The 105940-nt window shown below is 39.5% G+C and overlaps 8 protein-coding genes and 7 non-coding genes across 17 annotated transcripts; 7 read left to right on the top strand and 8 right to left on the bottom strand.

Moving 5' to 3' along the window:
• Nucleotides 1-5040: 5040 nt before the first annotated feature.
• lrrc53 (leucine rich repeat containing 53) lies at nucleotides 5041-12115 on the bottom strand. Its single transcript, XM_084732599.1, has 9 exons — nucleotides 12024-12115; nucleotides 11734-11862; nucleotides 11333-11431; nucleotides 10307-10482; nucleotides 9973-10136; nucleotides 9655-9844; nucleotides 9276-9468; nucleotides 6438-8308; nucleotides 5041-6401 (listed from the first exon to the last, which is right to left on the bottom strand). The coding sequence occupies exons 1-9, from the start codon at nucleotides 12028-12030 to the stop codon at nucleotides 5958-5960; spliced, it is 3273 nt and encodes a 1090-aa protein (XP_084588725.1). The 5' UTR covers nucleotides 12031-12115; the 3' UTR covers nucleotides 5041-5957.
• Nucleotides 12116-18065: 5950 nt separating this feature from the next.
• On the bottom strand, nucleotides 18066-26803 carry LOC146318315 (zeta-crystallin-like). Its single transcript, XM_084732802.1, has 8 exons — nucleotides 26652-26803; nucleotides 24875-25024; nucleotides 21535-21698; nucleotides 20482-20533; nucleotides 20200-20349; nucleotides 18895-18996; nucleotides 18645-18740; nucleotides 18066-18330 (listed from the first exon to the last, which is right to left on the bottom strand). Exons 1-8 carry the CDS (start codon nucleotides 26751-26753, stop codon nucleotides 18166-18168), a joined length of 981 nt encoding a protein of 326 aa, XP_084588928.1. The 5' UTR covers nucleotides 26754-26803; the 3' UTR covers nucleotides 18066-18165.
• A 2324-nt stretch (nucleotides 26804-29127) lies between these two features.
• LOC146318314 (zeta-crystallin-like) lies at nucleotides 29128-34268 on the bottom strand. The gene is made up of 8 exons (XM_084732801.1): nucleotides 34094-34268; nucleotides 33057-33209; nucleotides 32624-32787; nucleotides 31787-31838; nucleotides 31549-31698; nucleotides 30850-30951; nucleotides 30582-30677; nucleotides 29128-29526 (listed from the first exon to the last, which is right to left on the bottom strand). Exons 1-8 carry the CDS (start codon nucleotides 34199-34201, stop codon nucleotides 29365-29367), a joined length of 987 nt encoding a protein of 328 aa, XP_084588927.1. The 5' UTR covers nucleotides 34202-34268; the 3' UTR covers nucleotides 29128-29364.
• Nucleotides 34269-35470: 1202 nt separating this feature from the next.
• dars2 (aspartyl-tRNA synthetase 2, mitochondrial) lies at nucleotides 35471-52854 on the top strand. Its single transcript, XM_084732992.1, has 17 exons — nucleotides 35471-36007; nucleotides 37226-37325; nucleotides 37451-37517; nucleotides 37655-37756; nucleotides 40697-40792; nucleotides 40900-41023; nucleotides 41303-41349; nucleotides 42433-42539; nucleotides 42669-42738; nucleotides 45519-45698; nucleotides 46858-46965; nucleotides 47158-47220; nucleotides 49638-49790; nucleotides 50681-50899; nucleotides 51009-51119; nucleotides 51219-51294; nucleotides 52381-52854. The coding sequence occupies exons 1-17, from the start codon at nucleotides 35830-35832 to the stop codon at nucleotides 52572-52574; spliced, it is 1995 nt and encodes a 664-aa protein (XP_084589118.1). The 5' UTR covers nucleotides 35471-35829; the 3' UTR covers nucleotides 52575-52854.
• trnae-uuc (transfer RNA glutamic acid (anticodon UUC)) lies at nucleotides 40393-40464 on the bottom strand. Its single transcript has one exon. It is a non-coding gene; the product is annotated as a tRNA-Glu (tRNA).
• On the bottom strand, nucleotides 43462-43533 carry trnae-uuc (transfer RNA glutamic acid (anticodon UUC)). Its single transcript has one exon. It is a non-coding gene; the product is annotated as a tRNA-Glu (tRNA).
• trnae-uuc (transfer RNA glutamic acid (anticodon UUC)) lies at nucleotides 49240-49311 on the bottom strand. Its single transcript has one exon. It is a non-coding gene; the product is annotated as a tRNA-Glu (tRNA).
• A 3185-nt stretch (nucleotides 52855-56039) lies between the features above and the next one.
• Nucleotides 56040-71917, top strand: bpnt2 (3'(2'), 5'-bisphosphate nucleotidase 2). Of its 2 annotated transcripts, XM_084732202.1 has the most exons (9): nucleotides 56040-56686; nucleotides 57253-57315; nucleotides 59510-59582; nucleotides 60956-61102; nucleotides 61395-61551; nucleotides 66444-66539; nucleotides 66965-67126; nucleotides 67716-67850; nucleotides 69039-71917. In XM_084732202.1, the coding sequence occupies exons 1-9, from the start codon at nucleotides 56568-56570 to the stop codon at nucleotides 69179-69181; spliced, it is 1095 nt and encodes a 364-aa protein (XP_084588328.1). In that variant the 5' UTR covers nucleotides 56040-56567; the 3' UTR covers nucleotides 69182-71917. The 2 variants fall into 2 exon arrangements, with proteins under 2 accessions (XP_084588328.1, XP_084588329.1); XM_084732203.1 differs by lacking the exon at nucleotides 57253-57315 and having other exon boundaries at nucleotides 56042-56686.
• A 2293-nt stretch (nucleotides 71918-74210) lies between these two features.
• On the bottom strand, nucleotides 74211-80335 carry ankrd45 (ankyrin repeat domain 45). Its single transcript, XM_084732204.1, has 4 exons — nucleotides 79937-80335; nucleotides 77776-77943; nucleotides 77590-77675; nucleotides 74211-76031 (listed from the first exon to the last, which is right to left on the bottom strand). Exons 1-4 carry the CDS (start codon nucleotides 80265-80267, stop codon nucleotides 75882-75884), a joined length of 735 nt encoding a protein of 244 aa, XP_084588330.1. The 5' UTR covers nucleotides 80268-80335; the 3' UTR covers nucleotides 74211-75881.
• Nucleotides 78264-78335, top strand: trnaq-cug (transfer RNA glutamine (anticodon CUG)). Its single transcript has one exon. It is a non-coding gene; the product is annotated as a tRNA-Gln (tRNA).
• A 701-nt stretch (nucleotides 80336-81036) lies between the features above and the next one.
• trnaq-cug (transfer RNA glutamine (anticodon CUG)) lies at nucleotides 81037-81108 on the top strand. Its single transcript has one exon. It is a non-coding gene; the product is annotated as a tRNA-Gln (tRNA).
• An 821-nt stretch (nucleotides 81109-81929) lies between these two features.
• On the top strand, nucleotides 81930-82001 carry trnaq-cug (transfer RNA glutamine (anticodon CUG)). The gene has a single exon. It is a non-coding gene; the product is annotated as a tRNA-Gln (tRNA).
• A 251-nt stretch (nucleotides 82002-82252) lies between these two features.
• trnaq-cug (transfer RNA glutamine (anticodon CUG)) lies at nucleotides 82253-82324 on the top strand. The gene has a single exon. It is a non-coding gene; the product is annotated as a tRNA-Gln (tRNA).
• Nucleotides 82325-83448: 1124 nt separating this feature from the next.
• trnau1apb (tRNA selenocysteine 1 associated protein 1b) lies at nucleotides 83449-93841 on the top strand. Of its 2 annotated transcripts, none has more exons than XM_084732390.1 (9): nucleotides 83449-83632; nucleotides 85046-85143; nucleotides 85828-85927; nucleotides 86815-86867; nucleotides 88543-88671; nucleotides 89116-89232; nucleotides 90270-90573; nucleotides 91349-91391; nucleotides 92720-93841. In XM_084732390.1, the coding sequence occupies exons 1-9, from the start codon at nucleotides 83597-83599 to the stop codon at nucleotides 92854-92856; spliced, it is 1017 nt and encodes a 338-aa protein (XP_084588516.1). In that variant the 5' UTR covers nucleotides 83449-83596; the 3' UTR covers nucleotides 92857-93841. The 2 variants fall into 2 exon arrangements, with proteins under 2 accessions (XP_084588516.1, XP_084588515.1); XM_084732389.1 differs by having other exon boundaries at nucleotides 91346-91391.
• Nucleotides 93842-95805: 1964 nt separating this feature from the next.
• fitm1l (fat storage inducing transmembrane protein 1, like) lies at nucleotides 95806-99762 on the bottom strand. The gene is made up of 2 exons (XM_084733139.1): nucleotides 99006-99762; nucleotides 95806-96897 (listed from the first exon to the last, which is right to left on the bottom strand). The coding sequence occupies exons 1-2, from the start codon at nucleotides 99182-99184 to the stop codon at nucleotides 96222-96224; spliced, it is 855 nt and encodes a 284-aa protein (XP_084589265.1). The 5' UTR covers nucleotides 99185-99762; the 3' UTR covers nucleotides 95806-96221.
• Nucleotides 99763-105940: the final 6178 nt, after the last annotated feature.

Here is a 105940-nt window from a genome sequence, read left to right as displayed (position 1 = left end):
CACCTCAGGGCTGATTCACACACATTCACACCTACAGGCAATTTGGTGTTATTAATTAATGACTTATTATGCTGCTTGTCTTCGGACTGTGAGAGGAAGATGGAGTACTCAGAGAGAACCCACACTGACACAAGAAGAACATGCAGACTCCTGACAAAAACTCTCTAGAACTCAGAACCCTGGTATCGAACCACCCCTAGTAATATGTTCTACCTCCAAGTGGCAGTGTCCTTTATTATGAACAAATATAAATAATGCGACGTTTAAAATTGATATCGGCTTTTGAATGTAATGAGTGGCACAAACTGGAGGCATATTGCCTTACTAACAAATATCAGGTAAATAACAGTTCTTTTTCTTTATTGTTGGTTCTAAGATTAAGAGCCACTGTGATGCATTCATGTGTTTATGGTTAAACAACAGGAGCTAATCCTCATCTTGATAGTTATCAGTGTGATTGACACCAGCAGGCGTAATGATTAATAATCAGTTCTGCTGTATCTGCTTGGTGAGGGGTAGCTAATAGTTTTTACATGTGTTGAAATCACAAAGTCAGTTACATACTTTTCCATTTTTCAGTAGAAACGCGCCCACAGTGGGCGCGGAGGTGAGTCAGAACCCACCAGGCTTTTCTTCTCTTGCATTCAACATTTGCATTTCACACGCAGGAGCCTGAGGACATGGTTACATTTCTGCTAACAATAGAAGGTGTTGCTGGTGAAGTCCAGGTGTGAGTGCAGGCTGGTATTTAGTAACATCCATCAATCAGTCCTATTGTCCAACTCTATTAGTGAGTTAGTGTTTTTTTCCACTGATAAAGAGTCCATCAACAAAACTCTGATTATCACCACTAAACCTTCATCCCGAGCTGTTCAGGAAAACTCTGCAAACTCTGTGTTTTTCCTGAGTGACAGCTGTATACATCTGACATTTTGATATTTAGAAAGATGATACCAAATGTCAAAAACTGGTTTAATCCTGTTCTGTCAGCCTTCCATGAATAAATGAGTCTTTTTGTGAAATAATGTGTTTAGGTTGTACACGCAGTCTCTGTCGAGCAGATTAGGTTCTTCTCTGCTTTAATTACATTTTGTCTCCACAAAGTGCCATTTCAGTTGTGTCCCTGTCATGAGTCAGAGCTCACAGTTAAAGAGCAGGCTGCTTCTCTGTGTCAGCAGGTACACACTGCCCCCTAATGGCAAGAAGATGGAACTGCAGCTGTTTCCTCTGATCCAGCTCACTCCACATCGTTTTACATTCAACACAGTTCACTGGTGAGGTTTAAGACAACACTAAACTGGGATTTATGTCCTTTTTTTTGTATTTGATAAGTGATGAGACAAAAACATGACTGAGATTTGGGATCTGGATACTGTGGTAGACCTTTAAAGCAGCGCGTCATACTGTAGTTTTAGTATTTTTCAGCTCATTGTTTTAGTTTTTCAGGTGCGAACTCTCATAAACCTCATTTCCAGCATCAGTAGACAGATGATTGGGGCTAAAACTTCTGATAAAACCTTTGTGCACTGACTGACCAGCATCAAACAGCAGACAGACACCCCATTTTCCTCAAGTCTGATTGGTTATCTGTCCAGTGAGAGGCAGTACCTTAGTTTCAACCATGCTGATGAGTATTTTTAAATGTTCACTGTTTTCTTTTGTATGTAGTCCAGTTTTATTTTATTTATTTTATTTTACAAGGTGAGTAAATAATAAACTAATAATCATAAAAATGAAAGTATTTTTCATGATAGAGTGTGGGGGATGAATTATGGAGCCCGAGCATTGACATATAATTTCTTTTTGCGGACGTTAAGAATAAAGTATGGATGGTTTATATTATATTTGTATAGAGACAGAGCACAAACGCCCACTGGGGGGAAAGATCAGCGCCACAATATGAAACCATGCATTCACAAAGTGACTGTAGCTCGCTAAAAACAGATTTCAGCATGTCAACAGATTATTTTAAGCACCCTGTGTCTACCAGAGAGGAAAAGTTAAACTGACAAACTCAGTATTTCCAGTAAATCTCAGTGACTCTTCTCTTTACCTTGCTTTTCTGTGAAAAATAATCCCACTGCATGGCCAGAGTAGACAGAAAAGTTAATATGAACAGGTATTTGATCACATCACCAGGTAAGATCATTATTTAACCAAACCAGGCCTTTTATTGCCAAGTTATCTTACATTTCCACAGTTTGTCTGCTCAAATTAGCAACTGTAATCTCTGCATAACATTACTGAGTGTGAGGATCCCAAAGTTTCAACATTAATCCTGCTGACGCTTCACATCTGTGTCCACTTTTGTCTTCTTAAAGACTAATTTTTACAATTCAGCAGTAGTAGTTCTGGGCTCTTTAACTTATTGGTGGTGGATCCTGGCAATGGAGACCCATGGATTGTTGTACCCTCTGGTGTGGGCGGGGCTAAAATGCATTCAGTGTCTATGGTGCCACTCTGTTGCGTGTGCTTGGCAGGAACAAACTGTAAGATTCTGTGCTGTTAATAAATATTAAAGTAAGTGGTACACTAATGTGTATGGTTTGGGGTTTTCTTAGTCACTTCCTGCTTTATTTTGGTATGTTTTCCATTGTGTGTTGTTGTTCTTACTTCCTGTCTTTGTCTGTTTTCCCGCTCTTGCTTACTGATTATTTTAACCTGTTCTTGATTCCCCTCACCTGTGTCTTGTTATCCTCTCCTCCTTGTGTATTTAATCCTGTGTCTTTCCCTCCTTAGCTGCTAGTTCATCTTGTTAGTTTGTCTGAAGTTACAGTGTTTATCTTGTGGATTTTTTGCTTTGTGGTTTTTGCTGCATGCTCTTGGATTTGGACTGTAGATTTTGGATTCTGGACTTTGATTTTTATGTCTTTCCTTTTGGATTAGTTTGTTGCTTTTGTTTCACCTCTTCGCCATCTGTATGTTGTTTTTGTTTTTTGTTTTTTGTGTGTGTGTGTGTGTGTTCAGGTTTCTTATTAAATATCACTGAAGTGCCCCTGTCTGCCTCGAGTGTCTGTATTTGAGTCCAAACCTGTATTTCTCCTGTTCCAGGTTGACAAACTGTGACACCACCTCTGCAAAAGTCAGAAGGATCTGGAGACGCCCCTGCTTCTGACTGTATTGTATATTGTGTTCTGTGTGGCAGAGTTTTTCTGTACCACTTTGATTTATTGATGCTCCCTCATTGTGATGTTGTGTTCACGCTGTAGAAACATATTCCCTCAAACGGTGGACAATAAATTATCTGACTGAGGTTTAAAGGTTAAAGGTTTAAATCATTGATTAATTCATTAACTGTTGAGTTTCTGTGTACCATGAGTTCAGATTAGAAACAAGGAACAACAAGGCCTCTGAGAATGAGCAGTACTACTGTACTGTAAAAAAAAAAAAAAAACTAGTTCAGACAACTTAAAATTTAAAGGCAACACACCACAATAGATTTTTGCGTTCTGATCCCAAATCAAACTCTTAAGTTTTGAAATAAAGTTTAAAAAGTTTTGCTGACCTGTAATCTTTGGTTGAGATAATTTACTTTCCTCTTTAGATAAACTTGAATCTTTGACTTCTAGCAACTTAAAAAAAAATCTAAACTTTGTCACAGTGAGCTGTGAATTTGATTTTTTCATTCTTTTAGTGTCTGAAAAATGAAATGGTTTTCAATAGAACCTCCTGGTTGGGTTCTTGTTGCCACCCTTAAAGAATGAAAATGTTTTGGATAAAGCCCCCAGAAAGGGTTCTGGGTGGAACCATTACAATGTAGAAGGGTTTTTCTGTACAACATCACATAGGAGGTTCTTGGACGGAACCTTTCATAGATGGTTCTAGGTATACCTCTCTTTATGTTCTAGGTAGAACTTTTATGAAAGCAAGTGGAACCTTTATAAAAGGTTCGACCAGGAACCAAAATGGGTTCTCCTATGATTCCAAAGTGGTTGGAAGGACTCTTTCTTGATGATTTGTCAAGGGTTCTTTGTACAATAATATACAAGGGTTCTTAGTAGAATCCCCTGGGTAGGCTCTAGATACATTACTTCAAATATGAAAGGGTTCTTGGTAGAACTCCTTGGGTGAGTTCCAAACATTCTGGAGGGCACTTGACCATGTTTTGTCCACTGTATCCTAGAGGACACCAAGTTGTCCTGGACATCTTATCATGTTTCATCCATGAGGGCACTTTTGTCAAACATGGGGACACCCCTGAATCCAGCAGAGCGGTAAAGGTTTGTTAGGTGTTAACCAAACTGCCTGTAGGTAGCATTTAGAGGCCGCCAGTGTGACCGGTGAAACTCAACACACTGCCGACAGCTGTCCTGCTGCCAACAGCGAAACCCAATCCAGCAGTGACACATAGAAGCCTCAGCAACCTGCTACAATCAGCATGGAGGTCAAAGTCACTGCTGTTTCACTTTGTTTCCTGTTCAGGTTGATGTGATGCCTTGATCACTGAACTGTAAGGACTATTTTCTAAAAAAGAAGACATTGAAGTGTATTTCACTGCTGTTTTTAATTTTGTGTCCGGTCTTGATGTTAAATTCTCAGCTGTTTTAGCAATGTGCTGTCATTCAGTTTCTAAATATACTGTAATGTAAAGCTGACCACTAGAGTCTAACATCAATTATAAAGTAAAATGTATACATTAAAAATAATATTACAAAATGTCTTAAAAATAACATTCCATTTTAATCCAGTATGTCTCAAATTACAAAACAATCTCACATTAAGTACATTTAGTAGCTGTTCTGTTGCTTTCAACCATATCATTTGATCTTCATCAGCAAATGATGTTTGATTGCTTAAGAAACAGAAACATGTTATTAACCGCCCAGCCAAATTTGAATGATTAAAAAAATGACTAAGTATGTAAATTTAAGTCTTTGAGCAGTTTTCTTTACTCTAAAATGCTGGGGGCATGTCTGCTCTGCTGTCTCAGTGTCAAACACCACTATGACCTCAAAACCAACTGAAACATGGACACTCCATCTAGCACCTTTATTGGACATGTCCAGACATGTTTGAGCCACAAATGGTATAAATGGTATTATTGTTGGAACTGAAGTGAGCTGAAGTGAGGTGGATTTGGACTGAGAAAGTCGCTGAAGGTACATTCATAACCAGCCATTAGGAAGGGTGAGGGAGGTGTTGTCATTCGTGTGTTAGTGCACATATAGTGCTGGGGGACCATGGCTTTGACATGTCACCGAGTCATGTTTCAGGCCATGTTTAGGGATTCTTACTGAACTGAAACCAGAAATCAAAATTACATATTTATCCTCTTACCTGTTGTGCTTTCTATCCATTCAGGTTTTGGTATGACATGGTATTGCCAAGTATTGGAAATGTTAGCCGTGGATATATCTGCCTTCCCCCGAATATAATGGAACTAGAAGGAAGTGTCCATCTACTCATGGACAAAAGGTTGCAGCTCAGTCAAGGAGGATGCCACTGATTCTTATATATTGTGTTGTCACAAGCACAAACAACTTGTCCATGAGTTTGTACAACTATTCATACTTGGGTCAACACATAAAACACAACAAAGGCATACATCATACATAGCACCCCACTAAGACCACCCAAATGCTCCTCCTCCCCAGCCCACACCCCAGATCAACCTTTACAATATCTAAGTAGATGAGTAAATGCGAACATCTGCAATTCCATGACAACTGGACAAACTCTATCTGGTGATGTAGATGATGTGATATGGTTGAAAGCTCCAGCACAGCTACTAAATAGACCCCAGTGGTTTTTGTCAGCTGCTGTTACAAAGGTCAACAGTGAACTTCAGAACAGCAAGTCTTTTTTTTACCCAGTGTTTAGATTATAAAAATATAACACACCAAACATTTGTAAAACATCCCAAAATTCAATTTTTGAAGAGTCAGTTAAATCATAAGTGCTTTATTAAAAACACTACTAATCCATAAAGTTTTATCCATTAACTATGATATGAGCAGCTAGCGTATTTTCCTCTCCAGTGCGGTGGGTGGTCGGCTGGACGTCTTCTCAGGAATCACCAGCCTCAGCTTCCTCCTGGGAGAGGAACCTCCTTCTTCTGACAGGTACTCCTGCTGCAGCAGCGCAGAATTTGCAACTGCCTCACCTATGGAGGATACACTTTGTGTAGACATACTGGGTGCACAGACACCTGATATGGGCAAATCTGCTGCTGCCTGCATGCTGTCTCCTGACACCCCTGCTGCAGGTCCTTCAGTTAGAGCCACAACCCCAGCTGACATATTGACTGTCAGCCCAGCAGGTACATGGCCAGTCTCCGTCTGACTGTTATTGTTTGACAGATTCTCTACAGTGGTCACTGATCCGGGAGCCTGAGGGGTCACCCCAGAAAGAACGTTTGCATTTGGAGGTGCCTGAGTTGGGAGAGTGAGGTTCTCTTTGGTCTGGGGTACTTGAGATTCAGGAGGGAGTGGTTGTACTCCTTGTAATACAGGTCCCTGGGGTGGATCAGACTTTAGTCTTGCTATAACAGGAGAGCTGTCAGGAAGCTGCTGGCTCTGCAGGAGGGACTGCCCAGGTGCAGGATTAACAGCTGGGTTTGCTGTTAAGCTCGAAGAAAGGCTGGCAGGTTGGGAGGTATGAAGAGGAGAACTTGCTTGGAAAGGGTTAGCATGTACAGCATTAGCTAGAAGAGAGGTAGCAGGAGGCATGAGGCCTACCCCAGCTGGCCTTATGAAGCTGTCTGGGGCACTACTTGGAGCCGGGTTGGGCACTCTGATTGCTAAGCTAGGAGCAACAGAATTAGCCGGATATCTGGGGAACATTGTGTTTGATCCTGGAGCCATAGTGTTGAGCAAAAGGCTGCTGCCAGTCAGTTGTGAGCCCGCCGAACCAAGCAGGGACAGGTTGGTAGTGTGGGATAAAGGATGCTGCGAGGAAAGCTGAGCACTTGCCATAACCAGTCCAGCTCCCTGATATGGAATATGCCCACCCTGCAACTGCTGTCCCTGTCCAATGGCCACAGCAGAGGCTGATTGGTCAGTACTGATGGTACCACCAGTTTCAGAAATCTCTGGGTGTTTATTCTCAGCCTGATCGCCTTCTCCACTTTCCTGCTTGCCTTGCCCTTTTTTGGAAGTCCTTCTGCTTTTCTGTCCTCCTTCTCCTCCTTCTTCTTCCTTGTCTTCCTCACCATCCTTAGTTGATCCTTTAGTCTTTGAGGATTTCTTCATTTTCTCACTGCTACCCTTTGTTTTCTTACCAGACTTTCCTTTGCCTTCCCTCTCTTCTCTCTCTTTTACATCCTGTCTTTTATCTTTACTCTTCCTTGGACTGCTTGGAAGGACTTTGCTTTTTCGTAGCGGGTGCAAGTTTAGTTTAACCTTCAGTAACCGACTCGACTGGACTTTAGCTTTGTGTGTTCTTACTTTTCCTCTCTCCTTGTTTCTGGAGGTCCTCCCTTCCTCTTCACCCTTGTCCTTGCTGTGACTGTTTCCTTGCTCTGGGGTTCTTGGACTCTCCAGGTCAAATGTTACATTTCTTGTTTCTCTTCTTGACTCTGTGCTCTTCATCGTGTCAAACTGGTTGTGGTTAACATTCCTGCCCCTGTCAATCTGTCTGGACTGTGAAGGGAAGCCATCAAACTGAGCAGAGTCTCTCATGTTGGTGTGTATCCTCCCTTGTCTCATGTTCTGCTCTGGTGGTCTGTATGTCCTGTGGCAGCTCTCGCAGTGTAAAGTCTCATGTCCTCTGCTCCTACCTTCCATGTCAGTCCTGTAGCCCTCTCCCATCTCTCTGTAAGCAGCCAGACTCTCTGGTCTCTTACTGAATGTTTCTTTCTGTGGATGGGAGGAAGAGTTTGTGTTGCCACGAGAAGGAAATTTGTTGGGAAGGTCCCTGCTCAAGATTCCTTGTGGAATCCCAAGCCTCCTCCTTTCATCCTCTGTCATCATCTTCATTCTTCTATTCTCTATGTCCTCCTCTGCCTCCACCCCTCCATTTATCCTGTTGTTCCATCTCATTGGGTTTTGCCCCATCCCTCTATGTCCTTCAGTGCTACAATCCGAGCACCGAAAATTGCTGCCGTTTTCATCAACTCGAGACCTGAACTGGTAACCATGTCCATCTGTCCTTCCATCCAGCATCATGACCTCCCTGTCCCAAGGCTGGCTGCTATTTGCTGGCAAGAAGTCCCTCCTCTTTTCACTAACTTCCACGTGATTGACACGGTGATTCGCCACTGTGCTGCTTCCCTCTTCTTCTGCTTTCTGTCTTCTACTTTCTTTCTGTTTCTTCCTCTGAGACACTTGATAGTAGATCAGGACTATCAGCAGGGTCAAGCCAACACCACCTGAAGCACAGCAGGAAAAACAGTAATAACTGAAATGGGTATTTTTTTTAATTTTTTTTTTTTTTTTTTTCTAAATGAACATGAAATTGTAAATTGTAATTGTAATTGTAAATTCTACATAAAGGCACTGTATAGTATTTTTATATTACAAATGTATTGACATAATATCCACTAGTCACGCGTAAAAGAGTGGTGCAGGAAGGAGTCATACAACCCAGAAATAAGTTAGCATATTTGTACCCGGGTCCTCATGTCTTTAAGTTGATGGTTTTTTTGAACAGTTTTTTAGTTAGTTATCTGAAATAAGTGGTTAACACAAGCTTAAGAGAGTTTTCCATTTTGTTCTATTACATAAAATACATCACTAAATACCACACTGATAAAGTTTTAAATTTTGTGTGTCTTAACTGGAGTCATGTGACTCATGGTGTAGTTAGTTTATGACCTAACATTAATTTTTTACATCTTGCAAGTTTCTAAAACCATAAAGTTCAAAATCAAAATTCAACTCATAGAGTTGATAAATGTTTGTTTGCAGAAAAGCTTATTTTCTGCACTAATCCAAAATCTAATGGAAAATCCCATTTGTTTTTTGTGGCGGGAAGCAATGCTAAATTCTGGGTTGGCCTACAAAAATACATAATCTCTGCAGCAATCTATACATGTATACATCACTTTCTGACCACTTTGATCTGGCGACGCCCTAATGTCAGCCTGCTGGCTCACAATATTCTTTTTGTGTAATTACACAAAATGTGACATAAATTAGACAAAAGCACAACAAAATATACAAACATATTTGTTGCCATTGTCTTTTCTTCTCAAGTATACAGTCAAACATCTGTTAGTTTTTGTTGTTGATGAGATAATATGTTTGTCTGTGTTTTAATTAACTAATGACATCATGGGACAGCTAAATTCAACAAATTAAACCATTTTTTGTCATTTAGCTGTGACTCAGTCTCACCAATAAAGCAGATGACTGCTGTGATGGCCAGATCTCGAGCGTACAGTTGAGGCGTCACGCTGCCTCTCGTCTCGATCTGCACTGTGATGTTCTGATTGGACGGGACACAGTTGGCCTCGGTCAGCTCCAGCACTGTGGTTACAGCCGGGTTGTCAGCGCTAACACACACCATCCTGCGGCCATTATAGAGAGTCTGAGTGCAGCAGGGGAGAGGATGTCAGGTTTAAGTGAACTAGTTTTGTACTCGTCAACAACTAAAAAATATCTGCACTGCACAGTCATTTAATTGGATGATGTGGAGTGAACTGTCCCTTTAATGTAGCCATTCAGTAAATATGTGAATTGTAAATGTGCCCAGGTTGAAGAATAACTCCTGCACCTTGTCAGGTTGTTGTATGAAGGTGGACAGGAAGGCAGCCAGTTCCAGCAGCTGACAGGAGCAGTTCCATGAGTTGAGGTCCAGGTTGAGGTTTGTCAGCCAGCTGAGGTAGGAAAAGGCCTCAGCAGGAGCAGAACTCAGACGGTTTCTGGACAGATCCAGAGTCTGCAGGCTCACCAGCCCACGGAAGCTAAGACCATAAGGACAGAATCATACTGTACACATTACACTGGTGTTGGCTGAAACTATTGTCTTTGAAAAAATATCTATATAAAGTTCTGAAAATGCATGAAAAAAGTGTATTAAGTATGTAGTAACCTGTTTCTATGCAGATGATCTATCAGGTTATCTGACAGATCCAGACTCTGCAAATTTCTGAGGTCATCCACAGGGAAGGAACCAGAATCCAGACTGGTGAGCAGGTTTCCTTCCAGTTTCAGGCTCCGCAGGGCCTTACTGCCTTTAAACCAGCCACCTCGGATCTGCTCATCAACACACGGAATCGAAAAAAGTACGGGCTTTATTTATTTACAGAGAATATTCAAAGCTTTAATACATACAGATGCATGTAGCTCAAAGTTCTGCAAAACCTAACATCTTGTCTATTTCAAATATTTTCCCAGGTGTGTTTCTCTCCTGAAGAAGTACCCACCATGCTGATGAGGTTGTGGCCCAGGGCGAGGACCTCCAGCTGGGTTAGATCGGTCAGAGCTCCCCCCTGCATGGCCTGGCTGGTCAGGAGGTTGTGGTCCAGCAGTAAGGTGTGGAGGAAGGGCAGGCTTCTGAAGGACTGTTCACCCAGCACTGAGATACGGTTGTGACTCAGAACTGAAAGGCGGACAGGCGTACTTAGAGTTCATATTTTTGCAACATTTTAAGGGTGCAAGACATAAGAACTGGCCACCTGTCGAATTCATACTCAAACCAAATAGGTGGCAGCATATCACCAGAGTGACCGCTAACTGCTGCTAACTGTAAGTGTTGTTAGCTACTTAGCTCTGATAGCCATGGGTAACACTTTATATTAAGGTGTTTGCAATAAGCATTAGTTAAAAAGTAATAAGGCTGTTATAAGATACTTAGAAATGCTTATAAATGTCTTCTAATCTCACAATAAACATATTTATTATGCTATTATTAACACTTACATAATCTTATTAACACATATTAATGTTAATAAGCATCTTATAAGGGTCCAATTTCCTTATTATAAGCATGTTAATATAAAGTGCCACCATGGAGCTAGCAGTCTTATTACTGTATCTATTACTTGCTCGATTCTGCCTGGACTGCCAGCTCAGGGCTCTTGGGGAGTGCTGATGTCAACCCACCCAGCAGCCCGTGGGGAACATTCCACCAGGGAGCGGTGCCAGATTGGGCACCAAAACCAGAGCTGGGTGAGCGTGGGACAGAACTAGGCTCAGCAGCCTCCCATTGAACAGGGCCAGATCGAGACAAAACACAGCCTCCAAGAATCATATAATAATCATAATCATTTGCACCTTTAAAGCCACTGTGTGTAGAATGTATTCCCTTAGGTGTATCAAAAAAGGCAGTGCAAGCGAATATCTTGCTGCTGTTCTTCTCTTCTTAAAGAGAATAACATGCAACAACTGTGTATATACATACAAATGCACACACATACACAGATAATACACAGACACACATTCTGACTGACCTATGACTGTAATGTTGCTGAGATCAGACAGTGAGGCAGGCTGGACAGTGGAGATGAAGCCCTCTGTTAGCAGCAGAGCCTGGGTCGTGTCTGGAGCATCTGCTCACACACACACACACACACACACACACACACACACACACACACACACACACACACACACACACACACACAGTTAACACACACAGTACAATCCTGTAAGCACATGAGCTCTCAGGGCTAATATACTACACAGTTTGTCATATTACTGCAGTGTTTATGAGGGAAAATGAAATCAAATACAATTACTGTCATTTTGACTGGCTAACGAAAAACACAAAAGCTGTCTTTTACTGTAAGTGTGTGTGTGTGTGTGTGTGTGTGTGTGTGTGTGTGTGTGTGTGTGTGTGTGTGTGTGTTACCAATAATGTGAGCCAGTCTGTTACAGATGATGGCATTTTCAGAGCAAACCAAGCAGGAAGCAGGGCATGATGGGACAGGGGACACACACTGGGCTCTGATGACTGACAGCAGCAACATCAGCAAAATACCTGCAGACAAATTCACATTTTCCACAAATAAAAGTGTTGATGGACTGGAGTGTATTCTTTTATTAACCTACATTATCACTCTTGTTTTTCAGCTCCAGTAACTATAAGCAGGCTGCAGTTAATTTCAGTGAAGTCTCATTTGTTCATTGTGTAGCACTTACTGGTCATGTTGTGTTACAGGAGAGGTAACATGGTGATGAGGCAGCATCTCTTCCACAGGACTGTAACCCGATCATCTGTTTGGCCTATTAAAACACATAATTACATCTTTGAAAATAGACCATAATCATCTGCCTGCTCTCACACCAGGACATTATGTTCACGTCCTGCGTTCACAGACTGAAAGTCCTGACTATTAATACCATCATCACCAACAACAGCAGAGTCTTTCCTTCCTTCAGACCACAAAGTCAATTGGTTGGGATTCATTTTCACAAAGAAGTTGGAAGTTGTTGCATCCCTGACTGTAATTTTTGACCGACTGCAATTCCATTTTTGTTGACCACCTTGTATTTTTTTGTATGGTAATTAAATTATTTTTGGCATAATTTTTACAACTGTAACTCGGTAATATTTGCTCATTCGTTCTGGTCTGGTCTAGAATAGAACCCCAAACCCATGAAAATTCTTGAAGGAGAGATCATTTAAACCCTGATACACTAGATCCTTCACCCTAACAAAGTATTTTCTGTGGCTAAACCTACACAACCTTGTCACATTATAAAACACAATTAGCTTGTACAAGGTGAAGAAATAATGCATACATATCTTGCAAGAGTTTCGCAAATCAAGGGTTCCCTTCTAGATACAGACGTTTGTTCCTCATGGGTCTCTCCTGCAAATTGATTGGACGCTGTCAGGCTGGTTCAAGCAAAGTGGATCTTGGGAATTAAGTGTCAACTTGCTGGGAATGAACAGTGTTAATGTTAGTTGGTTCAGGAAATGAAGGATGTGAATGGATTCCTGGGTTCATACTTTTTAAATAACGTACTTTTTAATCTTTGGGCTTGGGGGAAGGTTTGAAGTATTTTCACGTTAAAAGGCTCAAGTCAAAGTCAAGTCCGGAGTTACTGGTGTTAAAGTCCAAGTCAAGTTGCAAGTCTTTTTTGATTTTGTCAGATCAAGTTATCAGATTTGTGACTGTAGTCCAAGTCTACACCTCTGCTGTATTTAAAATGCAATGAACCCTGACTACTGTTCTTTATTTTTAATTACAAAAATCATACAAAACTCTATAAGTTAGGTAATGACAATATACCACTTTTTAATGTCCGGTACTGATCAATATGGCAACTCTGAGTGTCTATCGATGCTGACACGTCTTATTTCCCTCAACAAACCTGTTAATAATATATTTATATGGATGTACTTTGTTTAAGCTTACCATCTAAAACCATCATGCTCACACTGAAACAAATATACGGCCACAACATAACTCAGTTATGTAATACAGCTGCTTCCTTTTATTTAAACTTTTTCACACTGAACTTTTAGCAGCAGTTTTGATTGATCAGCACCATTCAAACATTCAAAACTTTTCTATTTTTTTACGATATACTATACAGTAATTTGTGCCGATATCGAACAGATACTGATACTGAGTAACATATCGACACATCTGTAGTATATGTTCCATGTGTTCGTCAAAAAATGATGTCATGACCCATTAATAAATGGTCTTTGGTATGAGCGCAGTAACATTGAGGAATAGATTCATTTGGGCATGTGAATTTAGTTTGTAAAAATTCAAAGAATCTGACTCTTCTTCAGGTTGCTTGGGGCCCTCTGGAGCCCCATCAGGGCCCTCAGCCTCAGTCCTTGGACCAAAGTCTGTAAACATCTCTGATGGTTCTCCGGTGTGCCTGCTGTAATGTTTGTTCACTTTTTGTTCTGAGTTGCTAGGCAAACAAACAGTGATAAATGTGTTGGCGATGAACCGCGTGTGTGTGTCGTCAGGGGAGGTGGAGGTTGTCCCCAGAGGATGCTGACTGATGGATGACAGCCAGACATTGTAGCAGGATGAGGCCTATCATGTTTCTGCTGAAGCTCTTTTCCTAATGGACTTTCCTTTAGTCAGCTGCCCTCTTTAATGACCAAATATGACTGACTCCACTACAGCGATGCTTCCACGAAATCCATAAACCTGAGTGGATCGACAGAACGTGAACATGAACAACCAGAGAACCACAGAAACAGACCATGATGGTGGTATAAGCTGAGAGCAGTTTCACCTCAAAATGTTTATTTGAGTAATCATCGCTACAAATCTAACACAGGCACCTCCATTGAATCAGTCACATACATCACGGTCATTGTGCATCTCTTTGTAGTCACTTTTGTCCCTCTGTAGTCAGTATGAGTCTCTTGCTTCTCTTTGTGGCAATTTGAGTCTATTTGTAGTTGTTTTGTGTCTCTTTGTAGTTGTTTTGTGTCTCTTTGTACTGCTGTAAGTCTCTGTAAGACAGACTTCCTATCTGTTTGGTGACACCTGAAGTTACTCACCATGATCCCAGATTCATATTATATGTTTACAGTCTATTTATAATTATAATCATAAATGATGCAGCCTGAAGTTAAACACTTAAAGCTGACTGCCACACATGTGATTCACTCATCCAAAGCTTTCCAAAATTAGCTATTTAGTAGTCATGTACCTCTGTGTCTGTCTTTTTTGACTGGTTTACATCAGAGTCTTCCAAATTTTATTCATTTTTTTTCTGAGGACCCAGTTTTCAAAACTGACAAACCATCACAACCAAATTCACAATAAAACTTATCAATAAATCTCGGGAAGTTTGTGTGTGCATAAATGAACATTTTTTTTTACTGCCTTTTCCGTATCATCTTATATTATGATAACTTGTTATTGAAAACATATAGGCATGTTAAATACTTCTTAAAGGAGAAATGAAGGCATTTCAGCTGCATTAACAGGCCATCTCACTTTTTTTATTTCTTCTGATCAGGAAAACAATATAAAACATTTTAGCTTATTCATAAATAAGACAAAATAAGTGCCCTTTGGTGGAATTAACAAGCTCTCGAAAAACAATATACAAATTTTTAATGTTTTTTAAAAGATATGCTGCAGATATAAATCTTCAATTTGCAGAATTTCCTCCATTTCCTCATGAACCCAGTGACTGGGAATGCCTGGACTGATCTAGGTTTGCTGTCACTTAGTCATAATTTATTTTAATTTTTTAAGGTTATGCATGCATAATATCAACTGATGTATTTGTATTAGGTATAAGGTATTTCAAAAGCATGAAGACTGGGTAAAAATACATGACCGTCCCTAAGTTTGCTGACTAATAATCATGCTTTCATGTAATTAATCAAATGACTACAAAGAAAATATATTAGACAGGGCAGTTCCACAGTTTGCCAGGTTGGAAATCCAGTCTTGATTTACATGAGATGTTTGAACTGAGAAATCCTCGTCTGTTAATGAAGTGCTGACTCACCCAAAACCACTTCATTAGTGTGGCTTTCACCGAAGGACATTAGTGTCATATTTCTATGTAGTCTACTAGGTGTTTTTAACATTTTACATTTCCCAATTAGGCCTAATATTAAAAGCAGTCATTTTTGTATATATTTTCCCCATATTGTTTGACTTTGGTCTAGTCCAAAACTAGTCCCTCACCCTGTGAACCAGTTTCATGCCACCTACTAGCTGACTGATCTCCAGCATCACTAAATATCTTCTCCCTTCATCCTGCAAGCTTGTGACTAAGCAGTTAAAATATTTCAGCAGGGGAACAATTAGACCCACAGCTGACTGACTAAACTTGTTTACTTTTTCCTGCAATTTCCTTTATTAGCTAAATGTTCTCTACCTGGATTTAGTTTCTGAACATCCACACACTTCTTCCTAAACCAAACAGAGTGCATATTCATTTAAGAACACATTACAAACTGCTTACCTCTTGAACAGAACCCAAAGGTCCACCCCTGCAGAACACATGGTACACTCTGCTCACATATTAATCCATAAGAATGATCTGTAGCTCTGCGTGGGACTGTCTGCTGTTGGGTGTCGGAGCTCCATCATCTCCTGGTTGCTGCAGTGCTGTAGCAGGTAGTGTGTAAATGTTTGTATCTTAAGTTACCTGGCCCTCTCTGGAGCATGCTCAGTAGAGCCAGCTGTCACCTGAGAGGCACAGATGTCCAGTGTGACTCAGTTTCCTGAGTCAGAGATGAGCCTTTAACTTCTCTCACCTTTATTCCTTTTCCCTTAATGTCAATATTGTTAACTAGGACTGTGACAAAAATAGTGCATTGCACAATAATAACATTGTTTTTATTTTCATGAACAATTTGCAGCAAATTAAGTATATTCAGTAATTAGAATTATTTGCTTAAAGGCATGATTGTATTTCTATTGCTAATCATCTATAACATTCCCAGTGAGTGTGACACATACCGTCTTATAATTAACTTCATGAATATCAGCAGTTTAATTAATTCCATACACTCAACTCAAGTGTTTGTATTTGTCAACATTAATCAGACTGAAAAATGTTTGGGCGCCTTCTTGATTCAATTAGCCACAGTGTACAGTAGAAAACTACGCACAGTGTATTATTTAATCTCATCTGAAACATCCACTTGAAACTGCACTAATTAAATGTTATATATTAAAAACTGACCTAATTACTATTAGTAATGTGAGCATTGCTGACAGGGATGACCCACAGAGAATTATCAGCCACAGTGTCTACAGAACAGTTCCTGTCCCGCAACTTTACTGTTTTAGTTCAGTCTCACCGCTCGCATCAGCAGGCAGCTGTTTCCAACACAACAGCTGTGATGAAACCACTGAACACAGCACCAAACAGCAGACAGACACAGTTAGCGACTAGCTGATGAACGTAGTGGAGCATTTAGCAGTGAAGAGTCAAATAGTTTTCTCAACCTGCTTGGTGACGACCAAAAACAGAGTAAAAAGAGGATGAATGACATGTGGCCAGAAACACAACTCCAAACAAATGCTAATGTTGCTCTGTGTTTGTTGGATATAAATTAGGGCTGAACAATTAATTGAAATTTAATCGAAATTGTGATATGGTCAACTGCAATTTTGATGCGGAATATTTGCGAAAAGTGAAATCTGTGTCAAAACAGCATTTTAAATTAAATACTGTGGTGCTGTGGAGGTGTCCTGGCAAACACGTCATTCTCCAGACTTCACAAAACATCTTTATTTAGAACAGAAGCCTGAAAAAAATAACACACCATAATCATTTTAATATGACTTTGAATCAAAATGAGAATAATGATGGAAAAATGACCCTTACCTCTAATATCACAATTGCAATATCAGTCAAAATAACTGCAATTAGATCTTTCTTCAAAATCGTTCAGCTCAAATATGGATGGATCCTTCGTAAGTCCCACCCATTTTTGCGCTGTTTTTTTCCAGTACTGTACCTGTTTCTTGTACGTACATATGCTATGTGCTAGACTCATCTATGTTGAAAAGAAAACCATATGAGTTTGCTAATGTCAGTACAATGCTAACTAACGGTTGAACTGGGAAGTTGGGATTACAACTGAAAAAACTGGCAATTTCAACTGGGTGGTCAGATTTCCGGAGGCGCTTCACCAACTTGACCTCAAAATCCAAGATTGCTTCTCCGTGCATCAGCAGTGAAAGTTATAGTAATACACTGTTTATTAGCACTTCACTTGTATACACAGTACTGTCCAACTTCTATCTGTGGACATGTCACTGTGGTGGTGGTACAAGCTACATAGTTAGCCTGTGCTAACTAATGATTGATGTACATTAGCTATTAACATTGGCTGACTTAAGATATGACTATATCTGGTGCTTTTACAGGTGACCCAGCAACATCTATTAACCATCTTTAAAATTTGATTTTCTTCTCAACATAGACTAGCTTAGCATGTAGCATATCTAAGTACAGGAAACAGGAAAGGAAGAAGTTTACCAAGGTCCCAAAAGGATTGGGACTTAGGAAGTGTCAATTGTTTTATCAGCAAACAAACTTTATTATTTATTAAGTTAATATTGTGTTTTCACAATGTTCTACTGGACTCAAGTGGTAAAAAAAAAACAAAACAATTAATGCAGCTTTAAAAATGACATGAATTTAATGTTTTTATTATTCTTGTGCCTTCATTCACTACAACACGATTCAAGATCATTTTCCATGATTATTTTACACTTAATGAAATCATGTTAATCATCGTTTGTTTTTTGTAGCAGCTCTTCAAAAGGCTCCCATTTATGAAAACTCTACTTGTTGACCTTTGACCTGTGATATGATCACATCATTTCATGGTCAGGACTATCTTCCCAGCAGCTCCGGGAGACTCTATGATGTCATGGTGGGCCTGGGCAGCCTTCTCAAGAGGGTAGTTTGAACCGACGACTGGACACAGCCAACCAGCTTCCATCCCTGCGAAGAGCAGCGCTGCACACTCCTTATTCTCCTCCTGAGAGAGGACAGGAAGAGGTGCACAACATTTCTTTTTACTTAACTAACTGGAACATCATATAAGGTTTTCTTGACTCAGTTATTGTTGATTATACTATCACGTGATCATTGTTAGCATTGGCAGGGTCTAACTTTAGCTCACTGCATCTAGTTGCGTTAAGTCCAATTCAACCCCACCAGCAGCTGATACATACAACAACTTATTCAGTTGTCATTCATGTTGGTCACACACAGCTCCATAGTGTGTGTGTGGGCTTTGAAATCTATCTATCTATCTAAACCATGGCCTTATGTGATGTTGCTGCTTTGTACCGGTGTAGCGTTGAAAACAAGCACTCCTGTGACGCTGCTCTCTTTAACCATGATGTCTGCTGGGTTGATCTCTACGGAGCCTCTGGAGCCGATGATCTAAAGAAGCAGACAGATGAAAAGGTACGTAGACATGTACAGGAATGAGCTTGACTGGGATGCAACTGCTGCTGATATCATGAAACATGATGTCATCCAGAGCAAAATGACTCCTGGCGGTGAGGTAAAGACCCTGGACTGTAGTTCTACTGACCACAACACGTCCTCCTCTGGCCATCATCTGGAGGTCTTTACTGAGGTTGGTATTTGCCAGCATCTCCACTATCACATCTACGCCTCTGCCTCCTGTGGCTTCCTGGAACACACACACACACACACACACACACACACACACACACACACACACACACACACACACACACACACATATTGACAAGAAATAAGAAACAAAGAATAAATTCTTGGTGATTTTCTCCCTGTTTTAAAACAAATATCTTTTGTCTGCTCCTTACTTTTTCAAAAAAGCCTTGTTACTTTAGTTTTAATGCATTTCAGGGGAGTTATTGATTTTCTTTTTTATTTTGCATCATTGCAAGCTGCCTCACCAACATCAAGATTTCAGCCTAAGTAGATGGGACAATATCACTTAGAACAGATGATTTCTTGGTGTGTCCGTCAGTGAATAACGTGCAGAACAGATGCAACATGACATAAATGACGTAACAAGACGGAAAAAGATGAAAAACAACATAGGAGAGGTGACAAGACATAACAAGATGAAAAAGGTGCGTATATCAAAATTAAAAATGATGACAAAAAAACAACGTAAAGCACAAAAAGCAACGTAAAAGATGTAACAAGGCAAACAAGCCATAATAAGATGTAATGGATGTAAAAAGACAGAAAACGATGTAGTAAGATGACAAACAACCTAAAAGACTTAACAAGACAGAAAGGAAATAAGATGAAAAATCACATAAAAGATGTAACAAGATGACAAACAATATAAAAGACATAAGCTAAAAAAAACATAACCACACAAAACAGACAGAGAGGGAGAGTCGACCACTGAAGAAGGTGAGGTTCAGTTAACTTTACATAAAAGAGGGTGACTTTGTGGGTGTGGCTCTCCCTCTCTCTCCTGGCCACCAGAACACCTCACCACTTGTCATCCATCAACTCATCAGCCCAGCAGTATTTAAGCCCTGGTTTTTCATCCACTCACTGCCTGATCATTCCTGCTACCAAGTTTCATCCTGGTGTTTTTGACTTAACAACTAGCTTTTGTTTCTCTGTACCCAAAGCATCACCTTTAACCAACCAGTCTGCCTGCCCGTCTCTCTGGCAGCCACACTCACCAGATCATTTCAAGCTCTGGCCTTGTCTGCCCGCCATCCATCCGTCATTCATCTACGTTTTAAAATAAAGCCCTGCGCTGATCATCTTAACACTGTCTCCGTCCTGCTTCTGGGTTCACCTGTTAAACGAAACTGTGTGTGTGTGTGTGTGTGTGTGTGTGTGTGTGTGTGTGTGTGTGTGTGTGTGTGTGTGTGTATACCATGATTCTGTCTGTGTAGCCCTCTTCTCTGTGATTGAAGGCCAGGTGAGCTCCATTTTTGAGAACCATCTTCATTCCCTCCGGCGTCCCTGCCGTCCCCAACACCCTGAGACCCAGAGCACGGGACAACTGGCACACTGCCATGCCAGTCTAAACACACACACACACACACAAACACATGTGATGCAGATGTGGACACCATTTACATTTTTTTATGTACTGTACATACCATGGTGTACTATAGAAAGAAGAGAAAGACAAAAACAGAGACAATAAATGCACCCCTCCACTGGCTCCATGGATGAGGACAGTTTCTCCAGCCTTGGCGTGGGCTCTGAAACACACACCAGTTTAACACATTTTAGTCAGACCTCAATGTAATTAACTAGCTTGGGTAAAGGGTAAGTCTGGTGTTTTCTGTAGTTTCCTTAGTGTAAACAAATTCCATGAAAAGACTGAAAGCAGTGAGTGTTGGTGTGTTTCTCAGTGCTCTCTGACTTCCTCACTCAGCCCCAAGACCTCTGACAAAACTATAAAGACAGTTCATAAGTTCACAGCACACACTGATGCACCAAAATATTTACATATATTACACAATGCAATATTTAAAGGTACTACGCTATGAAGTGAACTGCAGTCAGGATCTTGCACATGAAGAAATAAAGTTCATAACTAGGACCATAAAGAGTTCTTTAGCTTGTCCCCATAGGAGAACTATTTTTGGTTTCTGGTAGAACGTTTTTAATGTTCCATTTGGAACCCTTTCAGAGAGTTCTGCTATCTGTCCATCAGGTACTTGGTACTCTTATCAAACTGGCTTTAACATTTAATGACATCTTTATGACAAGTCCACTTTAACTGAAGTCTGTGGAATTATTCATGACACTATTACAAAAGAATCTGACAGTGAAATGAAACTAAATGACATTGTTATGGCAAGTCTAAAATGTACAACTTTACTTGAGGTCAAGGGAAATATTCATGACACACTTATAACGGTCTTATGACAGCTAGGGTTAAAACCAACAACAGGTGACAGTTCAATGTAATGTTAAAACATAAAGCTAAATGCTCTCTTTGAGTGTGATAATGTCAACTTGTCATAACAAAGACATTAATGTCAATTTTTCATAAAGACATCTCAAACAATGTCAGCTTTGCATTACAAATGAAACAATTGACAAATTAACACTCAAGTCATAAACATTCATTAAAAACTCCTTCATGGTCATGACAGGTGTCAAGACATGGTTATAACAGTGTAATGACAGTCTTATGCTGGATTCCGACCTGTAACACCTCCTGAAAAAGTTAACCAAAGTGGTGAGGTCTTACTTGTGAACCAGAGCTCTGTAGGCAGAGAAGTAAGGGATCCCTATGGCTGCACCCTGGGTGAAGTCTAAGGCGTCGGGCAGTTTGTGGACACACTCATCAGCTGCTACAGTGTACTCTGCATAACCTCCACTAACTGTGGCTGTGGTGAACACACGGTCTCCTGCCTGGAAAACACACACGCACAATTATATACCTCCCATTATATCATTCACGCTTGAGAATTGGGACAAAACAGTATTTTGAGCAGGTTTTGATTTTTATTCTTCAGTCATGCTTGAAAATATATTTTAAAAGATCAAACTCTTGGCTATTAAACCTCATAGGAGGCCAACCTCTTACTGATTACATTTTTTATTAAATGTAATGTCACCTGGAAACAGAGCTACTGTATGTGTGTGTGCACTGAAGGTGGTATTTGACTGTGTAAATCATTACATGGTGTTCACTGTGTGTGTATTGGAGGCGGGTGTTCATGTCAGTGTGTGAGAGACAGAAGGACAGAGAGTAAAGTATTCAAAGGCAGAGCTGTCAAAAGCACACACATTCTTTACTCAATTAGAAGAACAAATACTTGTGCAAAAAAAAAAAAAAGACATGCTGTAGACATGCTGAATCAACTTTTACTCTAGTAAGAGTGAAAAAGTGCAGGTTCTGAAATGTACCCAAAGCATAAGAAACTGATCATGACAGGTCAGTGCAAAGCATTTGAAATCTACATGTTGTATTATAACTATGAATAATGGCTGCCCTCTACTGGTGGAAACCTGGTTATTGCAATTGAATTGTGCTATTGGCTGATCTGGAGGCATGTGATGAATATGGCGGCAGCTTTCGTAGCAGCTTTCCCAGTAACCCCGCTCCCCCTAACCCAGTGGCAGCTGGTCAATAGAGGGCGCTAGACCACTGCCCCACATCTCCTAGAACTTCAGTGAAAAAGACTTAATTACTTTGAAACATATATTGTATTTTTTTTTAAATGAGCAAGGATAATATTATGTAATTAGTGAGTAAAGTGCATAATCTGCAGTAAAATGAGTTGTTAAAATTGTTTTACATTGTTTGTAGTTACTGGTCACTTGTCACATGTTTACAGCTCAGGGTGCAAATTTTTTTTTGCCCATTGACTCTCACTATAAGTTGTACATGTCCTCTTTAATCCTCTCAATGCAAGAGATAGGAGGTTGATGGGGCGCACAGAACCTGCTCCCTCAGCTTTCATCTGAACGCTGCTGCTGCTGGTTTATACATCATCAACCTCTGGGTGGCAGCAGAGAGCAACTGGCTCCATCTACATCTGACAATATGAGAATGGAGTCAAACAAATCAGTGAAGTCACTAGAAACAAGGTGTTTTAGAAGGAGAACATTAGAAGAAAAGCTCAGATTTAAAGAACCTGGACCTGATCAGCCCAACTTCATAAACCAACACTGATCAGAGGAAGATGATAAACTCTCTGAGGAGAACACAGAGACAGTGGAACTCTGCAACAGCTGGACAACAAACACCTCACACACTGGTACCAGGTGATCTTCAGAGAGGTGAGCCGTGATGGCTTAAGTATTCAGAACCTTCACTTCAGTAAAAGCACTAACACCACACTGTAACACAAGCAAAAGCCCTCCACTAAAAACCTTACTTGAGTAAAAGTATGTAAACATTATCAGCTGTTCTCAGTATGAAAAGTAAAAGTAACCACTGTGCAGTAAAATGTTCCGTCAGTAACTAGTAACTGTACCTGTCAGCTAAATGTAGTGGAGTAAAAAAGTTGAGCAGAACTATAAAGTGGCATAAAATGGATGTAATGGAGAAATTCTACTTAAGTACAGATACTTGAGTAAATGTACTTAGTTACATTCCCCCACTGGAGATGATAGAAGCTGAATGTGTAGTGTTGGTCTGTTACAAACTTTGAAATATTTTGAAGAAAAGTGGGCGACACACCTTAAAGCACTTGATATAAACTTTGAAAAGACATTTAACCAGAGAGCCACTGAGAAATCTGCATCTCTCAAGGATAGTTTTTTTGTACAAAAAGTAGATTTAAAGCCACAAGATTGCAGTTTTAAATGTATAACACCATATTTTTATTTATTTATTCTTAAATTGTTATTTTGTCATATGTTTTAGTGTGTTCATAATTTTCTTGCATTGTCTGAAGGTTTGTGTTTATCAGATTTCTTTCACACTTATTGATGTACTTTTTGCTGACTTCAGTCTTTCAGCATAATAAATTGTAGCATAAAATATAATTATTATAAAGGATTTGCAGTAATTTAAATACCTTAACTTATGTTAAAGTTCCATTAAGCTATTAAAATTATTCATTCAGCTCAGCAAATACGGTCTTTTCACACATTAAAATAGACTGGTGTGATACTTTAACATGTTTCCCTGATTTTATATTAATGATCACATGATAAATACGTGGGTTTCAGCACAGCAGTGAAGTTAGTTTTATGTTGGAAATATGAGTAGACAGGTGGATCTAGTGGCCCGAGCCTGGTAGAATGATTCCTGTCCCATCCCATTCCCATCAACCCACAGTCGACACACGACATTACACACATTTTTACATATAAATAAAGTGACCTATTACTTTATTATTATGATTTCATATACAAATGGTATGGATGTGTTTTATAGTGACTGTCACAGCTCCAGCAGACTCTCTGTGTTCCAGCACAGACACAGACAGTAGATGGTAGATAGATAGATAGCAGCTGCTGATGGCTGGTTAGCTCAGGTGCTCCTCCTCCCTGCCTAACCATAACCCGCCTCAGTTCCTTTTCTTTCTTTTTTTTTTTTTTTTTTTTTTTTTTTTTTAATGTTTTAGCAATTTTCAAAATTATGCCATTGGTGGAGTTAGTCTCAGATCTGGGGGTGAAATTCCACTTTAAATGTGCTCTCTATATAAATTGGGACTGGATTTCGATACTTAACCAAAAAAATTGAATGTACATTGAATGTTGAAGTAATCTGATTGGCTGTAGCTCCTGACGCTGGTCTGATTCACTGAAGGCCTCTGGATTGTTTTTTTTTTTCTCACCCTAATGGTGACATTTGACCATGTAAGCACTTTCAGTAGCTAGGGTGTGTCTTATATAACAAGTCAATGCCTGTGTTTCAACATGATTGTTGATCTTGAGGGCTGAATCTATTTTCCTCCTCTAAGCCGGTGTTATAATAAGTAATAACACACTACAATCAGACAGCTGGAGAACATACATTAACACATGTTTCAATGACATTATAAAGAATGCTGCATGTTTTTATAAGCAAAATAAAGTAAATATAGTATGTATCCAACTGTAATTCTGTCTTTAGTGTTTGTTAATCAGACCTTCACTGCTGTGACTCCTTCTCCAGTAGCTTCCACCACTCCAGCCACGTCTGTGCCCGGGGTGTACGGCAGGGGGGGCCTGGCGTACGTCCCAGCACGTATGTAAGTGTCCACAGGGTTCACTCCACAGGCATGGACACGAATCAACACCTGCAAAACATGATGAGTGGTGGATGTGGATGAAGACACAGTTCAAATCATATATTGATCCACAGGGAAAAACATTACAGGTGCTCCCATTCAGGAATAGAAATATATATAAGCACAGAGAAATAATGTGACATAGAAAATAGAAATAATAAGTATGTAAAATATGTGCATTATACTAGGATACATTATAACAATATATATATAGAAACTGAAGATGTGTAAAAGTATGTATGCTACTATATACAATAGCAGTCAAATGTTTGAACTTCTCTTTGAGCCTCAATTCAATATCTTTTCTTTATTTTTACTATTTTTCTACACTGCAGATTCATACTGAAGACATGGAAACTATGAGATGTGGAGTTATATGGAATTATGCAGTAAATAAAAATGTAAAAGAAACAAAAAAAAAAACAAAACAAGGCATAATATGTTTTTGCTTCTTAAGAATTTTAAGACTCACAGTGTTCTGCACTTGCAATCAAAGATTTATTGACATCACTGTTATTACATTTTTGCAGAGGAGAGTGTGCAAGAGTCTTTTTGCTTTTAATTGTTGACCTACACACCTGTCAACCTAAAAGTGTGCAATAGGTTTTGCTCTTTGATATTTTAGGTTCTTCAAAGTAGCCACTTTCAGTGTTGCCAGATTGGATTGATGATTCCCAGCCTAAAAGTTGCTCAAAATATACCCAAATTGATGAAAAAACACCCAAATACTATCTAGAATAAAGAATACAAATTAACTCATAAACAATTTCAATAGCAGTGTGGTGCATAACAATTTTTCAGTATGACTTAATATTAAAACAATAATTTACATGTTCACATGTGGGCTTGCAGATAGGTTACATTGTACAATGCAGCTACATAATATTTGTCTTTTCTGTGCTCTGCCTTATAAATATAGAAAAATAAAGGAACAACAAAAATAATCTAACTTCGTCAAGTGCTACAAGCCTGAGAGAGAATTTAAGTGCACCAACCACATATAAACGCATGAAGAGGGTGAAAGTGAAGTCCACACAATCCAATGCCATTAAAAAGCCAATTAAATAATGAAGTTGTAATTTTACAAGCGTTATTATGTTATAATGTAAGGACTGATTTGATTGCCACAGAAAAAAGTCATATGAATGTTCAGCTGAGTCATTCGATGTGTTCACATGACTTAAGTAAACATTTCATAAATATATTTTTAACATGCTGTAATTTTTAATGCATTTAAAAACCAACCTAACTCTAAACCCACCCAAATTAAGCCATTTTTAACCCGCACAATGTAACCTAAAGCAGCCCAGCTGGGCGGAAAAACTGTCCGATCTGGCAACACGGGCCACCTTTTACTTTGATGACAGATTTCCTCATTACTAAGAGATTATGAACCATTTCTTATTACAAAAAAAAAGAAAACACTGAATGAGAAATGTGTCCAAAGGTTTGACTGATACTGTATACAACAGTGTACATGAACAATAAAAATAAACAATAATGCTGATTCTGGATGAATGATAGTATCTTGTATAGTTTTGTGTAAATTTTACCGATACAGAAGAATGATCTATAAAAGCTGGAGGGTGAAGTTCTGTCTGATGCAGCCTGTTGAATGTGTGACGGTCTGTCTTACCTGTCTGTGTCCCGGATGAGGGACAGTCACATCGGATCGCAGTTTGAGCACCGACGGATCTCCAAACTCACTGACCCTGACGGCTCTCATCAGCTCCAGCATGTCTGCACCCTGTGGATGAAGAGCCGACGGGTTTGGAAACTACAGAGAGGCGATATTTATTTCTCAGGAGGGTGAGAGCAAGACCCGCCCTCCTCTGTCTCTGATTGGCTTACCCTGATATTCTGGTTCATTTTACTTTGCAAACCTTTTCAACAAAATAACAAATAACCCAGACTGAAAACAAATACTCGAAAAATTAAGAATTCTTGAACCAACTTCAATCACAGAAAAAAGCATTATTTCAGGAAATAAATAGGGGAGGCTGGGGGCAGTTGCGACAGGGAGCAACTGCATATTACTCAATTGCTCCAATCAGAAAGCTGGAGTGATGGTACTTACTCTGCACATGTTCAGTAGGATTCTGGTAAGGAACAGGATCATTTCATCTCACCTTAACTTTTTTCAAATTTTTCTGTGATTTTCCAGTTTGTTTTTTATTGTTTGTTTGTTTTGTTTTTTACAGAACAGGGTGAACGTTCACAAATATGGTTTAGAAAAGCAAATCTGATGCCCTGTTGAGCTTCTCATAGGTTTGTTATATTGCAGGAGGCTTTACAATGAGGCACCAGTTAGCAGGTAGCTTAGCTAACACTAGCTAAAACAACACATGCAACTGCTACCAGCTAGCTTAACAATTCAGTCATATTTCAATGACTTCTTGAAACCATATTGAATGCTCCTGTATTTAACCTCTTCGACTGGATCTTTGTCAAGATGGACAGTTTCAAAGTCTATCCAGAGATACAAATGGCGGTGAGACGGGGCATGACCATGGCCATGGCCACCAGGTGTCCTCATAGTTTGACAGTCCAGTTCCCCTAAGATCCACACAATGGACAATTGCAGTCTATTATTGTTGCAATTTCTGCTTTGATAAAGAAGAAAGAAAAGACATTTTATTCCAGCACATCATCGTGTGTGTTAATCCAAACCATTTATTACTCTATATTACAGAAATATCTAAACACATCCTGATGATGTCACCCATCGCAGCTCATGTCCAAGAGCAAATGAAGCCATGATCCATGATCTTGGTGTCCAGTTTCCAGGCTTGTTAGAACATTAATTTTATACAGTGAATGTGCATCATTAAAAAACTGCCAATTCATGAATTATGTTGCAGATTGACTAGTCCAAACCAAACGTGAGACATCGGCCAGATGTGCAGATCATGTGTTGATCGGGCCAGGACCATATCTGTATGTCTACATGACGTGTACATCAGGCATCAATATCTGGACATCTGGGGGACAGGTGCGGAAAATCAACCTGACATTTGTGATTAAACAAATAAATAATGTGCATAATTCTGTTATATTATAGAGAAAGTGCAAGAGAGGTGCTAAATTAGGGTTAACCCTCCTGTGGAAGTCAACATTTATTCAACCCACTCAACCTCACCCAGTCTGTCATGATACCAAATGTCAAAACCTGGTGTCATTCTGTTCTGTCAGCCTTCCTTGAATAAATGAGTCTTTCTGTGAAATAATGTTTTTGGTTTGTACACACAGTCTCCATCAAGCAGATTAGATACTTCTCTGCTTTAATTACATTTTGTCTCCAGAAAGTGCTATTTCAGTTCAGTCCCTGTCATGAGTCAGAGCTCACAGGTACACTGAAGAACAGGCTGCCTGTGTGTGTCAGCAGGTACACTCGCCCCCTACTGGCAACAACAGAGAGCTGCACCTACCTCCTACTCTGTTTCCACTTGAAAAAAAAGGTGCACTCTCCTCACATCCACCTCACTGTAGATCATTTGAAATTCAGCACAGTTCAACATTACATCTCTGTTAATATGATACTGGCTTTGTGCCTCTTAGAAATAATGCAAGGTGCTAAATGGGGAAAATAACAAAATGTCCAATAAATATAAAAAGCTGCTCCTAGAAAAAAGCTATGATGTATTCATGTACTTAAATTGACCCTATAGTTGTACGTTTTTGCTCACTCAGATTTTTTTTATTTAGCTTACCATTATTTAACCATGTAAATCAACTGAGAACCAGTTCTCATCTAAAATAAACAATCTGGCCAAGCAGCAGTGACAGTCAGTGGTACCAATATCTGGTCTGGCCCACAGACAATATCCTCTCTTTTAGTAGTTTATCTTGTTTTGTTAACCTTCCATTTACTTTTTATCTACCGTTTGGAGTGTATGAGATTACAGTGACTCAGCGGTCTACACTGTGACTAAAGGGTTGGTCAGTGTAACAGATCACAGTGACTCAGCAACTTGCTACAATCAGCACAGAGGTCAAAGTCACAGCTGTTATATTGGTATTTCTATTGCTAATCCTCAGTAACAATCACAGTGAGTGCAACACATACAGTTGTACAATTTGCTTCAGGAATATCATGTTTATTCACTTCATGTGTCTGCTCGATGCATATCAACAGTTTTTTGCCAGTGCACCTCATTTTTCAGAGGAGAATATGTTAATACTGTTTTCAGAATGTTCTGCTGCCCCCAAGTGGCTAAAAAAATCAGTTAATACAACTTTAAAGATGACATTAATTTTATGTTACTGTACTCTAGTCACACTCTATTCTCCCCTTTATGAAGAGTCAAAACCGTACTTGTTGACCTTTGATCTGTGATAAGATCACGTCATCATATGGTCAGGACCATCTTCCCAGCAGCCCCGGGAGACTCAATGATGTCATGGTGGGCCTGGGCAGCCTGGTCGAGTGGATACTTCGGACCGACGACTGGACGCAGCCAGCCAGCTTCCATTCCTGCGAAGAGCAGCGCCGCACACTCCTTATTCTCCTCCTGAGAGAGGGCAGGAAGAGGTGCACAGCATTTATTGTACTAGCTGTAGCTAGCAACAACAGAAGCTTTCCCTGTCCATTATTGTTGTAAATGCTGTCATGTGATTGGCAGGGTCTAAATTTAGCCAAGAGTCACATGAGATGATATCAGCTTATTCATTGGCTGGTGCATGCAGGTAGTTGCATTGTCAAGTCCATTTTAAAAGGATGGTTTGGTTGAATTATCAGGTTCTTATGGATAGTCAGTGTATTTGCCACAGTAGATGTACATGTTTGCATATGTCAAATGTTTTCACCACTTTACCTTGATATCAGACAGTCTCTTCTGATGGGAAACCTCAGCTATACGAGCCAAATATTACGCCCTCCAAACTAACTAAACTCCATGGGCAAAATCAGTAATTTTACCTCACAGATTGTGGAGGATGTTGGCCTACTGCTGCCTCGATCTGTTAGCTTGTTTGTGTTATTGTGTTACTTCTGTGTTTTAAAAGGATAGTTTGAATTCAACACAGTCACACAATAACACAAACTAAGAGAGTGAGGCAGCAGTAGAGCAACAACTACCCTTTTCAGCAAGACAAAATGAATAATTTTGCCTATGGAGTTTGGTTGGTATGGAGAGAGTGATATTTGTCTTATATAAGAACATTTCATGTCTAACTCACTCTAAAGAGGTGAAAATATAACATACACTTAAACTGATATTGTTTTTTTTCCGATGGAACTTTTTCAAGTGGCTAAAATACCTTTTGTTTCCGACCCTGTCCACAGCAGTACGTTGTTAAGCCTCCGTGCTGGTACCCCTCTCTGCTTCTCCTAGGCTGACTAGTGTAGCTTATACACTCACTATAGATAGGAACCTTATATAACCCCACTTCAGATAATCCGAAATACCCCTTTAATGTGTTATGATCAGCTGATACTCAAGTAACATACAGCTACGGTGCATGAAACTGTCACATGTGAATCATCGTTTAAAGTGTGTGCAGGCTTTTAAACACAGAAAAATGTATGTGTGTAAAACATGGCTTATGTGATGTCACTGCTTTGTACCGGTGCAGCGCTGAAGAGAGCCACTCCCACGATGCTGCTCTCTTTAGCCATCATATCTCTGGGGCTGATCTCTATGGAGCCTCTGGAGCCAACGATCTAAAAATACAGATGAAGGAGTATGTAGACATGTACAGGAATGATCTCCACTGGGATACAACTACTGTACAGAACTACAAACTAACTAATGTAACTGTAAGGTAGTGCAGTCCAGCTGTGATGGTGGGCTGTACTACAGAGCTACAGACATCTGGACTGTAGTTCTACTGACCGCAACATGTCCTCCATTGGCCACCATCTGGAGGTCTTTACTGAGGTTGACATTTGACAGCATCTCCACAACCACATCTACGCCTCTGCCTCCTGTGGCTTCCTGGAACACACACACACACACACACACACACACACACACACGCACACACATTAACACAACTCCATATCTCTGTAAGCACTACTAAAACACCCGACAAAACTACAACAGACTTTTTCTCCAGAAATAAGAAACAAGGAATAAAGATTATTAAGGCTGAGTTGCACTAAGCAGGATTAATTTTTAAACTGAATTAAATCATGACTTAACTTTATAACTAGCAAACAATGACATGTTTTGCTAACCTTTCAGAAAGCTAGCAATGTAGCTCTGTTTTTTTTTTTGTTTTTTTTACTTTTTAGCTAGCTTGCAAACAATGTAAAGTTTTGTTAAGGAATACAGAGCAATCAGCTTCATTTTAAAGGCACAGTTCAACTCCACCTTCAGTTAACATGAGGGTGAGTGGATAATGACTGAAGTTTCATATTCGGGTGAACTATCCCTTTAAACCCAGTTTGGCTAATCTCTGATTCAAACTGATTTTAGATTAAGTAAATCTTTTTTGGTGCAACTCGTGGTGAGCTCCATGTTCCCTTCCTTCTGGTTGTTTGTGTGTTTGTGTGTGTGTGTGTGTGTGTGTGTGTGCGTGTGTGTGTATACCATTATTTTGTCTGTGTAGCCCTGTTCTCTGTGATTAAAGGCCAGGTGAGCTCCGTTTTTGAGAACCATCTTCATTCCCTCTGGTGTACCTGCTGTCCCCAACACCCTGAGACCCAGAGCACGGGACAACTGGCACGATGCCACACCAACCTTAACACACACACAAACACAAGTGTTGCAGATGTGGACACCATTTACATTTTTTTATGCAATTAGAAAGAAGAGAAATGAAACGCACCCCTCCACTGGCTCCATGGACGAGGACCGTCTCTCCAGGCTTGGCGTGGGTTCTGAAACACACCAGTTTGTCAAATTTTAGTCAATACATCTGTGATTAAATGGCCTGAGGAAAGGGTAAGATTGAATGTGTTAATGTGTCTCTCTCTCTTTTTTTTTTAAGATTATTTTTGGGCTTTTTGCCTTTTAATCACAGTGACAGCTGAAGACATGACAGGAAAGAGGGGTGAAGAGACAGTGGATGACATGCAGCAAACCAGCAGCCTCTGCAGAGGACTGACAGCCTCAGTACATCAGGCACACGCCATACCAACTGAGCTATAGGGGCGCCCCGTTAATGTGTCTCTTAATGCTTTCTGATTTCTTCACTTAGCCCCAAGATTTCTGCAAAAACCTATAAAAAAGTGAAATGTCATTATTCCCTGAGAAAGCTAGGCACTGTACTGTACAAGAGGAAGTAGTGCATTTGTTGGGGACTATTTTCAGCAGCAGATTAATGCACATTTGATGCTCCTGACTTAATAAAAAGCAGAATCATTTTTGCACACTTTTGGAAATAATACCAATATAACCAACAGACCAGAGAAACCAAAATGTTCATTACACTATGCAAAAGTGCTTGACAGATGGAACAAACTATAGAGTTGTTGTGCCCTGAAAGTGTTCTCCAACAGTGTTTAATCATTTAAAGGATACCGATTCACATTGATTTTAACATCATTTGAACTTGCTCAGTGTTAGCATTTCACACTAATAGTGAAGTTACACATTAAGTCTGAGAAAAGTAAGGCTGGAAATGAATAAAGTTAACCAAAGTGCTGCAGTGGTGAGGTCTTACTTGTGAACCAGAGCTCTGTAGGCAGTGAAGTAAGGGATCCCTATGGCTGCACCCTGGGTGAAGTCTAAGGCGTCGGGCAGTTTGTGGACACACTCATCAGCTGCTACAGTGTACTCTGCATAACCTCCACTAACTGTGGCTGTGGTGAACACACGGTCTCCCGCCTGGAAAACACACACGCACAATTATTTACACATGAAATGGCTAACCAGTTTTAACAGTGTCTGGTTTAAAGTACAGAGTCAGTGTTTAAGTTCCCAGTGCCCTTGCAGCAACAACTGCAGGACAGACAGTTGTACATGTACTAGTGTGTCTGAAGTGAATTTGTGCAGTGGTTTAGAGGAAGCTGCCACAGATGCCATATGTTTGTATAAGCAAAATAAAATGAATATACTATTTGTGTTACTGTGCATGCCCACAGTGCAGATCAGACCTTCACTGCAGTGACTCCTTCTCCAATAGTTTCCACCACTCCAGCTACGTCTGTGCCCGGGGTGTACGGCAGGGTGGGCTTACGGCTATATGTTCCAGCCCGGATGTAAGTTTCCACAGGGTTCACTCCACAGGCGTGGACACGAATCAACACCTGCAACAAAGAGACGGTGCGGATGTAGACACAGTTGAAAAACATTATGTAATAAGCCATAGACATGACTGATACTGGCTTTTTAGGTGCCAATTCTGATACCATTACTGAAGAATAAAATATATCAGCTAATACTTTTAATGGATAAAAATTCAAAATGACATCAGGGCACTCAAACAGTACACTTTCATGGGTATTTTTAATAGTTATAAATAGTTCTAAATTTAAAAAAAACAAAAAGAACAAGTTGAATTAAGATAAATGATAAAATATCCATAAAATGCTGCCTATAAAACTAAAAACAAAAAAAACAAAGATACAAACAAACAAAAAAAAAGATGCTCTGTAAAAATATCTGCCTTTAAAACAAAAACAAAACTAAATGTTCTGTAAAGGGCCAATAATATCGGCTGACCGATATATCAGTTATCTATACGTTTCTCGAGTTTAATTGTAATTATTCAGTGGCTGATTTTTTTACTCCTTATGAATGATAATATCTCGAGTTAATATCTCGTATAATATTCTAATTGAACAAATTGCACGTTTAGTACATTTTGGCAATAAAAAACAACAATTCAGTCACGCGAGGCATTTGAGAAAATGCACCAAAATAACAAATTGTGAAGTGAAGCAGTGTCAGATACAGCATATTAAATATGACCATCACATCCAGCGGTTCTGCACTAAACAAACTTCTGTGTAAAGTTACAGCGGGCCTGTTTGTACATTTTGCTGTTTAATGTGCGGTCAAATTCAAAGTAGCGCAGTAACTTTATAGCGTTTAGCGGTCGTACTGTTATATCCGCTCTTGAGCAATAAGGGAGTCGGTTTTTACTGTCTGTTCCTCCACTGTTCGTTCACCTTTAGTCTGTCTGTCTTACCTGTCTGTGTCCGGGCTGAGGGACAGGCACGTCTGAGCACAGTTTGAGCACCGACGGAGCTCCAAACTCACTGACTCTGATAGCTCTCATCAGCCTGCTGCCCGACATGTCTGCACAGTAAACACGCACCGTGGATGACAGTTTAAAAGACCTCCCTTCCGAGCTGGACAAAAAAAAAAAAAATTGGTCGTGTCTAAAAGGGAACTCCATACTTACAATAGATATCGCGAGAGTCATCAATTAAACCTAAATCATCATCTTTCCTAAATATAACAGATGTGTTTTTGTTCCTTCATATACTCAGATCTTTGTTCTCAGCGTTGTCACATTATAAAATATTATCAGTTTGTACAAGGTGCACAATAAAGAAACAACGCGTAAAATCTCGCGAGAGTTAAATCTGGGGTTCCCACTTAGACACGACCAAAAAAAGTTCTGTCAATGAGCGTGCAGAACGGTTGTAAGTGCATTAGCGCCTTCTTGTGGACCGGAGTACCGAAGCACTGCAGTTGCTTGGCCTGAAAAAGACAACAATGATGATACTACTACTACTACTACTACTACTACTACTACTACTCCTACTACTACTACTACTACTACTACTAATAATAATAATAATAATTCAATAACGAGAATATTTAATACACCTCACATGTTTTACAAAAAAGTAAGCACTGTTATTGTGAAATAGTGGAAACTCTCCATGTACTCATTGTACGATGCAATGATAATAATCTATGCACCATAATCAGTTTTAAATTTCTTTAACAAATAGAAATGGAAAGATATATTTTTTAATTAATTTAGTATTATTATTATTATTATTATTATTATTATTATTATTATTATTATTGTTGTTGTTGTTGTTGTTGTTGTTGTTGTTGTTGTTGTTGTTGCTGCTGCTGTTGTTGTTGTTATTAGTAGTAGTATTGAACAAATTGCACACGTCATACATTTTGACAAAAAAAGCATACAGTTCAAATCCAGACATACCAGGGAGGCAACCACAGGTGAGAAAAAAAATTAAACCATAGATGACACTACAAGACAGAGCAAAAATACGTATTTTGGATTTTTGAGTGAACTGTCCCTTTAATATACTGCTCATTTCTTTCGTGTTTTTATTTTAGCAAATTTACATTCGTGAATGTAAAACTTTGAGCACAACAAGATTAGATTAATTAGGAAATACTCTCTTTCGCACATTGTGTTGATTCTTATTTTAAAAAAAAAAAACTAAAAAATCTAGCAGAATTACTGACTGACATCCACAGTAAAAGTGCGGCTCAAAAACCGTCTGCCAATTGAGTGCCGATTTAAATCGATGTTGCAGATTGACTAGTTCAGTCTAACTACAACCTGACGTCACATCCGTTTACGTCCGCTCGACTCCTACACGTATGGACCTGCATAGACGTGCTGTGTAAACTAACACAGAGCCCATCCACATGAGCAGAGGGTCTGAGAGGCGCTCAGGACGACCGAGACTGCGGAACCAGCGGAGGTTTGTCATCCTGACCCGGAGTGTGAGCTCCGGTCCCCGGTGGTTTTATCACTCTCATGTTGAATAACGCTGTGAATACATCCAGAACCTCTGGATAACAGTCTTTCTCCGGGTCAGAAGAGCTGCCATGTGCTTCATTCAAACAGCCAGACACACTGACCGGACAGCTGGGTGAGTGACAGCCTCACACAGCGTTACATCAGCCCGGTGTGTCGCTCTGTACTGACAGAAGATGGCAACAAGAAGCAGGTACCTGCTGCAGAGAGTGTGGAGAGGAGTCCGAGCTCACACTGTCTGCTGCCAGAGCTCACAACTGACCTCAAGTCAAGGACGCAGCCTGTTGTTGAGACCTCAACTTAGACATGTGAGCTGCTCACACACTCTCTACAAGTGTGATTCACCCAACACAGGTACTGTAACAGTCACCAGCTCTGTGTCTTTATGACTGATCATGTGACAGGTTATAGCTGATTGATTGTGGTATTGTCTTTGGACAGTGACTCCTGGAAGACTACAGAATGTGCACAAGGAAAATGAAGTTAGTCCAGAAACTCATATAAGAGAATGCAGCTGTAGCGTTACTCCAGTAGTTAGTTCACAGTATTACAAACAGTCTGGGAAATCCATGATAAGCTCCACAATATTCATTATAAAGTATTTACCACTGTATTAATCTGCTGGAAAATTCAGCAGATGGGATATTAGAATCAGTAACAAGAGGTCATTGGTCAGTTAAAGTGAACAAGAGACCCTTTTAACACATTTGCAGGAAAAGCATTGTGTTGCTAATAACATCAACAATGGCTCTGTTCATTTAAAGGTATACTATGCAGAATTTGTCTGTTGTTGTTTGTAAACATTTCAAGTTGGGCCCTCCTCTGCGGCATAACGAGCAAGCAAGAGAAAGAGGGCAATATCACCAAAACGTGGGCCTCGCCTTTAAATTGCTTTGTGCATTTACTCTGAACCAGGCAGTATAGGCATGACGTCACACCAGTGTGTCCTTTGACACAGCCAGCTGGCATTGCAGAATTAAAAGAGGTGAGACATAAGTCAACAGCACGTCAGTCAACAAGTGGTTATGTTCGTCTTCACACACAGAGCTGATAACCTCATGGATTTATAACACAAAGGTTTTTATGTGTTCCTGAATAAACAGGCTGTTGCTTCCTCTACTAGAGATAAGTTTAAAAGATCGTTTGTGCGATGATCTGTGGTGATGATGTCAAAACTCACCCCCTCATTACACCTCCGTACCTTTTACACAGACGACGAGGCAGAATAGTCCAGACTAGGCCAGAGAAAGCAGTGGAGAGAGCTTGAGATTGAATGAGGAGAGGGAGCAGCATTATCAATGACAAAACAGTGAGAAATAAGACAGAAAATATCACAATATTGTATTACACAAATGTAATCATCATCATCATCAGTCACAATGATCCTTTAAAGGAATGAAAACAGAAAGGTTCTTCTTTGGTTGAACAAATGCTTTATTATAATTTAATTTAAAAAAAAAGTCCTGTTAGACATGAAATGATTAGCCCAACTATTTTGATAATCTATCAGTTGTTTGAGTCATTTTTTAAGAAACAAAAATCTTATTTCAGCTTCTTAAATGTGTTTTCCAGGTCCCAGCAGTCTGTCATTCAGGAGTCACACCTGTGGAGAGCTGAGATCACATCATGTTGGAGAGAAGGTCACTCTGTGTGGTTGGGTCCAGTACCTCAGGTATTATTCTGTTACTGCTGTGTGCAAACTGACATGGAAATAACAGTTTATTTGAGTGATCAAAAATAAGTAGACTCTCAGTTTAAACGCACAACCTCACTGGAAACTGTTTCTCTCTCCATCAGGCAGGACCTGTTTGTCATCCTGCGAGATTTCAGCGGCTTGACACAAGTTCTGATTCCTCAAGAAGAAGTAAGGAGAAAAACAATCAAATACTGCAACGCAATGTCTGTATTGACTATTACAACAAATAATAAAGATATTAAAGATAATACAAACCTATTAATAATAATGCAACAAATTTGTGTTTATTTCTTCTGTGTTTTCAGTCTGCCAGTGATCTGAAAGCAGTCTTGTGTGATCTCACAGCCGAGTCTGTCATCAAGGTTACAGGAACAGTCAGAAAACGACCAGCAGGACAGGAGAACAAGGTTTGTGCATGATATTAGATCATAACTGACTCTCAAAAGCAGCTTCTGTTATTCCTATGAGGACGTTCAGCACTGCTAAATCATAAAAGAACTTGTTATGATGGAAACAAATCACATTAGAGTGGATACTTTGTCATTTACACATAACTTATCAATGCCTTATAGACAGTATAATAAATCTTAACCAATAACTGGTCAACCCTTAAAATTAAATGGAAGATTTCAAATGTCTAAATAAAAAGAGTTCAAATGAAGAAATAAATGACTCTTTGGTAACTGAATGAATTGTTTTTATTGTTGTCCAGCAGAGAGCAGCAAAGACCTGCCAGTACAAAATACAAAGTACTGTCATTAGGGCAATATATTGATTACTTCTATCATGATATGAGACTAGATATCATGTAGGATTTTGGATATCATTTTGTGTATTTAAAGTTTTCTTGCGGTAAAGTGATGTTTTCTGAACTCATCAGACTCTTCTAGCTGTTCTTTTATTTGCTTTTACTCACTTAGTCATTACCTCTGCATTACTGATGAATACTAGTGAAATACTGTTGCAATGTCAATAAATATTGATATTGAGCTATTGTTCAATCACTAAAATAATTGTAAAATTAATATTTTTGTCAAATTATGAATTTTATTATGGATGTTACAAGCAGGATAATGTACAGTGAGCGGGTCACTATTGCGAAATAAAGTCATAAAGTCATTTTAAAATGAATATTTTGTGTCACTGGATGATGAAAATCCTGCATCACACTGCTGGGATTTATTTCACAATAATGACCTCACTGCACATTATCCCTTACTTATCTTAGAGGAAATGTGTATGTTGAGATATATACATATATCATATAGCATGGAATATCCTAATAATATCCTAATAAAACCTTAAGCTCTGATGGACTTGTGCTTAAAGGGATAATTCACTCAAAAATGAGAATTCAATTGTTATCTACTCACCCTCATGCCGATTGAAGGTCGGGTTTAGTTTTTTAGTTTCACAAACAGAAAACACACAGAACAGCATTACAGAATCTCCCAAACAATGGAAGTGAATGGTGAGCAGTTTTCAAACAAAAAAACACAGAATAAAAACATAAAATTACTCCATACTGTTCGTCTGGTGTAATCCAAGTCTCCTAAAGCCCCGACATGCCAAGTTGACTTGAAAGATATCATTTACACTCTGTTTTTAGTCTGAATCTTCACTGTAGATCATTAGCCTGGAGTCACACTTATGTGCACACTGTCTGAATTGGGTGGGTGTGACAGTGTGTGAACAGCATGTCAGGGCTTTAGGAGGCTTGGATTACACCAGAAGAGCGGTATGCAGGCATTTTCTGTTGTTTTTTGGTTGGGGTTTTTTTTTTGTCACCATTCACTTCCATTGTTTGGCAGATTTCTGCAACACTGTTTCCTTGTGAAACTCCAGCAGTGTTTTGCACAGTAACTAAATAAACCTGACGTTCAGTCGGCCTGAGGGTGAGCAGATTATGACTGAATTTAAATTTTTTGGTGAACTATCCCTTTAAGTGCAAGAGGCCGTAAGGGCCTGAAATGTTCTAAACAGGAAAGGGAGAGCACTTATCAAAACAGCATCAAACACTTGCATGAAAATGTTCTTCTTTTCCTGTAGTAGTTTCTTGTTTTTCATGCTTACAGGCTTTCCCTGGTAACCCTGTCTTTAACATGACAGCACTATGGACTGTGGGAGATTCCCTTAGTCAAAGTCTGCGGAAATGCGGACTTATGGAAAGTGGAAAGTGTGCATAAAGAGCTCAAAATGTCCTCATGCACTTGACGACTGTGGACATTAAGATTGGGCCTAGTTTTCGCGAGGAGGTGCGAGGTGCTGCCCACAAGCTGTGAGTGGACAGCTGGATGGTGTTTCATTTTGGCATGGACATTGCATTTCCATGTCAAAAAGGAAAAGCCTCCCATGCATGTCTTTTAAGTTTTTATATAATCACAGGCGTACAGAAAAAGGAAATCCACGTAACAACAGCTGTGTTTCTATCAATGTATTTTTATTCACATTTTGAACTATGGCTTAGAAAAGGTTGATGGAAAAGGCAAAATTTGAAAAAACAACTGGTTTAGTTTCCAACTTACAATCTCTACTTCTTCTACTTTGTTAATGTAGCTTACACCACTAACTTCTGACAAAACTATTTGTTCAAAACCTGTTGATGGAAACAAGCATAATTAGATTTTTTTTTGACATTTCAGAAGTTTGCTTCAAATTTGCTTGACATTATATAGAAACATGGCTACTGTGTATTGTACTTCACTTTATTTCTATGTTTGATTTTTATTCAGGCACTGTAAATCGTCCACAGAAAATATATCTTAAAGAGTGTTGCAAAACGTTGCACACCTTTGACAGAAAATGTAGTGTTGAACCAGAAGGATGCTGGAAAATTGATTGCCCTTCTGCAGAGTGGACACTTTCGTCCTGAAATGTTTCAAATAGGCGTCCTTACAGTGATTCTCCTGTGAGCAGAACCAACCAGGCCCAGTCCACTTCAGTGTGATACAGTTCCCACTGTTTAATCTGCCTGTGCTAAGGAGGCAGCATTGAAGCTGCTTTAGATTTCCAACAGTTATTGATTGTTTGAGGTAAAGGGCAGTTCCCATACCAGGAGTCGAACCCGGGCCGCCTGGGTGAAAACCAGGAATCCTAACCGCTAGACCATATGGGAATACAGAAGAAGTCTGACGTTGGCCTTGAGAACACTGCATGTACAGTCTGTTGGGAGGCAAACATTTCAGCCATCTTTTCAGTAAACATCTTTAATCATATGAGGGATTTAATAATAATTTAATATCATTAAAGTTTCAGTTCAGTGATGAAAAGCAGAACCTTGAGGGTCTTCCTCTGATCTTTTTGATGTGGTCATTTCTTATTTCTCTCTGCTGTGTCCATACCAACAGGCGATGCCAACAGGAGACGTAGAAGTCCTGGCTGACAGTGTGGAGGTTTTTAATCTGTGCCGGAAGCTGCCTTTTGAAATTAAAGACTTTGTCAAAGTAAGTAGCTCATGTTACATATACTGTATGTGCAGCATTTTACCATCGCTCAAGCAGGTAATGCTAATAATCCTGAATGATTGTTTTTATGTGGTTTGATTGTACAGAAATCAGAGGCTTTGCGGATGCAGTATCGTTACCTGGACCTGAGATCCTCTCAGATGCAGAAGAACCTCAGACTGAGATCTCAGCTGGTGATGAAGATGAGAGAATACCTCTGTAATGTACACGGTATGGAGAGCCACATTCATTTCTCCCTTCAATGAATCTTTTCCAGGACAGTGGCTGACTGATGATTTTCTTGAGCAGGGAAACATGTCTGACTTTTGGTTGCCCACAGACCTTCACATTCACACTCCAAAGTATACTGCCCCTGTTGACTCTCCCCTTAATGTGGCCTGTCTGCCCTTAAACTTTAGTGGAATAGCAGAGAAACCAATAGTAGAATCCAGGTGCTTGTTGCTGAAGCATGACTGAACTTTCTAATAGTCTCTTTTTTCTTGTTGATAGGTTTTGTCGATGTGGAAACTCCTACCTTGTTTAAAAGAACACCAGGGGTAAGAGCCTCTTTTATCTTTTATCTTTTATCTAGAATCAGATAGCCTGTTTACACCTGGTATTAACATGTAACATGGGTGATCCAGTCACAAGTGGACAGCTGTAAAGACATCAGTTTACACAGATCTCACATCCCTCCTCTATATGCAATGAAACACATAGCTAAATCATTGCCATTTGCAAAGACCAAACGCACAAACGGACCCAAAGCTTTTTACACAAAAAACAGAAATAACTTAATGTATAACATTTGCCGAATTTACAGTAAGGCTCAAATAATTAAGAATTTGTCAAAGAGAGAATTTTTAAAAGTCTATAAAGTGTCTCCTAACTCAACAACTCCCAAAATTGCAAGTTTTCTAAATGGAGTCTGGGGACATTCTCCACAGGCAATAGGAAAGTAGCCTATATTGGATACTGTTTGCTGTATTTGTGAAATTTGACATGTTTAACATCAATAAAATGTTATCTTCTTTCATAGATTTAGCATAAATGCTGAAAGCAGTTAAAACAGTGTGTGTGGTGGCCTGGTAACTCAGTTGTTGGAGTGTGAAGCTCATGTGATGAGGTTGTGAATCATCTCCAGCAGCTGTTGGTTCAACTCCCATCTGCAGCCCTTCGCTGCATTGTCATCCCCAACTCTTTGTCTACCACTTTCCTGTCCTCATTTCAGTTGTCCTGTCAAAATAAAGGCATGAAAGCCCCCCAAAAAATGTAAAACAAAACAAAAAACTTTGAGTTGCAGGTAAGATGTACTTACCTGCAACACAGAGTGTACTAAAAACTAAGTAGCCCCCAGTACAGCGATGCCACAACTCAGTGTTTTTAACAATGAAATAAACAATTTAATGTTTTGTATTTAATACTGTATTTATAAGAATGCACAAATGATTAAGACTTTGTAATTTCTATTTTACTCACTAAGTCATGTGTTCTCAGTTTGGAACACAGCTCCCCGATGCTCAACACAATACATATAATATTTAATATTAGGACAAAGCAGTTACAAGTTGATCATTTTTGTGCAGATACAGAAGTACAGTATACAACGGCTAGACCTTGTACTTTCTTTTGTGTTTCAGGGAGCCAAAGAGTTTGTGGTTCCGTCCAGAGAGCCAGGCCGGTTTTATTCTCTACCCCAGAGTCCACAGCAGTTTAAACAGCTGCTGATGGTGGCTGGTATAGACAGGTGGGTGCAGGTTTGGACAGAGGAATAGTAAATGTTTTTCCAGCTGTGGTCTGACTGGCATTTGCACTGTTGTATTGTACATTAGTACATACATGTCTTTGTGTTTCTCCATGGTTTTTATCATGTCAGGTACTTCCAGATGGCCCGGTGCTACCGAGATGAAGGCTCAAAACCAGACCGGCAGCCTGAGTTCACTCAGGTAGGACAAGTGGGGCGGGAAAGAGAAAAATGCACTCGCTCACAGGTTTTACGTTGCCAGTACACTGTACTCTCAAAGACCTTGCTTTCTGTGACTGTGGATACTTTCATACTCTTTCGTAAAGTGTTCTAGCTGAAATAATCAAAACTGGTCTAGGAATTGAGACCACTTATCTGACAGGGAAACTAGGTAAAAAAAATTCCCCATCACAGGAGTCACATCGGCGTTTCCTGGATGAAAACCAGAAATTGTAACTGCTTGAACATGTGTGAACTCATCATCTATCATCTGCTGATTATTTAGTCTCTGGGGGCAATGACCAATGTTTCAGGGACTCTGGTATAGAATTGGCTATAAAGATAATGGATATCCTTGCTAAGACTTCTTGGCACTTCTGTGTGGTGGTCATTTTTTACAGTCCTATTGGTAACTTGCTGTAAGATGATAGCCAGTGGGTTCCATAATTGCATTTAGTCTTAGATGAGACCTACCATGTAGCCAGTTTACGCTTAGTAAACAAGCTAATTAAAAGCTAAATTGGCATCAGACAGTAGCTAATGGGTTCTGAGATTGCATTTTTTCCACTTTAGTTGCCCACATGGACTGCTTACCTGCATGCAACCAAAGCCTACTCAAACATGATTGGTCAATATTACTCAGAATGGACATAGTATTTAGGATTCTCCTGATACCAACATCTCCTCCCTTGCCCATAAATATTTATTCCCATACCGGGAGTCGAACCCGGGCCGCCTGGGTGAAAACCAGGAATCCTAACCGCTAGACCATATGGGAATACATTTAAATTACAAATGAGTCTTGAAACCATGTTTTAGCTATCTCAGATCCCATTGGCTATTGTCTGACAACATCTTAGTCTCTGGGGATAATGGCAAAGCTCTCAGGGCTTCCACTGTAGAGGCTAAAGACCTACTCTTCTGTGCATTGGTCATTGTTTGCAGTCAGATTAGCAACTTGAGACATGAGACTGGAGTTCATGATGTCCTTCACAAGTAGCCAGTTTATGCTCAGTTAGCAAGTTAACAAAAAGCTAAATTGTGGTCAGACGGTAGCTGAAGGGTTCAAGGTTTGCATTTTAGCCAATATAGTCCACCTCTTGTGTTCACAAAGACTGTTAACCTGCAGGCAACCAAATCCTACTCACACATGACTGGTCAATACTACACACACTAGACTTCAGATGACATTTACGACCAGACTGTTTCACAAGAAGCCAGCTGACACTTGGGTAACAAGTGAATAAAATTACATTCACCCACATGCAACCAAATGTGATTGGTCAATACCACTCAGAGTACAAACAGAAACCAGAACGTAGGGGAAAAATGGGACTAAATGGGAAAGTTGAGACCATCTTGAAACTCACTGGCTATCATCTGACAACGACTTAGCCTCTGGGGGCAACAACCAATGTTTCAGGGTTTCTGATGCAGTCAGTGGATATGCTGGCCAAGACTTCTTCCTCTGGGCAGTAGTCATTGTTTACAGTCTGATTTGAAACTTGAGTTGCAAGAATGGAATTTAGAGACATCTACGACTGGATTGTTCACACGTAGTCAGTTGAGTTTACGTCAGATAAATTTTAAAAAGAAAATAAAAAGGTAAATCGTCTTCACATAATAGCTGCTAGGTTCTGCCAGTTCAGCCAATGTGTTTGACTTCTTTTGGTCTCCACATAGACCATTTTCCTGCTTTACAGTGAGTGGTTAATGCCACAAATGGTAACTAGAACATTTCCAATGTTAAGATCTACATTCATTTGCAGAATCTGTTCATAGAGATTAGGAAAACATTTGTTCCCGTACTGGGAGTAAAACCCAGGCCATCTGGGTGAAAACCAGGAATCTGTAGCAATCTGGGGTCTTATCAGCTATTGTCTGATAATGAGTGAGACTCTGGGGTCAATATCCAATGTTTCAGGGTTTCCTCTTCTATGCCTTGGTCATTGTTTATAGCAACTTCAGAGGCGAGAATGCAGTTGAAAGACAACCTCCCAAGTAGCCAGTTTATGCTCAACAGAAAGCTTGTCATCAGACGGTAGCTGAGATTGCATTTCACCTCTTTTGCCTGCCACACAGACTGTTTTATCTGCATTCAACCAAGGCCTGCTCAAATGGTCAGTTCTACTGGGAAAACAAATGTACTACAAATGGAAATCCCTTGTTTACAGATTAGGTAAATATGTGGTCCACTAGCAGTACTCTTGAGAGCATCTTGAAACCCATCCAGAACCCATCCATCCGGTGGCCTCCGGTGGTGGTCTGGAAACAACCACCAATTTATTTTTTGGGGGCATGGGCAAATGTTTTGGGGCTTCCAGTGTAGTGCCTTGTTCCTGCATTTTGTTGACCTTGCGTCCATTTTCGAAATGGACAAACAAACACATGTAAACAGGGGAGCTGCACTGGTCTTATATTCAAGGGTTCATAATAGACATGGAGAAAGTTAGAAAAAAAACTTGGACTGGAACATGTGGGAATATATTGGAAAGCCTTTGGGAAAAGCAAGGTGGTGCCAAGACTTCCTCTTTGGTTTGCCAGTCATCGTTTACAGTCCAGATCACAACTTGAGATGCAAGAATAGACTCGTGGGACAGCCTTTACAAACAGATAGTTTCACAAGTTGTTAGTTTACACTCAAAGTCAAAACTTGACCATATGGGAACACACTGGAAGGAAGAATTTGTGTTGTACTTGTGTTGACTTTGACTGAACTTGTTAGTTTAAAGTCCTGATCTGTGATCTCATTGTCTTTCCCAGGTAGACATAGAAATGTCTTTCGTGGACCAGGCAGGTATCATGTCCCTGGTGGAGGGTTTGTTACAGTACTCCTGGCCTGCAGAGAAAGGTCCCATTAAGGTTCCTTTCCAAACCATGACATATGAAGAGGCCATGAGGGACTACGGTGTGGACAAGCCTGATACCAGATTCAGTATGAAGGTGGGTGAGGAGACCTGGATCACCAAAAAAATCTACTGACCTATACAAAGAATTAACTATTGTTCTTTGTTACTGGTCACTTTATCATAAAGCAGCAAGGGTCTAAAACTCCACAGGAAACCTTTAACCTTTAACCTGCTCTGAAGAAGGTTAGCCATGCAGTATATTGTCAGTTACCATGGTGATCTACCTTGGTTAAAAGTGAACCAGCTTCACAACAGAGGAAAACTTGAGTCTAGCCTAAAAATGGCTGGTTAACCCAATAATCTCACCCCATGATACAGGCCACTCCTTAAAACTTCCTAAACCAAGTGATTTATCATCCTGTAATTGTGCAACTGCCACTTTGTCACCTCAGATTAATTCACAAGCCAATTTTGGTAGCTATCTAAGAGAAACTAGCATGTATGGATGAGTCTAGTGTGTATGCATGAGAGTAGTGGAATACAGGCAAATCTAGACTGAAACAAGTCCAAAACAAGCAATATAAATCAGTTTCAAAATGAAAATGTTAACAAAAGAGTTCAAAATTAATGTGACCACCACGTATGTTGATTGCAAACTGAAGCAATTGTTGATCACTTGCCGCTGGTTAAGATAGAGGACTTAGCTGTCAATGAAAAAACAGGGCAGTCAGTAAAATAGGTTTTCAAGAATTGTGCATCACTTCAACCACTAGAGGTCTTTGAGCATACAATCATAATTGTGCACAAAAAGTCTTAGGCTTATGGGTCCTGTAGTATGTGAGACTAGCTGCAGACAGATATACACACACACACACTAACCCCAGAGATAATTTAATTCTGTTTCCAGAACAACCACAGGAGGCCAGTAAGCAGTGTCTTTATCTATTGATGTCTCAGAACATGAGAGCACTTGTCAATAATCTGTTGCATAGCCCTCTTGAAATGATGCCTGTTGTGAGCATGCATATTGAGCCGTACCAGTACTGGACTGTGTTAACCCAAACAAACTGTTTTGGTTGTTGGCTTAAAACTAAAAAATCATTGCTGTTAAAGGTAGAAAATAGGTTTTATCCTCTTGTATGATATACTCAGGGGGCATGTCAATGTGTCTGTGGTACCAGCAGTGTTTAACCACAGATTTTTGCCACTATGTCTGAATACCTGTCTTTCTTCTTATCTGTCTGTCTGTCCAGCTGGTTGATCTCAGCGAGGTTTTCTTATCCACGGAAATTGAATTCCTCAGATCAGCTCTCAGCCAACCAGAAGGCTCTGTTCAGGCCATCTGTGTCCCCAGTGGAGCGGTAAGAACAGAACCATGTCCTGTGGAAAGAAATCCATCAGAGGATACTGTACATACGCTGTCAAGTATAACTTAAAAATAATGAAAACAGAGTAACGGGTTTGCTGATATCTATTTTGCCATCCTTACCTTCGTTGAGCCCTCCACAGCTCTCTGTCTCATATGAGATTCTCTGTCTTGTGTTTGATTACAGAAACTGTTCAGTGGGAAAGATTTGGAGAATCTGAAACAAACAGCTAAGACTCAGTTTGGACAGGTAAGTTCTTCTCCTCCTTCTTCTCTTGTCTCCCCTTTCTTTCCTTACTTTCACATCTTGTATTGCATTATGATTGTGTTTTGAGATCTTTGTGAAGTCATCCTTTTAAGTTATGCCTCATTCTTTTGTACTAATATACAATGTAGTAGCCCTTTACAAAAGCTTGCAAAGTTAAAAGCCTTTGAAACCTTGGCTTCAAATCATCAGTGTTTCTCTATAATATTAAATATTCATGACTAAGTAAGCAAGTAAAGTTACAAGACATCCTTAGGTATTGTTTAGTAAGAATTTAACACCCCAAAAGTCTGTTATCAGCTTCCTCAGGATTGTGTGGGTGCAGTTTGAACAGATTTCACTGACAGAGATTAAACAACACACCAGTGTTGCCAGATGCCAAAAAACAAATAATGGCACAAAGACTCCAAAATTATCATATTTCAAGGGAAGCTATCATACATCAAAATCCAGACTCCAGAGCATTACAAATTGTGTTTTTTAATACATATAAATCACAGTGAAGGGTGTTTGAAGGTCAGTGCCATGGTTCACAGTATATCCATAGGTTGATAAGTTGAGCACCTTTGCAGCCGAGCATGTAAGCGAATAGTTTCCAGGTATTATATTTCCTCAAATAAAAAACGGTAATCAAATAAAAGCCAGGTCTCAAATAATAGCCAGGGAAAAACAATGGTGGGTAAACTCCTGGTGTCTGTCATATTATGTGCATGACAGTTAAGCATCATGTATATTTCTATCGCTTTAATTTAATGAATAATCATTCTATTTTCAAGACCTTGTTATTCTGGATTAAGTGTTATTGTCCCATTTCAACCACTGCAGGTGTATTATTAATATGTACTGTTAATGTAACTGTAACAGACTGTATTTCATAGTAACATACAAGCACTACTAGATGGCAGAGGTGGTGGTTTTCTACAACACGTTCCTGCAAATGTTTAACAATAAAAGCCTTATTAAGAAATTAAGGGTTTTTGTCCACTGAAAAGCTAGAGGGCTTTTATTTTGAAACTGTTAGGAACTGTTGAGTTTGTATAAACAGCTTAAAACAGTAACATTAATAGGGCAATCAGGAGTGGATAAAAATGTGGCTTCATACTAAAATATGGCCAATTATACTGATTAAACAGAGGGAATTTTGAGTTAAAGGCCTGACTCTAATACAAGGCAGCTTCAGATAAAGGCCTGTTACCTTTTGCAGGTAAATAAAGGTCCTGGTCACTAATTGAGAAAATAAGGTAATTATTTTGTGTACCACAAAAACAAAGTGCAGCTGAGGGAGTATTTTGCAGGTGTTGAGTGATAAACCAAAGTACAGATTAAATTTGATGTGATGATGGTGCTAGATGAAAAGACAGGAGATCACCAGAAGTAGTTAGGATTCATCCTGTGCGGGGTGGGAGGCATCTGGTGTAGAGGCCAAAGACCTCCTCTACTGTGCACTGGTCATTGTTTACAGTCAGATTAGCAAATTGAGACTTGAGAATGGAGTTCAGAGATGGCGTCTGCGACTGGATTGTTTCACAAGTAGCCAGTTTACATTCAGTTATCCAGTTAATAAAAAAGCTAAATTGCCGTCTGAGGGTAGCTGATGGTTTCTGAGATTGCATTTCAGCCAATGTGTTCTGCCTTGTTTGCTCTCCACATGGACTGTGTACCTATAGACATACATAAATAGATGTTGCATCGACCACTTTGGCTTTTTGCTGCGTTATGTTGACCTTCCTGATTCAGGAAAAACTCAGCTCCCTTATTAACATGTATTTGTTCACAGGTAAGTCTTGACTTAACAAAAATGGTGATGATGTAGACAATGATTCAAAGGCCAATCCAGCATCTACGTATGTCATATGTGTTTCCTTTCATACAATCAATACCTTCTTAAACATGATTGATCAATATTAGTTGGACTACAAACATAAAGCAGAATGCTTCTAATACCAAGATATAGCCTGTAATATTGATATGCAGAATCTGTTTAGAGATTAGGGTAAATGTTTATTCCCATACCGGGAGTCGAACCCGGGCCGCCTGGGTGAAAACCAGGAATCCTAACCGCTAGACCATATGGGAATACGTACGGTGATAGCACCATGTCTTGAGACAGTGTTGCAGCAGTCCTGGCCAGATCTCATCAGCTATTGTCTGATAACAATCTCACCTCTGGAGGCCTCTGGGAGAAATGTTTCTGAACCATTTAGTCATCATCAATCATGTATCACTCTGTCTATGAAGGTGATGTGCAAAATTGCAACGATACCTCTCTGACAAATCTGAAGCAAAAACTTTAGAAAACCAAGGTTTATTGCAAGAGTGAATTGTACGGGTCAAGTATTCTTGTGTCCACCCCCATTATAATCTCAGTGTCTTTTTCTCTGCATGTGTGTGTGTTTTGTCAGGAGCTGAGCGTGGTGCTGGTCAAAGCAGACGGGACATTGAAGTCTCCCCTGAAGAAGCTGCTGTCTGCCTCAGTCACAGAGGAGCTGCTGCAGAGGACTGGAGCCGAACCAGGAGACCTGCTGCTGATGGCAGCTGGCTCCCTCCACACTGTGGTAAGAGACTGATTCAAATGTAGGCTAGGTTGCACCAACAAAGGTTATTTTTTTTTTTTATACCTGATAAAATCATGGTTTAATTTGAACTTATGTTGGACCAAACTTTTAAACTTGCGCAAAATGAAAAAAAGATTCAATTTAAACATCAGTTTTTACATTAGTAATAACTAACTGTTTAGTTAGCTAGCAAACAATCAAAGGTTGTTTTAACTTTTCAGCCAGCAAGCACCCAGTGTAATATTTTGTTAACTTTTTAGCTAGCTAACAATTAAACTTTTTTTTTAAACTTTTACCAAAATAATACTTTTAAACTTTTTAGCTGGCTAGCAAACAAAGTAACATTTCTAATTTTTTTTAGTTTGCTAGAAAACAATATCATGGTTTCTTTGAACTTTTTAGGTAACTTGCAAACAATTTTAAAAACTAGCTAGCAAACAATATAACACTTATTAGCTTGCTAGCAAACAATGTAGCATTTTCTTAAGGAATACAAAGTAGTGCAATACTTAATACTTACTTGATCTCAACTGCATTAAAATTAAGATTTTATTCATTTATTTTGTGTTAATTTCAGAATAAATCACTAAACTTTGATTTACCAGTCTAAGATTAGTTTTTAAATTGTGCAACAGAGCTCCGCTTAATTTTATTTTAATCTGGGTTTGCTCGTTTTAAACCTAGTTTTGCTAAACTGGTTAGAACTAATCTTAGATTAAATAAATACTTGTTGGTGTAACCCAGTCTTAGATTAGGTTGGACTGATAAATTGGAAAGTTGTACAACACAGCAAGGAAAGATAAACCAGCATGTAACGTGATGTGTGTTAATTCTTCTTCTGTCTCTCCATCCTTCCTCTCTCTCTTACCTCACCCCTGCTCCGCTCTCAGCGCTCGTTGCTGGGTAATCTTCGCCTGCAGTCTGCAGAGCTCCTGGAGTCTCGTGGCGTTCCAGTACGCGACCCTTCAGCCTTCCACTTCCTGTGGGTTCTGGACTTCCCTCTCTTCTTGCCCAAAGAAAATGAGCCGGAGGAGCTGGAGTCAGCCCATCATCCGTTCACTGCTCCACTGCCAGAGGACACACAGCTACTCTACACAGAGCCACACAAGGTGGGCACGTAGATTCGTCTTTTTTAAAAATAATTTTCTGGATATTTGGATATAATCATACATCATGTGGAATGCATCAAGCCTTATGGTCGCACTCTGTCATTCTCAGGTCCGTGGTCAGCATTATGACCTGGTGCTGAATGGCAGTGAGATTGGAGGAGGATCCATCCGCATCCACAAGGCCTCAGAACAGCTTCATGTCCTGAAAAATATCCTCAGGGTCAGTCATTGTATATTGTGCTATAGTTCAGCCTGCTTTGGGTTCAATCTATAATCTGTCATAACTGTTGTTGACATGTCTGTGACGTGTGTGCTTCAGGAGGATCCCAGTCTTCTCTCTCACCTGCTGGAGGCTCTGGACTCAGGAGCGCCCCCACATGGAGGCATTGCACTGGGTGAGCTTAACTCTGCACTTGAACACAGTTTGCTTTAGCAATCACTGAGCTAGCTGAGCACAGTGAAGAAACATAAAGCTCTGTTTTTACTCACTTGGTTGCGGGCATTTTCAGACCTGCAGTTTGTTCGTCTGTTCTGATTCAGGGACTAATCTGATAGAATTGCTGCATTTGTGCGTTGGTTCATTTGTGTTCACATGGCAACATTGAAGAGCGGTCCAAAAAGTTGTAAAAAATATGTCATGCACAAAGAAGCTGTTCTCTCAGAGCAGTCAGATATGTTCCCAGAAAGACTTGCCTCAAAACGCTTCCTCCACTTTCTTTTTTTTTTCTTCATTAGGGAAAATAAATAATGAACAAAATATCAATAAATGAACAAAATATCCAGTTACAGTAAGCATCTAGACTGCGACAAGAAAACAATGTCCTGATGCGTCTTATTAGAAGATGTGCCGCCTCAAGAGTTTGGCGTGGGAGCTGGGCTCTGATGGGTCCATACCACCTTTTATTTCATGTTAAGTTTTATTTTATGTCGCTTTTTATGACACCAACCTCTCACCTTTCAGTTACTCACATGCTCCCGCTCTCTTTTCTGCTAACAGTCTCAACTACTACCAAATTTAACCAGTTAGTGCTAACAACAATTATCTAATAAAATCAAGCAAATAGGTGATTCAGACAGCAGCTGTCTGATCATTGTTTTGAATAAATACACTACCTTTGCACGTGTGTATTGTATTGTAGCTGTATCTACTGAAGTTAGCATGATAACCAGGTAGCCAGCTAATAGTACTATAACAGTACTAGTAAACAAACAAGAGTTTGCTGTTTCTATCCTGCTGACCTTTATTTCACTAAAATTCCACGTTTGAATCAGCTCCATCCCCAATTATTGATCGAAAATTTTGGGTGGGGGGCTTTGAACTTTTGTCGGCTTCCGAAAGGGTTTCGTGCCAAAAAACGTTTAGGAACCACTGCAATAAATGATGCACGTAATAACCAATGTTAGCTCAATTAATGAGCTAAAAGGTGAAAAATGGTTCTAAATGTATTAAATCATTTAATTATTCCTGCACGTTTTTGTAGGTTTGGACCGGTTGGTCTCCATCATGGTCGGGGCTCCCAGCATCCGTGATGTCATCGCCTTCCCCAAGTCGTTCCGGGGCCACGACCTCATGAGCTGCGCCCCTGACCTGGTATCTGAGGAGGAGCTGAAGTCGTACCACATCTCTGTCAAATGGCCCTCAGTGCAAGGAGGAGGAGAGAAGGATGGGAAGTGAGGAGGTAAAGGAAGAGGACATAAGAGAAAGAACTCTGCGAGCCACACGAGGAGGACAAGGAGACAGAGACGAGCAGACAATGAGCGGGCGGTGCAGAGACTGAAGCCTGTGGAGATGTCTGCCAGCTGGCTGCAAGATATGAGGAGGAGGAGAGAAAATGAGGAGGAGGTGATGTTATGGCTGCATCTCAGGAACGTTACTTTGAAATGGAAGAGAAAATGGAACATGGAAACAGACACAGCCTGCAGTATGGAGATCTGTAACTCTGACTGGTTCAACAACACTGGAGGTTTATAGATACTGAACCTCTCATATGATGAAGGTTCCTCCCAGATCTGCACCTCATGTTTACCTTCTTTAATAACAATGTTAAATGAATGATTAACAATTTCCTCGGTTCAAAATGAGGAACATTTCGAGGACTTTTAGGTCTACTGGCTCCAAAGAGCTGCTTATTTTCTACTGGTTTGTGTCACATAATGGTCTAAATGTTGTTTCTGAGTGTCCACCTCGATAAGAATAAATCTCTGGAGAAACACTTGAAAGCTGTAATTTGTTGGGAAGGAAAACAAGTTTAAGCATGCTGGAAGAAATGGTCACAAAGAGCTTGTGTCCAAGGCATTTCTGAACATAATTTTTGATTTGATTTGGGGGGTAAATACTAGTTTTTTTTGAAAGGATAGACTGCCTGAATAAAAGAAGAAGAAAAACATATTATACACACTCACCTGTAGGGGTCTAGTCATGCAGATATGGATTGACGACACATTAAAAAACAATATGAAGAGATTCAAGAACAGCTTCATTATCAAACCATCTGTCCTGCATGGAAATATTAGCATTTCTTACACTTCTCAACTTGTTTATTCAGGTTATTTCAGAATTTTTTGGCTCAGTTTTTTGGTCCAGGTTTACTTTTGAGATATCTGCCTCCACACCAGGATCAATCAATTCTATATGATTATTACACAGTGTTTTACAAAGTAAGTTAAGCACTTATGAGAAGGCCAAAGATAGGCTCACATTTTTTCATTTCTGTCTTAAAGGGACAGTACACCCTAAAATCAAAAATACATATTTTTTTCTCTGGCCTGTAGCGCTTTTTATCCATCAAGATAGTTTTGGTGTGAGGTGCAGAGGTTTTAAGATGTCAACCATACAGATGTCTGCCTTCTCTCCAGTATAATGGGACTAAATGGCACTCAGCTTGTGGCAAAGACAAAAGGCCTGCCCATATACAGTACACAAAAACACTGTACCACAACAAGCCAGATATATTGGATCTTTGAGAACCACTTTGCAGTCACTTTGAAGTTAATGTAATCACTCCTCTACTAAAACCAATGTGTACAATAACCAAAGATAGTTCCATTAGATTGTGCTCTAGAAAGAAAGCAGTTCCTACGTTAAACTGCTCGCGACAAGGTCTGTGGATTATCTTGAGTAGCTGTGATATAATTTTTGGAAAGAGACGTCTCTTGTCACAGGTCAGATTTTCTAAAGCCTGAAAACAGCCAAGGGAAGGAGCAGAAATTGTGTTTTCTCTCAATCCATGTGAGTTACAATGTGCTGAAAGGTTATTATTTATTTTTTTTGTCCAGTGACAGCAAAAATAAACTGCCTACCTCAGCTTTAAAAAAAAGTGACTGCATGTCAATTTGGTGTTTTAACCTTGTTTCTGCAGCCCAAATATTTTATTATGTAATTTAAAAATCAGTTCTGGATCAGGTATTTTCAAAAAGACTAGTTGCACAGCAAACATTTTGACATGTCATGTCAGAAAACTCACAGGAATATTACTGATTGCTGCATTCCACTCAGGGGAGGTCTTTCTCTTGTGCATGTTGATTCACTGTCACTGTTACTGGGCCACTGAATGGAACTGAGCCTTAATTACTGTTATTAAGTCCACCTGTGTTTTTCCTGCTCTGACAAGTCAAAATGTCTGCTGTTAAACCACGTCATAGAGCCTTTTCACAGCAGCCATATTGACATGAAATAGAAGGATAAACACAGGTGTTACCAAAGATATTAGTTAAGGCCCTGCAACACTAATTGTTACTGGATGTTAATTAACATCATTGGTAACACCTGTGTTTATCCTATTTTATGTCAATATGGCTGCTGTGAAAAAGGTCTATTACATTCATTTTGAACTTTTTTTTCAGATATATGGAGCCCCTACTATGTTGAAAGGGTTTAAGGGTATAAGTATACCTAATCTAAGGTCACAAACATGTAAATGCGAAAAAAAGCAGCATCTGTTTGTATCCATATGTATCTAATAGCCTCTATTTGGTATAGAGGATTAAAAAAACTTAAGTGTATCATTTCAACCCATACAATTATCAAAACATCACCATCAACAACATATCAAAAACCAAACAAAAACAGGACAACAGACAAAGAGGACTAACTATAATCACATAGTACAATGCAAAGGCATTTTAAAAATATGAGATTTTACAAATTCCTTTTTTTTTTTTTACAATCAATGTCATTCGCACCATAAAAAAATCTTCTTTTCTACATGAACAATTGAACCAGTTAGTCAGTGTTTTAAAGAGATATTTAATACACATTGACACATATTAAATAAATGACAAATACTGTGTAATTACTACGAAAAACAATTTTTGTCAATATCTGAATTTTGAAAACTATAGATTATACTAGACTATTGTGGACTACAGTTTTTTGTCTGTTTTGTACTGGCAAAAACAAGATTATACACAGGTTGTTAAAGTATAGCACATAAAAATGATTTAGAAATTAGGAATATATATGTAAAACAATATGGACATAATAAAGAAAATAAATATTAAAAAAATAAACAACATAAAATATAAAATAATAGATTATTAAATGTGGAAAAGACAGGAGGGAAACACTACAGGGTTATGGGAGACATGAAAATCATAGATGTAAAACATAACAAGCCAAACTGGAAAGGCTCGTTCAAGCTGAACTGCACCTTGAATGGAAAGTAGAAAAGATCAGACAGCAGCAGCACGAGGCTGTGAGGTGACATACAACTACTGATTAATAACATACAAACAAGACGATAAAGTATAGCACATATGCATGAATTACAAATGATGAACGTGTAAGAAATAGAATAATAAATAGAAAATTAATTAATCTAAATAAGTAAAATTAAAAAATATACATAAAATATAAATAATTAGATGTGGGAAAGATGAAAAGATGGAACAGAACAAAAAGGCACAAAATAAAATAAATTAAAAAAAAAATGCATTAAACAACAAAAAAACATAATAAGGCTTAATTAAGCAATGTAAAACATTCATTCATTTCCAGTTAATTACAGAGGTCTTTGGCATATTTGGAACGGAAGAATTTAAGGGACTAAAAGTAAAGTTGTAAAGTTGAATTTCATTATAGTAGCCGATGCAGATGGGTGGGGTTTTCATAAATTTAGCTTTGTAACCCGGAAGAGAAGCGACCACCGTGTGACCTCTGCTGCGTACGTAACGTCAGGAGGAAAAATGACTGAACAGAGATGTGATTGTTCCGTTTTGCCTTCGACACCAGTAGACGCTCGGCTCGCTTCAGCGACTTAACAGCGAGTATAAGGACCGCAGTGAAGCCGTTTAACTGACGGAATGTCGGTGCGAGCAGAAACACGGTCGGTTATTCGCTGAATTTCATCAGACGACGTCGGAGGATGCTAAACGTCTTGCTAACTAGCGTTTGTCGAAATTAGCCAGTGTGTTGTTTTCTTTGACAGCTTCGTTTGTCCTCTCAGCTGTTCGCTACATGACGGTGGACGGATTTGTCAGATAACCAAACGCTGTCAGCTGTGGAGCGGACAGTTAGCAGCTGTACTGGACCTTTCTGCGGTGACAGCCACGTCAGCTAACGCTAGCTCACATCTCTGTGGTCTGTTAAGTAAGGAGCACTTGTGTGCTCCAGGGTTTGGTTTGTGTTCTTAGTATTTAACAGAAACTTAGAGAGAATCTTTCTGCAGCAATGGCACCGATGGGTATCCGGCTGTCACCGCTCGGTGTGGCGGTGTTCTGCCTGCTGGGAGTCGGTGTCATCTACCACCTGTATGCCGGGGTCATCTCCAGCCGCTGGGCTGCTTTCAGGTCAGACTCCTCTCTCATTACCATCCATGATATAACGTGACAGAGTCAGGTACTGTGTGTGCAGCTGCAGAGCTTTACTTGTTCATTTAACACCATCAGCAGCTCGTCTCAGGGTTTATTGACGCTGGTTGGATTGAGTGTGAGCATAAAAATAAGTTTGATCCCCTGAAAGAAAGATGGATTCATTCTGTTATCTGAACTCAAAATTGAATTGAATATGAATTCTATGGGACCTTGTGTGGGAAGCTTGCTTGTTTTGTTCAGATGGCCAATTCTCTGCCTGTAAATTTTGACTTAACTTGAAAATATCATGTGGTGCAACCAAATATCATGTGGTGTTCATGATAGATATATGTCCGCGAGTGGCAGTTTTTGTGCTTCTATATAAAATTGCTGACTTACATACTTAAAGTATTTTATTTTAGTACTATTTGGAATAGAGTTTTATGCATTCCATTCATATTTTTTTCCTGATATTTCAGAAGCAGTGGTTTATGTTAAAACTGTGTACAATATCATGAGTATTGTCCATCCATCCATTTATCCAACTTCTCCTGCTGTTCTAGGGCTGAGTCACACCCTATTTCTAAGGCTATACCCATACACCTTATGGAGGAAACTCAATTCAGGTGTTTGTATCCATGATCTCATTCTTTCTGTCACTACTCAAAGCTCATAACCACAGGTGAGGTTTGGAATGTAGATCAACTGGTAGATTACCGCTGTATTACCGCAGATGTTGAGCTGACACTCCATTTTACTTTCACTCTTGAAAAAGATCCCAAGATACTTGAACTCCTTCACTTGGTGCAGCAGGTGACTGCATTGTCTATATCGTCTGCAAAAAGCAGAGACACAGTTCTGAGGTTCCCAAACCTGGACCCTCTCCTCACCCCAGCTGAGCCTTGAGATCCTCTCTATTAATATAGCAAACAGGATAAGAGACTAGGGACAGCCTCAGAGGAATCCAACACCCACTGAGAACTTGTTTGACTTTGTGCTGAGGACACATATCCCAACCCTTTTAATGTTTCTGAAATGTTCGTTTTCATTAAAGTTTTGTGAAATGTGAAAAAAAGTGGTTTACATCTGTTTTTTTTTTGTATGGAATTTATTGTTTATTGAGCTCCACATTGATTTTTAGCAGTATCAGTTATTCATGTTATTTGGTGTGACCACTTATCATGCGGTGTGGCCAATAACAACAATAACTTTATATGCATTTGGATTGGAGATGTTGTCAAGATAGCAAAATTTTAAACAACATACAGTACTTTACAGAGTCAGTTCACCTCAAAATCAAAAATACAAATTTTCCCCCTGGCTTGTAGTGCTGTTTATCCATCTAGATTTGTTTGGTGTGAGTTGCAGAGTTTTGGATATCAGCTATAGAGATGTCTTCTGTTCGATTTAACTAAATGGCACTCAGTTTGTGGTGCTCAAAGCATAAAAAAATACCTTTCAAAAACATTGTCTCTTTCCAAAAATCATGACCCAGTTATTCAAGATAATTTACAGACCCTGTTGTGAGCTGATTCGTGTAGGAACTATTTTCTTTTTGCAGTAGAATGTAACAGAGCTACTTCAGAATCTACCAGAGCTACTTTCTTTGTACTAGAAAGAAAACAGTAGAGCTGCAGGATATGGTAAAAAAAAAAGTCATATCGCAATTATTTTGACTGAAATTGTGATTGTGATATGCAATGTGATTAATGGAACTGATCAGTTTTTCTGAAAAAAATTACTAAATAAATAAATTATGATGATGTGATATTTATTGAGGTCTGTACCAAACAAACATATTTTCTTTCATTTGGAGAACTAGATTTTAGGCCAGGTCCTCTATGCAGCACTGCAGTACCTCATTATAATGCTGTTTTCTCACACATTTTTGCTTTTTCAAAAATGTGCAATTTGGTTCTGGTTCTGTGTTTTGGATACTGCATTTTGCCCTATTGCATTTTTATTGTAATTGCGATTAATTATGCAGCTCTACAAGTTAGATGGAAATAGCACTACAGGCGAGCTAAAGAGCTGCCAGCTTGATGATTATAATGAATTTATGCAGGACAAAGAAAAACAGGAACCAGCAAAAAACCTGTCCGTAGTAGTTTTCTTATTTTGCCCAGTGAATGTGTACTTTGTGAAAATAATCATATTTTATGCCTGCATCTGTTAGTGGACCATCACAATAAAAGAAGGCCCAAGAATGTGTTAACTCAATTACAGGAGAGACTTAATGTTCCCTGCAGTTTGTTGGGAAGAAAAAATGTGTGCATATATTAGTCAAAATTAGTTGGAAAATATCAGATATCTGCAAAAAATCCAATGTCGTACATCTCTAATAACTAACAGAAATCATAGTTTTAAACAAGTGGTACCAAAAAAGGACAAAAGTATCAATACCTTTGAAAAACTTCATTTGGATGTACATTAGGCTGACTTTTGATATTAATCTGATATTCTTCAGCAAGTGTTGTCTGCTGTCGTTATGGTTGAGATTTGTGCCCACAACCCAAGTTTGTTCTATTATTTATTAAATGTTTGTGGCAAGTCACCATAGTCATGTAGCTGCTGCCTACCAGAACTGGGTATTGAACTAGTATAATACTTTAAACTACTATTTAAGCAAAGTTCCTGTACAGCTACGTTTGAGAGGTTTAAATTATTTTATGAAATAATAAAACATTACTATTAGCTGCCTTTCAGTGTAATTTCACTTTCTCATTTACCTCCCAATATTGATCAGATTGGATTTGAAGACTGGTAGTCAGTGCTGTTTGGAGGCTAACACGTTCTAGTTTTGTCCCTTCATGTCTGCAGACAGAGGAGAAAAGTGGACCTGAGGGACCTGCTGGCTGTCTCGGTGGAGGCTGCAGTGCTCGGTGGCAGAGAGGTAAAAAGCTTCTATAGTATAGACATTAAAATAAGAAGCATTATCAGTTCATTCAATATTAATACCTTGTAATAGCTTGCTGAGTCTGTTTGTTTTTCCTTATTATATTGGAGGTATTCAATTACCTGATACCACCTGTTTAAAAACACCTTGTGGCTCAAATTACAGTCCTTGTCAACATGTCAACACTAACAGAATCACAGACTTTGTTTTAGAGTTAACTGTATATTTAAGATGTTTCATATTTCATGTTTGGAATACTTTCTAAGTATTATAATTTTCCAGACAAGATTAAGAATGCATTTGCCACTCTTTTATCAGTTTTATCAGTTCATTTTTGGATGATTAGCCTATAAGTGATGTCCTTAACGAAGGGTCAATTCACCCAAAGCCATGCAAATCTTGTCCTTTTTTTCCTGGCCATATTTTAAAACTCTTTCTTTGAATTTTCTCTCTGCTTAAAGGTATAGATTTTTTGAAATTGGTTTTTATGACTATTTATCCACAGTCAATATTGCAGTGTTACCTATAGTAGATGGCAGTCATCACACTGCCAGCTAGGAGGAGCAGCAGGGAGCTTAGTTGTAAGGAAGGGGAGCAATGTATTTCAGCCACCTAAAAACATCAATATCAATTTAAGTGTACACTATATTTAGACTCTGTCTTTGGCACTACATTTTCTATAACCTGTGCTATGCATAAGAGTGCCTGCTTTTGCAGCGCACTGTATTACATTGTAGATCAGCCATCTGATTGCCTGGTCTGACAGGAAAACTTGTTATATGAGCCAAATATCACTAATTCCAAAACAGCCAGAGTCCTTTGGCAAAGACAGTAATTTTAGATTGCAGAACACAGTAGTTGCTGGTCTGCCCCTGCTCCAGTCTGTTAGTTTTTTGTGTTATTTTGTATCCTTGGTGTTTTAAAATGTTAATTCAGGTTCATCAAAGTCACACAAAAGCACAAACAAAGTAACAGACCGAGGCAGCAGTAGACCAGAAACTCTTGTGTTGTTCAAGGTGAAATTATTAACTGTTTTTGCCAGATGAGTCTAGTGGCTGTGGAGGGAGTGATATTTGGTTTATATAACACCGGTTTCCCATCAGAAAAGGCTGTCTGACAGCAGTACGTTGCTTAGCATCCTACTGCCTTTCCAAGGTGCAACCAGTAGGTAATACACTGACTATGGATAAGTACCTCCTACAACCCCACTGAAAAAAATCTGTTGTGGGTATCACTAAATTAGAAGTTTCTCTCACCTGTTCCAGCAATCATTTTATAGTTTGTAAAGAAACCACAGGTGTTCATTTGGGTACATCTGAAGCCATTAAACTGTATTATAAGAGTGTTGGATGTGACCTTTACCTCCCCAGGTGAAGTCGGTGCGTGAAGAAAATGGTCTGAAGGAGAAGTCAAAGGGCAAGACGAGGGAGGGAGCCAGTGAGCCTCTCACTATGGGTGACCTGCAGTCTCACAGAAAGATGTTTAACCTAATAAAGAACACCTTCCCTGAACTCACGGTGAGCACAACCTCTGTAACTGCAGTGTTCTTGCTTTTTGTCAGTCATGTTTACTGTGGGAACTCTTGTGATGGTACAGAATACCAGGACTTGTTTGGTAGAATAAGGATGAAGGAACTCAATTGTGACCAGTTACAGTAATCAAAAATGGAAAAATCACAAACTAGAAACTATCCTGAATAAGCTGCAAGGCTAGAAACTTCCAGGTTTGTTAGATGCCTTCACATCCTGTTTGAAGGTTGAGATAATCCTTAGGCGCAGGCCTCATGCTTATGTGTGCATTTGTTTTCAGGTGAACAGCGAGGAGCATGACAACGTGGTAGACAAGCTGACGTGGAGCCGGGACATTCCAGCTGACATACTGGATAAGATCGATGGGGGCAAGGATGTTCCTGCTGAGAGCATCACTGTGTGGATCGACCCTCTAGATGCTACGCAGGAATATACAGGTGTGCTGAAGTCATTTTAGATGACTTATTGGACAATAAGCTATGCAGCTGAGCTGTGAATAGTTCAACTGAGAGAAAAAACAAACAAACAAATGGGAAACTAATGGTATACAAGCCAGATATTATATATAGATATAACCAACCAAGCTCCCTGGGCAAAATCAGTCATTTTACCTCAGAGAACACTGGAATTGCTGGTGTACCACTGCTTCGAACTGTGAGTTTGTCTGTGTCAAGGTTGAAGTCCCCCAGCAGAACGACAGAGTCCCCAGTCGGAGCACTTTCCAGCACCCCTCCCAAGGTCTTCAGGAAAGCTGGGTACTCTGCACTGCCGTTCGGCCCATAGGCCGAAACAACAGTGAAGCACCTATCCCCGACCTGAAGGCACAGGGTGACAACCCTCTCGTTTACCGGGGAAAGCTCCAACACATGGCGGCTGAGTTGGGGGGCTATAAGCAAGCTCACACCAGCCCGCCGCCTCTCACCATGGGCAACTCCAGAGTAGAAAAGAGTCCAGCCTCTCTCAAGGAGTTCCAGAGCCCAGACTGTGCGTGGAGGTGAGCCCAACTATCTCTAGCCGGTACTGCTCAACCTCCCGCACTAGCTCAGGCTCCTTGGGAGACCCTACCAGGGGCAACAAGCCCCTGACAACATAGCTTCTAAGATCATTCAGGTTCTCAAACCCCTCCACCACGATAAGGTGGCAGTTCAAACAAATAAACGACATGAAATTGCAAATTTTTTAGAGGAAAAATTTCAATGCGCCAAGCAGGACATGATTTTGCAAAAAAATTATTAAGCTTCTAAAAGCAAAACCTACTGCAGCAAAAAAGATGTTATCACCATCAAGTGAAGATGATCTGAAGGTCCTTTTACTTGGAAAAAGAATAAAAAAAAAAGATATACCTTGGTACAAAAAATATTGAGAAAGAGAGGAGAATTTGATGAGTTTCACTGCTTTGTTCAGGTGCTGGAACTGTAACACAGCTTCTTCAGGATGTATTTCAGGATGGCAGCGGGCGGATTGATCCAAAGCAGCAGCTGTCTGTAGATAAGACGTTTTCGTATGGTTTGCAAACAGTTCCAGCTGTGAGCAGTGCACATTTGGTTCATCGTAGTCCGACAGGAGGGGGCGTCGCCCAGTTGGACATTCAAACAAAGACGTTTCTGTTGGCTGTTGAAGTTTGACATACACACCATCTTCATACTGAAGCTCATTTTCTTTTCCTCTCCACAGGCTGTCTTTGAGATTGTCAAAGTGGGTTTTCCCCTTTTCATCATTTAAAAGTTTGGTGAAATGTGTCCAAACAAGTGACGCACCATGTGAAATGTTTTGAATATCAACAACAAGCAGTTTGATTGGTCAGATGTATTCATGTCCAAAGCAAAACGTCAGGACAGTTGACCCTGGTCCAAAAAAAGAAAGAAAGCTGCAATATCGCTCAGTGAAGTTCTGCTATGTGAAAGCTTACATCTGATACATACAAGTTAGAAAAATATTATTAACATGCAAATTAATTTCATGAAAAAATACTTCTGCTGTGAAAAGACCTTTATTTTGCGACTTAAGTGTTGTGAAAGGACAGTTCTGATTCACTGAAATCACACAGTAATCAACAGGTCGAGGCAGCAGTAGACCAGCAACTCCTGTGTCCTGCAGTGTAAATTTACTGACTTTGCCTGGAGTCTGGTTTGTTTGGAGGGAATGACATTTGGCTTATATAACAGTGGCTTCCCGTCAGAAAAGTATGTCTGACAGCAAAGTTAAGTGGTGAAGATATTCTAAATGTAGTGTACACTTAACTGATATTGATGTTTTTAGGTAGACCATCTATAAGTGGCTAAAATACATTTTGTTGGTGACCCTGTCTACAGCCGCACATTACTTAGCTTTCATGCTGGTGCGTCTCTGTTTCTCCAAACCAGGGTGTGTCAGCCGCTATCTACTGTAGATAATACACTGACTATCAAATAGCATTTCATGCAACTCCACCTCAAATAATCTGAAGTCTCTGTCTAAAAGAATCTTAAAAAGATATATTTGTTTCGGTGGCCACACTTGTTTGTCTAAGGTATGTTTGCATGTGTTTGTTCTACCATTATCTACAGAAAGTTGGCTGAACATGCACAGTCCTTTGCACCTACACCCTCCTAACAGTCATCCAGTTAATCTGATACGGCCTGGAGCTGCCCAGTAGAGTTCCTGTTTACTCTGGAGGAAATCCACAACAAGCCAGTCAGATACATTTGTGAACAAATTGTTTTCCGTCTGTTTCTGCCCTCCATCCAGACTGAAACTACGTTTTAGGAAAGGTATTAGGGATTGGAATAAATTAGATTTTAGATTAGATACAAATATTGATTTTGCCTATTAGTCTGATTCTTCATTGATTCACGTTCAATTTTCTGTGTGGGAAAAGAGACCTACACAGGTTTTCAGTGTCTACGCAGCTGTTTTATTATCTCTGAATCTGAACACAGTGTAGATTAATCAGGAAAGAGAAAGGCATGCATGTAACTCAGGTGTGCTAAAGCTCCACTGTTCCGCTGTTTAATTTGGAACTGGTTATCAGAAACTTGCTAAGCCTGCCTTCCTGGCACTGATGTTAATATAACAGGATATTAACCCTCAATAATGGACATGCTGCTTGATAGAGAAGCAGAGGCGTGTTGAGAATTAATTGCATGACATTTCAGGAATTTAAGCCCATGTTGCATAGATGTTTGAGCATACTGCAGTTGTTTCTAGCCTCACCTTTAATTACATTACAACTAGCACGGTTGTCATCTTTCTTCATCAAAGGAAGCCGTGCTTCAGACCATTTCTTCCTCTCTGACATGACTGCTTCTTTCCAGCAGTGTTTGACCAAGTTTGACGTTATTGTTGTGCAATGCTCAACTGTCAGATAAACATGCTGGTATCGATATAAGGAACTCATAAGCTCAGAGGCATATGATCCTGATAGATCAGACAATTTGAAATTTTTCCTCTAATGTTAAGAGGCACTTTCTGTTGCCTCAAGCCTCGTCTGTGATTGCTGTAAATGTCAGTTTAGCTGAATAAACAACAGAGCCATTTTCATTAACATGGATTTATGTTGATTTGTCAGACAGCATTGTAATCAGAAAATTTCCTGCGGCGCATGCAGTATTTATGAGCCTGGAGTTAACAAGTATTTCATACTTGTTTTGTTGTCTGGCAAAAGAAACAGAAAAATATGTAAATGAGAACAACTAAATAGTGAATTCATCTGTATTTACAGTAAAGGTGATCACACAGAGCAGGAGGAAGGTTTAACCAGCTGTCAATCAGCAGAATAACCAGCTGTGTCTGTAGTTAAGTCAAGAGACCTTTCTGTTGTCACCAGTTGTTGATGTCATTAATCTGTATTTAGTGTATGCAGATTTTGTCAGACAAAATTGCAAATGTAAAATAATGATTTGGTCACCCAAGCATCTGAGGTCTTGACAAAAATGACCCAGAAACTTAAGTGTGGACACAAATTGTTCTATCACTAGACAAGCTGAAAGTTGAAAGTCTGGAGTCACTCATTTTTTGGTAAAACCAAATATCAACAGTTGGTATTAAAGCACATACATCAGGCCTTTTCTCACCTGCTGTCTGCAACAAGTGCATTTTACTCTTGTTAAATAGCTATTTTAAACAGTTGGAAGAACACAGTACATGCATATTAACAATAACAGACTGATTACAGACTGATAGGTGACCTACAGTAGTTCAAGTTAAATGTAATTACAACACAAATAGTCAATGATAGCATGTAAAGTTGTCAAAAAAGTAAAGATAGTCCACACAGTAGATCATGTTTCCATAACCACCATGTGACCTTCAGGCACAAGCCTTTCTTCAGACATGGAACAAATCTATCATGTGACAAAATGGTAAACCAAAATAAGAAAAGAAACATAACCTTGTAAGTAAAATAAATATTATTAACCCCTTTTATGTATAATTCATATGTACAATATATTCTAAACCGTCTAAATATACCACAACATATTCATCAGGTTAAAAAACATTGCATTTTTCTGGCATAATGAAAGGAGCAAAACATACTCGGCACAAAACATATAACATATATAAAATGTATAAGATCAAATTCCTCAAAACGTTATAACAGGCCTCCTGGAGATTGAATTTTTTTGAATGTAGACGTCAACTCCATCAGATTTTCCATCTGACAGAGCTGACATCTTACAGAGTTGACAGTGTTCATTTTTTTCATTTCACAGCATAGTCATAGTGAGCAGCCATTATGTTTTTTTTTAAAGTTGCTCTCCAGCACACTTAAGTACACATAAAAAGATAAAGTTATCTGTAGGATGAAAACCTTAATTGGAGCAATTTGAATATCACATGACCAGAACATCACATATGAAGCATCACAGTGAAATGCAAAAATGAGAAGAAATCACAAAAAGGAAAATGTTACCTAACTAATTTCAATGCATCTGTTTATCTTGAAAAAAAAGTATAGAGTTGTGTAATTATTCTGATGCTTTTTTTGCCTGGTCATGCGGTGTTCAACTTCAGTGTCGTGGGACTGGTCTGTGGTCCTGGGGTTGGAAACCACTGTCTTGGAGGACCTCACTGGTTGAAGGATGTGGGAGAGTTTCCTTGTTCATGTGTAGCAATTTAATACCTGGTTATACCAGAAATTAAATGTGTTCTTTCAAACACTTCCACAGTATTTACTTCTCTTCTGTTCTCTCCACTGCTCTCCTCTATTCATCCTTTACTTCCACTGTTCCCACCCATATCAACTAACCTTTATCTTTTGTTCTCTTTATCCTCTGGCTGTCTTTTCTATCCTTTTCCATGTTTCTTCTCAACTCCACCCTTCTGTATCTGCTCATCTTTATCTCTGTAGAGAATCTGCTGAATTATGTGACCACCATGGTGTGTGTGGCTGTAGACGGTAAACCAGTCATCGGGGTGATACACCTGCCCTTCACTGGCTTCACTGGTAAGTCTGTCAGCTTCCACAACTTAACTTGTGCATGTTAAACAAGATGCCTCCGCAGTTTGAACTATACATGGTTAGACTCTTGATTGCGGCTCACAAAATATCCCTTTTTTAAATAATTTTGTCATCATAAATATAATCTTTCTCTCTGTTGTGAAAAATACTAAACTTTAAGTTAGTTTTGCATTGTCTAGAAACCTCCATGAGAAGACATTTGATGATTTGATTTACTGAAACTTTAAGATCTCTTTTTCTTTTGTGCCTTTATTTTTTCATAAAGGATCACACAAGTCTCACCACACTGGCATTTAGGGGAAGAAACTGTAAAATGTGCTTTCTAGAGCTTTAATTGTTAAAATATTTGTGGTTTATTGAACTTCTAACCTCCATTCTCTTTGTCTCTCTGCCTTTCGTCTCTCCCCCAGCCTGGGCATTTGTGGGTCAGGGGTCAAACGTGCGTTCTCGGTCGTCCTACAGTGTGAGCTCTCCAAAGGTGATCGTATCACGTTCCCATTCTGGAAAAGTGAAAACTTTTATTCAGGATGCTTTTGGAAACAGCACAACAATCATTGGAGCAGGTGGAGCAGGTGAGTAGAGAATTCTTTGACTGTTGGTTTGTTTTACATCTACCAGCATTTACACTGCATGTTACATAATGCATCAGCAGCACGAGGATGAGGAGGGAAATCTGCTGAACTCCTGTAAAGCTGATGGGCTCTGTCCTCACAAAGATAGTGAGGAAGTACAGTAAGCTGCAGCTTTTTCCCTGTAGCAGGCAGCAAATATATTCTGAGTTTTGAGGACTAGATCTCTGCGTATCATAGCACCAGTGTGATGAAGAAGAAACAAATCATACTGACAGCAGGGCTACAACTAACTAACCTTCATTTATCAGTTAATCTGCCAATTATTTTCATGATCACTTATCTTTAAAATGTCAAAGAAAATGTGAAAAATGCTCATCACAGTTTCCCAGAGCTAAAACCTAAAAACTCTAAATAAATAAATAAATAACAAGAAAAGCAGCAAATCCTCACATTTAAGAAGCTTAAACCAGCAAATGCTTGATATTTTTGCTTGAAAAATGACTGAAATGATTGATTATCAAAATTGTTGGCAACCAATTCTCTTTTGATCAACTAAATGGTGAATCAAATGTCTCATTCTCTCTCTCAGGTTATAAGGTCCTGTCACTTTTGGAGATGCCTCAAAGTCAAGCAGGTTCCATAGACCAGGCAGATGTTTACGTCCACATCACCTTTATTAAGAAATGGGACATCTGCGCTGGTGCAGCAATACTGACCGCACTGGGTAATGTAACAACTGTCATGTTTCAGTGTTTGGTTTTCTTTTTAGTTTCAAATTCTAACTGGGAATATTCTTCATCAAGAGTGTTTAGGTTTGGATTGATCAGATTTAAATGTGTGTGGACCAGCAACAGAAGCAAACGTCATAACCATCATCAGATTCTGATTCAAATGCAGCAGTAGTATTAACCTAAAAACATCATATGTAGTGGTGACACACTGACAGGGAACATTTTACTGCACTGTGAGTACTTTTACTTTCATACTTGGCTGATAATACATACTTTTATTTAAAGGAATAGTTCACCCAAAAATTAAAATTCAATCATTGTCTATTCATCCTCACACAGTTGCAGAATCTTCCAAACAAATATAAGAAAATGGAAGAAAATAACCACAAAAAAAAGCCTCCATACTGTTTGTTTGGTGTAATCAAAGTCTCCTAAAGCCCTGACGTGCCGTTACCTTATGCACACATACAGTCTTACCACACACACACATCCAGTTCAGACAGTGTGCATGCGCATGTGAATGTGGCTCCAAGCTAAAGATCTACAGAGAAGATTTAGACTAAAAACATGGTGTAAATGACATTTAATTATTTTGCTAAATGTTTGTGCAGCATTGATAAGACTTCTTTGCAAAATCTTTAGGAGGAATAAGCTTGAATTTGAATATATTACTTAATGAAACGATCTTATTGTCATATGTTTTCTATAAGTCCTCTGTCGATCCCTGACTCTGTAAATTAGCAAGCATTAAATAGCAAAACATACAATTAAATTTAGTATAAACAGCTGGTAAAATGAACAAAGTGACAATATGTATATTAGTTGCTGTGGGTATAAAGGAGTATGCAGCTGCATTTATAGTAATAATGTAGATAGGGTGATAAAATCACATGAAATCTTTGGTTTAGATACCTTGAAAGTGCTTGAATTTCAATCTTAAAAAGCTAAATGAACCCTGATGGATGTTTCCTTGAAAGATATGTTGCCCCTCACAGAATCCACATATAATCAGATATGATAAAATAGCAGCAGCAGGATATCAATTATGCTTTAGAAGAGATAGAATATGAAGTCCCAATTTTACATTTTTAATGACAGTGTCATTATCATTTGTGTAATTGAATGAATATTTAATGTGTGTAATGCTCTGTATCACTGACATGTCTTCACAATGATTGTAGGAGGTCAGATGACCACCCTGAAGGGAGAGGACATAGACTACAGCGGAACACCACTCAACAAAGGGGGACTGGTGGCCAGTGTTGGTGTGGATCATAAGGCCTTACTGGAGAGACTACCAAACTGGGACCCTGACAAGCACTGAGGGACACCAACACAGAGCCATTGGTGGTTTGTTCAGGTTGTGGTACAGTAAAGGTAACATGTGGCGGCTTTTATTTTCTAGAACTAAGAGTGGGCTACAGATGTAACCCGGCCTGCGCGGTTTCATCATCGTGAGACATCAGACATGGGCCACTGAGCAGGACTGTGGAACCAACATGGCTGCCAACAGAAACCAAATGGCTCTGAACACACACTCCCGGACATGCACACATACTTGCAGCTAGGAGGAACGGTACAACTTGCATATACACACTGAACTTTGAACAACGGCTGCCCTCCCCGAGTCCCTTCACCCTCAGAGAACAAGAGGAAGACTCTTAAGTGAAATGTGAAACTGAGGAGCACAGTGCTGAACATTACAACAAAACCTACGGAGGGACTGACAAATATCTTTTCATTGTGTTAAGTCCAGTCTTCATCTCCTGATTTTCCAGAGAAAACACAAGAGTACGGAACAACATGTATCCCAGACGGGCACGGTGTCATTAAAGTCAAGGAAATGGCCACCTGCAGCGGACAGACACAACAAGCCTCAGTAGACTAAACAATCACTGTAATCTGGTCCTACTGGACACTGCATTGGACTTCATTAACCAGCACCATTATACCACAATAATTCACTTCACACTTTTCTTAAAATTCAAAGTTGTTATGGAAGGTTAGCACAGATGGAGCTTTTGAGCTTTGGATTGACAGGGAATACTATCACCATGAGGTGTGCTCTACACTAGAAGGTCATTACAGTGAAAGGAAAAAAATGTATTAAATTCTCTTTGGGGGGTAACTATCGCAGGTTTCATGTGAGTCTTAGAAAGCGAACTCCTAAAGGTGAACTGATAATGATTGTATATGTCTGACTCAAAACTATACTTAGACTACACTGAGGCTTTTTACATTGCATATTTTTAGCCCAGGGCTGAGAGTTGACCCTGGGATAACTTTTCACACACACTGTAATCTAGGATTAATCTAAGCCTAGGGCTATACAATTCACACTGTACTTCTAGTAGCCCTGGGTTAACAGTCTCTTAGAACAGCAACTAATGTTGACGTTTTAGAATGAAGGGAGCCTGAGGGTTAATCTAAGCCCAGGCCAATACAAGTCAAACTGCACGTCTCCTAGCCCTGGGTTAAAAGTCTGGTAGAACAGCAACAAATGTTAACAGTCTAGAATGATGCTTGACAACTCAAAAGCTTTTCACATTGTTCTTATCTTATCTTATTCCAGGGGCTAAGTGCATTCTTAGCACCTTCTTAACCCCAGGCTAAAGATAGTCCTGGGCTAAGAGCATGCATTGTGAAAGCCCATTTTAACAGCCTTTAGTTCCGTAACACACTGGTACCTTTTAGACCTGCGTTTAGTCCATTTTTAACGTTGCAAACTCTGGGCTAACACTGATCAGGAGCAAGTCCAAGGCTAAAGTTCTTAGCCTGGTGCTATGAAGGTTCTAGGAATGCTTTTAGCCCTGGTATAAGTGCAGTGTGAAAAGCTTCCGAGGTTATGGTAAATCATGAAAGGGCTCAGATTTACTAAATTACCAGATCACACGGTGAGAGGGGAAATAGTAGGAAATGTTATTTCCCCATCTCATCATCATCTTTTGTCTGAGACAGATTTTCATTAAACCTTTTCTCAGGTGTGAGTGTGGACAAGCCGTCACTGATGTTTCCTTGATTAAAAAAACATAGCACAATATGTTAACTACAAGGTGAGTCTACAGTGAACAGAAGCAGTAAAGTTGAAGGATGGCTGCACGGTGAGTGCAAGGACAAGGATGGAGAAACCTTAGCCCTGATGAGCAGAGGTCCGATCTGTCAGGGTGAGAGGAAGTTGTCATTTTTGGACTTTATCTGACTCAGCATCTTGTAAATAAATAAAATGAGTTGGACTGAATTGAAGTCATGAAGCACCTTCACAGTTTCCACACATTCTCCCGTCTCCAGTACAAACCTTGTCGGCTGGCCTGCTACCTTGAAGACTGACTAACAGGTCCTGTGAAACCAGACTATAGACTCGCCGGTGTTGCGGTCACAACAAGAAGTCCCATCCAATGTGGACAGTCTCAATTGCGGCATTTCTGCCAAATGGGCATTGCAGAAGAAAACCTTAAAGTTTAAAAATCTAGACCATGGAAAATGGCATGTTGAGGACTGTGTGTAAGAAATCTGGAGCTGGACCGGTACTTTTCCTCCTCCATGTTCCCAAACCATTTCTGCTACTGAATATTGTTCTGTGCACTATTCAAATTCATTGATGCAACAATGACACACTGCTAGTAGTCCTATTTTGTTGGAGACTGAACGTACACTGTGTTGAACTACACATGTACTTGCATGGTTTTGTATTTTGATTAACCTTTGGTCCTCTAACACGTATTGCCCTACTGAAAATGTCACCAGATATTTCTGCAGACTGCTGCAGTTCTTTCTGTACTGTCTTCTCTGCCATGAGTGTGTCAGTGTGTTTCAACTGACAGTTCTACAGCTGATATTTGTATTGTGTGTTCAACAGCAAACACTGATGTGAAGTGGGACTTTTCCTTTTGCTGTGAAACCATGTTGAATGGAGTAAAAAAAAAAAAAAAAACACCAGCAAAATGCGAGGTCGTGTCAGGATCTTCAAGATGGACTTGAAAGTGACCTGTTTTCTGTTCAATGTGTCTCAGCAGCCTTTGTATGATTGATAACCCTGTAAGATAAAAAAGTTCACACAACATGATCTGCTGCTGACTGAAGATAAGGTGAAGATGTTTGCAAGTTAAAGGCCTGGGGCCTCGTTTATAAAAACTTTCTGAAAATTGTACTTAAACTTCAGATCATTTCAGATGGTGTGCTTAAGTCAAATTCATATAAGATACTAAGCATAAAAAACTTGCTTAAGTAGATTCTGACAAGACAATTTGTATCTTAACATGTGACCTATAAATCTCAACTTATTGAACTAATTAAGTACAAAAAAGAAAACTGATTTTGAAGGCAGCTGTTTTAGCTACATTTTTGACTTTTGTATAAAACTCAAACTGAGTGTGTTTAAATAGCCTTTTGCTAATCTTTTGCTGACATAATTTACAAACACAAATGTTTGAGTTTTTGAAACAAAACCTTTTGGAGTGTATATCCTTTTTTAATCAGGAAGTCATTGAGATTGAGATATCATTTACAAGTGAGACTCAAGTACCAAGTAAAAAGTAGGACAAAATATTAATAAAAATGGAAGAACACAGAGGTCTATAAAAAGAGAATAATAAAATCTGAAAGATTTAATTATACATTCATACAGACATGATATGACAGCATAATTAATAACAAATATTTTAAAATCTCCTTGGCAGCTGTATAAGAGCATAAAAAACAATCACAACAATCACCTAAAATCGATTTTAAAAAAAAACCTCAGTATCTCATTAAAGTGAAAGGAAAAAAATGGTTAATCATTTCATATTTTCAATTGCACCCATTTAATTTTCAAGCACCAAAATAATGATTAATGAGGTGAACAATTTTTGAAATACAGAATTCTTTTGGTTTCTAAAACTGAAAGATTCACTTCAGAAATTAAGTTTAAGTTTGACTTGCCTTAAAATTGAGTTTTCTCAACTTACTTTCTTTCTTTCTTCCTTTTTATATTGAATAATCATGGATCAAAAGAGAAAAGCAATTCTTTTGGAAGATGAGATCACAGTGATTGTGGAGGAGACTAAAGCCAGAAAACACGTATTAATCAGTGGACTAAATAGTGAGATGACAAACACAGATGAAGATGTATCTTGGGAGAGTGTTGCTATAATTCCTCACGCCTTTAATTGATAATTCCTATCACATTGTTCATAAAGTTAATGCAAAGTTCAGGATGAGCTACAATACCTCGACATAACCAGCAGGAAAATCACTTAAGTCAAGCCCAAACTTTGACATGGAAATGATGTCATCTCTAGACAAAGTAAAGTTTTCTAAATAACTACTTATACATGGGTTTCTACTTAAGTCATATTACGATCAAAGTTGATTAAGCCCATTTTATAAATGAGGCCCCTGATCTGGATGATGTGATGATGCCATTAAAGAGGGGACAGAAAACAGCTGTCAGTCTCAGAGAGAGTCTCAGAGCTGTTTGGCCTTTATGTGATAAATTACTGTTGTATGGTTTGAGTGCCTTTGATGTGCACATGACAACACTGTCCTCAGATAACTGTTAGCCACAGCACTCAGCACGATCTATTCAGATGTTGCTATAGTAATGATGCTTAAAATGTAAGGGTAATCCTGCAGTAGCAATTTAAATGTCATTACAATGATGTAGAGATTACAAACATGGGTACTGTTTTGTTTGGATGGACATGAAAGCCGTACCGTTCCGTACTCCAGTGTACTGTATGAGAAAAATAGTTAAGCGAGTACAAGATAATGATTAAAAGGGAACGCTACTACATATGTGAAAAAGTCTGTAAAAAGCCTATTGTGGCTGTAGGAAATCTAATACACTGACTCACTTGAGTGAGCGTTGGTTTAGGCTGAAGACAACGGTTAGACCACGAGAAAATGAAAAATCAAAAACTGGGTGTGAAGTTAGAAAGAAGTGAGCTTAACCAATCTCTGCACATAGCCATATATATATAGACGCCTTGTTATGCCACCGCTTTCACCCAAATAGTGCTATGTTGGACCGGGTGAGGCTGGCCTTTGAACAGTTACATCTAAACAGGGAGTTATTCTACAAAAAGCTCTATGGTTACCTTTCTCATCTGATTTCATTGAGTTATGTTATATTCAAGGGTTTATGATCTACATGGATTAGGAAAAAAAGTTTTGTTTCCCTAACTTAGTCCTCTTATATCATGAACCCTTGAATATAGAAATGTCTTTTCGATATTGGTTGACAAATGTTAACGTCAAAGTGTTTTTAACCTAGAAAAAAAATGCAGCTCCCCTGTTTTGCATGTACGTATCAACAGACCAGTCTTTCCCTGGCTCTACATATATATGGCTGTGCCTCTGTACCCAACTCTGCTTAAGGGCTCAACTGATGGGAGTTTTTCAGGGCTGATACAATTACTGGTAATCAAGGGAACTAGTAAGTGACATTTGGAACCAATATGCATTTGCAATAAAAATGAAAATCTTGTTTTACAAATTTAGAGTAACACAGAACTTTGTTTAAATGCCTCTTGGCTGCAGTAGAGACAAAGTAAATTAATTTATTTTCGTGCAAGGGGGAAAAAATGATTCAGAAAATTGTAAAAAATTATTGGTTGACCCCTACTCTGCTTTAGGCTAGAGGCTACCTTATCATTAGCATAAAACGTGCCCGAATCTCTGACTGAACTGTTGGTGGAGGATTTGCTGTGTGGGTAATGTAGGCACCAATTATGAAGTGTAGTAATGACCAGTTCTGTAGACCTCAACCATTTAGCAATGCAGTGGCGCCAACATGGCTGCCACTGTAAGTTACTATACCCTGTCTGTGGCTGTAGCTAAAGAGACTCTTTTGTTATTTGTGGTGACAAAAACAAAAGTTTGATCACCTCATTTAGAGTGTGAATTATTAATGGAATCTTGCCAAATGTGATTCTAGCAGCTGTACCATTCCTGATTCGTGTCCATAAAACTGGCTGGAATTTAAAATACATCAAGGTCATACTGTCCAATTCTTAACCATTATAAGTTTTTTTTATTATTATTTTATGGCTTTGTTAAATACACAATTCTGATCAACAATAAGGTCAGCTGCAGCTGTTATTTCTGTACAGCAGACTGTTGCTATGTACACACTTCTGAACAATAGGCTGTAGACGAGCAAAAAAGTCAATTAAGTCATTTTTTAAATCAGTATTTTGTCAAAATATTCATTTTTTTCAAGTAGCCATGTAACAAGTGGGATAATGTACAGTGAGCGGTTCATAATTGTGAAATAAATCCCTTTAGGATGATTTTACAATAATGACCTGCTCACTGTTCATTATCCCTTGTGTTGTCTGCATGCTTATGGTACTTTGAACTTACTAAAAAATGACCTTACCCTGTCCCAACCTCTCAAGCAAGAGTTACTTATTTTCCGTTCAGCCTGGGGTAAGAAGTGACAAAAATTGCAGTAATTCACATCAACTAAGATGTTCAGTAAAAGCTTACAAAGCTTTTAATATTGTGTCACCTATGTCTTCCAATGGTCTCTATGTGTGTGAAGTGTTATGACACTGTAAAGGCTGAAATGACACAGATAATAAGCAGCTGTGTGGTTAAACTAACTTGTCTATCTGCCTCTGACCACTGATACGTGGCAGCAGCATGCAAACGCAGTAAGGAGGACGGGACAATACTACATTCAGTTCTTACAGATGTTAAATAGAAAGATGACGACCTGAGAACTGAACGGTTCATGTTGTAAGGCTGTTTTGTGTGGACTGATGGTCACTCTGTGTGTGAACTGGCTGACTGTCAGTTGATCTGATAACCAGGTTGTTGTGCAGCTGATGTGAGTCTCTCTCATCCTGCTTTTGCTGTGAATTTCCAATAAAACATCAGTGTGCATGATGGTACGGGCTACGTGTCCTTTGGTCTTATTGTAGCAAGCGGCTAAAGTGACTGCACGAGGTACATTTTAAAGGGACAGTTCTATTTTTTGTAGTAGGGTTCCATAAACCATATATTATAAACCCATAAAAGAACGCAGATGGAATAGCCTTTTAATACTTACAGTGAGCTGACAGCTTGTTGAGAATAGGCTGGAGAGTGTCCTCCATGTCTTTCCTTTGGGCTGTGAAGTCTGACACTGTTGGCTGTTTGACACTCTGAATCCAGTCTGATTTGGCAGAACAGGCACGTGTACAGATGTTCTGTGCAGATGTTAACAGAGGAGACCACAATCAAAGTGAAGAAAAGCTGATGATGAGCTCAGAAGGTCAAGAATAATTAAACAGCAGAAAGGACACCTGTTAGTATTGTTCATATTCTCATTTGTATCATTATTATCATTATGAAAGTCAATGATGGTTACATGTCCAAAATATGCAGATTTTTGCCGTTATTCCAAAATATAATATTTCTACTATGCTGTTTGCATCAAAATAGAATTTTCCATTGGTGGCAGACTTGTGTGATCATGCAAACACAGCCTCCCTCTTTCATTCTTTCAACCACCATCTTGAAAAAGTCAGGACTGCAATATTTGCACATATCCAAAACATGCTTGATATCAAAGTATTTTGTGTTGTTTATTAGCAGGTGTATTTCTCCTTCTGACCAGAAAACTGGGCTTTTTGCCTTTCTCTACCCCAACCTTGCAAACTGTTTGCTTGTTGTAAACAGTCAAGATGCCACGCATTGCAAGTAGACATATATTCTTGATGAGCTGTATACATGTCCAAAGAATGATCATAAAACCTGAATAACATCAGCATATCCCACATGTCTTAATCACAAAATACTTCAACAAGGCCTAATTTGAATAATCTAAATAGAAAATGGTGTTTACATGACCTGAATCAAATTCAGGATATTGTCGTATATGGAACAAAAGTGGAAAATTAGTCTTCATGAAGACTTCAAGAAAACTGGAAACTTATCTATTTTTTCAATAACAAAAGCATGGGCAGTAAAAGACATTTACATTTTAATGTGTGAAGAAACGTCTTTCATATGCACTCACTCATTAGATAACATTCATTTGGCAGTTGTGTCTTACATTTGGGGAGTAATTTAGGGTTCAGTGCTCACAGACAATTCAACATGTGGACAGCAGGTGCCAAGATGTTATAAGAATTTTGCAGACTATTAATATCCACTCAGTGGTGGAAAATAACTAGATATATTTTCTCAAGTACAGTACTTTAGTACTTAATTGGGTATTTCCATATTCTGCTACTTTATATTTCTACTCCAACTATTTTGTTAAAGTCATGTTTCATGGAAAAACATTTCACAGTTCCAGATCAAATGTGGGGATTTGTTGCTTTTGCTTTTAAAGATTTTAATAATTTTAAATCTATTTTTAACTAAATTTTGAAGTTTTGATTGTTGGTTAGAAAAAACACACACACTGTGAAGGTGTCAGTCAATACATGAAAATAATCAGCAGATGAATCCATAATAAAAAATAAAATAATTATTTGTTACAGTCCTATAAAATAGGACTCAACAACTACAATAGTAAAACCCTGCTTTCTCAGTAATGTAGGAGTTAGATTTATCAGCAGATCATATATTTGATCAATTGTTTCATACTCCAGGGGACATTTTTTGACATTAAGTACATTTTCCTGATTATACTTAGATACTTTTTGATACTTTTACAGTGTAATATTAGTGCTTTTACTGAAGTAAAGGATGTGAATAGATCCTCCACCTCTACTGTTACTTAAAAAAATTCCCTGGGCATGTCAAGAAATATGTTACCGTCTCCTCCTTTGTGAGGGTCTTCTCTGGGTCAGAGATGAGGTCTTTAACAAAGGCAATGTATGACATCAAGTCCTGTTTAGCTTCTGCACAGAGACACAGAGACACGCATACAGGTTAAGATTTCTACACGTCTTTACTCATCAAATGTTGCAAAAAAAAAAAAATGCCTTAATATCATCACACCTGCCAGGATGAGACAGTCAGCACAGTCCATCCTGGAGTATTTCAGGGCCAGGTCTACAGGCCTGTCCCCTCTGAAGGTCCTGGTCTGTGTGTCAGCTCCCAGTTCCAGCAGAGTCCTCACTGTGTCTAGGCGTCCCCAACAAGCAGCGAGGTGCAGAGACGAGTATCCTGTGGAACAAAGAGGATCAAACTGAGGACAGGTGCAAATCAATTCTTTCAACTGTTCAATAATTGGTGCTAAAGAAACAGACTTTGTACTTTGAGTGAGTGTGCACATCAACTCAGACATGAACATTTGACTGTTTTTTTATTGCTCTTAATGTACTTACACAGGAAAAGAACGGGAACAACAGAGTGCACAGCACATGCCCCTGCCTAAAGCATTTCAAAATTTGACATTTAAAACAATAGGGTGATTTATGGTGTGATCATGGCATTTCCCACACACATTAGCTGTGTGTGAACGCAGCGTGAACTGCACTTGTAGTGGTTCCATGGTGTAATGGTTAGCACTCTGGACTCTGAATCCAGCGATCCGAGTTCAAATCTCGGTGGGACCTGATTTTTAAGGGTAAATAACAGTTCATTAGGCTACTGGAATTATTGAAAATGAGAAATTAAGTCACATGAATAATTCTAACACAATTAAACACTTAGTGCAACACATTTCACTTCATGACGGATGAATGAGGAATAATAACCACAAAATAATCTCAAAGGAAAATATTGTTCTTTTTACTCCCCTACATTTATCTGAAAAGTTACTTCTTACTTTTCAGATTACAATTTTTCATCCTTCCTGTCCAGTGAAACCCATGTATTTCCAAATGTCTTGATTTTGAATGTTTATTAAGTGTTCCTTCATGTGTTGACAAATTATCCTACTTCTTAAAGTTCCAGTGTGTAAGGTTTTTGGGAATCTATTGTTAGAATATGGCAGAATCAAATACAATATTGTGATACTTATAATAATATTTACTTTCACACTGGCTCTAAAGAGGGCCTTCCGTGTTTTTTTTTTTTAAAGGACCAAGATCTGGTGGCATCTAGTGGTGAGCTTGCAGATTGCAGCTATCTCACCACACCCTCCCCTTCCAAGCTGTCATGTTAAAAGGATTAAAATAGTATAATTTGGAGTGATATCAGTTGTTATTAATATTAGAAAGATCAGTTACAGATTGTGAGGATGAGATGTGACAGGTGTGACTTGAGAATGTCATTAAGCTTTAGGAGCTTACAAACAACTTTTAAAGATATTTTTTAATAATTTTGGATAATTCCTTCCACGATGGTAACTGCACAAATTACATCAACACACTGTTTATGCTTAGTCAGTGCAAGAGACAACTGAAAAGACATCTATGATACTCTGACATATTTTACAAAAGCCTAGAGAACAACAAAAAACAGGCTTTTTAACATACATAACTGATTAGACCAGAATACTTCCCAAATTCCTATGTTGTTCATTATATATTACTATAACATTTAATTTTTTGGGACAAAAAGGACAGGATCTGGAATTTGGGACAACTGCTTGTAATTCAGGACTGCCCTGAATTTTTCAGGACATCTGATCACCCTAGACCAGAACCATTTCACTGCACTATGAGTTATTTTAGTTTTTATACTTGAAGTGCATTTTACTGATAATTAGGGCTGCACAAGATTATTTTGGATGAAATTGTGATTGCAGTATGCAGTATGATTAGCAGGAAGGATCATTTTTGTATAACAATTTTAAGTTTCACACACACACACACACACACACACACACACACACACACACACACACAATGTTTAAATGTACGTTTGGTACATGTTTTTTATCTGGAGATTTGTAGGTCAGATTTAATGCAGATTTCACACACATCTTTCCTTTTTCCCAAAATTGCAATATGCGATTTGAGGTTTTGCTTGTGTCGGTGACAGTGCATGATGAGTTAAAAACTGTATTTTGGAATCTAAAAATATAATTTTAAAAAATATAATTGAAGAAGGTGGACCTTTGGTATTATGGGGTTACACTATATTAACACTGATTTGATGGCTCGTCAAAGCAATGGCCTGTGGTATTATTTCCGGTTTTTAAACTTACTGAAACTTAACATTAATAGTTATAAACCTACACAGTTAGCCAGGACTGTTTTCCCTCACTCACCCCGGACAGTGTGCTCTGTGACCCGGGCTCCGTGTCCGACCAGCTCCCAGACGATGGCGCTCCTGCCCAACATGCTGGCAGTCAACAGAGCGTTTCTCCCTCCCTCGTCCTTCAGTCCGAACAAATCCTTCTCCTGAGACTCCTCTGTGACAGACTCACGGTCAAAATGCTCCTTAATGCTTTCTAAGTCCCCAGACAGCACACAGTTAAAAATTTCTTCCTGTATCGATGTCATTTTGCGCACACTTCCTAAGCTAGCGTTAGCTGTCTGTCCTCTATCTGTCCGGCACTGACTGGAAGTTTGTGTTGCCATGGTTACAGCAGGTGACATCTGTCAGAGCCTTTTCTTGAAGTTTTAGTTTCAGTGTCTTAGTCCCCTCGGACTTTAAATCAAACTTTTGTTGCACTTAAATTTCTTTTATTTGTGTCCTTTGATAAAAGACGAATCTATATCTGAATAATAAAAAATATCCGTTGTTAGCCTTCACATATGACAACGTCAATGACAAACAAGTCCATCAATAGTGTGCTTTCAAAAAAAAAAAAAAAAAGGTACCTCTGCAACCTCTGTGATTTTATGGATAGAAAAATTAGTCTTTCAATAGACTTTTAAAGAAAATCCATGCAATTGAATAACTTTGATCAATCAGGTACTCCATATGTTTTATTTGATAAGTTAGTCAGATAACATTTAATTTTAGATTGATTCTTAATCATGATTACAGGTTTGATATAATTGTCTCGTATATTTTGATTTATGCATGCCTTTCTTTAAACAAAAATCATCTGAAACAAATTGTTCATTATTTAAAAATCCTACTTTTGTTAGTTGTCTCATCCAGTGCAATGTGTTTACACATGGTTACGTTTACCTGAATAGACCCATTTCAAAATCGCCTTTCTAAACAGTGATATTATTTATGACATTTCCCACCTACTCCAGTTGTATATGTACGCAGCATATAATGTCACGCAATGCCTTTATCCATGTTGTGTCCCTCAAACAATTTCAGAATTGTCTTTCAAAACCTTCGGTATGATTGTGGAATTTCCAACTCAGACCAGTTGTCTGTGAACGCAACGATACTTCTTAATGTAGTGGTTCCATGGTGTAATGGTTAGCACTCTGGACTCTGAATCCAGCGATCCGAGTTCAAATCTCGGTGGGACCTGATTTTACAGGTAAAGTTAAGTACAAACATGAACCTCTGCATGATATCTTGACTATTAACATATAAAACATCATTAATTAAGAAGCTGAATCAAAAGGCCATGTTAAAGCAACTACAATCCTAATCTGATCTGTTACTTCAGCACCACAGACAGCTCCATAAATCTACACGCAGCATACTTAGACCACTCATATTTCGCTGCCATGGTCAGGGCCAGGGATTCTGATTTGTAGAAACTTGAGTCAGCTAAACGATCAATGAATCAGACTAGACTAACATATTCAACTAAACAACCCTTCTGCCCCTGCTACTAGGGGTTGGAGATGGAGTGGCAGTTTTTTAGGATCCGTCCATTAAAAAAAAAAAAGTAGAGTACGTGCTATGAATAAGCCAACATTTCACCTGGAGAGAAAAAACCCCCACCCTCAATAACATCAAAATAAATAAATCCATAATACTCAGTCAGTCAGCTGCATTAATATGTCAAGTGCAATTAAAAGGAAAACAGCAGGTTGGGATTCAGCCAGGTTTATTCATATTATGTTTCTCAACTTGAATTGCTGGTGCTTACCACCAGTGAAAATATACATTCAATAATGGATATGAAACTGACTAATTACTGTGTAAACCTATGGAGTAAAGCAGAGATTATGTAAAGCATACAATGCAAAATCAGGTTTCTGGTAGCAGTGTGCAGTGTGTTTTCTTCACATGTTGTGCCCCTAAAATTGTTTCAGGATTATCTTGCATCTTTGGTGTGATTGTGGAATGTCCCACTCTCACCAGTTGCACGTGAATGCAGCGAATGTCATGTATGTTGTGGTTCCATGGTGTAATGGTTAGCACTCTGGACTCTGAATCCAGCGATCCGAGTTCAAATCTCGGTGGGACCTGATTTTAAGTGGGAGAGTAAGTGATCAGGACATCCCAGTACCTGACAAATGAAATAACTCATGCAGTGCTGATGCGCCACCGTGTGCAGCTAGTGCTCTTCCTGTTTTTTCCACCACTGTACATCTAAGTTACAGAATGACTTGTGTTCTTAAAATAGTTTCAGGATCGTCTTTCAAAACCTGTGGCATGATTGTGGGATGTCCCACCCTCACCAGTTGTCTGTGAACGCCACAGGGGGTACAGGTGTGTTGGTTCCATGGTGTAATGGTTAGCACTCTGGACTCTGAATCCAGCGATCCGAGTTCAAATCTCGGTGGGACCTGATTTTAAAGAGTAGGTGAAATGTTGTGAGTACTTAAACAGTGTCTTGGTATCTGTCAAATCTAATGTAATTTATAATGGAAATTTCTCAAAAAAAAAAAAAAAAAGGCTCAGTATTATCAGTAGACACATTTAATCCACAATGAAAAAGTAAATTTCTAGGGGGAAGACATTTAATAATGTCAAAATAATTTGTAAATGATAAATCTGTTCTAGAATCCCGTCACAAAACTGGTGCTGTTAATGTTAGGTGGTAAACAGGTCTAACGCGATCATCATGTTTGCCCAATCATTTGTAAGTCGAGTTAATTAAATCAATATGTAAAAACTAAAGTGCAATTCAATGAGGTTACCAGTGAACCAGTCTTATCAAGAAAATGCTACTTCTACTAAGCCTAATATGACAACTAACTCTAAACACCCATAACTACAGAAATCAGATCATTCATGAAACTGACAAAGATTAACAGTACTTTCATCAGTTTGGTATTTCTCGTCTGAGCTCTCCACACATACAGGGGAGATGATAGCTATACTGGCAGCAGTCTAGTGGGTTGAAGAGGTGAGACCTTTGAGAACAATAATATGCTCTGACTCCAGCTCATCAGTCATCAGCATGAAAAACAGCCACTCAGACAGCAGACAGGATATTTTACTAGAAATACAACACACAACGTTCAGGATTCAAATGATGGGACTGACCACAACATTGTTATAGATACCAGCTCATGTAGGAGGGAATGAAATGGCTGACGTGTGCAAAGGAGGCAACAAAAAATGACATCAACATATTAGTTCCTTTAAGTAAAACAGAAATGAAGACCAAAATTAAGCACAAGTTAAAAGAAAGGTGGCAAAAACAATGGGAAGAAGAAAGAACAGGCAGATGGTTTTATGGAATTCAATGAAAAGTAGGAGTGATGAGGAAAACATCAAGATCCCACAGAGAGGAAACTCTGATATCAAGATTACGATTTGGTCATTCAGCTATTTAACAGCACACTAAACAAACAATACAGACAAATATGCTACATAAGCAAGAAGAAGAAGAAGAAGAAGAAGAAGAAGAACTGTCCACGCTCCCGCAAGGGGGTGCGAGCGCGCAGGACGAGCAGCGGAAGTAGCGCCGCAGCTTGAGACGGAAGAGGAAGCCGACCAGCAAGAACGTTGGTGTTCAGCCTGACCGTGTGGATAACTTTTAACGTAGTAAAATTTAGCTTTTTCTCACTCCCACCAACCCCAGTACAGTTTAATCTCCGGTCCAGACTCCAAGATGTTTAACAGACAGACGAGCCTATGGATGGGTGATGTATGTGTCAACTCTGTTTCTCACTGTGTACTAACATTAGCTTAGCTACGCGTGTTAGCTGCTAGCTGGCTTGGTTAAGTTACATTAAGTTAGCCCGCAAATGTGACCCCCGCCGTAGGTTAACTTCTGCTCCAAGGTGCTTCGTGAGCCTAACACCGTTTACTAACACCTTTAGTAGCCAGCACTGGTAGTCAAAAGATTGACCAAGCACGCCCTACCTCCAAATCATTACTGCCCGCTAAGCTTTTTGCTTATGAAGCAAACGTTAGCTGTTAGCTTTATCCTGGTACGAACTAATCGTTACATTATCATAACGTATCACTGCTTTGTAGAACTGCATTAACTAAGTTAACTTCACACAAGAAGTGAGAGTGCACAGAAGCGATCAGTCTGCCAAATCTAAATTGGCACAAGTTTGAGGAGAGTGTGGTGGAGGATAACTTCATTCAAGAAAGCAGCTGTAACGTAACGTTATCTGTTTGGGGCCTCGGGCGGCTGGTTGCGACTGAACTGAAATAGCTTCAAGGGAAATGTTACAACTTAGTTGTAAATACTTGGCTCACATTTGTGAGTCCGTACTAGATACTGATTTTGGACTGGCACTGTAGTCATGGGTAGTTTGCGATTATTACGTTTAAAAGTATGTGTCAAAAGTTAACGAGCTACCAAATGGTTGGTTAGCTAATCGTAGACATTTCACAGCAGCCATATTGTTATGAAATAGCAGAGTAAACACTGGTGTTATCAACGAGACTAATCAAGGTTCCGCTCCATTCAGTTCACAGTCAATATGCTGATTTAGTGCATGTTGGCTCCCTGCAAAGGTTCTGCTACACTAAATGGAATGGGACCTTAATCATCATAATCAACATTGCTGTCTATTGCCAGCTATTGACCCAAATTGTGCCTCTCATAGAATCTCCCTTTTGTTTTTGAGACGTAAAAGTCTAATGACTTTTGATAAGAGTTATGGCACAAACTAAAATGCTGTTTTTGTAGCAGGCAAGAACAGAGTAGGTGTCAGTTATGTTAATGATGGCGCCACTGCATATATTTTTAGGCATTTTTATGTACTTGTAGGTTGCATACCAACTGTCTTACTCGGCTTTGTGGTCATCTAAATGGAACATTAATGTTAGTAGTTAACCCCTGTTTAAGGTTGTAAAATGTCTACAATGACAAATATGTCTTCCATCCGTAATATTTTAAAAAATATTGATCTGTAATACTTTGTTTTTTGTGTTTTGTATCCCATTTTATTCTATAAACGTCTGTATTTATATGTGTGTGTGTATGTATATGTTGTATAATGATGATTAATCACCTTGAAACATACTTCTGTACTGTTATGAACTTTGTTTTTAGTTTAGATTGAATATGACACTTGGAAAATTTCTCTTCATATGTGTTTAGTTGGACCCATATATGGATGAGAACTTCATCAAGCAGGCCTTCAGTGCTATGGGAGAATCGCCATTTGGAGTCAAGATCATCACTCACAGGATAACAGGGTACGAAATACAGAGCACCTCACGCCATACAGGAGGTTGTTTTTTTGTTAAAAAAAACTACAAAATTAAACCAACTTGGAACCAATATCCACTGTGCAATGCAAACTGTGATGCCTGGTCAGAATTTATCAGCACACCCAGCTTCTGTGTTGTGATGTGGTGAGTAAACTAACATCATCGAAAAAATCACTACTTCTAGAAGCAATAAACCACGTGCCAGAAAATGCTCACATTGGAAACTCTGGATATAAGGGATCACAGTCACATGGGAAACTCAAAGGATTACTTAGCAATTAATTCTGGGACTTCTTTTTACCAGTGTTGACATGGAAGGCATGAAATAGGTCTTAAATTGCATTCATAAAGGTCTTGTAAGTGTCTTAAATTTAACTTGTTAAAACCTGCAGAAACCCTGTAATAGAAATGCTCGTAAGTTTTTCCATAGAAAAATGTTAAGCATGTTTTTTTTAAGTTTTACTTGTCGACTCACTTCCACTGTAAACAACTACAGGAAACCCTGTAAATGAATTTACACCATATGTTGTTTTAGACTAGCGTATTTCTCGCTCTTTACCAAAATGTTACCGCAGATTTGATGGCTAAATGACTTGTGTGGCTTTTATTCTGTTGATGTAAATGTTGTTATATTGCCTTTTATAGACATTGTTTTCTCTGTGTGTGCAGTGGTTCAGCAGGATACTGCTTTGTGGAGCTGGCAGATGAAGCAAGTGTTGACCGCTGTGTCCAAAGACTCAACGGAAAACTAGTTCCTGGATCAAACCCGGTCAGTTCTTTGGTGTAATTGCAAAATACTTACTCATATCTTTTCTGCAAGCCTTGCTGCAAAATATGATTACTGTTTCTCCATGAATATCTATATTATTGACACTTTAATACCGCCTTCCTTTTTTTTTTCCAGTATTAGTTGTATTATGAAGCAGTATATAATTGTTGATTTGACTGTGGATAGAGGAGCTCAACTAGTCTTGGTCCTCCTTTTGTTACGACAGTAACTCAGTAGTATTGAATGTTTAAAAGTTTCTATAATACGAGGTTGTCATTTTTCTCTTCAAAGACACCAGATTCTTGTTAATACATTGGTTAAATATGCCAACTCTGTTAGATTTGCCGTTTGTGTGACTTTCACCACCATTAGTGTGCTGTCTCAGTGAATTTAACCAAACTGTTTACAAAGAAGCAGTACTAAATAGCTGTCACAGATACTATATTTTATATTGGCTGCAGTGGCAGCAAGTCTACTTAATGGCATGGTGATGTAAAACAAAACAAAAAAAAAAAGACATGCCAGTCTCAAGTGGTGTGTTAAGTTGTGAGCTTTAGCTGCTTGCTACTGAATTAGAAATGCTGTTGGCCCTGTGAGCTGGCCAAGCTACTGGGCTCCCCTGTCCACCGGCCTGTACCTGCTGCTGAAGGTGGCTGAGAGGCTGCTTGTACATGAATGTACTTTGTTTGAAGCTGGTGAATAGAGTCTCTGGTAGGAACTAACTGAGGAATGGGCTAAAGGCTGGTCTGGGTGGTGGAGGTATGTAAACCCAAATAACCACAACCATAATAACTCCACTCTTTATTCCCAGCAATATCAGTGCTATACTACACGTCTTTGGTGTTTGAGGTCGGCTCAGTGTGTGTGTTTTCTCTCTCCCTGTGCAGCCCCGGAAGTTTAAGCTAAACTATGCCACCTATGGGAAACGGCCAGAGGCAGGGTAAGATCTGATCCAATTTCAACTTCTGCATGTAACTGTTTTAACTTAAGAAATACAACGTGTTTTTTCTTTATGACAACAAATCAGCTGTTATTGTAACTTTAAATGGGAACTCCTGTATTTTTCACCCTGGACCCTATTCTTCCGTGTGTCTCTTTATTCCTTGTATAAGTGAAATTTTGAAATTGGTTTGGTATTGCCTGTAAAAGTGATTGTTTTTGCCACTGACAGGCTCAGATTGTTATTCTAAGTGTCTGACATTATGGAAAGGATCAATACACAGAGACCTTTTTTATTAAAGAGTAAGGTTCTTTTTTATTTATCGTTCCTGACAAAGCCACCAAACTCTTTTTACACAGTCAGTAAGTTTATCCCCTACATGTTTGAAACCCTTTCCACTGTTCCAAAAATCACCAACTCCAGTTTGTTCAAAATAAACCACCAGATTAGACGTGTATATATTCTGGCTCTACACGCTGTTTTCCCCGCTACTTCTCTGATGACTTTTCTGTTGTCCCTAACCCAATATTTTCACACCGAATTCTGTCTTTATCTGGCATTGGAAAGACTAACCAAGGTGATTTTAGATGAGTTTTATTTTGTTTCTGTCAAGTTTGAATGATATGTTTTACAAGGATAAAATTATTGTTTTTGTAAATGGAGTCTGGTAGCTTGAAAGTAATAAACGGGTGTTTCTGGTTAAACAAGAAGGATTTTATTTATTTTTTTGTTAAAAAGTGTCTGTCTCTGTAGGGATCCTCTCTATAATGTTGCCAGACACATAGGGTGCTTTCACTATTGCCTCATTTGGTCCAGACTTGTGGATTCTTCAGTTTGATCTGAACTAAAGTTTCAGGTGTGGAACCTCCCTCAGACCACGGTCCAAACCAAACAGCCAAACCATGGTCCAACCAAAAGAAGTGGTCTCAATCTGGATCAAATTAAACCATGGTTTGGTTTGTTTCTAGTGTGAAATCATTTTTGCTGTCTGTTTCATGGCTGATGGCGACAGTGGTCTCACTCAATATAAGACAAATCCAAAATTTTGGCTTCGCAATAAATGTCCCCTGTTATTTTGTTATCCTAAAGCTTTTATTATGAAGCAGCAAAATTGGGAAATGTTTGGCAGCAAAATCAGGAAATATTTGGTTTTCATCAGCGCCAACTTATCATCTAAAAGTCCTCTGAAAGTGAATATAACAGCAACAAGAGAAGGGAGAAGAGAAGAGAAACTAAACTTCAAACCACAGAGATTCAGTTAGAAGCTACAAAAATACTGAGAGCTGGAAAAATACTTGTTCTGTCAGCTCTCCTGCACACACAAGTTAAGTCTCTGCTTTCCAGCACACATCAGAAAAAAAATGCAAATTCGTCTATTGGCAATGGGGAAAGGGTCAATCATGTATTGTTTGCCTTAAAATACATACATATATACAGAATTTTTTGTAAAAAAAAAAAATGCTATTAGACACAAAAACATGGTAAAGTAGGGTCCAGGTTTAGGTTGCACTGTAAGAAAACAAATAATCTGTTGTTATAACTTTAAGTCAGAGTAAACTGGTTTAGGGGAGTATTGCTGCTTATGGAAAAGAAAGTAATGGTATGGTGTGGTATAGTAAAGTAATAGTAACAAAGTCAGATAAGAATATTTAATCAAATATTCTGCTTGTCTCAGGCCCGAGTTCTCAGTGTTTGTGGGCGACTTGGCCTCTGAGGTGGACGACTTCCAACTGCACCAAGTTTTCAAGAAGTACCTCTCTTGCAAGGGAGCCAAAGTGGTCACTGACCAGTATGGATATTCCAGGTACGCCAGCTCATAGAGGTGCACAGGACAGCCATGTGGCTTGAGAAATGTTAAAAGTATTCAGTTTGACATCAGATGTGTGTAATACTCTGGTCTGAATATTATTGTAAGAGATATACAATAATGTGTCGTGGTTTCTGTGGTGTAATGATTGTTTAGCTAGCAAAGTTACGGACCATGACCACCAGTTACATCATCTGTTTTCGACATAAGGCTGAAGAAATGTTTTCTTATGCTAAAACTATTGTTTTCCCCATATAGGCTAAGCAAGAGCAACTCACAATTCAAGTGATGCTACCTCATGTTAAAAGTAAAACAACAAGTTTCAGTTCTACCATAATAATACCCATTATATTCTGTTTCTCATTATAAGTGGCTATTAAATGCCAAGTATGGAGCGTATGCCGGTGTGGAGAGGAGGTCTAACTGCTGTCTGACTTGCAGAGGTTACGGCTTCGTCAAGTTTGGGGAGGAGAGCGAGCAGAAGAAGGCCATCGAGGAGTGCCAGGGAACGATGCTGGGGGGGAAGCCGCTCAGGCTCAGCATTGCTGTGGCAAAGAGGTGAGACACGGACAGGGAAACGTTATGGAACATGGCGACATCTCTAGACTGTACATCAATTTAGTAAAACTAAGCATAAAATGGTGTAGAAATCACCAAAGATAACGCATGACTCAGAAAGATGATCACGTTAAGTGTCATGACTAGTGATTTAAAAGCCACATAGCTTGATGGTCTTGAAGTGTTTTTATTTTCCCTGTGAGTCTTAGTGTGGTAGGCCATGTACATAACCATTCAACCTTTAAATGTGACCATAACATATAACATGTAACATATAAACATATTTTTATGGAAAGTAATGCATTAGAAAATCTCTCTCTCTTCCTCTGTTGTGGTACAAAAAAAGCATCTTTAAAATTTTACTATATGCATCTGCCTCAGGGACAGCCTGACTTATTTATAGGCCTGGATTTAATGAGGTGCTGAAAAAGTTTTTGGTTCATGTTGACTTGACCAGCACTTTCTCAAGTGTCCAAGTTGTCCCTGCTACACTAGTAAGTCTGCATTCCCAGGGAGATGTAACAGGAGAACAAATGGGAGGGGCAATTAGGTGCATGTCAGGATAGTACATTTCATAGTACATTGATTTGAAATCTGAAACTCTCATGCAGTCCACCCAAACCTTTAATCACAGCTGTGGTTAACACACAAGACTAATAGCGCCAGTGACAAGATACAAGATCTGTTCTGGCGTTAATGTGACAGGTCACTTAATCAAGTGACAGCTGTCTCAGGTGCTGTACAGAGCAGTAAGTGTACCTGTAATTTCCACTGAACCATTGACTTAAAGAATTATTCATGATCCATCTTAAACATTTGAATCAATTTAGATTCCATTGAGGTACTGTACATAAGCTTAAAACCTGGGTTTACAAATTATAATTGGCCAGTTTTGATGAGATGTAAATATTTGTGCTGTTGTTCATTATCTTTTTAATTTGATAACTGAGATAACTGAGCTGTAAGATTTCAAGTGTCATTCACCAAATTCCCATCAAATGTTAATGAAACTTTGCTGTCTTTCTCTTGTTTTGCAGCCAGAAGATGAGCAACTACCATGGGGGCCAGGGTCAGAATTACCACAGCAACTACAGCCAGTCCCAGTCCAGTTACTACGGCAGCAACAGCAGCGGGGGTCAGGGTTACTACTCTCAGTGGGGCGGCTACGACCAGTACAGCGGCTACAACAGCACTGGTTATAACACTGGCTATAACACAGGCTACAACACTGGCTACAACTATAACTACGGGCCCTATGGCTACCCCCCACCAGGCCACATGATGCCACCACCTCCCATGGGGATGCCACCCATGTCCACTGACATGTCAGGAGCTGCAGAGGTGAGGGAAATACTTTGACAGCCTGACACACAGTGTGGCTAACGTTAGCAGTGCTAGCAGCAGCAGCTCCGCTTGCAGGTTTATGTCTGTGCTTAATGTGGGCACATGTTTCTCCAGTTGAGTGAATATATATCAGCTTATTCTGTCACAGTCTACATTCATCTGTCCGACTTTGTTGATATAAACATCCGGGGTTGCCAGAGCGATTGGTTCATACGCGCTGGTCGAGAGAGGCTGCTGTCTGACAGAGCCACAGCCCCGACTAGTGGCGTGCAGCTGCATAAAATCTTAGAGGAAACAGATAACTGGCATCATGCATGAATGAAATATTGATAAATATTTTAAATATTTTATTTTTAAATATTTTAAACTACTAGTTTTTCTGGTGCCAACTAGCGTGGGTGGGAATGTTTAATCGTATAGTCGTCCCCACCATGTGATGGTAACCATACTTTGAAGGGGTCATGCTTTTACCTGTGTCTGAACATGGAAAAAAACACGATACAGTCCTTATGACAGTAAAATGGGCTGTTTAAAGCCAATCAACTGCAGTAATACTTTTCTCATTAGAAGAAAATGTGGGTAAGAAACTGTAGCATGAAAAAAAATACCGTCAAATACTTTGAAACAGAAATGATTAAAAAAAAAAAAACATGATATGAAAATTTTGTCATACCACCCAGCCCTATGACCAGGGTTCCTGCTGGGAGTGCCACACATACAGGATACTTTCAGTGTTTCAGAGATTCTCAGTATCTAATGTTTTTCCCAGCAGAGTCATGAGGAGACAGGGGGCATGGAAGAGGACAATGCAGAAGGTAAGACCTCCTCTTTGTTTTACCACTAAAATGTCCTTTTTTTCTTTGCACTATCATCATACTAGATATGCTGTTGGCACATCAGCACACACATTCTTGTGTTGCCCGTTTAGATACACATGATAATAAATGTGAAACAGCTGATCAGGTCTCTTCTGAAGGAGTGGTAGCAGAACATACCTCACAGATCTGAATCCACAACTTCAGGGTTGTCTGGTGCCACAAACAACATAACAGTAAAATACAAAGAAAAGTGTAATAAGGCAGTATTATTTTTGATAACCCTATACAGGGGTGGACTTATTTATTGATAAGTTAACAATAGCTAGCTATCTTCAATGAATAACGTCAGCCTATCCTTTCTAATGCACTTTGGGTAACTGGCTAGCTCCAGCATGAATTTTCACATTTCATAATTGTCATAATTGTTTTAATTAACATATGAAATCTTGATGGCCACAAGAATGGGATGACCTGAAAGCATAATGCCTTCAGCCATAAAAGCATAAAGGCATAAATTCATCAGAATCACAGAGGTCAGATTAGCTGCAGACAAGCTGTAAGTTCAGTCATCATGCACAGACACACACAGAAGCGATTAAAAGATCCCGTCCCAGCTTATGTCCAGCAGAGATAATGATGTTGGCAGCCTTGATAGAGGTTAGCAGTCTCCAAAAGCTGGTGGAAAAGTGTTGCGTGGAGGCCAGTGGGATTTCTCATGTTTCTTTGCATGTGCATGTTATAAAACTGTGACCCTGGAAGTTGTGCATGGCGCACAGAATGGCTGCGAAGAGGCCCTGGCCATTACTTATCTGGCTAGCTGCCTGTGTCCTTTATTTGCATGCACAGACGGACATTAGGGTTGGGCAACTGAATGAATCTATCGACTATTGGCGATGGGCTGAATCCTTCCCTGGTTGTTCTTTTTGGCTGATTTCTTGGGCGATATTTGTCATTTTATTTTACTAATGTAATGGTCTGCAAAGTGACAGCCAGTGCTCGGAAACGCCCTCTCATCCAGCGGCACAGTACACACCCACTCAGCCGGATGAGGCGTGCGCTGAGCTGGGTGTGGAGTGAGAAGAAAACGGCCTGCAGAGTTAGACACTTTGCACACTTTTCACGCAGTATTAAGGATTTAATTTGACCAAACCAGAGTTGGTGATTGTTGTAAGAGTAGACAGACTAACAAAGACAGTTTTGGTGAGTTGTATTGCCAGTGGATGAGCTGACGTTAGACGGTTAGAAAATTTTAACGTATTGCCCAACCCTAATATATTCCACACACTGTGGATGCGTACAAATCGTTGCTTGCTGCTGTTTTACAGAACCCATCCCTGAATGTGACGTGGAGCAGTGGAACAAAGATTTCATGCAGCGCAGCGAGGAGCTCTACGACGCCTTGATGGACAGTCACTGGGAACCTATGGACTCTATTGACTCCCCCATCCCCTCCCTCTCTTGATAGTTCTTACTCTTTTGACCCCTCCCTAAACCTTAAATATTTCATTCTTTTTATGATTTTGTACTCCCCATAAATCTGCCATAATCTCACACCACACTGACACCTTCACAGGGTCAGTTTCAGTTCACTCTCAGTCACTGAAGGCCGACTTGTTCCTCTTCAAGTACACACAAATATTCACTTGATTTTAATGTTTACCATGTTGGTAATTTTCAGAAAGTTGTTCTATAATCAGTGAAGTTAGTGTGTGGTGCATAACATGACCGTCTGTGTAAAGTTGTAGGGATGAAGTGCTGAAGCAGCCGTCTCTGCTGCTGACCGGCACACAGTAGCTGTAGCAAACTGAATGTCGTGTCAATATTTCAATATTTAACATGTCACTGATGAACTCCACTGTCATTTACTTTTGTTGATCCATGTTGAAATGGTGACACCAGCAAAAGCGAACGTTGCTTCTCGAAACAGGCCCAGACTTTTAACGAAGAGATTGTCTTCTGAAGACAAAAGTTAAAACTATGCCTTAATTGTCATTGGCCATGTACTTCCTCTCAGTCCAGGACGGACATGAGAATTACTTTGTATATACGGGATATCAGTCTTTTTTGTCTTGTTCATTTTTTTAATGAAGGAATTTTCCTCAGTTTTTTCTGATAGATGAAATGAACATTATCTGGGTAAAAGGTAAAGTGTGGAAAGATGATACTGAATTTACCCAGCTGTAATCAGCCACATGTAATTTATCACTGTTTTCCAGACAAGAAGCTTCATGTCTTTCTATATAATAGATGAATGGTCCAACCTCCAATCACCTTTGAGCGCTGTGAAACTGCATGTAATGATTTTGTGAGGAGGTTGACAGCTGATTGATTTGCTGTATCAGATGTCCAAGCAGCACTTATCCTCTGCTGTTTGATGGCTGATGTTTTGTATACTGTATATTTTCTTTCTGGAGACGTTTTAACAATAAACAAATTTAGGAGGAAAATTGTCCTCTTGTCTTTGTCTTCATACAGACGGGAAGAGTCAAGCATTTCTCTTGTGAGTTTGTTACAGTGTCAGCATGTTGGATCTGTGCTCCAAATGGTCTGATTGGTTGCGAGAACATCCCAACCAATCAGACCATTCAGAGCACACACAACCACGAACTGCAACACCCCCAGTTCCCCATCTTTTTCCCCTAATTTTCCTGTCAACGTCTCACTTTCTAACAAGACTAAGATCTTTTTTTTCTTTGGGAAAGGTGGTTGATCCTGTTATCCTCAGCATCACTTTGTATTTTGTGCTAATTAGCATATGTTGGCATGCTAAACCTAAACTAAGACGGTGAATAGTAAATATACCAAATCATCAACATGCTAGCATTGTAATTCTGAGCATGTTAGCATTTAGTTCAAAGCAATATTTTGTCTTGAAGTTAAGCCTCACAGAGCTGTTAGCATGGGGTTATTCCTATGTTCTACATGCTCCAGTTATATGTGGTACATAATTGGAACATGACAAATAATATCCTATATTTCCCAGTTCTACATATTTTTTCCCAACGTCCTCTGTTCCCAAGCTTTATACATATTGCACATAATGGGTGACGGGTTAGCGTAGAGCATAGGACCCTTTGAACACATCACTTTAGGAACTTAGGGCACTTGGAACATGGATAGTGTCTGAACTTGTGCTATATATTTCTGTATGTAGCAGTTGTGTAAAAAGTGAATAGACCTGTGTTACAAGAACCAGGACTCAGTGAAAGTCGAGTGAATTTTAAGAATTTACTTATTGTGTTTGCAGGGTTAAGACACAAGAGATAGCATTGTCTGAACAACAGAACAGAAAAGTGTAACCAAATTCAAGCAATATCTTTACATGTTCTCTGTTAACATGCTTTCAGGTAGTGGTCTTTCTCAGACATGTTCCTCGTGCAAAATAAGACACTGATAGATAACATTGATGTTTGATTAGAGTTGTTCCAACACTGATACAAGTATTGGAAAATGCCTGGAAATGGTATGGTATCAGTGAGTAAACAGGTGTATGCACCAATTTTTTTCTTCAAGTCTGTATGTATTTGTCTGTATATTGTTTTTTGTTTTAGGATTAACCCTGAGGCAGGCCATACAATAACATAGCAATCAAATCACACCCATACAGTTGATAAAAAATATTTATTTTTTGTAATGCACCAGTATTGGATACAGACAATATGCAAAGTTAAGGTATCAGAATTTGTGTCACCAGGGAAAAATGGTATCAGCACATCTCTGCTTTCTATTGCATCTTTTTAATGGGCTTTGTGGTCATTAATTACACACAACTTCATTACACAAGTTCTCCATTTATTTTTTAAAGATCGTGAAATAGAGGTTTTATTCTAAACACATTACACGTTAGAAAATAGTTGCAGACGTGTGAAACCACTGAGAACAATACAGTACTGAACTGTGGAGTTAGACCATTAAATTGTTAATGATATCGGTGTTGAGGATTTTCTGGGTAGAGTTGAAACATGGCTTGCTGATGTGCCAGAGCCATGGTCCCCCAGTGCTTATATAAGCCCCACAAACCCACAAACAAACGACACCGCATCCTCCTCCCTTAACATTCGTAACAGTCACTTTTTTGAGCGACTCTCTCAGTCCAAATCAGCCCAGCAGTTCACTTTACCTCACTTCAGTTCCAACAACCCAACACAGAAGAAAAATAATACCATCCTGTCACTGTCCTCTGTCAAACATGTCTTGACGTGTCCGATAAAGCTGCTAGACTGAGCATCCATGTTCCAGGTCGTAGTGTCGAGTGGACACGCCCCGAGTGTTTCAGAACAGAGAAAACTGATTATGTTTTCATGATTTTGAGAACTAATTTTATATACTTAGCATGTTTTAATCATTCAAATATGGCTGGGTGGTTAATAACTCATGTTTCTGTGGTGTGACAAACTCAGAAAAGACATTTATTGTTGGGTTGATTTAGTTATAAATTGGTATGTCGCGTACCCATCAAATAATGTCAGTTACTCCTTATTTCTCTGCACTGTAAACAAAATCAGAGCTGTAGGTTCAGTAAAATCTGTGTTTCTCAAACCTGTATCTATTTTTCTGATTTCCTGTCTTGTGGAGACTCTCCTGTGATCTACTCAGTCACAGTGTCACAGAAACTGCATATATTAGAAAACGGTGGATGCACAGATACATTTTTGAAAACACACTTTGTCCATTGAACAGACAGTTCAACATTTCAACAAGACTTCTTGTCATACTGTTAAAAGAAGACAACAAACAAACGGACAGCTTTTATGTAACGGAATCCTCAGTCATCTCCAAAACACCACCAGCTAATGATTTCATTCATCTCTGTGTTAAAACCTGTTTTCAGTTTTCATGGTTCAGTTTTGCGTCCTCTGCTGCTTCGGTGCTGCTGGTCTTGGTGGTGAGCAGTCCCAGCCCAGGCCTCCCGGGGCAGCACCAGCTGGGTCCCAGGCGGTACCAGCCCTGGTACAGTCCTCTCCAGCTTAGACACCCCAGAGCGCCCCCTAGCAGCTGTGTGGGGAACTGAGGGAAGTAAGCTAGGAGACATAGCAGCAGAAAGATCCAGAGGCCGAGCAGGAGAACGCAGAACAGGAAGAGGATCCTCAGAGGGGCGTCTGAGATCCCTCCCAGGTTCAGATACGGGCCAAACACGGCTGTTTCCTCAGCCAGAAGCAGGCAGCAGAGACAGAGCAGGAAAACGTCCTCTGAGACTTCATACCCTCGCCAAACCATCCCAGCTTTGAGGCACACAGACTTAATCTCGCCCTCTCGCAGTACCAGCAGAGGCTGCCCGTTGGTGATCTCCGGGCTGTTGAGTAAAGGTTCGTAGCAGTTTCCTGTGGCATTCTCTAGGAGGTCCAGGAGCTTGCAGAAGCCAAGCCACAGCCCGCCGGCCACCCCGAGCCGGGAGAGGTGACGGATGGAGAGGGAGAGGGAGCGACGAATGGAGAAGGAGAGGAGGAAGACGAAGGAGCCAACAAAGATGCAGGTCCAGCCCCAACCAGACCGCAAGAACATCCTGAAGGGACAGAGACAAGACATGAACAGTTTTAGAAGTAAAGTGAGATTTGAGAGGCGAGGAAGTGATGGGAGGAAATTTCAATTTTATCATGTTGAAACTGAAGTGTAGTAGTTGCCTGGGAACCTGATGAAACTGTGAGCTTGTTTCATTTGCTCTATCAGATACGCCTGCTCAGCCTCCCATTCAGATAGATTTCCACCTGTACTGAATCGCTTCAAGCCAGAGGCATCTTTTTATTTAAGATGGGGGGGGCGGGGATTTGTTACATTGACTGTCAAAGGAGTAAATATGAATCAAGATTCTGTCACTGCATTTCCAGTCTGACTCACCAGATGCACACTGCGGGTGTAAGTCCTGCCATTGGTCGCTTGTTTTAAGCAATATTGCAGCATCAACTATCTACATTTTCAATGTCCCTGGGAAACAACAACAACCTCCGAACTGTAACCTACACACTGTAAACAAAAAATTAGTGCCTAATGGACACTAATGGTACAAACGTAAACAAGCTAACAGCTGATAGCTTTTCTTTTGCAGTGATGTTGTCATTTTAAGGCCCAGGCTCGCCTCCCGACATACAAGTGTTCTATTTTGCAGCAGCACAGTCACTGCATCCTTGGCTTAGCTCCACCCAGAAAGTTTAAAGAAACTGGCTTAAAGAAATGCAAACAAGGTACGGCCTTTTTCCCCTATAGGAGAATGTGTATGTATGGAGCCAAATCTTATTCCAGTGCTGAGTGCTGGAAGAGACGTCTGGCTGTGAGACTATTGCATTTCCTGTTTAACCACCTCAAATGTTTTCAGAAACACATTTTATTTACTGTTTAGCTGTAATATGAGAAAATTTATTAGCAGGCCGCCGCGTTTTTCCTGCACAACAAACAAAGCGCCAAGTTGCACACGTCACTCAGAGCTACATCAGGTTTCATTGGTCTGGTTGGTTGCAGGTCTATCCGCATCCAGAGGCATATTTTCCTGCACGTGTTCATAAAGCCCCATGGAAATCGAGTCGAGTCGAGTTTAATATGCGTTTGTGAATTTGGCTGATGTTGCCAGGCTTAAACATCAGGACATCACTGTCACATCAATGAAGAAATTAGTGTTGCTAGATAAAAGCCATTAATCAATTATTAAATTAATCACCAACTATTTTGATAATCAATTAATTAGTTGGAGTGATTTTCTAAGAAAAAAGTCAAAATTGCGGCTGATTACATGTGAACATTTTCTGGTTTCTTTGCTCCTCTCCGACAGTAAACTGAAGATTTTTGGGTTGAGAGTAAAACAAGACATTTGACGACATTTTTCACCATTTTCTGACATCAATAAACAAACAACCATTAATCAATTAATCAAGAAAGTAACTGAGTATGAGAATGATCATTAGTTGCAGCCCTACACTGAAATCATGATGGGAAAAGGAAAGTCATTAAGGCAGAAACTGCTTATAAATGTAATGTCCAAATCACTGGAGATTTAATCTCATTTTTCGATGTTTTTTAGTTTCAGCATAGCTAGCTCTAGAGCACTAATAAGAGCATTTTGCTGAAGGTCCACTGACACAATGGCTCTTGTGTTTTCAGGCTTTTAGCTGTAGTAGGGGAAACTTAAATCACACAGCTGCAGGTTTATGTTTTTAATGGGGTTCACGTCATTCAAAGCAGAGGAGCTTTTCATATGGAGTTTAGCCATATTGTTCCATTAAGTTTTACTGCCAACAAATCAAACAATCAAAACACTGACAAAAATTCTAGTCGCCAGAAGTTCATTTCTTTTCTTTCCTTTGAACAGCAGCACCCAGAGTGAAGGCCTGCTGTGTGAGATGGAAGCAGATGCAATACCCTTTTCACAGCTGCCATTTTGACATGAAATAGGCATCATCATGTGTTACCAGTGAGGGAGGTGCTGCTATTGTGCATGTTGGCTCACTGGAAAGGCCCTGTTACACTAAATGGAATGGGACCTATCATTGGTAACACCTGTGTTTACCCTCTTGTTTCACATCAGTATGGCAGATCACAGGTTAAAAGTGCATTCAGTGGCGCAATAATACAACTGGTTCAAAGAAGACAAGTGAGCAGAGAGTAAACAGGAAGCGGCCTCACCTGTAGAGGAAGTGGCTTCTCTTTGCAAAGACGCTGTGCTGGGAGACCCACAGGCTCAACGCGGGGCCGAACACCACCACTGCTGACAGCCACAGGTGGAAGTGCTGCCGGAACACAGTGTTACCCAGGAGCCGGGCGGCCAGGTCCGTCAGGACCACCAGCACCGTGTTGAGGAACATCTGGAGCAAGAACTGAACCTCTGACCAGATCTCAACTTAACTTAATATCTCTATGTGAAACTGTACTGCTGCTGGCTCTGAGTGCAGCAGTGTTTGTGTAGATAATCCACCTCAGACTAAATAACATGTACTTTCATGCGATAAGGCTGTAATCCTATCTAGAATGCACCTAACACACTAGCTGATGCTGTGGATTACCTCTGATGCACGTGGGAACAATCTAGCATTTTATGTAGTCCAAACAGAGGCAATCAATCTGTAGAACCTAAACTACAGAATTCAAAGTTTAAGATCAGATCCATTGGCACCTCGATTAATCCAGATCCAGAGATTTAAAGCTACCGGCTGTGTAGTTCAAAATAGTTGAAGTCCACTGGTGTTAGCTGTTAGTGTCCGGCATCCACGCGTCCTGTAGAGGGTTCTCTGTATGAATGAAATGACAGCTGGCCGTGAGCATTCCACAGACTGTAAATCTGTGCACACTGTGAAATCCAACCGTGAAACTCTTCACTCCAGCAGCCACTTATTGTATCTGCCAGCAGCTACAGTCGGTGCACAGTACTTAAGCTTTTTTACTCTCAACAATGCAACCAAATCACATTAACTGTTGCTTGGCTGGTTTGTCTTGCAGCTGCAAGTGAGATGAGCTTCAGTCCTCCCTGACCTTGCACAGCAGGTTTCCCCTGTGTTTCTTGCCCGTTTTCCTATTGTTTTGCAGCGAGTATCAACTGGCCATCTCTCGGAAATGCAATGGCCGCCCCTGTATTCTGCACAGCGATGGCCGTCCAAGAGTTGTAGCCGCAGAGTACCTCCCCTGGTCGAATTATCCCCGTAGTAACTGCAGCTTCTGTGCTCCTCTCTGTCCCCGACACCCACCCTCTCTCCAACACGCATAAAAATACAGAGTATGTTCTCGCCCTGTCATACGCCTCCAGGGCCTTGTAGGTGTCACATTGCTCCTGCTGAGATGACTGAAGGGTACAGGAAGGTTGAACCAGTGACACTGATTTGTTTGGTGTTAATGTATATCACAGGGTTTCTGACTAATTTTGTCTTAATTAAAGTATGAGAGTAAGTTGAGCAGCGCCAACAGAAAAGTCATGAATTAAGTGTCAGAGATGATGTGAGATTATATGCAATGTGTTGCATTATGTGTGTGTCTCTCTCTGTGTGTGTTCATGTGTATTAATAGCAGTAACCTTTGTACTGTATCTGGGCTGAGACTCAGCTGTTGCAGCAGTCTCTGTCAATCAATAAATGGTAACACAGACACTCACACACAGTCCACATCTGCTGTCCTTTCTCATCTTTCTCTCAGATATCACCCAGTTTCATTTAGTTTCTGCAGCTGACCCTGATCAAGGCAATTCCATTGACTGAGTCTCCTTAAATCCACAAAGCTCCTCCTGCAAATACATCAGTGTTGCCAAATGAATGTAAATTATGATTGCACAATAATTTTGCCATTTCAAAAAACAACAAACACAACGAAACCTTGTTTGTGATTTGAGCGCAACCAGTCACATCAGTACCGTACTGATCCGGCAGCTGGTAAAGCAGTCATGTGGTGTGTATATCTGGGGCTGATTGTGTAACGTGCTGCGATTGACTCTGTGTGAAGTGATACACAATTGTCGTCCTCTCCAGACGGCGGCACCTTTGTGGAATATGGCGCACGTGGCATTGTTTTGGCATTCAGTGTATTGTCCTAGCCAGTTCCACAGTTGTATTCGTATACACAGTCGTTTTTGTTAAAATGCAGTCATTTTAAAGACGCAAAACAATATTGTTGTATTTTCCATCGGAAACCACTGAAACACATTTTGCTGAAAAACATCGTGCTAACAAGACATTAAAGGCTGAAAGATTTTTAGAAAATATGTTTATTAAATTTATTGCGTAGAGTTAGTTGGTTAGAGCCAGCTATCTTAGCTCAGCATAAAGACAGGAAACAGGAAGGAAGTAGTTAGCCTGTCCAAAAGTAACTAAATCCGAGAGTGTATCAATCTTCCCAGTGTCTGAGTTCCCAAGGGTCAACATTTCCAGGGTCTAAGTTCCAAGGGTCCTAAATTCTATGCTAACTCTACCTATAACCCTAATTCATTATAGGTTATATATAGAGCTGGGAAACACAGGACCCTGGGAACACAGGAATGGCCCCAGAAACTCAAGTCCGCCTAGCAGCACAGCTCTGTCCGAAAGTGCCCAGGGTCCTTAATTCTAAAGGGTCTAAGTTCCCATGGGTCTATGTTCCTAGGTTTTAAATTCCAAAGGCTCTACATTTACAAGGTCTAAGTTCCTAGGGTCCTAAATTCTATGCTAACTCTACCTATAACTAATCCATTATGTGCTATATCGAGCTGGGGGGCACATGACCCTGGGAAAATAGGAATAACTGCAGAAAATCCACCAAGCAGCACTTTAAAAACTGACTGATTAAATATCATTCATGGAAGCACATACTCACCACCACTGAATTACTGCACACACTGACAGAAATGACCACAATAATCTGCTAAAGTGCCCTGTTTAATCTTGCGACAACTAAAACACAGATTAAAAGGTGTGTGATTCAACATTTGGCCAGTTCCTCTTGTCTGGTGCAAAATCCCTGTATTTCCTGTTCCCATAATTGTAACCTTCTTCTGTCCCTTGCTGTACTATTTCTGAATGTCTGAGATGAACTCTGCTGTCCGTCTGTCAGTTTCTGTTTTGAACCTGGCTGTCGTCTGTCCTTAAATAAAGGTTGACCTGGTTTTAAAGTGTTAAATGTCTCCCTTCTCCCTTTACAACTGTGTGCAGAAAGGCTGAACGGCCTGGTAAAGTTACAGCATTCGATCCACTACACTTGTTACATCACCTCTGAGTAACAGAAATGCCTGAATAGTTGAGGCAAAGTTTCTAATTTTTGTATATGTGTTTCAGATTTATTTTTTTTAGTATATTCCAATGGTGATCATCAGATTATAGGATGCTGCACTTCTTACTTGCACTGGACTTCTAACTAAAGTCCCTTTATGTCAAAAACTTGAACCTGAATTGAACAAAATCCTTGGTTGAATAATCCACCAGTTTAAATGAGAATTGAAATTATTTGATATTTGACCTCGTTTCCTGCTGACCTTTCAAAGCACAGCCAATGAGACAACAGCTGTATGTGGTGATGTAGCCAGAAGTGACCATAGATATATGAAAGTGACACAAACAGAGGAGGGACAGACTGATGAAGGGAACCCCAGACCTACAAAACATCTTGTAACAATGATATGATGATAATATGCAAAATGAAGAAACGATGTGTACAAATCTTGAGGGTTTCACAAATCAAGGGTTCTCCTCTAGACACAACTGAGAGAAGAGAAGTGTTTCAGAGTCACCCAAACTCTATAACACAACATTAAAAACACACCACCATCTCTCCAGTAAACATAATTCATAAGGGTCGCGGGCTAAGGGTCGCGGGCTGCTGGAGTCTATCCCAGCTGACATTGGACAAGAGGCAGGGTACACCCTGGACAAGTCACCAGTTCATTGCAGGGCTAGTAAACATAATGCACAGTGAAAAAGTCATTTGTAAATCTCATGGTTTATAATCTTAGCTAAATCCAAAACTGAAGTTAGCCTAGTCGTTTGTATACTGGGCAGACATGATGTACAACACTGTGTTTTGCTTCCTGACGTGTCTCTAGAAAGTTTTCACCATCTCTCAGTCAGAGGCTGGTTCAAAAACATTCTACACTTAGTCATCTATGGCACAGTGTTGCCTCTGGGTAAAATAAACATTTTTGGCCCTTTACACTCACATAAGACATTCTCAGTTATGGTGCAAGAGCTCTGAGGAAACTAACAGCAGTGTTTTAATTTGTCAGTTCAGTTCCTTTTTTTATTTCAGCTCTATCATCTCTTGCCGCCAAAATGGTCTGAAAATGTATTTTTCTATATTTTTCAACATTTTTCCATTTTACTTTATTTGATAACTGAGTAATGGAAAACTGCTGCCTTGAAGTGACACTGTACCATTATGGATTTATATATTGTCAAACCAATACAAGATAGGGTGTAAAATACATTGATAACTATTTCATTTCATTTTAACTCATAAACAGTGAGCCACTGCCATGAAAGGGTTAAACACCAGGGAAAGGGCTTTACCATTAATGAAATCCAATACAGTGGCTATTGGATCCCAGGTTTAAGTCAGTGTGTTCTTACATCTTACATTTGCCAGTGTGTGATCTGTCTGAGACTAAGAAGACTGGTGGAAGGACAAAAAAAATGAGTGATCTCCCTACAGAATGAATGGAACCCTTTCCACCTTTCACATACTGTGACATGGATTGCTTTGGTCCCCTCCTGACTAAACAAGGAAGAAAGGAACACAAAAGATATGGACTGCTCTTCACATGTTTTTATTCTCGTGGCATCCATGTTGAGATGCTAGAGGATCTGTCAACTGATGCCTTCATAAATGGCCTGTGCCACTTTATTGCATTACAAGGCTCTGTCAGACAAATGAAATGTGACCAGGGTACCAATTTTGTAGGTGCCAAAAATGAACTGAATGCAGCATTACAGGAAGTTGATACAGAGAGACTGGCAAGCTTCCTTGCAGAAAAACAATGTTGTCAACAATTTTGTCTAATGCATCTCATGCAAGTCATGCTGGTGGAATGTGGGAGCGACAGATAAGGACTGTAAGAAATGTTCTGAACTCTACACTCTCACTCGCTCCTGGTAGACTCAATGACGTCTCCCCACGGACTCTATTGTATGAGGTTGCAGCGATTGTGAACAGCTGCCCTCTTACAACAGACAACCTGAATGATCCAAACAGTTTGGAACCACTCACTCCTAATCACCTCATCACCATGAAGGCCACCTCAGAGAGAGATTTGAGAGGTTTGAGAGAGAGGACTTATATGGACAAAAAAGATGGCGCCAAGTGCAGTATTTCACAGAACAGTGTTGGAGCCGTTGGAGAAAGGAGTACCTCCATAACATCACAGCCAGACAAAGATGGCATACGCCAAAGAGAAACATTCAAGTGGGTGATATTACGAGCATATAGCTCAGTCATTTTTCAATGTTAACGTCCTCCCTCAGTTTAAAAGCTAAGGACAAAAATTAGTTAAAGAATAGCGCATTTTACAGACGATTTAATTTGAAACTCTGAACATAACCTGCTTGCGACCAGGTTATGAGTTTAGTAGTTACCATGGTTACCAGGTTAAAAGAGAGCCACCTTCGGGACACTGAAAATCCTGGGTTTAGACTCAACATAGCTCGCTAACACATTAATCTCACTCCATAGTACAGCCCTCAGAGCAGCGATATAACTTCCGAAGCAGAGCGGGGGAGGGGGCGGGGCCTAGAGCACATGCCGGATATGACCATATAAGTAAGTCTGGCACGCATTGACATGAATGTTACTACACCATTAAAAAAAAGACAGTAAAACACAGCGTGCAGAGCCTCCAAAACAGCTTGCGGGGCTCGCTTCCAAATGCATGAACCTCATTATTTGACGCTTTGGAATCGTTTAACACAAGTATCCAACATTGTGACAACATTTATAGGTCAGAAAAGAGGAAAAAGCATAATAGGTCCCCTTTAATAAAAGATTATGTTATTCGACCTGTTTTAAACCAGATAAAGGAGACAGCAGTCGCCCCTGTGGGAGGAGTTTGTGATAAAAAAAAAAAAAAAAAAAAACATGTCTGTACTCTCCAACAGCTTAATGAAAATCTAATGTGTTGAAAAGATGTTAAAAAGGCTGTAACACACCTATATATTATCCTCAGAATCTGTAACTCATTTTCATATATTAATAACAAATAATCAGAGTTACAGTCTGATTTTATTTTTTTAGTTTGATCCATTCTCTATTTTGTACAGATGTTACAACCGTCCCACATCTTCCCTATAGTTGCCAGTAATATTGCCGTTGTTACATATTGTGCCTTTGTGTGGTGAAAAGCCGTGAACATAACAGTGTCCATGACAGTACAGCCTGCTGATTGGCTGTTTTTTCTTCAACCAACTTCAACTTGACTCCTCACAGCTGACGGGGCTTCTCCTGAACTTTCACTTTCTGTTTCTTGGTGACGCAGATTATTTTCTCTCTCCATCAAAAAGGTAAATGTGTGTTTTTACTGTCAGTTTTTCATGTGGGATTTGTGTGTTTTCTTGTGTAATGCCTCGTGTTTTCGGACTGTTTGTGTCTCACTGCAGTTTGACTCAGTCATCAGTGTGTGAGTGTGTGAGAGGTGTTCAGGTTGTTCAGCTGTGCTGTTGTGTTCTGAACGAGACGTTTGAAACAGTGAAAAGCTGCTTCACCGCTGATGCTAACAGCCTATAACAGTCAATAATCAGTGTCAACACTTGTTTATTATCTCAGCTGTTTAGAATGATTCTGATTCATTAACAGACACACGGTGACAAACCGAACAAACTGGGCTGGTGCGCCTGTAGTCTGAACATTACGGTAACCAACGACTCCTAATAAACCTGATGGGCTGCAGCAATAAAAAACAAAAAAACAAAAACAAAAAGGTGCATGTTGTGTTGTGTCTCACATGACAAAGGAATAGTTTGGCTCACTGTGACCAATTTTTGAAATGCATTTTTTTTTTTGAGTCTCTTGAACTCACAAATTCAAGTTTATTTAAAAGAAGAAAAGTAAATTATCTCAACTAAAAAATATAGGTCAACACAACTTTTTAAGGTTTATACCAAAAATCAAAATTCTTTTGCAGT

This window comes from Lutjanus erythropterus, chromosome 12 (genome assembly GCF_056507025.1).
Source record: "Lutjanus erythropterus isolate fLutEry1 chromosome 12, fLutEry1.hap2, whole genome shotgun sequence".
NCBI lineage: Eukaryota > Metazoa > Chordata > Actinopteri > Lutjaniformes > Lutjanidae > Lutjanus > Lutjanus erythropterus.
This window is presented reverse-complemented; position numbering and strand designations above follow the sequence as displayed.

Excerpts from the sequence above, each read along its gene's own strand:
- lrrc53 (XM_084732599.1), bottom strand. Across the intron at positions 10,483-11,332 it reads CAGCAACATTACAGTCATAG|TTCTGAGTCACAACCGTATC; the intron begins GTCAGTCAGAAT and ends TCCGCCTTTCAG. Across the intron at positions 8,309-9,275 it reads AGCAGTCATCTGCTTTATTG|GTGGTGTTGGCTTGACCCTG; the intron begins GTGAGACTGAGT and ends GCTGTGCTTCAG.
- LOC146318315 (XM_084732802.1), bottom strand. The coding sequence starts at position 26,753 with ATGCTGGAGCTGATGAGAGCCGTCAGGGTCAGTGAGTTTGGAGATCCG. Across the intron at positions 20,350-20,481 it reads TCCATGGAGCCAGTGGAGGG|ACTGGCATGGCAGTGTGCCA; the intron begins GTGCATTTATTG and ends GTGTGTGTTTAG. Across the intron at positions 18,997-20,199 it reads GCTACACAGACAGAATCATG|GAAGCCACAGGAGGCAGAGG; the intron begins GTATACACACAC and ends TGTGTGTTCCAG.
- LOC146318314 (XM_084732801.1), bottom strand. The coding sequence starts at position 34,201 with ATGTCGGGCAGCAGGCTGATGAGAGCTATCAGAGTCAGTGAGTTTGGA. Across the intron at positions 33,210-34,093 it reads CTCAGCCCGGACACAGACAG|GTGTTGATTCGTGTCCACGC; the intron begins GTAAGACAGACA and ends TCTTTGTTGCAG. Across the intron at positions 31,699-31,786 it reads TCCATGGAGCCAGTGGAGGG|GTTGGTGTGGCATCGTGCCA; the intron begins GTGCGTTTCATT and ends GTGTGTGTTAAG.
- dars2 (XM_084732992.1), top strand. The coding sequence starts at position 35,830 with ATGGCAACAAGAAGCAGGTACCTGCTGCAGAGAGTGTGGAGAGGAGTC. Across the intron at positions 36,008-37,225 it reads GTGTGATTCACCCAACACAG|GTCCCAGCAGTCTGTCATTC; the intron begins GTACTGTAACAG and ends TGTGTTTTCCAG. Across the intron at positions 51,120-51,218 it reads TCCTGAAAAATATCCTCAGG|GAGGATCCCAGTCTTCTCTC; the intron begins GTCAGTCATTGT and ends TGTGTGCTTCAG.
- bpnt2 (XM_084732202.1), top strand. The coding sequence starts at position 56,568 with ATGGCACCGATGGGTATCCGGCTGTCACCGCTCGGTGTGGCGGTGTTC. Across the intron at positions 56,687-57,252 it reads AGCCGCTGGGCTGCTTTCAG|GGCTGAGTCACACCCTATTT; the intron begins GTCAGACTCCTC and ends CTGCTGTTCTAG. Across the intron at positions 57,316-59,509 it reads ATGGAGGAAACTCAATTCAG|ACAGAGGAGAAAAGTGGACC; the intron begins GTGTTTGTATCC and ends TCATGTCTGCAG.
- ankrd45 (XM_084732204.1), bottom strand. The coding sequence starts at position 80,267 with ATGTCACCTGCTGTAACCATGGCAACACAAACTTCCAGTCAGTGCCGG. Across the intron at positions 77,676-77,775 it reads TGACTGTCTCATCCTGGCAG|AAGCTAAACAGGACTTGATG; the intron begins GTGTGATGATAT and ends GTCTCTGTGCAG. Across the intron at positions 76,032-77,589 it reads CCCTCACAAAGGAGGAGACG|AACATCTGTACACGTGCCTG; the intron begins GTAACATATTTC and ends ACATCTGCACAG.
- trnau1apb (XM_084732389.1), top strand. The coding sequence starts at position 83,597 with ATGTTTAACAGACAGACGAGCCTATGGATGGGTGAT. Across the intron at positions 85,928-86,814 it reads TAGTTCCTGGATCAAACCCG|CCCCGGAAGTTTAAGCTAAA; the intron begins GTCAGTTCTTTG and ends CTCCCTGTGCAG. Across the intron at positions 91,392-92,719 it reads GGAAGAGGACAATGCAGAAG|AACCCATCCCTGAATGTGAC; the intron begins GTAAGACCTCCT and ends GCTGTTTTACAG.
- fitm1l (XM_084733139.1), bottom strand. The coding sequence starts at position 99,184 with ATGTTCCTCAACACGGTGCTGGTGGTCCTGACGGACCTGGCCGCCCGG. Across the intron at positions 96,898-99,005 it reads AGAAGCCACTTCCTCTACAG|GATGTTCTTGCGGTCTGGTT; the intron begins GTGAGGCCGCTT and ends CTGTCCCTTCAG.